A 144,179-nucleotide genomic window follows, 5' to 3' on the forward strand; every position below is an offset into this window, starting at 1 on the left:
AGCAGGTTACACAAGTAATTAAAAAGTATTAATTAAGGGACTTAAGGATTAACTTGTGAATTGAGATAATTAGGGATAATTAAGATTAACTCGATAATTAAGAATTAACTTGCGAATTAAGATAATTAGGATTTTTGAAGCTTAAGAACTTGACTTCAGTATCACTACATATATAGAGCCCGAAAATAAAATATTGAAATTTCAGTATTAAATTGAAGATTATTTGTATCGAAATTGTTCAAAGAGATGCTATAAGTCGGAGAGAAGTCAGTATGTAAATCCTTATTCTGAGAAATTAGTTCATGCAAATTACTAGAGTTTGAAATAACAGAATACATTTTAAAAACAGTTTTGTATAGTGACATTCATGTGAAAAACAACGTTTTTCATTATTATTTACAAAAGTAATTGAACAAACACCATTGAATAATTAAAAGTAAATTTACATAAAAATGAATAATTATATATGCATATAAACAACAACAAAAAAAGTGATGAGTTGCATTAAATATATATTAGCGGGCAAAAAGTAAGAACATAAGTGATGTAAATCAATTACTATCGAACTAAAATTTCAGTCGTAGCATTAATTTTAAAACTATTTAAACAGTTTAAATAAATTGTTAGACCTATACTGAAATTATTGGTTTTTATGATTAACACCAAATATTTCCCCAAATTTAGATAATCCTATGACACATAACTTTGTTATATTGATATTTTTCATTATAAAGTATTGAATAATAATTGTTGTTATTTATGGTCGTTTTTGAACATTCATATACTCAAAAACGACTGATAATTAACTATAAAGGTTTTCGAAAATGTGTGCATTTTGTATTATTTAATTTTATAATTTTAAGGAAGGTTAAATTTTGTTTACCTGCATTATGCATGAATTTATATATGGGCAACATTTCAATGAGGACAATGGAATTTTGCAGTCAATTATATTATTTTGTAAGTAAAATTTTCAATAAAAAGAGCAAATAAAGCAGATTTTTTAAAATTTCTTATTTATATTCTGTCATTTATTATACGTATTTAATAATATTTGGCTTCTCGAAACATCACTGGTAAAAAAACTTCCTCCATCTGACAATGAAAAAACCTGTTTGACGAACGCGTAGCGATAGCTTCGCCAAATGTGTCGACCATGAGCAGTCGAACCGCCTCAAGGTGTGTTACAATCCGATCAGCTCTCATAGAGCGCGGTGGAACAGAGCGACAAAAAATCCTTCTTGCATTTTCGAGTTAGGTCACTCAGGTGGCGCACTTGTTCGGGTAGCGAGTGTGCTACGCACGCACACAAACGGAAGAAACAAGCTCTTAGGATTTGTGCTCGCCCATCCTCGAGTGACTTTCGAGTCTCTTCGCCATAATGCTCAACTATGGTGAGGGTCCCGCGCCGGTTGCATCGACAGTGGTCAACCGGCGAAGAGCTGGTGGAGACCAGCGCTTCAATTGTTCACAACAATCTGTACTCAGCGCAATTGATAGATTTGTGAGAGCTGTCAATAATATGGACGCGACGGTTCTGGTTCCATCTCGCCTTCGAGACATGGAGGTCCAGAACCGTCGCAAAAGTTGTCCACCACCACCACCTGGTCTCCAGCATCATCAAGACCTCTTTAGTTTTTATTCTATGTTGAAGGATGTCAAAAACGAGCTACTATGGGGACCTTCATCAATGGGTGCGACACTCTTCCCTGTTGTTAGTTCCTTCAGTGGTATGTCCAGCCCTCGGAGACCCCCCATGGGTATGATGATGACCACTGGAATGACCACACCGCGGCAACCATCTGATGATGGATTGGGCAGTAGCACAGGTTGCTCATCGGACCAAGACACAGACAGTGACTTCGAGAGCATCATGACAGACCGCGAAAGCATGATCATGGAACAGACTTCACATCTTGCGACTGCTTTCCGTCATCATCTTCATGGACTTCATGCTATTTTGCATCAGTTAGCAGATTCTGCGGATTACTTGTCCAGTCGGTATCAAGAAGAAATTGAGTCTCCTATAGCGTAGCTGCCGATGGTTAATTTGTGAAGGACCTCTTAATTATGGATAGATAAGTGCTTCATGTCAGGCGAAAGACATCTCATCGCAGTGTTATGGTGTTCCTTGCTCAATTGCTGCTACGAATATATCCCCTACAATAACACACATTAACTTCAAAATTCAGGAAAATGTGTTGTACGAGATCATTCAAGGAGTACTTACCATATCTGCATTCAGGATTTTGAATTCGAATAACATCGCGGAATTTAAACTCTTAACAATTAGAAATAATATCATTATCTATTGAGCAATTCAGAAGAAACATCCATTTAATTATACTTCTCGTGAATCTGATATCACAATAAAATGCATATATTGTGAACAATTAATTCATGATGAAAACAAAGTGCTTTAATGATAAGTGAATTTAGTGCCAGTACACCAAGAGTCTTCTGCCAGGAAATGTGTACAAAGATAACTTGGTTAAGTGCTACATCATGTGGTATTAAGTCATTTTTATAGTGGTGTTTAAAAGTTTTGCCCTTGAAATTTAAACACATTTTTGTGACTCGGTTTATGGATTCAGGCTATTGCATCAATAATGGTTTTAAGATTTACTTTATATGATATTTTAAAATGTTTCCTATTTAAAAATTATCAGGGAAAAGCAATGTTAATATTATGGTTTGAGTTTTAATGTCATATTTATGAATATAGTTAAAATGCTCATTATTTTAAAACATAGTTTAAAGCAGACTTTTGAAATATTTACATTTTTAGTAACTTATATTTAATTACTCTTTTCACAAACGTTGGAAAAACTTGATATGTAATAAATTATGTTTTGTTTGTAAACAAACATTTATTCAAAATTATAATTTTTTATGTGGCTCTGGAGTGTTTAATATGCTGCTAGTACTGATGAAAGTGCAATATTGAAGCAAGTTATATTTTGCATTCTTACAAAAAAATACTGTTTTCTTTTTTTAATAAATAGAAGTTGGTTTAGCAATTAATAATTTTTATGAAAATTAAAGAACTCAAAATCAAATTATTTAAAAATGATTTAAGTCTATGAATACCTGAAATTTCGAAACTTCTTTCAGAGTTTTATGCGTTACGAAACTAAATTTATTGCTGTTCTGAACTTTAATGTATCTAAGCTGAGTTGAATAATAATCATGTAGAACTAAATTATCTAATCATAAACTTAAATGAAATTGTACCTGAATTATATTTAGAAGCAAGTTGTGAAAATTAAAGAAATTAAATTTTTTTCCAAAAGTAAAATTATAAAATAACACCGGATATGTTTAAAAATTTGAAATTTAATTTATGCATGGTTAAATTTAGGATTTCGGAAATTTAATGTCATTTGAATGTAAATTCTATCATCAACGACAAATAATATTTAATTTGAAGAATAAATAATATCTAGAACATAATTATAAAATTTCTTTCAACTTTCACGGTGTACTGGCATTGTATTGTTATCCCAAAATATACACATATCCTTTATTTTTAAGGAAAATGTTGAAATTGTTGAAAATATGTATGAAAATTTCGTATTTATCACAGCATGAAATATAACAGTTTTTATGAACGAAATACCAAAATAAGAGGTCAATGTACAAGAACTACTTTTTCAGACGATTTGTCTTCATAAAACTAGTCTCAGTTATAAGCCAAACGTGAGTGATTAAGAATGTGTGAAATGTGAGTGAACTTTATACATAATACTCGTCTTTGGAAACATTTACGCTTTTCTATTCCTTTATTTTAACTTGTACGCATCTCAGTGTATTTTACTTCATACTTTCTGATGTCGCATGCGATGTGAATTAGGAAATGAAGCGAAATCAGTTTGAAAATTGTGTAGAAGGATAACGGAGGATTCTTTTATGATACTGACAGAACAATTATTTGGAAACATCATGTGCTTATTGAAAGTTTCGCCTGATCAAAGGAATTGGATATTATGTGCTAGAAAATTTGATAATGCTGTGGAGACCTTCAAATTTTCCAAATGAAGAGAAAAAACTTTACCTGAGCAAAGTAAGTAAATTAATGATATTTTTTATGATTTAAAAGATATTTTTGATCCCCATTATGTTTATAAAGTAAAAAAATATTTTAATATAAGCTAGTATGTTTTTAAATAGAACATATATGATGAAGTTTAATATATTATATAAAATATATAATATATATAAGTCCAATTTTCACATTAACTCTGAACTGTAAAGGTGCAACTGAAGAATCATTAATTTGCATAAACGATGTGCCGTACGCACATGAGCGAATATGTTACAAAAAAATTCCAGATGTATCTTGGTTTTTCAAGTATATATATTATTTCAATATTTTATTGTAAATTATTGACTTTCCTGATAAAATTAAAAATTACTATGTAAATTTCGTAAACATTAAATATATTGTCTGATTCTAAGTTAGGTTAATGCTAATAATTATTTTTATAAATTGGAAATTTTTTTTAAAATGAAGTACAGATTTTGTTTTAATTGTCTGAACACGGTAATAGAAAGTGTTCTGCAAAATTAATGTGAAAATGCTATAAAACACCTAATTATTAAATTATTCACTATTCTTTAATGAATTAAAGTAAAGTGTTTCCTATCATTACGTTAAAACATTTTCGATACATTCAAGAATAAATTTTTTGATTTGGGTAATTTATTCATGTTTGTTACTGATTTGAAATTAAAACTTCTGAGAATGAATTTAGGGATCAACTACACCTCAGCAATTATTTTGAAGGATTTGTATGTGTAAAATAAAAGCATTCGTGATTATGCTTGCAGCGGGCTATTTATTTTTGGTGAAAATGTTTATTAAACGTATCACAATGAATTGTGGATATAAAAGTGAAGAATCATTTTTTAAGTAATTAAAAGTAACGTATCCTTTATTAATTAAATATTTTGCTATACTATATCTGCATAAAACGGCGGGGTTTTCTTTTATAGAACTTCTCACTCACAATGTAGTGTCCGTTTTCATAAAATTTTGGAGTTGAAAACAAGTAATGGAATTAATGTATATGAAAAGGAATAATATAGCCCCACCTTTTTAACACTAAATGTTGTTAAAATGTAAAATACTTTCATTGCAGTGGCAGCTGATACTATTGATCGATATTAAATCTTACCAGATGTAAATGATTTGGTATACGCTATAGAATTTTGAGAAATTTACGCAGAATTTAAAAAAAAAAAATACGATAAAAATTCTATGCTATATTTTTTATTCTGACACATTAAATAGATTTTTCTTATTTCTTAATTTAGAAATATGGTTTTAGTTTCAGCGAAATGTATGGAATAATCCAAAAAAAGAATGTTTAAAAATTTTATCGATTTATTAATCATGTAAAGTGGTAATGAACACACGATCTTAAGTACTGTACTGTTATTTACTAAAGCTAACGGTAATTTTCTAAGTGTTTTGTATGGGCTTACCTGTGTATTGAAAATCAGGTATGTGATATAGATTCTGTTATAAAAACATATATTAGAATATACTCATTGAACGGGATAAAATTAATTTCTATGCTTTAAATTCAATTTTAATTTAGAGAAAAGCTTTTAAAAACTTGAAATTAAGTGTTATTTTTTTCTGTAAACTATTTTTGTGCACTGCCAAATATAAGCTATTTCTACTTTATTTATGGGAAGTATTTGTTACGTACCTCATCGCATGTAGGGAAAAAAATGAAAAAAATATGTTTTTATGTTTATAATAATATTTTTTTTTTTTTACTTTTTCTTTTTTTAAAGGGGCAATTTAATGGAATAATTTTATAGTACTTTTTTTTTTTCATTTTGCTCTGTTGTCTGAATAGCTCGTTTTAAATGTATGATTTTATGGTTGTATTTTGAATTACTGGGGATTAAATTTTGATAAGCTTAACGCAATTCTTTAGCTTAAAACTGATTCAGTTTTGTTTGTTCTGTATAATAAATTAACAAAGCTGCTGCTATCTAAGAATTCCTAAAGTAGTTTAAACAGAATACAAGGGACGCATAAATCTATTAAATATTATACATGAATTCTATTTCAATAGCGTTTAAATTCGATATTTGTATTTTTTTACAAATTTTAATAAGAAATATTATTTTTAAGTAACTTCAGCTTACTCACATGCGCTCATTTCGAATTCATACCGGACAGTGAAATTAACGTTATAAAATAGTTTTACTGTGAATGATCTAAATTTTGGAAACACTGGAATAGTACGCTCATAAAATGCTAGGTGGCGTTAACTTTGGAATGTTTGAGTTGTCTATTACTTAGCAGGTGGAAGGAGTTTTGAGGTTATGTGCCCAAAAAATAGAGATGCATCTATAATAATAGTATTAAAAAAAGTAAAAAGAAATTTATTTGAAGAGGGGGAACTGTTATTTACCGGTGCAAACGCAGAGAAAGAAAGAAAATGTCCACATCGTCGGTGATTCTCTGCTCCCGGAATCGAATTCAGATCTCAACTATTAGTATAAAATTCCAACACACAGTTACTAGCTGCCCACGTCGTATATGTGTACTTGTTGAGGGTGAAATAATCACAAAAACAGAAATGAATGCAATATACCTTATTTTAATTTAGTATTAAACATCAAACATTTAAATTGTTATTATTTTTTAACAGAAGAAGATATTTGGATAAAATGTTAAGGAAAGCTGGTTTATATAGATTCATTTAGAGAAATAATTTTTATAAATATGCATTTATTAATACAATTACAATAAACAGAGATATTAGAATTACTATTATTACTTCTTTTATTATTGTTGTTATTAATGGTAAAATTTAAACCATTCAAAATTAATTCTCAATCAAACAGCTTTTTGCCTTTTAAAACAACGTTTTTTGAAGTACAGCATAATAACCATATGTGAATTATATTTCAATAGAATAATGTTATCTTTGATCGTCCATACATCCTTCTCAAGCATTTTAATTAGTCTTGTAAATGTATAAAAATTAGTACAGATTTAGGAACTTAAGGATATATTAAATATATATATATACATATATACTATGTTTAATATGAGTTAATTTGAATAAAGAAGTACAAAATAAACTAATGTATATGCAAGTAAAATTATTAGAAATTAGGGTACATGATTAAAATAATGGTGTTTTAAATAATCAGAGATATATATGCTTCCAGCTATTCATTGAGTAAGATACTTGCGAAATTATATTTTAAAACCGATGATAAATTCAGAGTTTAGAAATAACAGGAAAAATAACTAAGTTTCGATTTATTTAATGTGTTGTTTCTCTTCAAAAATTTTTATTAAAATATTTACTGATTTTTAATTTTAAGAATCCTGACACCTAATATTCGAAATAGCAATTCGAAGGTGCATTGATTTGTATCTCAGTCAGTTTAAAAAGTGAATTTCTAAACGAATTGATAGCAATGCCGTTATTTTCCTTAATACGTTAATTTCATTAAATAAATTTGAATCAAAAATAAGGAAATTAAAAATATTTAAGAATATGTTTTAAAATCTGTAGAATATTTATTCTAAACTCTCCAAATTAACAACTCAAGTTGTTAATCTTAAAACTCTCCAAATTAACAACTCAAGTTGTTAATCTTAAAACTCTCCAAATTAACAACTCAAGTTCTGATATGTTTGTTTCAGATAAACTCTAATTCTGCGCAGTTTATTTTTCATATCCATTTCAATATTGTAATTTATTGTTAGCTTTATTTTAAAAATTTGTGTATTCACGAATGTGAATTACTAAACAGCAAATGAACGAAATATGTACATAAAAATACAGAAGCCAATTAGCTATCTGAAGCAATTTTTATGATATTTTAAAATATTAAAATATATCAAATTCTGAATAATGTAGTCCTCCACTTGAATATGAGCACATGGAAGCCCTAATTTGGAATTTGTTTTATTATTTAATTCATAGTTTGTAAAACTAGTTTTTGATTAATAAACACAACGATTTCAAAGTGAGCAATGGCAACACTGTACGAAAAAAAAAACATTTGTATTTCTAGAGCGCGAGACTGTGTATCGGTGTTTTTTTTAAATACTTTGTGATATTGATGTTGATTTAAAAAATAAAGGTAACTCACAAAACGTTAGAAAAACGCTCCCTTTGGAATCATATAAAATCTGAAAGCTTTCAGACTTTTTTATTGGGCAGTATCTTATTAGCATAGGACAGAGAACTTTAACGGAACTTTTTCAATAAAAATGTAAAAAGTTTCAAAATTTTATACATAGATAAATTTGAGGAAAAACGAAGACGAATTCTCTAATTTAATTTAGTAAACAACTTCTCTTGCTGTGGAAAGATTATAAGCGATAACATTTCTGTCGTCAAATAATTTTGGCAAAGTTTTTCTGTCCTCTTTCAAACACTGCTGGTGGTGGGGGAACCTGCTATTAGATGATTTTTTTTTCTATTTGGCAAAAATCATTAGCAATAACATTTTAGTACATTTTAAAAACTTTATTTATTTATTTATATAAAATATGTCATTTGTACAATATTATCAGTAAAAAATTACTAAAAATTAAAAAGTAATGCCGAAACATATGGTATAGGTATGCATAGTGCTAAATTTCAGATAAAACATTTGCAAGCCAATAAAAACGTTTCACATATGTAAATCTTCTTTACAAATTTTTTCATGGGATAATAATTTTACTAATAATTCCATCGCGATAAGATGAATATTTCAATATTTCATTAACCTGTGCCACTAGTGTTACAAAATATGGGTGTCTTGGCCAAGCGCAATTACTCATATCTCTGCAACTTTACGCGAAACCTTGACCGGCAACTAGTTTCCTTCGGAAATCTGTTCCGCATTTAAATATCATTGTATAATCTAAATTCATATTAAGGCCATTAAAATAACCATAAAATTGCTTCTAAATATTGAGAAATTTTTCTGAAAAGATGGACTCATAGGTATGCTAGTCTTCCTCTTTCGGAATAATCCTTAGAAACTTTTCAAGAAATTTTTAACTCAGATATATTTTTTTCCCTCTTTTCTTTAAATCCATTTCCTAACATAAGAAAGAAACAAAACATGGCAAATCGAATGATGCATAACGTTTGGTGTTCCAAATGAGCGAGTTTAGCCGCGTATTTATGGAAAAGCAACGGTTTGCTGAACCCCAAACGTAGACGACAATCTATCCCAAGTTCATTTTGCTTCCTTTGCGTAGCATTATTTCATCTGGATTACTGCTAAATGCTCTTAGCTGTAACCGCTTGAGAAGCTCTAGCTTTATCTTTTTAGAACCGTTATTCTTTATTTTCTTATTTATAAGATTTGGGAATCAGCTGAAAAAGCGTCGACAGCATGATGATTTAGATAGCTTACTAGATTACGATGGATTGCTATTTCGGATACCTCAAAATAGTATTCATTCCGCTTATATTTTGAAGCTAGATTTATGCATTTATTTACAGTTAGCAACAGAATCAGTCAAAATAAAATTTTGTTCATTTTCTTAATCAAAAGCGCTAATTCACAGGAAAAAGTATAGTTTAATTTTAAAACCAATTACCGGTATTTGAAGTATATAATTTTAAAGAGATTGATTTAATATTTGTAACTACAGAACTGTACGTAATCGTTAGATATCGCTAAAATTGAAAGCAATTGAATTTTGCATTGTTGTTATGTAGAGTTGTTACGGTGAAACACCGAAATCTGGAGAATGTCGACTTTCACCGGTGAATGTCAACATTCACATAGTCGCTTGGTGTATGTCCGAAATATTTTCCAAATACTCTTATTTCTGACTTACACCGGTGAATGTCGACATTCACCATGTACTGATGGTGAATGTTGAACATGTAAGAATATTATATTTCCTTCTCCGTAATTCATTCGCGAAAAAACGCACTTGAAACTCAATAAGAACTTAAGAATATAAGAACTTAAAACACACAGTACATTCAAAATGAGAAAGGAAAATAATAGAAGTTACAAACTTACCAAATTATGTGATTCATATCTTATTTATTGCAACAACTTAAATTATTATGACACTTTGAATTGCACAAGAGGCCCTTGCTTTTAGAACTGCATTTATTTGTGGAACACTTCCTTTTGGAATGGCAGCGTGTACATACACTCCTCTCTTTTCGACGCTACACCAGAGCATATCTGTGATTGTCGACATACACCGGTGAGGGTCCGAATGTACAAGAATGTAAAGAAATATTCGATCTTTCACCGACGTATTTGGTGAATGTTGATATTCTCCGGTGAAAGTCGACATTCTCCAATTTCGGTCTTTCACGGTTACAGAGTCATTAGGTTGTTTTGAAGCAGAAGCTGTGAAAAATGTGCAATGCCTTCGCCGGGACTCGAACCTGGGCCTCAAGTAGTGTACCACTCAAGGAAATGTTTTTAGGTTTCATCATTAAGTTTTGTTATGATATCAAGTAGTATTGTGTCTCTTCAAGCTGTAAGGTTTGTAAGGTTATTTTCCAAGAACAGAGCTTTATTTACATTAGTATAAGAATAAAAGTAAACATAAATGTTAATTAAATTCCTGATTATTTTTGTTTGCATATGAAACCGTTAATGAGAGTCAAACTTCTTTCGCAAGTCACTTTTGATGGCAAAATTTTGAAACGTCACATGGGGTTAGTTTTGATAACTTAAAAAAGTAGAGAAATGTGGGTGATAACCAGAAGAGAAATACTAAAATAAATTAGTTAGAAAGCTAAATGTTAATTATTTCGTTTTTATTCTTTGACTGCAGACTAGGGTACATTGGGAATCCGAAAATTGCAAGGCTTTTCTCCCTTCTTACCGCTTGTCTTCGGGGTATAACTGGAAAGCACATCTGGCTAGCAATCGGAAGTTTCCGGAGTTCGAGTTCTGGCAAGGTTAATGTTGATTCTTCTTGTTTCCGGCTTCAGAGAGATTCTAAATCGTTTATAACTGGCTCCTGAACCAAAAGACAGTGGACAATAATTAATCATCGCTAGGATTTGGCGGCTGGGTCCTTTTGTCAACAGTAACCCTTAAAGTGGGAAGAACGTGAGGTTTTTTTCCCGGCTCACCGCGTGCCTTCTTGAAACTGGAAAGTGTTAATTTAGAAGTCAAAAAACAAAAATCAGCGTTATATTTTCAAATTTTCACAGATTTTGAAAATTTGAAAATATAACACTGACTTTTGTTGTTGGACTTCTAAATTAGTATTTGTTCGGCGTGTTATTGTATCTTAACTGGAAAGTAAATGCCTTTCTGCATATGTAAGATTAATTTCTATAAACTACTAATTTTGTTTGAATACCGACAGGGGTTGGACAAAATATGGAAACACCTTTAAAAAAACATGTTTCTTTGCTTAATATGGTGTAGGAAACCCGTTGGCATCCAAAACAGCTTGCAGTCTTCTTGGAATGGATAAATACAGTTCCTGTATATTTGCCAAGGGAATATTATACCAGTCTTCTTGCAAAACGGTGGCAAGTTCAGATAACGATGTTGGCGGTGGATAACGAGAACGCACTTTCCATTCCAATGTAGACCACAAAGGTTCGATAATATTCAGGTCTGGTGACTGTGGTGGCCAGTGGAGATGGGACAACTCATCCTCGTGCTCAGAAAACCAGTCCTGGACAATGTGAGCTGTGTGAAAAGGGGCTTTGTCGTCTTGGAAGACACCATCACCATCGGGGAACAAAGTTTGTACCATGGGATAAACTTGATCAGCCAAAATGTTCACATAAGTCTTGGCAGTCATGTGCCCTGACACATCATGGGGCTAGCAGAGAACCACGATATAGCTGCCCAAACCATAACAGAACCCCGCCATGTTTCACTCTTGGCAACAAGCAGTCTGTATTATAGGCTTGAGATGGCGTTCTCCAGACGTAAACTCGGCCAGAAGTGGGAAACAATGTGAAAGAAGACTCGTCAGACCATATTACTCGTTTCCACTGCTCTATAGTCCAGGCTTTATGACTTAAACACCACCTTTTCCTGTTACGGGCATTAGCATCACTGATGAGTGGCTTCTCAATTGCAGCACGGCCAGCAATTCCCTGTTTATGAAGCTCCCTTCTAATTGTTTTGGTACTCACAGGGTTCGGTAACACAACATTCATTTCAGCAGTAACTTTTGCAACTGTGGTCTTCTTATTTTTCGTCTCAATTGCCCTTAATGATCGTCTGTCACTATCACTCAGGACACACTTTCGTCTGCGCTGTGATTTAGCAGATGATGTTTTTCCGCTTTTCAAATATGCGGAATAAATCTTCGATAAAGTACCTCTTGAAACACTAAACACCTCGGCTACCGTGCTTACGGAAGCACCTACCATACGTGCTCCAACAATTTGCCCACGTTCGAAGTCTGTTAACTTTGACATAATGCAATGACAACCTCACATAACAGTACTCCGACAACAACTGAACTGTTTAGCACATTTACGAAGTTGTATAGGTGGCGTAAGTAGTCAAAAACGCCAGCGCCACCTACATATTTCATTAAAATCAATCTTTCTTTTCAAACATGCATTTCACAAAGTGTTTCCATATTTTTGTCCATCCACTGAATTATCCCTTCTCCTTTTTCTCCTCCGAAAAATAATATCTTCAATCTCAATGAAACATTAGTTATTGTGTACAGTCATTAAATTAAAAAAAAACACAGGAGACATGAAAACTGTACTATGTCCTTGCTGGGACTTGAACTTGGACCTCTCGAATATCCGCCGAGTGTGCTACTGTTACCCCACGAAGGCATGCAGAAAGGAGGGAGAAAATATAATATATATTTCCCCTCTTAAAGGGTGATTGGGAATTAGGAGACCCAATCGCCAAATCCTGATGGTGAAGAATCATTGTCCACTATCTTTAATTCGGGAGACATTGTAGATTTATTAGATTATTATAAAGCAGAAGACGAGGAAAATGAGCAAATCCCTCGCCGGGACTTGAACTTCGACCTCTCGAATATGCGCCGAGTGTGGTACCGTTACACCACAAAGGCATGCAGAAAGGAGGGATAAAATACCTTATAAGTGTTAATCAACGAATATAGCAAAACAGCTAAAATTATTTATATTTTTAAGTAGTAATACTCGAAATTATTTTGAACAGTCTGCTCTTGATTTTCTTATAACTTTAAATCATTTTTATTGAAGCACATGCAGTTCTTCATATTTTTTACCAGAAGGAATACACGATCATCTACTTTTTTAAATGCCATAGGACGTTACTAACAGGTATATGTAACAGTTGTAAAAGAGGCAGACTTTCCACCATTCTTACCATTTTTATTATTCTGTATTCCATTATTAATGAAATTTTGCTGTTTGCATTTTTTTTAAAGTTAGCCATATAGATATAATGTAAAATACTTAATTGTTTCAAAGTCGGAATTGAAACTATTGATTCATTTATCCAACATAGGTACGCTCTTGCATATAATGAGATTTATTTCGACGTCTATTCATTTTCTCCTTTGGTTGACTGCGAAATGTAAGGAAAAGTAGAAACGGCAGAGATCTCTTATCAGGAAAAAATGCAGCATTTGAATCTCATGAGGTCATTTACTTACGGTTATGTGAATATGACATACTTCACCGACTGATTAGAAGTCAAATATCTGACGTGTTTTCCTAGAACTAACTTCCTGAGTCAAATATTAAATTCTTGCATTTACTTTACATAAATTATAAGCATTCTTTATATTGTGCTAATATGGAAAATTACAATTTTGATATCTATTTCCTTGATTACCTTATTGTCTTTTACACTTTATTATTTATTAAGCATCCATACGTTAAAAATATTCTGTTTTTAATTTAGGGGGAAAGTCTGCATTAACGGGATTTGTAAAATAATAAACTATTAAAGACGAGCTTTAAAGGATTTGCAGCAATTTTCCTTGAACTCGGTATAATTCGCATGTTGGAATTGTAAGTTATTTTGTTATATATTTTCTCCCTCCTTTCTGCATGCCTGCGTGGTGTAACAGTTAGCATACTCGGCACGTATTCGAGAGGTCCAGGTTCGAGACCCGTTGAGGGCATTGCGCATTTTTCATGTCTTCTGTTTAAAAAAATCCCAATCACTCTACAACCTCAGCTTCGACTGGAGAACTACTCTTTTCTGCTTATATGTATGATTTAAAATAAATTTAAATCAATTTCTTAATCCTACACAGTTTACTTTTTCTAATAATTTCTGTTTATATGCATGATAATAATTTCTATTTATATGCGTATAAAGTCTGCATTTAAGATGGTGAATTACTATACAGCAAACTTAACGTTGTTGAAATAATTGTTACCTTGAAGTACTTTACACAGCAGGCTAAAAGCGAGAAGAAAAGTTTGCGTTTTAGTAGAAGACAGATTTAAAAAAACACAATTGATCATTAACGATTTCCTTTACTGCAACTGTCTAGCGCAACCAAAAGCAGTAAATGACATCCGTTTGATGTAAATTAAACGAAAGAATTCAGAATACCTCACTGTTCTTTTGAATTTTACACGAGGGAAATTTACTTTCTCGGCTTAGTTCTAGTTATGACAAAGCAGTTTTAATTTCACGATAATTTAAAGTAAAGAAGTTCAAAATAAAAATCATTCATGAGCATTTTGGCAGCTTGATTCAGACAGAGTCTTCAAAATCTTAAATTATTCAAAAATCTTAAATTATTATCTTCAAAATTTACCTATTTCTACTTCCTTGAACGAAGTAAAGGTAGTATTGTAATCGCAAAAAATATTGAATATCATATTTCAAAGAAAATATCCATTTTGACCACTCTCGAACCCATTTGAACTATGTTTTTGAGCGACACCACTACGTACAGACAGACTAAAAGAAACTTTTTCCCAACACGCATTGTAAAATGGATTTAAAATCGATTCAGAAGATATTTTTTCTTGACGTCTGTACGTATGTATGTATCTCGCATAACTAAAAGCGATTAGCCTAAGAACGTTGAAATTTTGTATATAGGACTGTATAACATGTAACTGTGTACTTCCGTTTTAGTTATAATCGGCCGTACCAAATATATATACATATATACCCGCTCTGTTATTGAGCTCGGTGAGCTCAGGTTTTTATTCTTATATGTTAGTAAATTGTGAAGTTTTTGCTTTAAAAATGATTGAATTATGTTACTAGTTTGTTCCGGTTAAGGTTTTTATGTCTTTAGTCAATCTGCATGCAATAGTTGTAGAATTATCAACAATTTTGAAGTTGTTTAAGTGCGGTTAAGCCTATTTTTTTTTACCAATAGCAGACATATTTTTTACATTTACAACTTATCAGAATAGTGAATTATGCCAGTTTCTGCACTTCCAGTATCTTCTTGCGAGTGAGACCAAAAGTGAACTTTCAGTTTTGTGCACCGACAAATCTGCCTTCTTACCCGCTGGTCAAGTTGCTTGTTTTTGTGTAGAAACTATAATTTTAATTCTAAAAAACTCTTTTTTGTTTTATTTGTATTTGGTGTTTTATATTTTTCCCCATTTCTCAATTTTTAATGAAGATATTTTGAGATTTTATGTCTTTTTGCTTCGCCACGAAATGAGAACTAAATTAATTGAATGAGAAATATATTTCCAAATAAATTTGAGGAAACAAGTTTAAATGAAATGAAGCAAAAAATGTGTATAATTTAATAGGCTCTACAAGGAAGTCATGTGCTGTCCATAATCAGATCAGATTTTTAATACAAAATCGCTTTGCTCAGAAATAAATCTTTTCTCATCTTTTCATTGTTGCTTTTATAAATTTTGTTGCTGACAAAAATACACGCATTGTATATAAAAATGTAATAAATATCTCCTGTCAGATAATGTTATACGCAATCTTGTGCAAATAACAACTTCACGTAAAACTGCAATTTTTGGCAAAATTACCTGGGAATAAAAATCGGATAAATAAATTTATTAACGTTAAATAGGAGAACATATTCATCTAATTATATATATATAGTCACAGCTATCTGAACATATACATGGAAAGATATACGAGCACCCTCAGAGATTTTCATCACATAATTCTTCTTCTTCTAAGCCAAACATGTCTGTCTCAATATTTTTAGGGCTGAATAGCACAGCAGAGGAAATCTGTTGACTCTTTCATATTCCGTAAAAGAACAACGTTTCGCTTTGCCTTTTCTGCTTTTTTCTTTCGTATAACTTGCATGCTAAATTTAAAAGCAGGAAGTGCATTCTACTAAATACATAGTTTAATGTATTCCAATTTTTTCATCAGAAGCAAGGATTATGATTGAGAACATGTAACAGATTCTAAAGGTAGTGATATTTTCTTCTAGTTTAGCTAAACGTTTATATATATATATATATATCTATTTATATCTATATCTAGTATAAACGTTTATATATTAACATGTTTAAACGTTTATAGCTTAACGTTTTATAACTAGCTACTTTTTTCTATCTATCTATATCTATATCGCGTGTGGGTGTACAAATAACCCTCTATCAAACGCCATACATACAAAGAAATTCGCGACTTAATATATATTAAATAACATGTTCTATGGTTAATGAAATAAATAAGTAAGGCAGGCTTCCAGACTATGATAAGTTTAGTCATGTTTTGCCTTTTAACAAAAAATGCAAAATTAAAATTTTCTTCACAAACCTTTTACAGGGGCGGCTCCAATAAGTAATTTATCACATAGCCTGTTGGAAAAAAGGTCTGTATGATATGCAAAATTAGCGTTGAAAACAAATTTTCAAGGTAATGGGGTTTAATAAAATGAACCATTTTCATGTGATAAAAAGAAATGGTGGCTTTGTTGTTTTAAAGGCTGGATGAAAATTGAGTTATGTTGAATACAGATTTCAAGTTTGGGGATTTTTAAATTTCAGGAATGTAAAACATACTTTTATATTTATGTTCCTCATATGTAAAAGGCATCTTTTAGAAATTTGCTCTTCAAAACTGTTATTTACAAACGCTCAGCATTATTTTTATAAGTTTTCTTAAGTTTTGATTAATGGTTCTCACATAACTTTGAATGTACAATTAAAAAAGTAACTATTTAATTAATTATTTTAACAGATTTTGTTATTTGAGTAATTTTGCTACGTAAAATGCGAGAGAGGATCGTTTCATGTAGTGGAATTTGTCAAATAACACTTTATTTAGCGCAAGGACTGCTTAAAAATTTAACGTAATGATAACAATTTTTTCCAGCATTTCTATCACATAATCGTAATGTTTGTTACACATATTTCGATGAAAAGTTTAAGAAAAGTCTGTTCTGTTCGAGCGTTCAACAAAAACACCAACAGTAACGCCAATTTTTTGATCGACTTCTTTTATAATGATTCTTTCAGAGAAACTATTCTGAACTACTACTTGTTTAATCAGTAATCAGTAATGGCAAAACATGCAAGGGTTATTTGCCTGTGGAGATAGATGCCTTTGTAAAGGACTTTCGAAGGGAAACTGGCTGTTATTCAGGTTATACACTTTCGTGTTTACGCTACATGAAAACACTCATGGAAGACGCCGATTCATATTGATAGAAACCCCAGTCATAACTAGCGTTCAGCAGAGAGAGAAGGATGTGTTCAGCAAATTTATACATTCGGTATCTACTTGAATTTTCTATTTTCAAAGAGAGCAGTAAATATACTTATTAATTGTGGGCTGATGTATATTAATTATTACATAGAGTCACTAGGTTATATCGATGCAGGAATATGATATTATGCAATGCCCTTGCCGAGATTCGAACTCCGGTCCTCCCGAATACCTACCGAGCGTGATTCCGGTTACACCCCGAAGGGATATAAAGAGGAGGGAGAAAACACCTTGTATACTCCCCCTTTTAAAGGGCGACTGGAGATTAAAGATACCCAGTTGACAAAATCTGGTAATAACGAATTATTGTCCACCACCTTTTAGTCTGAGCACTTCAGAGTCTTTTCGAATTTTTCGGTGAGAGGAAACCGAATAAATCCGCAATGCCCTAGGATTCAAACTCTGGAACTCCCAAATAGGCGCCGAGTGTTCTTCCAGTTACATCACTAAGGCATGCGGAAAAGAGGGAACATAAAATCTTAAAAAAAGTCATTGGAAAAATTGTGTAATTTCTTGCTGTAGATCGATTTTTATGCTATATGTATCATACATGTAAGATGTAGACAATATTATTTGATTAACACGCTGTTATGGAAGTTCAGCAGCTTTTGAAAATAATATGCATGTTTCTGGTGCATGTATTAGTCCTATGTAGCAAAAGACAATCGAGAAATATTTAACATTGGAATCCTTCTTCGGGTTACTTTTTTGAAATATTTTAATTTTTCTTTTTTCCTTTCCTCTCAGTCTAAGAAAGAATAAGGTCGCTGAGCGTTAGTGATGGATCTAAGCTAGATTTCCTGGGAGCTGAATGACCTATTTGAGTGAAAGTTTTCTTGATTTAACTCATTAGTAATTATTAACAAGGAACGATTCTCTTTAAAAAAATCCTTCACGAAGCCATTCCTTCATCCACCAAGATATCCCTTTCAACGTGTTAAGCGCCAAGCCTGTTTTGTCTGTCTTTCCGTTTAGCCCGCTATATTCGATTTCACCGATATGCTGGCGGCCGGAGATCTGTGTAGAATTTGTCAGAAGATAGATCTGATAGAAGAATATAATAATTTTAAATTGTATATTGTACGTCTTGAGTGACAGATGTGATCTTGGAAGAAAAGTACAGTAAGACCCCGCTTAACGCGGGGGATACGTTCCATCAAAGTAGAGCGTAATGCGAAACAGCGCTAAACGAGGCTATCTTTACATGTAAATATTGGGGTTAGGGGAAGATGGCTAGGAAATTGGTTAGGTATTAAATTTAAAAAGTATGTTTTTTTAATAAAAATAAAACCAAACATTTATTTCTTAAAGCCCAAATTAATACCACATTATTATTTCTTGCAAAAATAAAAACAAAATATAAATAACAAAACGAATATTCTTAAAAAAAACAAATAAAATTCTCAGTCATATTTAGTTAGCCTTCCGCGTTTTCAGTGTTCTGCCTTTTTGTGACAAAAGCATCTAATGTTGTTTGCCTTTTTCTTTTGCGTTGTTCTCTTAAAAGTTCTTCATAAACGGATAGAGCATCTCTAACACCACGCCTTACTTTTGAGCTCCTGTCAAAATTCGGATCATTTTCAATGAATTGATCCATTATTTCAGTTATGGTAGACAAACTCCTTTTTACAAACGCCATCGAAAGTTCTTTTTGCTCTTCTTCTGAATCACTGCTGTCAACATTTTTGTTTTCTTCTTGTTCAGTTAATTCCTTGAGCTCATCATTAGAAAGACTAGCCGCTGCTTCTTGAATTATTTCTTCGACATCTTCCACATTTACCCCTTCAAAATATGTCTGTACAATACCGCACCAAACAAGAAATACAAGTACACTCTTTCGGATATGTATTTGAAACCTATCGCTGCATAATATTTCGGGGAATCCCCGTATGCTGCGAGCGATTTCGTGGAATCCCCGGGTTGAAATAAAAGAGCGCTAAACCGAAACAGCGCAAAACGAAACAGCGTTAAGCGGGGTCTTACTGTATACTGTTAGTAATCGCCTATTAACGCGGTTAAGTTTTATTGGATTTCATCTCTCAGTCAATATTAGGCGTGATTAGCCTTTTTGACAGAATTCTGCTTCGGTCGATAAATGGCCAAAGCGAGTGCCTGTTCACTGCTACTTTTAGGATTGCCATATGAGCTTACCTTGTAATGGGATCAAAGTAGTTCGAGTAAATATGTAAGTTATAAGGGACAAAATCTTCAGGTATTGGCTATGTTGGATGATGTGACTCAAGTCTTCGGTTGAGAATCGCATTTCTTTTGTACTTTCTGCCTCTTTTTTGAAAAATACTCATTGATGTCAAATTTCTAATGACAAGAAATTTATCTTTCTCTTGTTACGTCACATCCATATCGATGTTCCCAGATGCTGACAGATTTGATGTGCGCATCCATTAAAAAGTAGAGAAGCCACCTTTTAGTCAATGTCTTGAGAACAGAAAGCCATAAAGCTTGTTGGGGCTGAAAAGGAAAATGTTCCTCCGAGGCAACAGATGATATTTTAGTCATAGCATGTGGAATACTATAATTTTCTTTTACTGGTATGTTCTCACACGAAAGAAATACTTGTCTTTTGAAATGTCGCTAGCGTTACTAAACATTAGTTTACCATCAGTAGTTATTACGAGGAGTTTATTTGTGTTAATTTGCAAATACGCTTCTTGGAGTTTTTTACCATTTACGAGTGCACTTCACATTTTCTAATTGTTTAATAAACTATCTGAAAAGTAGCTGGATTCAGGTAAAAACGCAGGATCTTCTAGGTCAACTGAATTATAATGGAGGGGGAAGTTCTGCCTCAAAAAATGCCTTCAAATGAGGTCAACATGTGTAATTTCCAGAACTGCCTTAGAAAATGGAAACAGAAATGCCGTTGAATAAATCTGTTTCCTCATCCGCTTTGATATTTTAATATGCAGGATAAAATATTCGGAAAATTCGGTATACGTTTTAAAAAACTTTACATGAAACATTCAATAAAGAAAACTGATAATTACAAATTTTCATTGATGTATACAATTGAACTGTCGTGTTTTTTTAAGTCAGCAGGGGCTTTAAATTTGGAATTAGTAAAATTAAGTTTTTAAAATTTCTTTTACCTTCATAAAAATGTTATAATAGTCATTATGAGCAGACTTAAACTACAATAAAATTATTGACTACGGACAAGTATTTATTCAAATAAAATTCTCTGTATAATGTTTTATCTTTCGTATTATAAGGGAAAGTAACAATGATAACTTATAGAAAATACATTAATTATATGTAATTATTTAAAAGTTCTATTGAGGAAACAAAAGTAAATGACTCGAAAATATTTTGCAGAAAAGCATGTTGATGCTTGAAGCTCAGAATTGGGACGCGAGCTGGCACGGTGATTGAAAAACATTGTCTGTTGCTCCTCTCATTTACGATAGTAAAGTGTACTGTCATCACTTCAAAGGAAGGAATTAGAGGATTTAAGGAAATCATAGGATTCTACCTTTTCGCCGTAACAGTCTTTACTATGGCTATGTGTCATGGTTTGAGGGGGGGGGAGGGAATGGCTTTGACGTGCCTGGTCTAAAGTAAAAGACACATCCAAAATCTAGAAAAAGAAACGGCATGTAGTTAAATAATTAAAAGCTTTGTTTTTGAAATAAATTTTTAGCTTAAAGGAGCGTTAGCTTAGAAGGACTATTAGTGTCGAAACGGAATTTTGTATTGAATCACTGGGAAAAGATGAAAATTTTTAATTTTTTGCCACCAAATATTATCGAACTGTATTATTTTAAAAGATATTAAATAAAGAAGAATGTGCATGAATGTAGGTACGTTTCTCGCATTGCGAAACGAACGATGTTACCTCGAACCATCAAAGTTTGGATAATGTAATCCTCCACCGAACATAGGCATATGGAAGCACGAATATGGAATTTCGAATTTGTTTTATTTTCGGTTTAAATTTTTTTTAAAACTTTAAATGTAATTTTTGATTAATGAACTCAAGGATTTCATAGCGAGCAATGGCAACACGGAACGGAAAAAAGCATTTTTGTCTCCAGCGCGCGAGACTATCTATCGGAAATTCTAAAGATATGCTCTTTTCAAATATGTTGTGATATTCCTGTTGAGTTCAACTTTATGTGGCTTAAGTGCGAAGAACATGGTATTTAATAAATATAATTAATAGTAAGGAATTTTTTAACTATTAAATAAACTGTTAAATATCATAATATAAAATCTGAAAGCTTTCAGACTTTTTTCATTATTATTTTTTACTTCAACATTCTAAATTGTTACTTTGCTTGTTTTCCTCTAAGGAAATTTTTATAATATTTGAGCAATTGTTTTCATTAATTTCTTCTTCTAAAGACAGTAAGCAATATTCTTTAAATGCAAGGTGACTTGCAGCGACTGTAAGGAAAGTTAGCAGTATTAAAAAAAATGTAAAACTATATTCTGGAAACTTATCTTAGAATGAACTGCAAAAGTTCAAAGCATAGTTCTTCAGTTTCTTTATTTCGCTTCCCCAAGCAGTTATTGTAATAAAACTCTAAAGTGTTTTTCTCTCAGTGTGGAAACTTTCTTGATTTATATCATTGTTATCCGAATTTAATTGGGGTTCGTACTGTACATTCATAATTTTTCCGAGGATTGAGGAATTCATAACAAGGACATGAAGCTGTTGAAATCGCTTTGGAATATCTTTGCATAATCTGTCTAGTGTTATAAACAATTCTACCTTCAATCCACTTTCGTAATAAAGTTCAGAATCTCAAGATTCTTCACCTTATCAGTGAGTGGATAAGATAACTGAATACTAGTAGTTCGACCTAAGATCAAATCCAAAGAACGAGTAACGTGACGGTGGGGTTTACGTTATGTGTATCGTAGAGTATGTGACGTCGTTTTCAAGCTGATATGATAGGAATATAAAGTCTTTCCCAATTTTTAGACTTCGTGGAGAATTTTAGTTTTCCACGAAGGTATCCCTTCCTTTAGATAAAAAACCATCATCATATTTGCTGTAATGTAATGAATCCCAATCTTTTTTCTGTTTCGGAAATACATAATACTAACTAATATAATATGTTTCACACGGAATACATTGCTCCCAAAAATATACCATCCGGGGCGAAATGATCCCTCCACCGTTGATCTGAAGCCGTAAATATCCTTAAATATCCAAAAAAATAATTGTAATAAAGAAAGGATAAGGATTAGTCTGGAAAAATTTGTTTCAGAAATAAACAAGGCTTTAGATATCGAAAACATGCAGTGATGCATATGCTACTGTGGGTAGTTCTCTTTCGATTAAAAGACTCACCAATACAAGTTTTTGAGAAATCTATTTTATTTTATTTATTTATTATTTAATCGGAGAAACCCACTTTATTTGTTTTTAAAACTAGGATCGGGCTATTTGGATTAATCCTGGTTAAGTATTTAATGCTTAAGGAAAGAGATGCCTTCATGGGGGATTTTTAGAAGGAAACTGTCTAGTATTTACATTACACATTGGGAAGACTTCGAAACATCTCTTGCTCCCATGAAACTATATGATAAATTATTTTTCTTATTTTAGTTTGTAGAGACATTAGGTTTTTTCGTAGCAGGAGAGATGAAAAATGAGCAACGCTTTCTCCGGCACTCGAACCACGGGCCTCTCGCATACGCGCCTAGCATGCTGACCACTACACTACGAAGGCATGCTAAGAAAGCGGGAGAAATACCTTATAAGTTCATTAATTATCTTATAAGTATAAAATAAAGGTTTATCGTATAAAAAATTTATTTAGAGTATTTTTAGTCAATAAGTCGCTGCAAAAAATTCATATAAACTTATGAAATGGAAGAAACTAAAAAAAAAAACACTGTAGATTTCATTGCAAATAATTTAAAACCTTAATTAATCTTTAAAATCTGTTGTTTCTGAAATTTATAAAATTAATAGCAATGCAAAGAAATCTGTTATATGATTCTGCAATAAGAATCATGTGACGTAGTGGCATAATAACCTTGAAAGCTCATTTCCAAACGATGGTGGATGAATCAATTTTTTTCTCCCTTTTGTTTCAGACTGCAAATATGTTCTTTAAAAAAGTGTAGAAAGTCGCCCAGTAAATGTTTTATTCATCATTCTTGTTTTTAAAGAGAGCAAAAAATTTGTGATATAATTTTGGAAAATTTCAAAATTTTATATCCGATGCATTTTTAGATGTTGAATTGTTAAAATAACGGATGTCAAATAATCAAAATTTGAGTAATTTTACGAAATTTTCAAAAAATTCCGAAATTAAATAAAACTTTTCATGTAAGTTTTCATTTTCCCACTCTATCTGATGTGTAAACAGTAAAATTCGGAGATTTTTAGTTTTGTTCGTTAACTAAAGAACATTAAAATTAACATTTAAAATCTGAAACCTTTCAGATTTTTTTTTGTTGTTGTTGTCTCTGCAATTTCTTATTTCAAATTATCTATTAATAATTAAAGAAGGTGAATGTGCAGCTGATTCAGGAAAATCGTAGACTGAATGCCAGTTTGTATGTTCTTCATTGTGAGGGGTCGGTTCTTGTATTTAGGCTGACAAAAAAATTCAACAATGAGAAAGGAAAATTTCAGAGTGACCTTCTCAGGTAGTTTGCGAGGGTTTGTTAGTAACACGAAAACACTCATTATATGGATGAATCCATTTTAAAATTTAGGAGATTTCGTTCTCTAAATGTACTAAAAAGTGTAAAATTAATCAAATATTATTAAAATGTTCAGAATCTGCTCTAAAAAGCTAAAGGAAAATGTACGCAAGAAAATATAGCATTCTAAATGTAGTCTATGTCAGTCTCTTTAGATGATCGCTTTCTTACTATTATTAAATCAAATACAGATATATTTAAAAATTATCAAAAACTACTAATGATCAAATATTGATATAAGTTGTTGTTGCGACTTATCTCATTTGTCTGATAATAACATCAAAACAAGCCCACGAAATTCATCGTGGCAAGGAGCGAAAGACTGCTCTTATCGTTGACAAAAGCTTTGAGCCCCATATAGGTCTCAGTATGACTTTTTATTAAGAAAGTCATACTATTACAGTAAACATTATGGTAAACGACAGTAAACTCTACGGAGGGGATGTTCAGTTCCCCCCTCAAGTCTAATGGAGAACACCAATGAGGGACGGGTTCAAAGATTCCCCACCGCTTTACCTCTATCAGCATACCACGCGAGAGGACTTTTGGCTCGCCATACATTTAGAGTGCCCCCATGCCGCACAGACACTATACATTTACAAACATCCATGCTTCTCCGGGATTAGAGCCGGAGCATTGCCTCCTAAATATATTTAGGAGGCATTGGCCCGGGCCCTTCGGTACGGCAGTCAGCATCGCTAACCATTACCTCGCTTGAGAAGCAGGTTGATATATTTAAGAATTATTAGGGTACATCTCTGATCATTTATATTAATTTTTTTTACAATTTCTTATGTATTGTAAACAAATGAATTTCTTCTTGCGCTTCCTTAAAAAGAAAAACATAAGAAACTGTTGTAAAAGCATTTAAAACCTAAACCGTAAGTAAAGTTTCACCCTGGAAAAGAGGAAAAGATTTAATCAATGAATGGCTTGAAGAAAGGAATAAAGAAAGGGTCAAAAGAAGGAAGAAAGGCTAAAAGAGCTGTACGCCATATTTATTTACAAATTGTTGGAGCAACGTTTTTTAATTTCGTATTCAGTACATCTCTAAAATTATTTAACCAGTTAATTTCAAACTTAAATAAATCAATATGCATTAAATTATGTGAGAAATACCGCACTAATTTTCATATTTTAATTTTTGAATTTTTATAAATGCACATAGTTAACTCTACGTAGTAAAAAAGCAGTTCTTTTATTAAAGAATTCAGAAAATATTTGCTCAGTTTACAAAATTATTCGAAAATCATGTGATGTTTCGAAAAAATTATATTTTTATTCAAGGTTACAGTTCCAAAAACTATCTATCTAGCTATTCATGGTCGTGTACCCATTAAGTTTCTCTGATAGACGTAACTTTTGAACATTTTAATGTAAAATTAAGGTACAGGTTTGGACTATTTGCTTTTGCAAAAAATTAATAAGATTTTTTACAATTAACATGCATTATTACCATTTATCTAAGCAAATGACAAACACCTATGTAATAAAGTAAAATTTCAAGCGGACTATATTAATGAAAACATATTAAATAATGAAAGAGCAGCAAAAAATAAATAAATAAATAAAAATCACCAAGACAACGGACTATCGCCAAAGCAACGCACGATGTTTTGCTTTACTGTCGCCATATAGCTCGAGCAAGTTAATTTGCATATCTGCCTGTGGTTGCCATCTAGTTTTGAAAATATGAGCCTAAACATCCCGCTGACCATTGAAACTCGATATAACAATGGATTTAAAAGTATGAAATTTATTCCTATTTAAATATTGATTAGCATTTAAGAAAAATTAAACATTAGCTTCCATAGCTTAAATCTTTATAATTTTTCTATTAAACGCAAAATACTTCAGCAGAAAACGAAAAGAATTTAAGCGTGATTCATAAAATATAAGCTTTGTAGTCTTTCATATTTTCTTTAGTTTAAGTTAGTCCATTTATCGGGTCCTAATTCTGTAATGCTAAGTCACTCAGACCCTTTATATTGAAAAGCGTGTTGTCTCTTCGTCTATGTAAATAACATTTTAAATAAATTCTTTTATTACACTTTAATTGAAACAGAAGGCATCACTTGTGCGGACAATCAACCTTCACCACTTGCGGAAAATAAAATAGCATGAAATTGAATTTTCAGATTAAAACTGTAAGCAGAGGCTACATAAATTTAGCCTGACTAAGCTGGCTCAACTTTAATAGCGCGATTTAACGTCGGCTATCAAATAGCTAATGCCGGAGTAATAAAACTAGGCGGTAATAGAACTAGGCGGTAGAAAGTAAAGTTTCAAGTGTCGCTGCCAAAAGCTCTATACCTAAAACATTCAAAATTCTCACCTTAAACTACGTCTAAAGTCGTTTGCATTCAGTTGAGGGTTATCGGTAAGGAAATACTAAAGATCCAAATCACAAAACCTGGTAAATTAACATAAAATACTTTACACATTAGCCGCCAGGCGATATAGTGGTTAGAGGAGCCTACTGTGGTAGCGAAAGGCCCGGGTTCGAATCCTGGAGAAGACATGGATGTTTGCTAATGTATAGTGTCTTTGTGGCATGGGAACACTCCAGATATAAGGCGACTGGCCCTCGGACCCCCTTCCCCGGGATGCTGTCCCCAGTATTGGGGTGAAAGTAGAAGTCCAACCTCCTTGAGGCTCTAGTAACCATTCTTCAATGAAATTCATAGACAAGACAACAACAACAAACTTATACATTTATAACAATCATAATGCATTGCCCAAACTTAGTATCACTAAAATTTCGTTTTTAATGTCTACATTACGCTTCATTTCGGATTTTGTATGCTACGAAACTGCAACCTCTGAAGAAATAATTAAATGATATATTATGCAATAAAATATTTCCTTATAATACCTCTGTTAGATAAAATTTAAACTCGCTTAACGCTCGAGTTTTCATTATGGTAATAAAACATGTTAATTAAAATATATTTTATAATTTCATCATGCGAGAAATTTATGCGTTAACAAGAAGATATTTTTTTCAACAATAAATTCATTTTTTTTTTTTTTTTTTTTTTTTTTGTCGCAAATGAAATTTTGTCAGAAACTTTAGATTTGACGCATGAAAGCCTTCCGATCCTGGGTGCTACTAGCTTACTCCATTTTGTTACATATTTTCCATTAACTGATGTTACTCAAACCTTGAAATGAAAAATTAGGTGACGACCTGAAATACGTTGATTGTGCATTTTGAAATACCATCAGACTAACAGCAATCAGAGCGAGACGGTAGATTTAAATTTAGACAATAGTTGAGTTTCTTCATCACGGCTTAAGTTTTGCATGCTGGTTGAGGGACAAAGTTTGGCTATTACGGCAACCACAATTTGGTCATTAGGCGTAAGAGATTTCAATGGATGGCTGTTTACTAAGAAAGTATCTGATGGATATCCACCTCAAGGTCGCCCCCATTAAGTGTTGACAGATAAACCCTGGTCTTGCTTAATTGACCAGTTAAGATTAGTTTCATATTTCCATTTTGTTTCAAGACTTCGCTTCACTTCATTTGGAAATCTCCGTAGGCGTTCGTCCATATATCTGCAAAGGAGTTTTAAGTTTTATCATTGTCATTACTAACAATATAATTTTTCATTATCTTCATAGTTGAAGAATTATCATGGATGTATTTTATACTAATGATAATATGAATAATTATTTTTTCTGCATCGAAAACTAGGCAAATTTTTGAAATTTTACAATAAGACTTCATAAGTGGTTAGTCAGTTATGGCTTTACAATTAACATACGTTGCAATTTTACAACTCGTAATTTTGTAGTTGCTTTTTAGAGTTTTATTAAACAAAATTTTATCTTACGCCCTTCTTTTACAAATTATAAGTAAATGCTTTAAAATATTATCTTTCTTCGAGCAGAATATTAAAAAAAGAAAGAAATTCAAAATTCAAACGCATTCCTGAACGAGACGAAATTTTACAAGTATTTGCAAAAGTATAAGTATCTAAAAACGTATGTTTTAAGTGTCCAGATAGTTCTATAAGTTTATAAACTCATTTTAATAACTAATTAATAAAGGCAGGACGAAATCTGGAGGCTAGACACGAAGACGAATCCTAAAACATCCCGAATATCTCAATATCTTCAGTTTTTCATACAAGAATGTTTTGAATAATAATAATAATAATAATAACAAATAACTAGAAATAATAAATTAATAAAATAAGGGATAAGTGATAAAAGCAGATTATTCAGTTTCAAAGGTTTTTTTTAACTAAAACAAAATTTGGATTCTGCATTTAATGAAGAATAAAAATTTATAAAATAAAAAATTTTATATTTATATTATTAAAATGAATTTAATACACAGCTATACTTTTAAAATGAATTTAAATACACAGCTTAATAACACGCAACGAAAATTATTTCAGTAACATTAAATATTTTTATTTTTCTAGGATCTTTTTAAATCAGAGTAGGAATAAAGGAAGGGAGTTTGAAAAGTAAACGTAGTATATGAACATTATACAAGGTTTAAATTCTCTCCGGAAAATTAAGAACGTGTCATAAAGATCTTCCTGTACATTAGTGGTGCCCAATCTTTGGCCTCTCGCAAGCACATTTCCAAAACATCAACATTTTTGTGAAACATATTTCCAATCTTATGTGATACATCTGAAACATTAATTTCGACAAATGGTTTTGAGATTTATCCGCGCCTGTACATTTCGTAACAATATTGGTTGAACTTTATGGAAATCAGAGAAGCGGAGTTCAAAATTATTTTTCAGTGCATTTAGGTTTTCCGAGTATTTCTTTGTTTCAACTGCCTTGTGGTTATTAATATGGCTTGATAAATTCTGAAAATGGGCGACATTTTTTTCTACCGTCTGATTTATCCACAAGTTTAACTTTATCTGAAAAGCAGTTACAGTCCCAGTCAATCGAAAAAGGGTTTTTCTTTTCCCTGAAGATCTTCGTTCAGTTTGTTCAATTTAGCTGTTATATCCGTGAGAAAATACAGATCGGCTAACCAATTGTTATCGTCGAATTCTTTATAACTTTCGTTTCCGGATTTCAGAAACTGATCTATTGGCGAAAGAAGTTCTACAAATCGTTGAAGTACTTTTCCCCTGCTGAGCCATCTAACATCGGAATGAAGCAATAAGAGTACATGTTCGCTATCAAGTTCATCAGTCAGCAATCAATTATTTTATAACGTCTTGCAAGATATCTCTTATGACTATAAATGCTTACCATATTTTAACAATTAAGAAAAATAAATGAATGGTTATTTAAAAAATTTTTTTTTGTTCATAGTACCTAATCGGGCTGGCGAGCACATACAAAACGATCAGAGAGCACAAGGTTGGGCACCGCTGCTCTACATAATATTGACGATTCAGAGAACAATAAAAATGCCACAGTCACTTATTTTAAATCAACATTTCTACCGGACGCCAATGAAACTAATCTTTTCAAAGTTGTCGGTTAACTTTGAAGGCCTGGAAGATACGGCACAACCACCGGACGTAAGATGTCAGAAATGTACCCATCTGCGTTCAAATTACCGTAGATCCGAACTAGAGATGTGCGTGTCGCGTACCCAATTGCCGGCTCAAACCATCACAACAATTGCAGGGCTCGTTTGCCGACATCGAATGCAAGCAGGCGATGTGAAGTCTTCTTGGACACTCCAGACACGTATACGGCCATCAGAATACTGCACGTAGAACCGGGACTCTTCTGAAAAGACGACATTGTGCTACTCCTGTACCCAGCTTTCGTTTGGCGCACCACAGTCGCCGTCTCTCTCTATGCTGCATTGTCGAGGGAAGTAATGGTGACCCTGCAGACAGCCCGTTCTGCTGCAAGCGTCGACGCACCGTACGAGCGGATACTGAGTGTGTTGCAAACATGCCCATTTCCTGACTAACGATCCGTGATGTGGTAGTACGGCTTTGCAGAGCTGACCTCACAATATGTCTGTCCTTCTCTGGTATAAATCATGAGAGGGCGTTGAGATCCCGCATGCCGTTCAGCAATCCATTGCTTCCATATTCGCATGACAGTGGTTGGATGTCGACCAGTGTGACCGGAGATATCACTGAATGATAATCTACACTTTAGATAGGCAACGATGCTGCCTCTATCAAATTTCGAAACTTGCATTTCCTCTTCTTATTGAGGCATAACACGATATTCTGAGCGAATTCCAACTTTACAAAGGACTTTCCGAATGAGAAATCCACTACACAACCTTTCTTTTATGCAGTGTTTCAAATGTCGCTTTTGCCTCCTGCGTCGTCTAAATGCGCTGAAATACTAATCATTTGCATATCAACTTCATTTTCCTTTCATGGGATTTTGACATTCGTCAGATCATTTCTTCCTGATTTATGGCCAGCAGTGTATATATGTAACGAAATTCGAGGAAATATGTTTGAGTTAAATGCAGAAAAAAACGTATGTAATTTAATAGGCCGTACAAGGAAGTCATATGATGTCCTCATCAGATTTTTTTTGCAAAGAAGATTTGACTACTAATATTTAATAATAAAAATTATTACTAATCTGTAATACTATATAAAATATTATTTACATTATATAAAATATATATAACATTTTATATAATATTATATATACGTTCTTTAATACTAATTCTTATTAATATTATATAATAATGCTTTGGAATAGAATTCATTAGTACATTCATTCAGTTGCCATATGCTTCTATATTCAATCTGTTTTCCTTTTAATATTTAAATTTTTAAATAATGTGAAACTTTTGGAATAGTTTGTTAGCGTGTTTGTTTCTATGTACGTTAAGCAGTGTCATCATATTTGAAGTTTAAATTTGGATGATATATTTATATCGTTTTATATCATGTTCGTCACTCAGGCAAGCCATACTTCATTACAAGTGTTTTCCTAAATAGTGTTTGAATTACAGGTAATAATCGGACTTTCCCATGGTTGCATCTGTGGTGTAAGTAGCAGATATAAGGGGTAGTTGGATGATAAAGAGTTCGATCCTTGGCGGGGACGTAATTGATTTTTTCATTTAATATTCCGGAAAACCTAATCTTGGAAAGTGAAGAAAAATGTGGTGGACAATTACTCGGATAGGTCTCATGCCTTTTCCCAGTCCTCCTTTAGTAATTTAATTAAATTTAAGGAATTTTCGCTGTCATCCATGCGCGCCCTCGTGGTGTGGCAAATGGCAACTCAGAAATCAGCATTTCGAATCTTAGACAAGACACAGCTGGTTATCCCATTTTCTGCGCAAGAAAGCCCATCTCTCCTACACACCTACATAATACCTTTCTGGGAGTTCGATTCGTGTTTAACCCAGACGAATGAGCTGGATGTACGGTTGAGTTTCGTGGTTTTTCCCATATACAAAGTGAGTTCAAGCCAGTTTTCTTTAGAAAGCCTTCCACGATTTTAGGCAGCACTCAGGCAGACAGCACCTAAGTGTTTCGGCTTTTTCCAAATAATTTAAACTAACTTCCTCAGTTTACCTTATATCACGTCAGGTTTATTAATATTAGTTGTTGACCACTACATGTTAAGAACAAGATGAATTTTATTACTCATAATACCATCATTCTTTCTGTTACACTGTTTAAATTTTATTGGGCAGAATATCTATTTACTTTTAGCAACGCATTATTATCTAAACGCATTATTTATGCATTTAAAATGTTATTTGTTGAAAAACATTATTTTTGCCGTAGTTGTTTTTGCTTACATAGGTGGCAGCTTTGTGTACTGCACGCTGTACTTCCCGATCCATCTGCAAATTTAATTATATCTTCCTTACATTAAACTACATGTGGACAATAAATAAGACTCCGCTGTTTGCTTTTAATTCCTGGTGTTGCAATTTTATAGTTTGGATTAACTAACATTCTTTGTGTATTTTTTTTAGTATTTTTACCGTTATATAAAGTATTTTTAATCCTTAATTAAAATGTAAAATAAATGCCCTTCAAAACATACATATTTAATTATAATTTTTTATCAATATTATTTTTATATTAATCATTTTCATAGCCCTTAGCTTCTCTAATATTAAACAATAACCTTCCTGTTCCTTTGCGTAATTTTAAATTTGTTCTGCTGTACGAATGTTTAATTCTTTTACTTGCTTGAGATTTACTGTTTAATTTGGGCAGCTTAAAAATTGGTTTCGATGAAAGTGTTATTTAACGTACTATTGTGTTTACAAAGGAGGAAAGAACTCTAGCGTAAGATGAAAGCTAATTATTGGCTGAGTGGTTAAGCTGTCGAATGCTAGCAGTGTAACTTGGATTCGATTCATGCAAATGGGCTTTTTTGGGGGGGGCGCGCATGATATTTTTGTGTGCCTTTTCCTTTACTTAGTGCGAATGTGATCCAGTTTCCTTAGAAAGTTCTTCAAGAAAGCATCCTCCCTTTGGGCAAAGACCATTCACGGGCTCTGCAGACGAACAAAGAAACTTTAAAAATTAGCATTGTTGAATTTTATATTATTATTTATAATTACATAAATATATTTACTAACATCAGTTTTATACTTCGTTCGAACAAAATTCCATTAAAAATTGTCTGGTTGATAGAATCGATGTCTTCGTGGAAGATTTCCTAAATGAAATTAGTTCGTATTTCGTAAAAGTCACTGAAACCCATGCAATTAGTGAACTAGAGTTCGAGTTAAAACTAGAGTTAATCAGATTTTAAATTATGGCTTAGATTGGATTACTTGATTAAGGTGAAACGCACTAGAACTCTCTACTTAAGGAAAGGGATGTATAGGTCCTTTAAACGTAGGTACTTTTAAAAAGGTAATATTGAGATATTTATCTGTAGTTTATTTATGACTACTTTTCATTTGTTTTGTTGTTCTTCACGTAATCGCGTAGTTCGTAAAAAGAGGGAGGAGTACGTGAGGAAATACGGTATTTGCTGGAATGTTTAGGCATTCTATTGATCCGTATTCCTGAATTTTCGAAATGCTGTCGAAAGTTTATCCTTTAATGTAAGATCTCATCTTAGAGAACAAGAAATAGTCCTAGTATGTCATATCTGCAGAATAAGAAAGAATAACGAGATAAGAAGTTAAATGTATGTTTGTAATAAAAAATATAATGATAATTACTTTCTGCAATTCCTCATCTGATAGAACTTTTCCTGGTTATTTGTTTGATTAGCTAATTATCGTATATCACACAGACCCCATGCTTCTAGGTCACCAGCCGGAATTAAATCTTTATTGTTTAAAGCTCTTTAATTTTTTCCTTTTAAGTTAACTGAAAACGACACAAAAACTCGAGGCCTATCTGTCTGTGAGGAGCCCAAGGATGCCCATGGATGTGAGGATGCCCAAGGATAGTTTAAACAACTACTCAGAAGTAAATCTCTCCGAAAAAAACTTCATAATTTAATGGAATATCTCATAGAAAATTGTGATAATCTAAAGGCAGCATAAATTAAGGCATCACTATTCTATATCAGCATTATTTCGACATATAATTAGCATCACTTTAAGGCAGCACAACTTCAATCAACAAATATGAAACTTACTTCAGACTAACTATAAAATTTATCAGTGCTTTATCAGAACTTACTTCAGACTAACTATTAACTTCTACAGATTAATAAACTTTAACAGATTTATGAACTGTGAACTTTTATGAACAGTGAACTATTTACGAATAGTGAACTATTTATGACTTATAAACTATTTATCAACTGTGAACTATTATTACATTTCAACAAATCATGAAAATCCTATTTTATTTATTACGCATATAACCAAAATATTGTATCTAAATCTTTATTTGTATTCTACATTATGCATTCTATATTCTATGCACGTACCATCAAAATTTCTGTTAATATTTATATGAGTTCTGTCAATGTATGTCAAGTATATGTCAAAATTATGTATACATCAAAATCAAAATTTTTATTGTGATATAAAATTTTAAATAAACGTGGTCCCACTGAGTGAGCAATAAAGCTGAAAGTTTTCACGGCGGCACAGCTGCTCACCCGTGGTCTCCTGTCTGTGAGGAGGAAGCTTTCGAAAAGAATTCTTTAAGGAAAATTTAATGGCTTTCTCGTTACAAATCAAATCGTGAAACATTCCATGCAGCCACAACTTTCGCCATGATTAAAAAAAAAAAAAAAAATTGGGGGGGGGGATTACTCAGTGGCAATCGAAAAATGTCACCAGCACGTATTTTATTATACGTTTCTAAAAGTGAATTTCCTTTCAATCAAAAGCAGATATTTATCGGTTCGTTTTTGTATTATAAATAATGCACCAACTTTTGCCTGCCGTATTGATCTCTTCTATCTAAATTCCTTTCCATAAGGACACAATGTTTTACAGAATAAACGGTCAGACGTTAGACATGATTATGCTTTTAGTTGTTACGATCCACACTGATCGAGTGTTGTTGTTGTCTTGTCCATATTACATGGAACAATGGTTGCCAGAACCTACTCCAAAGAGAGGTTGGACTTCTATTCCCCCCCCCAATTTTGAGGAAGAGCACCCGGGGAAAATCCGGAGTCTCCCACTCCTCTCCTCACCCACCAATCCACACGAGAGTAATTCCGGCTCGCCGCATTTTTAGAGTGCCGCCATGCCGCACCGACACAATACATTTACAAACATCCATGTCTTACCTGGGTCCTTCGGAACCGTAGTAGGCTCCCCTAAGCACCATACTGTCTGGGCGATCATTGATCGATTAAAAAAGTTGAGTACTTTAGTAGATGCAGTGTGTATAAATTTTACAATAGTTTCTTGAAAATTTTTGAGTAACACATTGTCTTATCATCTTGAGATAGAGAGGATTCCTTTTGTAATATTGATTAGTTAATTACTTAATTTTGGCATAACTCTATGTGCCAGGGAAGAGAAGGTTTCATAAGGGGACTTTTGAGGGAAATTCACACGTATTGTAAATTAACCATGATGGTAGTCGCAAAAGTTTCATGCAAACAATCTATTTAGCTATATTAGTTCAGAACAGAGACTTCAGTGTTATTTTGCTAAGGCCGGTTTGCCTCGTAATCATAACTGACAAGCGCTGCGGCAAATAGCCGACCCATATTATTTCTATTTACGATATTTCGCTTAATGGAAAGAGCACGAATGAAAGCTAATTTGAATTACAGTCTCAGATGACACAGAGTAAATAAATGTTATGCCGTGATGAAGGGATGTATTGGTTTATTTAATAATGTCAATGCGCTCGAGGAATATCTGCCTAAGAGGAGGGATGACTTCTTGGAGAATATTCAACGGGAAACTTTCTCATATATACGTTACACATGATGAAATCTACGAAAGCGCCAATGCAGGCAGGCCGTTCGCCGAGATTTGAACACCGGACAGAATTGCCAGTGTTCACAACTTTACCGCTTGGCTGGTGGTGGTCCTTTAAAAACATTTATTACAACTAAAAATGGGAGAGGGTTGGAAATGCCTGTTTCAAAGTAATAGACTATAGCAATAAATTTATTCTCTTTTTTATTGCTGTGTTCTTTTGTTATCTTTGCAAAGTTACTGCTATTTCTCATTAATCAGTTATTTTATGCTTTGGATCTTTTCTGTCAATTCCCCCTTCCGTTTCCTCGTCAGAAGGCAAATTAGACTGAGCATTTAAACTTAGGTCATTATATCCTAAGACAGAGCGTATTTCTGTCTCTCGAGGTCACGTTACTAAATTACCTAGCTTAGATACGATTGTATTATTCGGCTTTGCAATGTAGTTGTCAGTTGTCTACCCTTAAATTGTTACGCTGGTGAGAAGTTTGAGCCAACTTCGCGTTAAAACATCTGCGTAAACCTTGGCTACCAGACTTATCGTTAATCTGAAATTTGAATTTACTATTACTTCAAGGTACATCACCTCAAGTAGTTGGATGATCCTGTTAAATACGAGATGAACATTTATGCTAGCAGTTCTGATTTAATAAAAAGGTTTGTTAAACCTTCTCGAGACTCAGAAGTTTTGTTAAGACATACCGATAATTCACTTTACGTCTATTAGGAAGCTTGGTACTAATTTATTTTACCGAAACAACTCAAACTTTATATCTTGGAGACTATGGATTTGTGAGATCAGAGAAAAATTTTAAATTTGTTTAATACTTTTTTCGTACTTGAAAACTTTAATAGCTTGAATGTTCTAGTACATACTGACTTGGATGATATATTTTAGTTCACGTACTACATTTAAGCTTGAACATTTTTAATATTATGCGCCCAAAAATGAACAAATACGCACTAACATTAGGCTTACTCGGAATTCCCTATGTCTTTATTGAACGAAGAGAAAAGACGAGAAGTAAAAGATCAGTTTGTGATTTTTTGTACCAAGCAATATTTTCTATTTCTCATACCATCAAATTCATTTTTAATTAGAGAAAGATGAGATCTGGTCTTCGAAAAAGGTAAGAGACTCATATTTGGAAATTTTGTGATTTCTTTGTAACTTGCGATCTATCTGAAGCCTTTATCTGTACCTAAAGTAAGCATTTTTACTTCTTTGTACGAAGAAAAGGAAATATTGTAATCGCAAAAAATTTCGGGTATCATATTTCAACGTAAAATATCCATTTTCAACGCTTTCGAATCTATATGAATGACATTTTTGGGTGACATCTGTATGTACGTACAGAATAAAGGTCTTTATAACCCGAAACGGATTAAAAATGGATTTAGAAAAGATTTTTTCCCGTGATGTCTGTACGTACGTACTTATGTACATATCTTGCATAACTCAAGTAGCCTCAAAACTTTGAAATTTTGTGTACGGGATTGCCGCAATTGCGCACCCCTCCCGTTTTTGAATGCAATCGGAAGCACGAAAAGTAATATATGTACATATAATATATATATACACCTACTCTGTTACCCGAGTCAGTGAGCTCAGTTTTTTACTTCCTTGTACGAAGTAAAAAGGAAGTATTGTAATCGTGAAAAGTTTCAGGCAGCATATTTCAACGAAAATATCCATTTTGACCGCTATTGAATGCAATTTAACGATGTTTTTGCGTGATATCTGTACGTAAGGACAAAATAAAGTACTCTTTTCCTCCAAAAAATTTATAAAACTGCTTGAAAATGAATTCTGAAGAGAATTTTTCGTGGCGTCTGATACTCGCATAACTCAAAAACGAGTAGCCTCAGAACGTAGGAATTTTGTACATAGGACTGCTAAACCATGTAGATGTGCACCTCGTATTTTGGTTGCAATCGGCCGCACCAAACGTATATAAATATATTTATATATATATACACTATGTTGCCCGGTTCAGTGATCTCAGTTTCTTTACTCTTATATGTTTTTAAATTGTGCATTTTTTGCTTTACAAATGATTGAATTATGTTGTTCTTATCTTCCGGTTAAAATTTTTATGCCTTTAGGAAATCGCAAGCAATATTTGTAAAATTATTTACAATTTAAAAGTTGTTTAAGTGCGGTTAAGCCTAATTTTTAAATAACATAGCCGACATATTTGTTTACATTTGAAACAGCAGAATAGTAGATTTGTTGCCAATCTAGAGAGACTAAGTTTCGCAACAACAAAGGTAACGCTTTCATTTATTATTGCGAATTAAATCATGCTTAATCCTTTCTGGAACTTTTCTAGGAAATAAGTGTTTAAGATTTACTTCGTAATAGATATTTTGAGTTTTTATGTATTTTTGCCTTGTCGCTAAGTGAGAACTGAATTAATTGAATGAGAAATGCTGAAGCGTCCGCGAAAAACTATTTCTTTTTTGTTTTATTTGCTTAATTTCTTTTATACATCGTTCAAGATTTATTATAGTATTTGAATAGAACATGTGGCAATGATTAGATCATTTTTCAAATGATATAGATTTTGTGAATTCTGAGTTATAATGTGAACGAAATATAACGCTATCAAGTGAACCTAGTGCCAGAGTGTCGCTATGGTAAACAAATATAGTGAATTTTAAAGAGGGCATTTATTCTGTTGTGGTTTATTGCGCTATCGGTGAATTAAATTTAATTCAGTCCAATAAGTTTAAATGAAATGAAAGAAAAAATGCCCATAATTTAATATTCCGTACAAAGAAGTAATGTGGCCTACACATCAGATTCTTTATTCTTATATTTTGGTAAATTTAGCATTTTTTGCTTTAAAAGAGACTGAATTATAATGTTCTTGTGTTCCAGCTAAGATTTTTATGCCTTAAGTTAATCTGCATGCAGCAGTTGTAGAATTATCTACAATTTAAAACTTTAAGTGGCAAGTATGGCTAACGAACCGCCATTGGTTTACATTTGAAACTCAGTAGAATAGTAAATTAAGTCGTTTTCTGCAATGTCTTTTTGCCGGAGTGGGACCAAAAGTAAACGTTTGGTTTTATGCATGGAAAATTCTGCGTTCTTTGCCCGGTCGTCGAATTGCTTGTTTTTTTGCAGAAACTCTAATTTTAATTGTCAAGTTTTTTAATTGTTTTAACTGTACATGGTGTTTTATGTTTTTCTATAGCTTTCAGTTTTTAATGAAAATATTTTGAGATTTTATGTAATTTTTCCTTTCCGCGAAGTGGTAACTAAATTAATTAGTAGCGCATGCGCATTAGGTAAGCGGCGCTGAATCCATCTGTGAAAAACCTTTTCTTTTATTTGTTTAAATTCTTTTATACGTCGCTTTAGATTTATTATAGTATTTGAATAGAACTTGTGGTAATTCTTCAGATGACATAATTTTTGTGCACTTTGAGTTATAAAATGAACGAGATGTAATGCTATTAGTTGAACCTAGCGCCGAAGTGTCGCTATGGTAAATAAATATAGTGATCTTTAAGGAGTTCATTTGTTCTAGTGTGGTTTATGCGCTATCGACGATGAAATGCAGGAAAATTGCATATAATTAATTATTTCGTACAAGGAAGTCATGTGGTACACAATCAGACTTTTTCTGCCTGTTCTCATAATATATGAATTATATTTCTGATATCCAGGTGTTATTGGGCATTGGGGTTTTTTACTGTTTTACCTTTTTCTATACTTTTCAATTGCTAATGAAGATTGTTTAAGTTTTTATGTATTTTTGCCTTGCCGCGAATTGGAAATTGAAATACTTGAGTGAGAAATATATCTCTGAAATTCGAGGAAATAAGTTTAAATGAAATGCAGCTAAAAATGTGAATAATTTAGCAAGGCGTACAAGGAAGTTATGTGGTGTCCACATTAGATTCTTGGTTAAATGATTCCACTTCAAGCATGATAGAAATCCAGAACTCAGTGTTTCAATTTGTAGGAAAATTTGTAGGATTTGTATCTTTATTCTGTTCATGTTTATAAAAGTATGAATGGTATGTGTTTTTCGAAAATGCGGGCAACCAAGGGAGGCATCAAATTATACTTGAAAAGCGTAAACAATTGTTGAACAACAACCTACTATCTAACTAGAAGAGAAACAAGCTAATGTAACATTTAAAATTAGGTCAAAAGCAATTTTAAATATTACATTGTAATATTTAATAATATAATATAATATTATTAAATAATATTTGCCCTGTACAGTATTACATGGCAAATATTACATTGGGAGAGTTTTATTCAGAATTGACACCAAGATGATTCTGAATAAAACTCTTATCGATTTCGGAAGCATTCAGGTATAAAATACATCTTCTTCAGGAACAAAAGAAATTTTGCTATTCTTTTGTTATGCGCTCTTTAAATTTCTCGATAAGTATTTAATTCATCTTATTGCATCAGAACCAAATAACATAAAAAATGAATGCACAATAATTTTAATTTTGGTTTAAAAATAATACCAGAAGAAAAGTTTTATTTTTTGATGTTTTAGGCTTAGAGCAGATTTTTATCCTTCATTTAAGGTAATTTTTTTTAAAAAAATTAAATATTATCTTGGATATCACTAATCATTTTATTTCTTTTGTATTTAAACCTCAGATTTCCATCATTAGCGAATATTTATTATTTTTTTCAGCAAAATTCTAGCAATAATTATTATTCTCTAAACAAGTTTACATCTACAATTTAAGAAAAGAGAGCTTTTTGAAAAGGAAGTACTATCCTCGGCAGGGGATCTCAATGCGAAGTTCAAAAGTAGTTCACGTAATGGAGGTCAGGTATAATAGGGATGAATGCAGACGACTGAAGCAGTCTCACTGGAGGTGTAAAAGGCAAATATATTCATTCATGCATATCGTGACCTTAACAAGTGAGACTCAAATGCAGTAAAGTAAATAAATACACAAGAACTGAAGTGTGCTGTTAAAATCTGGAAGAGTGAACTGAAAATACGGTTTTATTGTGATTCAAAAAATAGAAATTACTACCCATTTTGCATCTGATGACTAAGACACTAAGTTAGAAATCTGCATTTGCTGCTCAGGCAAATATAAAAAAGTAAATAAATGTTAGTCTGATTTAAAAATGATAATTAAAAAAAGTCTGAAAGTTTTCAGATTTTATATTACATCCAGAGGGGCTTTATTTTAAAGCTTTGTGTGTTACCTTTATTTATTAAATATCATGTTCTTCGCACTTAAACCATAAAATTCAATTCAACAGCAATATCGCAAAATAATTTTAAAAGAGCATATCTTTAGAATTTCCGCTACACGGTCTCACGCGCTGGAGATAGAAATGTTTTTCCCCCCGTACAGTATTGCTATTGCTCGCTTTAAAATCGTTTTCTTAATCAAAAACTCATAAATGCTTTACAAAATATGAAATAGCTAACAAATTCTAAATTCAAAATTTGGGCTTCCAGATGCGTGCGCATATTCCCATATTCAATTTGAGGCGTACTTATTCAAAATTTGATGGCTCTAAGTACCGTTGTTTTATCACAATGCGAGAAACATACATATATTTATGAAGATTCTTCATTATTATTCAATTTCGTTAAATATAATACAGGGCAATAATATATGGTGGCAACAATTTTAAAAAGTGAAACGCCGTTGATAGTGAAAAGCCACAAAATGCCAAAACGAAATTAATAGCCTTTCTGGGCTAACGCCCTTTGGGCTAAAACAAATGAAAACATTAGTCTAACAAAAATAAAATGTATTAAAATAAAATAAGATGAATGTAAAGAAATGAATAAATGAAAATTAAAACTAAATAAGATAAATGAAAAGTAGCATAAAAGTAAAAGGGGAAAAAAAGATTTAAACAACTGTTTTTAGCAATTAATCAACAACTTTAAGTGAAGAATAGAAGATTCTTCCTTCTTTTATTCTTCTCTTTAAGAAGAGTTTTTCCCTCCTTTTATATTTTCCTTATCATTAGCTGTCATTTTACAAGTTCTTTTATAAACTTACTCTCCAAGTAATTCTCAAGGTAACTAATTCCTCACAAGCACTGTATAGTCAAAAATGCAAGGCTTGCACATATGTTATCAATGCTTTAGATCTGTTCAAGCATTAATGCTGTAGAATATTGCACTTTGCAGTAACAAAGACTTTTAAGTTGCTGTCAAAGGCGGCATCTATTAACTCCATGTTAAAACACTAGAGCCCTTGTCTTTTTTCAGCTATTCATTTTTACGCAGGTAGGTTAGAATTGACTAATACAAATATGGCTTTTCGGCATAAAGGTGTCAGCACTTTCATGAAATTTTTTTTTTTACTTGAAAGAAGCAACTTAATAGAAGTGCCAGTATCATTAAATGTTCATCCTTGGAAAGGGTATACAGTCAAAAGTCGTTAATCCGGACTCATCGGGACTTCGGCGATTCCGGATTATCGATTTTTCCGGATTATAGATCATCAATTTAAATATCGTAAGATGGCATGCTATAAAGCAAAATACTATAAAGCAAGCAAGTATTTAGTTTACTGTTTTGATTCATAAGAAGAACGACAATATTACTTGCATAACAGTCACTCGTATAACAGCCCAATTTTGAAGTTTTTAATTTACTTTTCTAGCTTAAATAATTCTTTATGAAGTTGTCTCATCCTGCTTGAGATTTACAGCCCTTATCCTGAAGTACTTCTGCAGTCCTGAAAATAACAGCTGAAATATCGTATTAAAATGTTTTTATTCTTGGTAGCTTACAAAAATATTTTTCATTGTGTCTTGGTAGTTTACAAATATTGACCAAAGAGTTGGCTATATTTCCTAATATATAACACTGTCAATACAAGCATATGCACATTAAGAAGTCCTGAACAAAGACATACTTTCCTTTAGGCAGAGATCCTTTGTATGTCTTGCCGTATTTAAATAGACAAACAAACTTGGCAGTTTCCTAGAACAAACATAAATTCATGACTAAAGATTCGTTGTCCCTTTCAAAAATTTAAATTAAGAATAAAAAATTTGCTTGTTATTTTGATTTAATTTAACAATAAAGGCTTTGACTCCGAACAGTCTTAACAAATTCTATGTACAGGAAAAGGTTTTACTTGTTTGAAACTAAATCCCTATTGGCAAATATATAGTCTACACTAATAAAGTATTACATATAAAACCCAAACTTCACAGAAATATATGCGACCGTATCCGTAACATTTGCTTATAAATTTTTCGCAATGTTGCTTAAATATTCCATTTCTAATTTGCTAGATATATTTTCTTAATGTGATTAATTAACACATAAACTAATGTGTGTTAAATAAAATTAATTATTAAGTGAATGCAATAAGCAATAGAAATAAGGGCCATTCATCCAAAAATTTGTCGAAATGAGACAAAGTGGATATTAAATCAACATTAGAAGTTATAACTCTCAGAGTTAATAAAAATGAGTTGCTGAAACGTTTATTTAATATCTATGCATTGTTTCAGCTATTAAATAAAATATAATATTTTTGTCGTGCTTGAGTTTTTAAAATGGTATCTTGCAAGATTCTATAGCTGATCCCTTTATTAAAATTTTGGCAGAATCTGAAGTTTCGCTACATATCAGGATTATCATCAAACAAATATTTCTAACATTTCCAGTGTGACTGAAAATGAACTGGTGTTCTTTCTTGGTTAACCTTTGAGTCTCTGGTGTAATTTCAAATTCGAAAAAGAGAATTAAACTAGAGTAAATTTCCTGTAATTATACGTATATTATTTTATAAATTTCAAAATTAAGATGATTGATTATTAATTGGCAGATTTATAATTTTAAATCAAATGTTAATAATTAAGATTATCAATTAGTAATTAATAATCTTAATTAATAATTTTATTGCGCGTCAATTATCAATAATTCATGCACAATCTGAAATATTTTTAAGTCGCTCAGCGTGCTGCGAAATTAATTAATAATCAAGACATAATAATGAAATCAAAAATGCTGGCAAACTTGATAACAGAGAGAATATAAATCAATTTGAAGGAAAAACGAAACGACATAGTAAAACAAATAATAATTTAAAAACTTCATTTGAAATTACAAAAGTGTTTTCAACTATTTATCCTTCAAAAAGACCAAAGAATTTTCAAATATTTGTTATATGATTATGGTACTCTATTAAGTCTCTATTAAGTCTTATTATTTTGTCTTAACTTGATTTATAGTCTTTCCATCGGTTATTTTGACACCACTTTTGATTTAATTATAAAATTATTGCTATATTATAAAACTCGATTGTATTGAATTCAGAGAAAAAACAAACATGTTATTAATAAAGTGCTTAAGCCTAAAATTTAAACGACCGCTCAAAATGAGTATTGCTTCGAATTTAATTAAACATTTCCTCTTATATATTACGAATATCAACATATGTACAAAATTTTTTCAATTCAATAGATATCTTTCTTTGTAAACCCTTTTTATCAGCATTGCAGTGTTTAAAACAAATATTGCACTTCAAATGAATTATGGAAAATTCCGCTTAATGTAAAAAAAGAAGGGGGTTTCGTGTTAATGGATTAATCACTCACATAAAATGATAAACACTATTATTTTATTCATTGACTTTAACTGATTATCATGCAAACTGAATTTGCAAAACATGTGGCTTATACGCACATCTCTCACCGACCTCTTTCGGTGAAGTCTAAGAGGATAAAATAACAGAAATAAACATAAAATAAATTGAATAGTTAATGTCAATAATATTTGCCTATACAGTAAACTCTTTGCGCAGTTGTATACAGTAAACTATATAGTAAATTTGTCTGCAAGTTTTAGGAAGCAAAACTAGGTATTTAAAGATTTAAGACTTTCCTAAAGGTTAAAAAATAAAAAAAAATCAAATTCAAAATTGGTATTGTTTTTATATAAAAGTTCTTTGTATTTCTAGGTAATTTGACACAAATCTCTCCTCTTTAAAGAGTCTTTGCTTCTTGAATATAGTATTTTTACTTTTTAAGAAGTTAGCAGTTACTTTTTAAGAAGTTCTTAAAAAGTATTTTTACTTTTTAAGAAGTTCTTAAAAAGTATTTTTACTTTTTAAGAAGTTAGCAGCTGTATCAAGTACTTTAGATATACATATAACTTATGTGTAAAAATAATGATAATATAAGTTTGATTTTGGCTGAATTTTAAAGTGTAGTTTAATATGCGTCTGATAATCCTCGAAGCCAAAAACCTATTTCCTTCTTAAACTTTAAAGTTATCAAAACATCAGGATTCTTACTCAGATACCTTTGCGTTGAAATTTTGGTCAACTAGTGGCATTTCAACAAGACCGTCGTAACCTACTCAGCTGCTGCGTTAGGAATTTTTGTGGCTTTCCTGTCCTACATTGAATTTCCTCATTCGCTTTGTGTAAACAGAGTCATGAAAAAGGACACGAGAAGGAAAATCCACATTCGGGGATGTCATTGTGTGTACTGACACGGTTTGTAATTTCAGCGAGATCACTTTCGCTTTTGAAAACTACGCAGTGCATGGAACAATGAAAGTTGCACATTTAGATTTTGCCTACACTTTTTTTAAAAGGTGGCATTCACTTTCTTCTCTTTAAAGAAATATACTGATATCTAAAAGAGATTTCCGAGAAACAATGTTCGTAGATTAAAGATTTGCCCTTACGCTCTGATTTGTTTCTGGTCCAGTTGGACAAAAAATGGTCAATGTTATGAGATTATGAGGTTAGGTACCTCTTGAAAACCATTTTCAAAAAGTAATCCTACTAAAGATCTGAATCTGGCTACATCCGAAACTAATAATTTTCTTGCACAATTAAGTCATCTGTTAAAGCTTTTGAGCCACGAGAACTCAAATCTTTGTATTGGATGAATGGTTCCTTATTTTGCGTTATCATGAAATTTGGTGTATTTTAAAAGCAATTTTATGTTTTTATTTCAAAAACTAGGATTTTTTTTATTATTTATTCATTTAAAAAGTGGTAGACTTCTATTAGCAATTTTTCTATGTATTTAATATATTACGTACAGATACAAAAATTGCATGCATCTTTGACATCAGTTTTGGGAATTTTTTTTTTCAAGAATTGTACAAGGTTGGGCAGAATAATCTTCTCTATTTTAATTGACTGGTGGCTGTCTTGATAGCGGCACTTGAGTCTCATATATACTACTTGGATAGCTCAAGGTATGCTTGCCAATTGCCATTGAAGCCTATATACATGTCATGGATATTTGCAGCAAAGTATCCATGCTCTGTAGTTGCCATCACTGAAGCCTATATACGTGTCATGGATATCTGCACTAAGGTAACCATGCTCTATAGTTGCCATCATTAAAACCTATATACGTGTTATGGATATCTGCACGAAGGTAGCCATGCTCTATAGTTGTCATCATTGAAGCCTATATACGTCATGGATATCTGCACCAAGGTATCTATGCTCTATAGTTGCCATCATAGCATGGACACTTTTAGCAGAAAAAGAATCACGCATAGAGTCACGGCTGTAATAACACAAAATTAAGCTAACATAATCTATTTAAAGACACAATTTTAGTATACCTTTTACGGGAAAATGCCTTCTTTATTAAAAAAACTGAAGAAAAGTTACTCTTACTTCATTTTAAAAGATAACGCTGACGAGATTGAGAGTTGTATAATTTCCTTTCAAGTGAAAGAATTGGTATGAGATCAGTATAAGGACCACTCGTCAGAGAAAGACTTAGAATTGGGATATATAGGATAATAGCTAAAATGTAATAAAATAAATGGTTTATTTTATTAGCATTTACCTTTGTTTCTCTTTAGATTTAATTTCCGTTTGTCATAACGGTCTCTAATTTAAATTGATTTTAGATGAATAATGCCATTTCATAAGAAATTAGAACAGTAATTATAGTAAAAATTATGTAAAATGTAGGGGAGTAGATATTGAATTCATATCATAAAATTTATTCACTATCTTCATCTATTCGTTTCAAGACATATTTTTTATGATAACAAATATTATTGAAATCTCTCAACAATATTTTTTATGATAACAAATATTATTGAAATCTCTCAACTGAACGCAGCTGATTAATTATATTACGATTAACATCCTGCTTCATAAAATTTTATTCATATTTTCATTAAACATCTGCAGGACAGGTTCTCAGCGAGGTCGGTATTGATACTCGGGAGGTCGATGTAATTATAAAGAGGGTCACTGATGATCAAAAGGTCGATTGAGGGTCGATAGTCGAATCGCATTGATAAGAGAAAATTTATTAATAAAATTGATAATTAATGTTTTATATAAGGTTGCATCATATAGAAAGGAAAAACACATAGATGATAAATATAAGGAGAAATAAGTAAAATGATTTAATATTATATTTAAGAAATTAATAGTATATTAAACTTATATATATTTTTATACAATGATTGCAAGATATATAATAATATTATGTTATGAAGAATGCAAAACTGGAATGGGAAATAAGAAAGAGGTTGAATGTGCCAAATATGAAAGAAATTGCTTTAATATATCAAACACAGTCATCGAATTAATTAAAAATCGAATTTTATGCCATTAGAACCATTGAAATCTGTGTTTTTGTTTCTGAAAACCTGTTTATATTTATAAACTTAAAAACAGTAGTAATAATACAAAAAATAACTAAACGTAAAACTAGCAAGCCATTTTTTTTCAAAATACTTGAGCATGTTCTTAATTTAATTGCTATGTTAAAGTTATTTATATGCAATTAGTTGCGGCATGGTTATGTTGTATACTGTATAATATGGGAATGGATGAAAAAAGCCATTCTTTGAAAAGGATAGATGTTAGAAAGGAGGTTGGGATTTCCTGTTTTATATCAAAGGGTAATTTCTTTCAATCTACTGAAAAATTTACAGAAAGATTAATCATTCGAATGGAATCAATAGTGATCTATAAATTCACACATTGAGGAAATGTCTTCTTTGTTTCACATCACGCAATGAAATTTCAAAGCTTAGTAACGTAATGTAGCATTTTTACCTGTATTTATTCTTCTTTTCGTGACATATTAAGATGTATAGGTTTTAAGTGCAATTTAACTGCTTTCTTGAATTTTACTTTTATTGACTACCGTATTCTTTATTTTATTTTGCTTTTTAATATTCTGTTCATTTTTATATTTCGGCATAAACCTACAAAGAATTATTAGTAAATTAAAAACAATAAATAATGTAGAAATATGAAAATATAGGAATATATTAAATGATATAGAAATTTAAAAATAAATGAATATGCTTAATAATATAGGAGCTCCAAAATGGAGCTCCAAAATGCTTAATAATATAGTGAAATTAGTCTGCAATTGGCTCTACAGAAACGCTTGAAAAAATTCAGAGGAGTTCGCAAAGGTTACGCTTGAGAAGAATGATTCTCGAACTAAGTATTATTATTATTATTATTATTATAGTTTTAGAAGCTAGAAGAATAGAGATTTAGAACTAGCTAGCTTTCCTGTTTCTTTATCTCCCCCGCTTGCGAAAGTTGTCAATTAAACAAGAAAACTATTTGTCTGCCATATCAATTGACCCTTATTATTTTAATCTTATTCCATATCTTAGACATGTAGGCAGTTTTATTTTTCATGGCCTTGAAAACTAATTCTAAAAGACGCTTATTATCCAGTTTTCGTCAAGGTTAATTCCATGAGAGAACTGAATAGTAATTCATGTTAAAATTCCGTGCATGAATTGCTACTCAATATATTATGTTACATTTTCAGGCAAAAAATGTTATTAATTCCTGTATATTATTAATTACTGTATATTAGTAATTTCTATATAATAAGATAACTTAAACAATAAAGAAATAGTTAAAAATTGCATAATAGCACATAAAGAATCGCATTCGTAATAGGCTTCCTCGCATAATTGTAAATTTAATTGCTAAATGACAATAATAAAACTAGATGGCATTATGATGTAAGCTTAGCATTCACCAGTGAGCATAAAGCCCACTGAATCTTAAATTTCGCTAAATGACTCACATTTAATTAAATTACTTGGTTATGTCACTAATACGGAGGGTTTATACGAAATATAAGAAAGAAGCAACTACAAACAAGGAAATACAACAATTTCAAGGAAACTGGCCGTCTGTACATTTCAAAATAAACAGAGCAGTCGGGACACGAATTCCCACACATCGACATTGCAACCATGGGAGTAGCTTTTAAAATGATAGAACGATAAAATAATTTTAATAGGAAAATTCGTTCACGGGATCTTTCGTGAAAAGATAAAAAAAGCATTTATTTTCTAAAGTTCTATCTAGCATCTAACACAAATTCATGTATTTTTAATTCAATTAATCATATACTCTGTAATCTTCCTGTAAAACACTGTAGTTTTAGATATTCCTTAAGTAAAATTAAGCGATGGAATTTTATCGTCGATTACAATGGGCGACAAAAGTCTCACGGTTTGATGATTGACTCTCAAATAAAACTATTGCAGAACCATTGGTCTAGTAGAGTTAGTAGTAGTAGTAGTAGTAGTGGTAGTAGTAGTAGTAGTAGTAGTAGTAGTAGTAGTAACGAAGGATGTTGGCACCATCCCTCTACCATTACGGTTAATCGGTTCTGCCCACGTCCGCCCTTGTCTAGTATTTATAAATAATTCTAACATTTTTACATTGCTATATATTGTGGCTGATTTACAAATAAGGTCTATACAATAACTGCATTCACATTATTATCATAACTTATTACATAAATTTTGGTTGGAGAATTTTTCCTAATGAATTTCTTTCTTTTGTAATTTCTCTTTAATTTTAAGCAGTCTATATATTATTTCGTTATCGTGACGTTTTTATTTTATCTGTGCCATTTCAACTAGAATGTTGTCTAAGTCCTCTTGTAAAATTCCTTTCATTTTGCTGCAGTTCTCTCATGAGTTTCTCAGTTTCAAGGTTTCTATTGTATTCCTCATATTACCTTATATATTGCTCTAATGTCTTCCAGAATAGTACTTTTATTTCGAAAGTTTTCCGTCACTTCCTTTTGTATGTCGCTGAATCCTATCAGTCTTTGATCACAGCGAATCAACATGGGTATGTTTTCTTGTAACTTGATTTTCAAGTTTATAATATCTTTATGACAATTTAACTACCGTCATGCCTTCATAATCGCGAAAGGTCAGTATTTATTTATCGTAATTTGAATGCATGTACATTTTAAATATAATATGTATGATAGATACTTTTTGCTAGAAATTAACCACTTTTTCAAATTATGAGCACTAATGCTATTTGTTTTATTATAGACTGCACTTATTACTTTACTTCTTTATTTATTATACTATTACATCTTTATTATCCATTGGTCTAGTATAGGAAACCTCTCCCATGGTTGCGATAATAATACAGCAGTTCCGAAATTCACGGTCGGGACCTTTGGGTAAGACCAAAGCTTGCGCCTAAGTTAGAAGACCGAAGCGTAAGGTACTTACCAAAATTTCCGGGGTTCATCGATGTAATATATCTGTTTTGCTATATTTTTTACGGTTGTTATATTACTATAAATTTTCGAAAATTCTGAGAGAACTGTTAATCACTCTGCGTGCAAGGAATTGAGACACTTTTACCATGGACTCTCGTATGATAACAGTTAGCATCAAGTGTTAGGCATTTAAAGATTCAGTGTTAAACTCTGAAGAAAAATACTTATAATTTTCTGAGTTTTTAAAATATGTTTTCTGCTAAACTACTGTTTTACCACAGAATTACAATTTTAATTTAATTTTATAGGAATATTAAAATCGGTTTCATAAACGTAAACTGAGGAGGTAATAAATTAAACAAAGCTCGCCAATCTGAATTTTAAAATAGAAAATAATCAAGCTAAGTTTGACGTTGGTTTTTCAGAATAACCATATGAATTTCTATAGAATCTAACACGAAACAGAACTATGAAACATTCTGCCATGGAAGATTCTCTCCAAATGTATAAACCCTTTCTTTAAAACCCCCATTAGACTCAATTTTGTTGACAAAATTTAACATTAGTTTGATTCTGGTTTAAAAGACTATTATATGTATTTGTACGAAACTTGTCATGAAACAATGTCCTATTCTTTTATAAAAAGAATTTCTATTAGAATCCCATAAATCAAACAGCTTTTCTACAAAAGCAGTGTCAGTCTATGATTGAATTTAAGGTGAATGGGATCCTCGAAAATGAAATTTATTGTTAAAAAAGTATGTATTGAAACTAACCCGTAGAGACATTCAAAGAAGCTGAATATCATACACAAATGTACAAAATTCCTTATGATTTTCATGTATTCAAATCTTGACTGCATGGATCTCTTAGCTGCTGCTGTAAGACTGTGTAATAAACGGGAGGAAAACTAAAAGAATAAACATTTTAAAAAGTCATAAATTTAGTTGATTATAATCGAGTTTTCTACAGTGCTTTATGTAAATGATGATAAAATGCATCTTTCAGGAAAAGTAATAGTTTAATTTTTCTTCTTTGGAGATAATATTCTTATAGTTCTTTTTCTATTATAAGTATAATAAACGTTTGTGTTACCTAACTAGCATGAAGAGCAGAACGACCACCTCTCTAAGTATGGCAATAAGTTCCCAGGCTTTCCCACGCCACTCCATCTAGATGCGAATCCGTATTTGCAGTGTTATTGTTGCATGGGGTCATCTACATTCGATCAAACTGGAAGGCCTCTTGGAGGGTCTCTAGATTGTCGTTAGGGTAAAAGGTAGAATGAGACCTTCTTATTTAATTCCCCAGAGGACATTCGATTAAAATTAATATAGAATTTAAGAGAATGTTTTTTGTATGCCTTGTTTAAATTGAAGAATCTAATCTACAAACAGAGTGTTCAAATCCCTAAGGGTGGGAAAGAAATTACTTCAATTTGAGTTATCTATAACTTTCTTAAAAATTTGTGCTATGCCGATAAAAAGAGACGTTAGTACTAAAATAAATGTGATCATATTCATAAAATGTTAAGATAAAAATAACTGAAAATTCTAATGTGTAAATGAGGAGGTCAAAATGTCTATTGGATTTTGCAGACTTGTTTCAAAATTCAGTTTGTTAACACTTTTTAATATCATTATGGCTACTGTCGCTTCACTTCTTCAGAGGATGCATCATTTGTTCAAAACATGCACTACTGAGACGCTCGTCTTCATAGAAACTTCGGGAATTAATCAGGTTTATTTTTCTAATATGGCAACACTGGATTTCTGTCTTTTCCTGAAATTAAAATCTGTTGCAAGGCGAAAAATTGCGATAACCAAACGTTACGTCATCACAGTAATCCGGGAACAGTTAGCAGATATCAGAGGAGCGACGAATTATTGCTAACAATCGACCTGTCAGCTAAAAAGGAGGTTTAGCATTGGTGATGATCCTATTGAAAGTTCAACTGTACATGCTTGCTGTAATAACAAAGCTTTGGCAAAGCCGGACTGAGTTTCTGCGGAGCTGCATAAATTTCATACTTTTTGTACTAAATTTTACGTTATTCGTTCTATTTGTGCTATTCATAATGCACATAGTTAGTTTCTTCGTAACAATCGTAATAATCATAAGTAAATTTTTAAAGGATCAGAGGTCAAAATTTACATTGACAAAAAATAAATAAATAAATAAATAAATAAATAAAAATAAGTAAATAAAAATCTGAAAGCTTTTACATTACGCCCAAAGGGACGTTTTGTGTGTTACCTTAATTCATTAAATATCCTGTTCTTTGCATTTAAAGCATAAAATTCAATTCAACAGCAATATTGCAAAATAATTTTAAAATAAGCATATCTTTAGAATTTCCGATACACAGTCTCACTCGCTGGGAATAATTTTTTTTTTCTGTACAGTGTTGCTACTGTTCGCTTTGAAATCGTTGCATTTGTTAATCAAGACTTCGTTAAAGTGTTACAAAATAAAAAATCGGTAATAAAAAAATTTCCAAATTCCAAATTAGGGCTTCCAGATCCCAATATTCAATAGAAGATTATGTTATTGAAACTTTGATGGCTCTAGGTCCCACTGTTTTATCACAATGAAAGAAACATGCATACATTTATGCAGATTCTTCATTATTTTATTTCTTTAAATATAATACAGGGCTCTCATATTTGGTGGCAACAGTTTGAAAAGGGAATCAACTCAGAAGGTGAATCGACTCAAAATGTCAAAAGGAAATTTATAGCCCTTCGGGCTAAAAAACGTAATAAGAGCTTAATTCATATAAGATAATACCAACTCTAATGTACGCATAATGAAGTATACGTAGCTTGTGTGAAAGAATTAGTATGCGCCCCACCTCCATCCTCTAATGTTTCAAATAAGACGGTCTGTATTGTATACGAATGCGAATGGAAGAATTATAAAAAATAGAGAATAAATCCGAGTTTAAAGCTGTATATATGTTTTTATATGTTTTGAGACTTAACAGAAGAATATAGATTAAACGAAAGTGGATGAATTATTATGTTATTCACCTCATAATATCTTAAAACTAGCATTAAAAGAGTTCGCAGAATGCGAATCATAAAATTAAATCACAAGAATAATGCTTGTTACATCTTATTATTGCGTTATCGGAATCTTAAACGTCCCAATTTTAAGCATATGAAAAACTTATTTGCTTTCCAAAATAAAGGATTAAAACTTACGATTCCGTTTTAAATTGTTTTACAAATCGTTAACATCCTCATCTCCAAAGTAAAGAAGAACTAAATTAAATATTTTGATATTTTCCAGGCTTTTCAAATTCTAAATTCATATTTTTGTGTTAATAAATCGTGTAAAGTAAACGTGCCGAAAAACAAAAAGAAAAAAATAACCAACAATTTTGAACCCTTTTTACAGCACTAAAAAGTTTTATACAAGAAAGATCAATTTTAAATTCCAAATATGAATAGTATAGCGACTATTAAAAAGTATGGAAGCAGTTAATATTTGGTAAACCTAAACACTGATCATCTGAGTGCGTCCTAAACACACACTTTTTTTCTATTCACCGTTTCAAATATAAGATAAGAAATTAAACAATTATATGATACTTAATTTTATTTAACTTGTCTGATGACTGGTTACATTGCTGATATCTGGTTCATGCGACCGAAAAACGTGGAAATGAAAACACATACCTAGCAGTATGTTTTTAATTAAAGAATGTTTACTCAATTTACGTCATCACAAGTAGGCCAAAGAAATAAAAAATCTATGAAACTGCTAATGAAATATTAGCGGAAATCCTGATTTGCATTCGATGAGAAGAGACGAAGATGCAACGACATACGGGATTAAAATGCAATTAACTGAGCTTTAAATCTTGCCAGACAGTCATTCTTGTAACATTTACTCTGCTCATTGAAGAATCTGTACTTATGCTTCAAAATACTTTTCGCCCGTTATAAGAAAGGAAAGAGATTTTAATTTTTGCATCAAAGACTGATATAATTAAATCTTTAAAATAATATAATTTTGTTGTGTAAAAATAATAAGATAATATTAGAGAAAAGGTAAACGTAATTGAAAGCCATCATAATAAGACCTTCATGAAGTCGAATTTAGTTTTTGGAATAAGATTATCATATTATGAAAATAAAGTTAGCAAACTATTATTTATAATAAAAATATTTTGGAAATGTTTTCCCCCCTAAAAAGTGTTTAGAAGTGATTCACAATGCTGATTTGTAAGCAGTACTTGACTTGCTCAGTACGTTGGTTATTAAAAGCTTGTTACCACGTGTTTGTTTAATAAATTATAATAAAGAACTAGAAGGCTATCCGTTTAAAAGGAGAAATGCCTTCGTGGAAGACATTCTAAGGGGACTGGCGTATATTCATATTAAGCATGGAGGAAACCAGGTTATTCCGAAAATAAGATTTTGTCCAATTCCCAGATACTGTTTATTTATCTCTAGCTTCATAACTGTCCAAAATTGATGATTCTAGATAACGTTGTTAGTGCCAAGATAGGGAAGTAAGTATCCAGGAGCTGTGTCATCCCTCGTCAAATGTTTAATCATCAAATGACCCGCCACTGGGGAAAAGCTACGCGATTAGTAGTTAGCTCCAAACAAAAAGAAGAGAAAATGTGCATAAGATTTTTTACGAATATTTATTTAGTCATTATGTTAAATTCCGAAAATCGTGTGAGATTACTTTCATGAACACATCTGCATATTATTATTTTGTATAATGAAAAACAGCTGCTACACCTGTCTGTGAAACTTTAAACCTGCGCTAAACTATTATAGTTGTTTGAAGTATGCGTCATCAGCTATGAAAGTTAAGTTTGTACCGAAAAGCGTCTGACACTTAGTAAACTATTAAATAACACATGAATCTTCAGCTTATGCTAAAGAAATGTATAATTAGCTTTTGTCTTGCATTCATAGCTTAAAATCATGTCGCATCAAGATTTCAAACAACAGGATTATGGAATTTGAAATAAATTAAACTGAAAGTTGTATGTTATCGTATTCTCCCGTATGTATGGTCATGAGGTAAGTGATTAGTACATCCAGCTGGCAAGTAGAAGGTATATGGTTCGAATTCCGATGAGGATTTAATCACCTTTCACGTTTCTCAACAGGAAATCTAACGTCCGGAATAAAGACATGGCAGACCATAATTCGTCATCACTTGGTGTTACGTAATGTATATCGTAGCTCCACCACTAATAACTAGGTGCGCCCTCTAGCGGGGTGGATGTATCAATAGAATCTCCGTATCTGCTTAAGCTCCAGCAACTAGCAGAGTGTAACACTTTGTCCTATGCAAACTGTGCATCGGAAAAAAAATCCTATTTTAAACTGAAGTCCACTATTTCATAATTCTTATCTAAATCAAACCTCTGTAACATTTGGTCCTAGCGACTCGGAGGTCTTACCAGTGCATTAAGTCAAATCGTAAGAATAATGGCGACTGAATCAACCATTACAATGCTGAATCGCAAACGTGGGAATATAAAAGGACAGTTAAAGAAGATTACTATATGTGAGGATAAATAACACTCCGCTAGTTGCTGAAACTCAAGCAGATACAGAGATACTATTGATACATCCACCCCGCTAGAGGGCGCACCTAGTTATTAGTGGTGGCGCTACGATATACATTATGTAACACTTGGATTTAATTAGGAAAGAATATAAGGCAATACTTTAGTCCCCATACGTGCTGACATGGTGTAAGTGATTATTACTACTTCCAGTTTACAAGTAAAATAACCGTGGTTCGATTCCTGACGAAGATACAGTTGATTTTTCTCTTTCTACTCTAAAATTTAAATATCTCAAGGTGTTACTGAAATCTACATGCACCCTTTAAGAGAAATATCATGTATGTGATTTATTTATTTGTTTACAAAAAACGTTGAATCATACTATTTTACATAAGGAATCATGGGCGCAGGTTAGAATCCCGGAGAAGGCACGGATATATGTAAGCGTATGGTGTATACAACACGACGAGTTGTTGCATTCATACTATTTTACATAAGCAAATAAACTTGAGTTCCTAAACAGATGGAGATGCGTTAACTTAATCAGAAACATAAACGAAATTATTAATCATGTAAACGGAATGTTAAATAAATTTATGTTATGCTTTAAAGTCATTATATTAACAAGAAAGCTGCGAAATATTTCTAAATAGGGGGAGAAAAGAGGTATTCTATCATATAACATAAAATCCGATTATTAAACAATAACGAGACATTGACGAACAGGAGAATCTGAGATAACACAGAGTACACAGACATTGAGTAGTAGTAAATAACTGAGACTTAATAATTGAAAACTGAATTTAAAGTACATGGAGTAATTAATAATATTTTATTATATATATGACCCAAGTGGAAATGTTCAAACATATTGCGTTGTGACTTATTTCACTTGTCTGACAGTAACATCAGAACAAGACCATGAAATTGATCTTGGCAAGAAGTGTGAGATTGCGCCTGTCTTTGGCAAGAGTACCATTCAGGTGACAGTACGACTTCCCTCAGTTCCGCTCCTAATTTTGAGGGAGCATCCCGGGAGAGGGGAAATGGTTCCGAGGATATCTCATCTCTCTTTTCCTACCACCAAATCTCGAGAGGACTTTCGGCTCGCCGTATATTTTGAGTGCTCCCTTGCCACAAACTATACGCTTATAAATATCCATGCCCTCTTCGGGATTTTAACCCGTGTCCATCGGTACGGCAGTCAGCGTTACTAACCACTATAGTGGTTGGGCAGCTAATGCAGCATAGTAATCAACAGTGAAATAGGTTGGCTTCGTGTATAATGCAGTTATGGTATTAGAAGCTGTTCAGCTTCCAGTATAAGATCGTGCACTGCACATAGAATCAAAAGCATGTGTCATTAATTATTTCTTAGAAATACCAGAGATAAAAACAAAATTGGGCCTGAACACATGTCATTTTTTTCTAAGCAATGAGAAACTTCATTAAATCTGGGCGTGTATCTTTTACCATAGGTTAAACAGTTGAAAGTGACATCTAAATATGAGTGAAAAGTTTCGGTTTGTTAGATTATTAAATGTGACTCACAGAGCCTATTGGATTACGGGAAGGAATGCTTTCTTAAGGAACTTTCTAAAAGAAACTGATTCTTATTTACGTGGAAGTGGGAAAAACGCAAAATTACCCATGCGGCCAATCCATTTTTCGGGAATTTTACTCGGGTCAAACTATCAGTGAGATGCTCCTGAGTGACAAAATCATTTAATTAAAAAGCGATAAAAGGCTGCCGAATTGTCTTCGCTAGAAGTTGCATAATAAATCTTTATATATACTTATCATTTAGCATTAGAAATATTATTCCCATTAATTTACGGATAAACATTTGGCATATTTGTTTTGGTATGCTCTATAATGATACTGGTTGAACTTTAAAAATCTAACACGTATATGAACCAATTCTTTCTCAAATTTCTGCTGTATGATGGCCAATAACATTTGCTACTTTTACAAAGCCCTTTTGAGACAAGGATTCAAACATGCATTAGCAGAGAAATACTGGCAATAACTCATAAAAGACAATGCATGGCTGACTGGAGAATCAATGTAATTTCAACGTTTTTATAAATTCCCAGCTGCAGCTCTCAGCAGATATATAAAACGCGGATACAGTAAGTTTGTGCTACTAATATAACCTTTTTCTAAATAAGCATTTAGATGTTTGTACTCCTTAAAAAGCAACACGCATTTACGATGATTTACTAAACTTCCTTTTTTAACACTCGCAGTGATTTTCTATTTGTGTGAGCTGCAGTAGTTGTGATTATAGCTTACATATATGCTATAATAACGAATATCATATAATTATCATATATTTTTGGCATACACCTATTTTAATCAACGAAATGCAGAAAGCTTTTTGTTCTGTCATTAAGCTTCGACCATCGCTTAATGATAGCATAGTAGGTACCTATTAAAGTTTCTTGAGTAGTAATGTGTACGTGATGTGATGCGGGGGGTGTAGTCCGACCCCCTTGGCAGACCTAACGTCACCCTTCTTATGGGCTGCGCCAGAGCAAGGATGAAACAGCAACAGCCAACCCTTCCCCTCAAAAAAATCAGAAACGTATAACAAAAGAGAAATCAGGAAGTACAACCAGAAGGTACTTAGACCTCTGGTTTGTTTATATTTCATGCACTGATAAAAGATAATAGACGAAAAGAGCGTTACTAAACTTAAATAAAAGAAAAACACTCAAATCACTAATACAACCCCCAATGAAAGTTAACATATTATGCCTAACTTCTCTCTGTGTTGATCTATTCTTGCCATAATTTCCTTTGCAATGTTTTTTATTGCTACAGTATTTTAATTCAATGTTTTAAAGTCCTTGCCTGCTCCTTCTGTTTCTCCACTGATAGCACTCTCTTTGAAAAAATGGCGAGCACCTCCTATCACATGCAGAATTTGCATTTATCATCATCTTGAAGCCCAAACCTATTAAAATAATAGGGAAATCTTCCATGGCAGCTTATAATTTCATTAATATCTGTGCTTGAGATAGGCTTAGTATTTCTTTTAATTTTAAAATTATGCAGAAAATCTTTTCTTTTTATAGTGTCCCGCCATAGCATATCCCAATTATTGTACAAATTCTTCTTGATTCCGGTATTTCCGCTTTTGAAGTATTAGGCTCAAAAGCTGCTTCTGTTGCAAGGACATCCGCGCTCCTCTTATTGCTTACGTACCCAACACGTGCTCTAATCAAGTTAAGTCTAATTTCATATTTCTTAAGAAGTTGTGTATGGTATTTTGTTGTTTGAATCAAAATATTCGGCTGGTCCGGGTATCGTGTACGTATAAGATATAATTTTTCGAATGTAAGCGTTTCGCCTAAGATGGTTCCTGGGTATGCCTTGTTCTGAGATTCCTTCCACCGTATAACGGAACACTTGCATATTAATTGTAGATTAGGAAATGGACAAACGCATCTCTCATTTAGCCGTCTCATTACGGAGAACTTACTTCTAGAACTCATTTAGTTAATCATTCTTTAGCGGTACAAAACTGACGACGAAATGTTCAGTCGGCGGTGGCAGTAGAACGGTGGTTCTCAAACTTTTTCTCTTCATGCACTCTTTTCAACACCGCTAGATGATCATAACCCTCCTCTTTCCCAGAACTCGAAAAGTACAAATATATTTCTTTAAATTTAGATAATTTTTGAATGTGTTTTATAAATTAAATAGGAAAAAGTTTAGAAAATGTTGACAAATGCTAAAATTAAGTAATAATAGTAGTAGTTTTTTACATTTATAAATTAAAACTAAATACCTAACAGATAAATAAAAGGCTGACCGCATTTTTCTCCCCCTGAAACTATGGAATTCACCACAAAGGCAGAATTCTGCATGGTTCAGAACTCTTGGTATAGTGTGGCCTGTAGGCTCAGCCTTACCACACAACAGCATAGTGTCATAATGTATTTCTCCCACTTTCCTAGCGTGCGTTCGTGGTGTAGTGGTCAGCACACTGAGCCGGCAAAGGCATTTGCTCATTTTTCATCTCTCCGGCATTTCCAATTAACCTAATGTCTCTTCAGGGGTGCCCAAGCTAAAAGGGTGGAGGATGATGATTCTCCCCACCCAGGATTGGGCGATTGGGTCCCCTAAAACCCCAGTCGCCCTTTAAAAGGGGGAGTATATAAGGTATTTCTCCCACTTTCCTAGCGTGCCTTCGTGATGTAGTGGTACTGCACGCTGGGCCGGTATTTCAGAGGTCCGTGGTTCGATTCCCGGCGAAGGCGTTGCAAATTTTTCATCTTACCTGCTTCCAAAAAATACCTAATGTCTCTACAGTGTTTAATGACTCTGACTATTGTACCGAAGAGGGTCGGGGTTCGAGTCCTGAAGAAGGGCATAGATATTGTAAATATATAGTATCTTTGAGGTATGAGAGCACTGCAAATGTATGGCGAGCTGAAAGTTCTCTCGTGTGGTTTGGTGGTAGTGGAATGCCGAGGGGAACCCTCAGACCACCCTGGAACTGGGCAAAGTCGTACTATCATCTACATGATACAAGTTTTTTCCAAATATAGACACAATCTTGTGCTTCTTACCACGATAAAATTATTTTGCTTGTTCTGATTAGGTCAGATAAATGAGATTAGCGACAACACAGCAACGACAGATTCAGCGATTCCTCTGTTTTCATCACGATGCATCATTAGAACTGCGCAGGCTAACGTAAATGGAGTAGTGAAAACAAAAATTGATTAATCTTCAGCTGGAGGCCACGATTTCAGCTGGAGATTGTAAAAAATAAATTCAGTAACTTGTTTTATATTGAATGTACTATTTTATCGCGAACAATGTTGTATATAACTGCCGGGAAAAACGTCGAGGCCACCAGATGAAAATTTACAGAATTTTCGTTTACTATTTCATTTACATTTGCTGCGCTGTTCTAATGATGCATCGTGATAAAAATATAGAAAAGTCTGAACCTAAACATAACTGCTTAGAAATAAATTTACTTTTCCATAAAAAGTTCTATATTGCAATGTAATTAATAATAAAATAAACCAGAGGTGATACTTCGGCCCATCCGCTATTAGGCGATATTTTAGAAGTCTAGATTTTCATAAATTAAGTAAAATATCATAAAAAACCTTATGGGCAAAGCTTTTCCGAAAGAAGAAAGATTTTAAGAAAAGTTTGCAAGCAAAAATATAGTACTTCCGCCAAATAACTATATTTTGTCTTCTACTTTCTCCTAATATTGATTTGCCAAAAATCCCGTAATGCAGAAATGAGAGGTTAAGTAAAGTGTCTAAATTTAAGTGGGCATATAAAGTGTCTAATAAGAAGTCTAAAGTGTAAGTTTAAGCATAAGTGTCTAAATTTTAAAGGTTTGAGTCTAACAAAAGTGCAAAATTTAAGATTCATGTAACTCAAGTTAAGCTAGTAGAAATGGAATTCGGAGAAGGTGTTACATTTTATACTTCAAGGTTTGTTTTTCTGGCAGCCAATGAATTATATACTATATGTGTATTACAAGCAGAACTCCATGTTCAGACTGTATTCGTAAGTATCCAACTTTCTAACGGGAAGTTTGCTTAGAGCAGTGTTGATATTAGTTAAACATTATTGTGTTTCATGTCAGCAATCCAAAAAAGCGTTTTGTTAAAATATATCATGTTAAATATGGAGATTTCAGTATAATATTGAATTTGAGTGCAGAGTTGGACTGTCGGGCACATGAATTCCTGTTAATAAGCGTATAGCACTTCTGTTTTTTAAGAATATAATGCCAAGAGAAAATGTCGGTAAAGAGATATACCGTAGGGCTAAGGATTCTTTGAAACACTTGTACATTGTTGCATGCTGAAATCATCGATGAATGATGTCATCGTTTATCATTATGTAATCCAATGCGAAAGGAATTTTCTAAAATTAAAGTTTTACTGCTATTTCAACTCAATTTAAAAGAGTTCAACATTTTTCTTGAAGAATAAAAGTCCTTTATGATGATGCTGTATGTTCTGTTCAGCCCTAATCTGCCTCAACAGAGCATTGATACTGATCAGTTTTATATAAACCCTTGAAAAAGTATTTAACTACTGAAAAAGAAAGACTTATGGCAGACTGCCTTCGAAACCAATAAAATTTGGTTTAAATTCTTCGTTAATAAGTTTTTTCCCATCTAATTTTACATTTTATATTGAGATATTTTTATCCAACAATCTAAAATATAGACCTTTCTTGAGACAAAATGTTGTCCAATTATTTAAACATTTATGCGTCCAGTTACACATTTTAATCGTAATGTTAAATTTCAAACCAAATTCATCTTGTAGAAGACTTAAAATACGAGGTTATGGTGGTTTTTAAAATTATTTTTGACATCTGAAAGCTCCAAAATTACCCAGTTTTTGAAGATTTAGTAAATCCCTTTCCGCAGACTCAAGTTATTTTACATACCCGTTTATATATTAATTGACATGCAATAAAAATTTCGGAATGAGGTGATTTAGTTTTAGATTGTTCTTGTTCTTCGACCCTATCTTCATCGGTGTTACCATAATACTTTCAAAAATTAGATCATCGGTTAGAGTTTGATGCCTAGTAGCATGCTGTCAGTCCTTACCCATTCTCTTCAGCATTTTTCAAATCAGTCTTTATAAACTGATACCTTTTGAACGGCGCTTTTCCTAATATTATAACAGTTGGCTTTGTGCGTGTTTTATTTAAACTACCATTTTATTATGTAGTTGGTTTCGTATCCTTCCAAGCGCTGACCAAAAAGGAAACACTGTTTTTAAAATTTATTTTTTAAGACTTTAAAACTTATTTTTTAAGACTAAAATTTATTTTTTTTAAGATTCTACTCGATTATCTTTACGATACAATCACTCTAGAGCCTCGGCGGCAACTCCTTCAGATATCAATTAAATCAGTGATGCCACTTTCGCGTTAAAAATTAATTTTGAATGAACCTTGCGCATCCTCTGTTTTGTTTTGAAAAGGTGATCAATGGCTTAATTCTGGCCTGAGCTTATTTAAACAGCATTTGAAGCTAATGTCACAATTTTCATCTGGTTCGTTTCGGATAATCGAACGACGTTTCGGATAATCGAACGACGCTTCGGATAATCGTGTTCCGCTTTGTGAGATTCTACCCCATTTGTTTATTCAAAATACTTTTACCGCATCAATAAGGGATTAAAAGAATATTTTAGATTTCTTTCTATAAATTCAGAAAGGAATTTGCTTGACAGAGAAATAGATTATCATCATACTTGTAATGTATTTTCTCCCTTGTAATGTATTTTCTCTCTTGAGAGTCTGCTACCTTTATTTGAATTTAATAAAATTCAAATAATACAAAATAGTATTATCATATCAACAACGGATTAAAAGACTAGTTCATATTTCTTTCTATAAGTTAGAGAAAAAAATTTGCTTGAGAAATAAATTATCATAATATTTTGAATGTATTTTCTCCATTCTTACTACCTGCCTTTGTACCGTAGTTGGAAACACGTGACCGACTAGTAATTGTAAGATCTGGAATCGCTGCCAGGGAATTGCATATTTTTTCCACGTGTTTTCTCAGATATAAACCTAATGACTCTGCATGCTTAAGTATGTATGCCAGTATAGTTACGTCTAGCTTATGAAAATTTAAACGCTTGAAAATGAGTAAAATGTAGTAAACTTCTTTTAATTAGAAAGAAAATTGTCACTTGTCTCTCCTAAGTGATTTAAGAATTCTTTTAATATCTTATCCACGAGACGATATTCAAAATATAGAGGTTAAAATAAATTAGGCTTGATACAAAAATTATAATAGAAATAACATTAATAATAGAAATTTTGAATAACGCAATCTTCCACCGAATATGGGCACCTGGAAGTCCTAATTTGGAATTTGAAATTTGTTTTATTATCGATTTCATATTTTGTAACACTTTAACGAATTTTTGATTAGCAAACTCAACGATTTCAAAGCGAGCAGTGGCAACACTTTCCGAAAAAAAAATTTCTTCTCTAGTGTCTGAGATCGTTTATCAAAAATTCTAAAGATATACTCATTTTAAAATTATTTTGAGATATTTCTGTTGAGTTGAATTTTATGGTTTAATTGCAAAGAACGTGATATTTAATAAATAAAGTTAACACACAAAACGTTTAAAAATTCCCTTTGGGCGTAATATAAAATCTGAAAACTTTCAGATTTTTTTAACAGACTACAGTTTTTGAATATCATTCTGTTCCCGTCAAAATTTTGTGAGTAGTATTATGGGTAATGCGCAACTCGAATTTCAGGTTCATAAGTATGCATCATCTGTATCCATTTACGCCCACCGTCTCCACTTATCAAAAAAAATTAGGAAAACCCAGAAACGCTTTTTCATGGACAAATCATTGAAGGTTAGCCAAATTAAGTATTTATTTTGGATTTTTGCTGAATGTTGCTTACGATTGGCTGCTCAAGCGTCAAGTAACTAAACGACTTCTGCAATATCAGATGGACTTCCCATAAAATTAGTATTAATATTGAGAATGTTGAAAGTTTCAAAGAGGGTCTAAAGACTCCTTGCAACTCAGTGCGCAATACGCACGTTAAACGGCTATTATGAACAATTTGAACTTGATATAAATCTTAAATTACTATTCTTCATATTTTGAATTTCCTTTTATCTTCCTTCTTTTTCCCCTTTCCTGACGTCAAGGATAAAAGGAAAGCGCATTACGCTTTATCAAATTCAGCTCTAAGCACAAAACTAGAAGACAATATTTAACATTTCAAATTGTGACCCACTCCTCAAGCCGGAAAGAGTAGCGAAAGGAAAAGATGCAGAAAGATATAAAAGTTTTAATATATCATATGTTGCGCACACGTGTTTTATTTGCTCAGGAATAAAATATGTTTAAAAATTCATGTACTTCCTCAACCCTTTGTTGATAACCCTGAATAATTTTGTTCCCATAAATGAGCAATAAAAAATTAATTTTATAAAAAATTAATTTGAAATTAATCTTGATACCAAAAGTAGGAAACGTGCAACATTTCTAGAAGACGTAAATATACTTTTATTTATGTTATACCCTGAGGTGGTCCAATCTTTTCTTGTAAAAAGCCATTTAAAAATTCGTCCACAGGAGTCAAAAGCAAGCAAGTGCTCGGCAGTAAGTGCAAAAGTGCCAGACGTTAATTAAAAAATTAGACATGACTAATTTAATTTCCATACGTTAACTTATTTCTCCCAATAAATACACTGGTGTGCAAAAATTAAGGACGAAGTCGAAAAATTAGCATATCAGCTGAACGAAGAGGCAGAGCGGACAGAAAGACCAATCAGGAGATTAAGTAAGGTGATGTACGGTAGCACATGCGCAGATATGCAGGTAGACGTAATGGGGGAGTGTCTGAGTAGTATAAAGCATGCTGTCGGTGTAAGATCAGTATTTCTGGCAAAGAGATTGCACGCCGCATAGCAGTTAAAATCACACCGAGTTGTTGCCTCAGCGAGAAATGGCGAATAATCAATCTGTTAGACGACATCTGGATGCTTTTACCCGAGGTCGAATCATTGGGAAGTTGGAGGAAGGCCGCAGTGTGACAAGTGTGGCTGCAGAGTTCGGAATTGCTCACAGCATCGTTTCACGACTTTGGAGACAATTTTAAACTACAGGAACAGCTATCCGGGGGTTTAGTAGTGGTCGTCCACGAGGAACCACACCCGAAGATGACCGGTATATTGCCTTACAGGCCAGAAGAAACAGGCGGCGGACAGCGGGAGAAATCGCTAGACACACGACACAGGCGACTGGACGACCGATATCACGTTTTACCGTGGCCAGAAGACTGCACGGTGGTGGTCTGTTTGCCCGACGCCCTGTACGGTGTACCTCTAACGCCTGCCCATCGGAGAAGGCGTTCTCTGGGGTGCCGGGAACACCGGAATTGGAGAGACAATGAATGGGGACGAGTGCTCTTTACATATGAGAGCAGATTCAGTCTGAGTAGCAATTCTCATCGCATACTCATCTGGAGAGAGCGGGGAAGCCGCAATCATCCCTCGAACATCATTGAAAGGGACAGGTATGGAGGTGGCGGTGTTCTCGTTTGGGGAGGCATCATGCTTGGTAGTCGTACAGACCTTTACATCTTCGACGCAGGTTCAGTCAACGGGACCCGTTATTGTAACGAGATTCTTCTTCCATATGTGCGTCTTTTTAGAGGCGCTATGGGTCCGCAGTTCCATTTCATGGACGACAATGCACCATGTCATCGCACAGTAGCTGCCGAACAGCTCTTAGAGAGTGATGATATTGAATGTATGGATTGGCCGGCACGATCTCCGGATCTCAATCCCATCGAGCATGTATGGGATTTTCTAGGCAGACGCTTGGCAGCTCGTACCTTACCACCAGTAACGATTCCGGAGCTTCGATTGGCGCTGCAAGACGAATGGGCAGCAATGCCTCAACAACTCACTGACACCCTCATTCTCAGCATGGACAGACGCTGTGAAACCTGCCTAGCAGTCAGGGGAGATCATATCCCCTATTAAAGACCGGATGTTTCTTTCTGGACACCCATCACAGGGATTTTTTGGCCTTCAGTCGCATTGCGCTCCATGCTACTTTTTCAGTAAATCTTCTTTTTATCCCTCTGATTTCTCTTTTAGTAAGTGTGGCTTACATTACTCATGTCCTTACGTATTGGGGATCTTACGGTATTAAATGCGTTGACTTGGAAAGCTTTTGTACAAAGTTATATTGAAAAAACCGTCTCGTCCTTAATTTTTGCACACCAGTGTACATTAAAAGCAAAAGCATTAGAAATTGGACTTAAAATTATGGATTAAACGCCAATAATTATACACACCAAATAATGTTTTAATAATTACTTTTATTATTTTAGTTAATATTTGTAATATTTACTAAAATTTTAGCAGTAATTTATTTTTAGTTGTGATTTCCAAAGCTAATATGTGCTTCTGAATCCACTTCAATGTAGTCATTGTCTGCCCTTAAGAGAGGCGCAGAATTCTATTAAGAGTTTTGTCATAATATTATAGAATCATTGATTTTGCTTTCAAAATTTTGTTTTTGAGAGTGCTGTAGTCCGTTTTTTTTTAAAATAGATGCTTCAAGATCATTGCTACCCTCTCTTCATTTACGATTTATAATCGTAAATAAACGAAACTCTTCATTTACGATTTGTAATCGAATCGTAACGTTTGTTGTCATCCCACAAAAATGAGGTCAGAAGATTTTCACATGTTAGAGGACTCAGTAAAGTTTCCCCAGAAGTTGTTACCATGGTTGAAAGGCAAGCCAAAAGGAGAGGAAAGTGACATTGATGTGCCTATTTTAAACTATAATTTCGGCAGTTTATAATAATGGGGAAATGAATCGAAGGGTTGTATTCAAACATTTGGTCAAAATTCTTTTCATCAAATGAATAACCCACGATTTGATAAAGTTCTTTTTATGTCAGAGTAATTTAACATCTTCACTAAGCAGAGTTAAATTAGGAATTTAGTTCATTATCTACTGTTTCTGGAGCTGAACTTCTATATAAGTGATTCAACATGTTCATATATTTATCAAGAAACTGATCCAACCTAAAAGGAATTTAGTGATATCTATTAAAAATGTCAAGTAATTCATCAGTTAAAGCTTACATTTTGTGTCATAATGCAGTGATCCCCCAAACCCAATTTGTGATCACAACTTGGGTTTGGGCTATCAGTCAGATATGGGATACGGTCCCCTCTCACAACAAACAGTCATGCAGCTTGACGTCAGACCATGTCGTGTGACACATCGTAAAAGCTTGAAAGCAGTGACTTGCGGTGACCGCACACACGATTTTCTCACCTCTGTGTGGTGCGCCTCATAGTAATTTTTGCAGAAAGTGATAGATATGGCAGGCGAGTAATTAAAGGATTGTTTGTTCGTACGATAATAAAGCCTTTTCAGAACTATTGCAGCATTACACTACTTTTTTTATCAAATTCATATATATTTATATTAATTAATATATTTCCGAGATTTTAAAATGCTGTAATGACATGAAATCTCTGTTTTAACTAATGCTATGTCAATGAAGTCCTTTGAAAAATTAAAATAAATTTTGTTATATTTAATTGCATACTATTTCAATCCCATCTTGGAAATAATATTCAAACCCTTGAACTTTTTATATTCACGGAAATAGTAGAAGACATGCTAATGGCTTTTTTTTTTAATTCATGATAATACAAGTAATTTACATTAAAGTATATACAACTCCATATTGCAAAACTACGAAAGCGTGCAAGTTCTGATTATTTATGAGCAATTCGGAATACTTTATTATTTTGAATTGGTATCCTTTTTATTAAACACTAATTGCCTGTTTATAATTTTCTAATTATCTGAAGTCAATGTTAAAGTTACATAATGTAGAAATAATTTATAAAGCAATATAACGTAGAAAATAATTTTAAAATTTAACTGCTTAATCTTAACAGATATATTATTTAAAAGTTATTAAACAGTCTAGCATTTTGATTACAATTTTCAGTGAAAAAAAGGAAAAATAAACTTTATAATTGCTACTGTAGAAATGTTCAAATGTATATGGAATTCTTTTAATCTTTAAGCCAATATTTTTAATGCGAATTTATTTTCCCTTATTATTTACTTTATATGTTGTCAGCATACGTAATGATTTTAAAAAACAACAAATTAATTCTGAGTTCAACATAAAAATATATTATCATTCGGCTTTTACGCAATACTTCGCAGCCTGCGTTTACTAACAAGAGATAAATAGATAATAAATGTTTTTTGCACCATCAATAATTAAAAATGCGTTACAACTTTTTAAGGGACTATCTTCAAACCGTTTTTACTTTATTTACGTCTCTGAATTACTTTCATGGAGAAATCTCGCATAGCAGATAGCAGTCATCAACAAAACATTTAGAACTGAATTACATAATTAATCTTGACATTTATCCAAAGAAGAAATTAGTTTTTCTTCGTCGCATTGTATTCTTCGTCTGTGATGTAGATTTATAAGCCCATTTTTAAATACTTCACTGCTACGAACTTCTTATAGAATGAGAAAATACTTCTGTATCCTTTCCCAAATAAAAACAAAACTAAGAAATCTGATAAACATGAGTAATATCAGGTTTAATATATTTAGCTTTTTTATTTACTTCAAAATCAACTGATTTTATCAGTTCGTTAGGAAACGGTTTCGTTCATAGATAAAAACATTAGAATTTGCATTTTTTAGCTATCTGCTGAGCTGAATGTAATGAACAAATTCATTCATACAAGTATTACAATTGCTTAGGCGTGATGCTAAAAAAATACTATAGGAACGCATTTGTCAACTTTTACTGCATTCTTCGCCTGTATCATCTCTCAGAGGATTGCTCCTATTATGTATTTAATTTGTATAATTATATCCAACAGGATTTATGAGTTAAGCCCTATAGGGAAGACAGCAAGTTCTTGTTGGAAAGTTGCTCTATTTCAACCCATTTTCATGGTTTTTAAAATTGCGCTTAAATTTCATTATCAGTTTATAGAGAACACTCTGTACTAAATATTTTATACCACACGAGTGGAAAATTAGGGAAATATATCTAGCATAAATTTCACATAAAACTGTATGAATTTCGTAGGATTTATGAGTTCATACGGTTTCATAGGTCTCTCTTTTTCCGACGAAGAAATGCATAGATTCTTTACTTTGTGATGAAGAAGGACCTATATCAGTTGCTCTGGAAATCGATAGAGGTTTACAATATCGATGCAAACCCAAGGTTTTTCTTTCTGCTTAATTTTAAATTACCAGGAACTTCTTCTATACGGCATAGCTTTTAACTGGATGATAAAAAAAGCTGTCAAAGAGTTCACTTGAAATATACAATTTGCTGTAAGTTCTTTTTCCACATTGGTTTGAGGATTAAAAAAAGATTTAAATCATTACGGCGAACACTTTTCTATGGAGTAGTATATTTTGGCAGTAAAATCGCGCTTTTTATTTTTCAGCTGGTAGCTTGAAGAGATAACCATAAAGAAAAAATCTGATGTGCACACCACATGACTTCCTTGTACGGAATATTAAATTATACGCATTTTTCTTGCATTTCATTTAAACTTATTGGATTGAATTAAATATACTTCGCCGACAACGCATAAAACACAATAGAATAAATGCATTCTTTAAAATTCACTCTATTTGTTTACAATAGCGACACTCTGGTGCTAGGTTAACTTAATAGTATTACATTTCGTTCATATTATAACTCATAATGCACAAAATATATATCATTTAAAGAATTATCTAGTCGTTGCCACATGTTCTATTCAAATACTGTAATAAACCTAGAACGATGTATAAAAGATATTAATCAAAGAAAACAAAAAAGAAACAGTTTTTCACAGACGATTCAGTGTTTCTCATTCAATTAATTCAGTTCTTACTTCGCGACAAGGCAAAAATACATAAAACTCAAAATATCTGTATTAAAAATTACGGAGTAAATCTTAAACACGTATTTCCTCGAAAACATTCCAGAAAGGATTAAGCATGATTTATTTCGCAATAATAAATGAAGGTGTTATCTTTGTTGTTGCGAAGCTAAGTTTCTCTAGCTTGGCAACAAATCCACTATCCTGCTGTTTCAAATGTAAACAAGCAATAGTCGCCATCAAAAAAATTGTTAGGCTTAGCGGCACTTAAACAGCTGTGAAATTGTTGATAATTCTAAACTTATTGCATACAGATTTACTAAAGGCATAAAAACCTCAAACGGAAGATAAGAACAACATAAATGAATCATTTTTAAAGCAAAAAATGTACAATTTACAAACATATAAGAGTAAAGAAACTGAGATTACTGAGCCGGGTAACAGAGTGAATATATTTATAAATATATTTATATACGTTTGGCGCGGCCGATTGCAACCAAAATACGAGGTGCACATATACATGTTATAGTAGTTCAATATACAAAATTTCAACGTTCTGAGGCTACTCGTTTTTGAGTTATGCGAGATATGTACGTACGTACATACGTTCGTACAGACGCCACGAAAAATTCTCTTCAGAATTCATTTTAAAGCAGATTTATAAATTTTTTGGAGGAAAAGAGTCTTTTATTCTGCCCTTACGTACAGATATCACGCAAAAACATCGTTAAATTGCATTCGATAGCGGTCAAATTGGATATTTTCGTTGAAATATGCTGCCTGAAACTTTTCGCGATTACAATACTTCCTTTCTACTTCGTACAAGGAAGTAAAAACAAAGTAACGTAAACGAGGATTTTTATAAAAATTCTTTGTAATTTTGCATTTATATTTATTACATAGTCTTCTTCCCAGACTTTATAGAATTACCCATAAAATGTTACAAAGGCTGAGGTTGCCTTGTGGTGACAATACAGATGCTCAAGTCTATTTTCAAATAATATGCTCTAGATTTCAAGATAAATAAACATTTTAATTGCTTGATTGCAAAGAAAAATTTGATTTATTTAATTATGCCTGAAATCTTTGAAGCGTTCTTACTCTCTTTCTCTTGCTAAAATTCAAGTCAATGACTAAGTGAAAATTCTTTTATTATCAACTTTTTTAAATTTTTAACTTATAGATTACTCCAAAAAGTAAAGTAAAGGCTATACCTTTGAAATTTGTTTACTCACGACTTCCTAAATCACTCTACCTCTTTTCTATAGCTTTTAATTTCGACTTTGTTGATGCCGCATATCACCAGCTACTTTGATATAGTTTTCGGTAACTAATTTCTGTTACAAAGATTTATGAATTTTTATATTATGAAAAAATATATTTTTATATTTAGATTAGATTTATGAATTTTTATATTATGAAAAAATATATTTTTATATTTAGATTAGATTTATGAATTTTTATATTATGAAAAATATTATTTATATTATGAAAAAAATTTCTCTAGAGAGATTTATATTTCCTTGAATGTAATATATTTGCATCATAGTACTTACCTACTCTATTATTTTCTTCTAAAAGCATAAAATATTACTATACCGGATAAAAACATAAAATTGTTAACTCTAAAAGAATAAAAATTACCTGAAAACGGATTTTAAGAAAACTGGCAAATTCCCATCTCTGAAAAATTATTTAAAATAATTGCATACATTGATTAGTCATTCAGCAATAGTAAAAATGTTGATAGCATTTTATATTCATATTGGTAAGTAATCTAGCAATAGTAAATTTGTAGATAACATTTCATGTCTGTTGCAATATCTTGAGCAGTCCTTCCAAGAAAAGTTTCTGTTGCTACTCTTACAACTGTAAGACAGTTTCCTCATGAGTGGTGTTATTTTATAAATAAACGAAAATTAAAAATTTTATGACATTAGAAAAAATTATGACATTAGACATTATTAAAAATTTTAAGACTTAGAGCATTGAATTCCTGTAATTTATAAAACTAATCAAGAACTCCTAACATTTAAAGCAATTTCGCCAAAACTACCCTCACTAAATTTATCTCTTTTCTAATTGCAAGTGATAATATTTATCATGATTATAGTTGTCATATTTGTTCATGCATTCCACTTCCCCCTTTTTACTTCCTTGTATGAAGTAAAGGAAGTATTGTAATTGCGAAATGTTTCGGATATATTTTAATCAAAATATCGATTTGAATGTATTTGAACGATTTTCCTCTTGATATCTGCACGTACGGACAGAATAAAAAACTCTTTTTCCCAAAACAGTTTGCAAAATGGAATCAAAAGGGATTTTTTGGGATGTCTGTGTACGCCCGTAACTCAAAAATGATTAGCCGTAGAGCGTTAAATTCTGTACATGGGACTGTTATAACATTCAACTGCGGACCTCTCCTTTTTATTGCAATTGGCTGCATAAAACATGCACATATATCTATAAATACATATACCGACCTTCCTACCCAGCTTGGTGAACTCTGCATTTTTATTCTTATATGCTGGTAAATTGCGCATTTTTGGCTTTAACATGGTTGAATTATATTGTTCTTATGTTCCGTTTGGGGCTTTTAGGTCTTCAGTTAATCTACATGCAATAGTTGTAGTTTATCAGTTAACAGTTTTATTAATTATTATCAACAGTTTAAAAGTTTAAGTCTCGCTAACCCCAACGTGTCCGCTGTTTATTTGCATTTGCAATTGTTAGTAGTATACGAACTTCAGTGTCGTTTTGCCCAGTGGGACCAAACGTTAACTTTACATTTTTGTGCACCAGAAATTTAGTCTTCTTTCACGTTGGCTGATTTGCTTGTTTTAATTACCAGAATTGCAAAAATTGTAATTTTAATTAAAAAATTTTTTATACTGTTTTGAAGTGTATACGGTGTTTTAAGTTTTTCTGTATTTTACCATTCTTAATGAAGATGCTTTGAGTTTTCATGTATTTTGCCTTGGCGTAAAGTGAAAGCGGAACTGATTGAATTGACATGATTGAATTGACATATATAGATTTATATCTTAAATGAAATTCAAGGAAATAAGTTTAAATGAAGTGCAGCAAAAAATGTATCAAGTTTAATAAACCGTACAAGGAAGTCATGTGGGGCTACATCAGATTTTGTTTACTAATTTCACCGTGCAGAAATCCAGAGTGGAAAATTAAGCGAATAATTTATTTCCGAAGTATGCAGTTACAGTAAAAACACAAAAAGTTAAAATTATGAATGGAAAAATTGCCGATAAATATCCTAATTTTGTAATTGTAATTTTAATTAAAAATTTTTTTATACTGTTTTGAAGTGTATACGGTGTTTTAAGTTTTTCTGTATTTTACCATTCTTAATGAAGATGCTTTGAGTTTTCATGTATTTTGCCTTGGCGTAAAGTGAAAGCGGAACTGATTGAATTGACATGATTGAATTGACATATATAGATTTATATCTTAAATGAAATTCAAGGAAATAAGTTTAAATGAAGTGCAGCAAAAAATGTATCAAGTTTAATAAACCGTACAAGGAAGTCATGTGGGGCTACATCAGATTTTGTTTACTAATTTCACCGTGCAGAAATCCAGAGTGGAAAATTAAGCGAATAATTTATTTCCGAAGTATGCAGTTACAGTAAAAACACAAAAAGTTAAAATTATGAATGGAAAAATTGCCGATAAATATCCTAATATTATTTATTAAAAAACCTACATTGTAATAAGAATGCATATTAATTTGAATCTTGCAATAGCTAACAAGATACGAGTATCTTCATTTCTTCTTCCCCATATCTTGAATAGCATCTGTCTATATTGTTATCTTCTGCCAATCCCCAGGCTTCTCTCAATATTGCTGGAACTGTTGTCTGAGTCGTCTGCTACAGCTTTGAAAGCTGTCGGCATTGTCACCATTGCTATCATTTTCGTCGTCACTGTTCAATCTATCAGGCAGTGATCTTCATAATCATCACGATCATTAAATAACCCCGTTTTCTTGAAGCTATTCACTATTATTACTCCTTTAATAAGATTCCGTACACCCAAATCCACGAGCAAAGTAGTTAAAGACGAAAACAATCGCGACAAAGTCGAATCCATTTTAAAATATAAGGAAGCTTTACTGCCTTGAAGAAAGAGAAAATTACGTAAATACTTAAAAATTTCGGAACTTCGGTCAAAAAGTACGCGTAAATACTATATAATAATTCTAATAGTTATAAGAATTTCGGAAAGTAATATTATATATCTGGTACAATTATCAGAAATATAATGTTTGTTGTTATTTGAACATAAAATGAGAAATGGTGTTAAGAAAACTCTGATTTATTGCTTTTTGTTTGTAAGTTTTTAGAATCCTTCTTTATAGCCCAAATGTCATTTCTATCCATCGTTTCTTTCGAAAAACTACAAAATAGCTGATCTTTCGAATAACTTTGAAAAAAAAAATGAAGTTGATGAATTTCAGAAGGAACATCCTGAAATTTTTCTTTGTTTATTTATATGTATATATAATGACACTGAATGTGTAAAAAGAGAATAAAAGAAGAGAAAAGATAAACGACATCTTAAATTAGCTATTGAATCAAGCACATCTTAAATTAGCTATTGAATAATGTAGGACTAAAATAATAAAAATATAAAAGTAAAAACCATATCTTTCTTGAGAGATTTGTTGAAAATAATGGAAACACAAATATCCATCTACTTGGGAAGAGGGAAATAAAAATGATAATTCCAAGGATAATTCTAAAACTTTGATTGTTACCCAAGAGGATATTAAAATTAATATTAGAAATTATGGAAACAAAATGAAGATACTCTTAATTAGGAAATTTGAAATAATCATAAATAAAGTAAACATATAAATGACCAAATAAAACCCACAAAGAAACAAAAAAATTTTTCTGCAAATCATGAGAAATTTTCTTTATAGGATACAAAAATTTAACAGAAATTTTAAAATTGCCACAAATTTAGTAAATGCAATAAAATAGCATACATAAAGTACAAACAAAATAGAAAAGAGTAATTATATGATTAACTTATACTGTCAAGCGGACAAAAATGGAACATGAAGTAGAGACATATAATCATATAATCTAGCCACAAGTTCATTATGAAAATTAACTATTTTGAACTCAATAAAATCAGGCTAATAGATTCATTTATTTATTGACGTATGATGTACTCTTTTACTACCAGATTAGAATAATCCGGCCATAACCTCAATATTAAAATTAGTAATTTAGGCATATTATGTGAATTTTTTCATTACTAAAAACAACTCGGTCAAATTTATGGAATTTCTTTATAATGATTAGTACATATATTAAAGGTTAAATAGTTAAATACAATAAAAAACAAATACCTATAAATTAGCAAAACTAGAATTAAAAACAAGACTGGAGACTATTTATTTAACACTAAAACAAAACGCATTCATTTTATAGGTTGATGGAAGCTTATAAACAGGAGTTCACTGCTTTATGGATAAAGCATTAAATCTGTACCTGTTGAAGCAAATAAACAAATTTTTTTAGGTAAACATAAAGAAGATAAATTTATGGATGAAACTTACTTGTGATAATAATAAGCATAATTTTAACATTAAAACACATGCACTATTAAATTATTTCCAAAAGATAATAGTTATCTGGTATGTTATAAGTGAACGTGCCTTCCAAAAAAGTGGTCTATTAGGAATTTAAGTGATAAGTAACAAAATGTTTTTAGGTAAATATAAAGTGAAGATAAATTTATGGATGGAAGTTACTTGTGATAATAATAAGCATAATTTTAACATTAAAATCGCTGCACTATTAAACTATTAATAAAAGAAAATAGTTATCGAGAGCATTATCTGGTATGTTACAACTGAACGTACCCCCAAAATGTGTGGTTAGTTAAGAATTTAAGTGATAAGTAAAGTCTAGAAGAAGCAAACCTTCTTAGCGGGAAAGCTAAATTAACTACGCACTGGTTGATTGAATTAAGAACATGAGAAAAAGGATAAAGCTCTAATTATATTGATTACCCCAACTTTATGGACAAGATTACCTTATTTATTGACAGTCGCCGAATGATAAGACCGCCGGATGTTAGTAGCTCGGCTCTGGTTTGAATGACTGGACTGGCTAGATTTTTCTCCATATATAACCTAAATAAAAGCCAGTTTCTTTTAAACAATTCTCTAAGAAGATTTACCTTACCGTAGATAAATAGACTTCGAGTACTTTGGCGCCTTCGAAGAGAAAAACAAACATTTCTGTCGTAATTTCTTTTCATTCTTTACAATGAATTTAATGCATAATAAAGAGATTCACTTTATGGAACAATTTATGATATAAATACATAAACTAAAAAATTGCGCAAAACGTAATTGATATTAAACTAGTATTAATAAAAAAATAAAATATCCAGTTACTGAACAAAATAATAGGCTATTGGTTGTTTTCCAACTAATGAAATTTTTTTAATAGTTTACTTAACAAATCAAACATTTAGATCGACGTATTTTCGCCATTTTTAGTATAACCTTGGATGCCTTATCGACGTCAAGGTTCATTTAGAACAATTCTGAGTAAATTGCAAAATCTTTCTCGTTACCCTCAGATCAAATACTTATTCGTATTTTTTCATGCTTACAGGGTTTTCCTAATCCCTGAGTTCTTCATAATATTTGTTTATAATCGATATAATAAAATATTCAGCAATGGTTTCATCACATGCTTAATAAACGTCCATTTTTTATTAAATAATGTTTCGCTTTGATGAGGAATGAAAGAAATATTCTTCAGAAATTAATAATATAATTTACTACTTATTTGCATTTTATTAGACGCAAAACTTAACAAAATGTATCCTTATAAATCATACATTTTAACTTAAGTTTCGTTGTTGCCGCGCCATTGTCCAACTGCTAATTCTACCTTAATCTGCCTATTTAGAGATATTTGCAATGCTACATTTTTTATGGTAGCATAAATTCTGTACGTAAGCCTTGTAGGTAATTAACGCAACTTTTGGTAATTAACATTTTGTCTGGAATGAAACTTAATAGAACATTATATTGCATAATATTGTGTATTCTCTAAACGACCATGCAATATGAACTCCCAAACAACTAGCTACGTCACCTTATGATGCCAGGAATAACACCATCGTTTGTTTTCGAAGTCGTTAAGCATCACACGGGCATTTATTATTGCCTCGTCTTCAAAGTTCATTTTGCAGTAAAACGGTCATTTAATATATCCAGAAATATTTACTAAAATGGAGTTGTTATTTGGGGGTATTTTGTGGCACAGAAATCTATAATAAAAAACTATCTTCCATATGCCCTGCCTTTTTAGGTTTTTCTTTACCGTGGCACATAACTTCTGTTTTTGCATACTATAAATTTCCCTTTAATAATACGCCCATTCCTGTACATTCATTTAGTGCGGAATTTAGTTCCTTCGTTTACAGAAAAGAATGAGAGAAGTCTGGAATTTTGCACAATGGCTTTATAAACGATCCGTATAGTCGCGGGATAATGAAAATATCACATAATGTCTTGGAAACGACCTGAGAGCATCTTAAAGATACATAGGTTATCCAGAATTTTAAGTTGTCTCTTAATTTTTTAATAACAAAATAGTAAAAACTGTATTTAAGAATTAGTTCTTTAATTGCGATGCTTAATTATGATGTCAATTTTTGTGGAAAAATTCGCGATTATATTTAAAATTTTTCTTTTTAAGGAGAGCTTCTCAGTTACTAAAATATATGCTATTCCTTCATTGCTTTTAACGAAATATATAGTATTCCGCATTGCTTGTAGTAAAATATTAAATATATTTTCTAAGTATAGTTTTTAAGTTGATAACTTAAAAAAATAATATAGCGCTTGTAATTAAGATAGTAAGGGTTTAAAAATTTCTGCTTAAGCTAAAAAAGTAATTATGCGTTTTTCTTTGAATGTTAGTTTTAAAAAAATAAAATCTTTTCCAAACTTTCACATTTAAGGATTATTTTTGTTTCATCAAGATTGCAATATCATTGGGGCAATATAATTCATAATTAAATTGAATAGAATCTATTCTTTATTTCTTCAATCACTTTCATGCCCTTGATAATGAATATATAATCTAAAATAAATTTAATGCCGAGTTTAACCACTCTAGGATTGCTATTTTTGACTTGAGAATCTGAATAGCTAAAATTTTAACAAAGCCTGAACCAATTTTTTCTACAATTAGAAGCCATTAATTGAAATTTATCTGAAACATTTTGACAGCTACTTTTAGTTTTGAATAAAAATTTTTAAAATGCCAATAAATCTCGCTTCGATAATAATGTTGAATAAAGATAATAATAATAATAATGAATTCAATAATAACGATTCGCTGAATTAATGGTCTCTTCGATAATAACAGAATATTATTAATTCAACGCATCATTAGAATAAAATAAAATTAATTACATTCTTGCCCACTTAATTAGTCTCAAGCTTCCTTCATCTACTTGAGGATCTTTCTTGCAGCTATTAAGTCTGATTATAATTTATGCTTTTATTTTGATCTTTAAATTTGATCGTATTAACTTAATTTAATTAAATAAAATAAATATTACTCTTTAGTAAATTTAGTTTTCCAGATTAAAATTTAATTAAAAATATTCCACACTAAATTTTTCTAAGGTATTTTTTTTGCATAGAAATGAAACACGTTGCATTCGAAGTGGATAATAATATCAGACAATAAACAAATTCCAACATTAAAAAACTATGATCTTAAAAAAATGATTTAATAAAATACCACTCGCACATCGTAAGTAATATCTGTAATTAATTTTCTTGGAAAAGCTGATTAAATAATGTAAAATAAACAAAAACGTGAGCTCTGAGGCTGGACAAGACTATTTAGTCTAACATATACAGTTGTTTTCGTTTTCTGGATCAAAATTTCCTTAACAATTTTGTTGACTTAATCATAACAAAATTACTCCCTTTGTTCATTTAACATTATGTTATATTCAGAAACATTTACTGAAATGGAGTTGTTGTTCGGGAGTAATTTTAGGTTAACTAAAATAATAACATAAAATGTTTTATACTTTTAAATCGATATATCATGTATTAAATTCATTTTTATTTATATCAATCAAATAAAAAAAATTTTAAATAATACTTTTAAGATGTGCATCTATTTCTTTGAAATAGTTTAATTTGTTAATTAATAACAGACAGATAAAATATGAAAGAATAATATCTTACGTTTTTCCGAATGGCAGCAGACTCGAATGAAAAGCGAAACAATGCAAACTCGTGTTTCGAGACTAATAGCCCTTTTGAGCTAAAAAAAAACATATTTCTTATATAGTAGAGCCTTGTTATAATGGCCCTGACAGTTTTATCAATGGTAATGTTTTCGAATTAAAAGCCAGCCTCTGTAAAAGTGCCCACACGTCTATGAAAGCTAGCTTTTGACTCAAATGTTTACAAAGGTGGGGATATAAAGAGGCTTCGCTGTAAAGCTTTCCGCTTGATACGACAGTGGCTGACCTGTCCGCACGCCTGTAAAGGCAGGGTTATAAAGTGGATTCAAGTATTCAACACATTATCACAAAGGTAGGAAATATCTGAAGTCGAATTTTTCCAGTTGATGTGATTCCAGTTTAAGTAATGGAGTATTATAAAAGTCAGGAAAATTTATATCGTTTTTAAAACAAAACCAAAAAAAGCATCCCCTTTAATTTTGTTTTCCCCTTACCTGTACGAAATGCTAAAGAAAACATTTGGTTTAATTTGTTTATGCTTTCTGTCCCCCCCCTTTTTTTTTTGAACAGAAATGAACATCAGTTCCTTAAAACTAATTTTCTAAACATAATTAGATACTTGTGTTGTGTAATACAACAGTTTGATGGCAGATTAAATTTCTGCAATGGAAATGATTAAATAGTAACTTTTTTTAGTTATGTGTCATGCAAACGCTCGTTAGAAATTGTTTATATTAGATATAGATTTTGGAATGTACTACGAATGACATGAAAAGTGGTTTAATAATACGAAAAAATGTAATTAAAGTATTTTAGAAATACTAAAACCGTTGACTGACTGCATATATGTTATACTAATTAATCAACTTACCCTTAAAAATGCTTAAGGTGTATGGAATGCTCTCCTTTTAAGCTGTATGGAATGCTCTCCTTTTAAGATGTATGGAATGCTCTCCTTTTAAGATGTATGGAATGCTCTCCTTTTAAGGTGTATGGAATGCTCTTCAGTGGCCGAGAGGTAAAATCACTGAACACTGGTAGTTCTGACCTGGATTTGATTCCAGCAGAACGGGCTGGCTGCATGGATGTTTTCGTAGCTTTCACTATAAATAAACCCCATGTGTAATTTGTATACGAGTTCCTTAGAATGTCCTTTGCGAAATCATCCCTCCCTTTAGGTAAATAGCCAAAGTGGGCTTTCCGTAATAACCTAAATCAGGCCAAACACTCTGTATATGGAAGCAGGTATTTTTAATTTACTTCGTAGCACCAATTTGGTTAATAGCTTGTGTTGTTATTTTGCAGCATTTTTACAACAATCTATAATAATAAAAGCAAGTGTAATGTGTCTGTCTGTCTGTCTGACCGAGCTCTCCAGCCAAATCTATCGCACGCAGGGACCTGGAATTTTTTATACGGAAGCACAAAGGGGCTGGCCACCAGACCTCGAAGCCCGATTTTCGATTTTTGAATTAGAAAAATTTTAAAAAAATTATTTATAATTTATTAATCACGGTTTTTTTGACTCACTGATATTATTATTTGTTTTCAAATAACGTTCGATTGTAACAATTGATTTCTTTATTCTAGCGTTAGTTTGCTGTTTTGACGATACATTAAATCGATTAATTACAATTCATTTCTTTTTTGTAGCTTGTGGGGGGGGAAGAGAGAGAGACAGTCTACATGTCCTACACTACTATTCCTGCGCTATTCACTTATCTGCATTTTCTAAATGCACGGGCAACGCCGGGCGGGTACACCTAGTTTGTTATAAAAGAAAAATATTTTTAAATAAACCGTATTTCATGAGTAATCAATCATCTAATCAAAAATGATTTGGATGATGATTTTAACCAAGTAAACCACATTCCATTAACTTTTGCATACGTATATAATATGCAATACAGTAATTGGGATTTTGCGCCTTGATATTTTCATTTTTAACAAATGTTTCTCAAGCTGTTTAAAATCTTTTTAAAGATGTTTTTAAAGTTGCTTAAGGATGTTTTTTAAAATGTCCGTTTATTTTGCGATGATAAGACGTTTAAAATGTTTCGTTGATGCAGAAGGTAGTCAAATAAAATTATAATGACTAAATTGAAAAAAAAAGAAAACATATTTTTGTCTATCTGTCTAGTTATTACCTATTCAGAATGGGTAAGATTATAGTAGAGTGCTTTTAGTTTATCTTAAGTTACTTCTCCGGTTTCTGAAAAAGTTGAGTATATAGATTATCATTCTTTTCCTGCATGAAAGCATGTCCTCCTGGACATGCATGAAATGGACTTTTCATGATTCATGACATGGACTTTTCATGATTTGATAAATCAGGGAGTTATCAAATCCTTAAATAAACCACTTACCCGTCATAACTGTCAGCTTTAAAATAAAGGAAGGTAATAATTGATGGGTAGATAATTTATTTAAGTCTACCTACCAATTAATTACCTGAAGAGTAAAGTAAGCAAATACAATTAAGTATAAGCCTTGTGATAAAGGAAGGTAGATAATTGCTAGTTAGGTAATTTATTTAAGTCTACCCGACCAATTAAATACATCTCAGCTGTCATCACCTTAAATTTAATTTTCTGTCAAGATTGGCATGTGAAGACAGGATCTAGCATTTTCTGAGTTGTAATTGAATTATATATTGTCATAATATTAAAGAAAACTAAGTTTCATATTTTGTTGGTAACATTCTGGATATTTCTAAGGTAATTGGCATTAGAGACTGCAAAAGCATTGATTTTCGCCAACTAACCATTACTTTAAAAAATTAACTGCATTAAAAAAGGACGAAGGTTATTATTTGTTAACATTTTGTTAAGGCAGAAATTAAGCTTCCCAAAAATATCGATAACATTTGGTTTTAACCTACTCATAATATCTGCCAGATTTAAGATAAAGGAAGGTAGATAAGTGATGGGTAGGTATAATTTGATTTACCAAATACACCTTACGTATTAATTACCTGAAGAGTAACAAGAGCAAATACATCTTAAGTATTAATTACCTGAAGATTAACAATAAAAATGAATCTTAAGTATTAATTAGGAGGAAGTAAGCTGAAACGTTTTACCTACCTCTGCTCCGAAGCAAAAACTTAATTGTTATTTAATTCCGTATTTTTTTCAACTTCGTTCGATGCAGTTTTATAATACGCCTTTAGTACGTTACTTTTGTATCATTTTCACCTATTATGATTTTAATTTCAGCATTAATTTAAATTTAATTCAGTATTGTTTTAAAGAAGATTGTTTAAATTCAACGTCATTTTCAATTCAATATTGCTTTTATTCGTTATGATATAAATTCAGCGTCATATTTATTTATTTAAATTCAATGAAATTTTTTATCCTCGCGTCATTTTTTTTGTGCTACTAAAATAAGCATGGACAGATAGTCATCATTTTACGATAGTGACTGCCACGGGGGGAAAACGTTTTCATACTTGTAGGTGAAAATGTTTTGATATAAAAAATGAAAAAAAATGTGGGTAAGTATATAGAATCGGATCTTGTTTGTTTGTTGTCATGTCCATGAAGTACAGATTACGTAAAATTCTTCAATAAACTCCCGAGGTGGCCTCATGAGGCTCCTGGGAGTTGCTGCCACTAGATAGGGGAGGGCGCGGGACATATGCCTGTTTACCTCTGTTAAACATCAGGCGTCCCCGTCCTCCGTCACCTGTCACCTGCACCAATCTAACAAACTTCGTGGACACGACAACAAACAAATAAGATCCGAGATTGGTGCAGACCGCATTATCTATCTCGAGGCAATTTTCTTCATAGAGGTCTTCCTGGGAAAAATCCCTAATTTGCTGCATTGCAGCAAGATGGCGGAGTAGGAGAAGATATAGTCTGGTCCAAGTTTGATTCCAGGGCAGTTTCTGCAGGCAGTGTAGGTTTTGTTTTGTCTGGTAAGATATTCATCGCTCTGAAATGGTCAGTTCTAAGTCTTGCCAAGATTTGGGAAATAATTCTGTTGGCGTTGAGTTCCCATAGCTGAAATTTCTGCCTGATGTCGAATTTCTTAGTTTTGACTTAGCAACAGAATTCATGTAATTAAGTGAGGGTGGGATGATGAGATTTTTCATTTAGTTGCCTCGCTTCTTTGTCCGGGATGAAAGCAACTTCACTGCCGTCTAGGCCGACTTAGGCTGGTATCCATTGCATTATACAGTGTTTATTTAGTTAATCGATGTGGGCCAGGGCATTATGTATCTCGTGGGTCTGTCTTGAGACAGCTTGCTGAATTGCCTGAAGGGCAAAAATTTTAGAAATGTGATCTAATACCGTAGTTTAAGAAAACAGAAAGAACATAAGAAAATTCCTTCTGGAAAAGGAATACCTATATTTCATTTCCTAGCACCGTTTGGAGATATGCTGCATTTTCAGATGTCAATTGAACTGTTAATTTAGATAATTTGTTTCTTTTCATAAGTGAGAAAGATCTTTCCCACTCATATGTGCTACCGAATATGGAAATCACGTAGATACAAATTTTCGGCTTTTGGGGAACCATGCAGGCCAGTATGTTTATACTTCAGAGGATACCCATTTTCTTAAATTTTTTATTTGGATTTGAATCGACAGAATTTACAGAATTCCTGTTAATTCTATTTATAAATGAGATGACGTTTTTCATCAGAGTCATTTGAGAAGATACTTTTATAAAGAAGCCATCTCAAGAGTCCTTTATAGTAATCGAGTGATGATGCGTGGAATTCTAATGGACCTCGTTGCACCTTGAGTGGAATTCTAGTTTTTATTAATGCATTATTATTCATATTTTTCTAAGAGAATCGAAAGCTGCATAACAACCGCATGCGGCGCAAAGTGTGACATATCTGTACTAGATTACATTGCTGGGCAGATGAGCAGACTGGAATGGAGAAATAATAGAGTATAATAAATAATAATGGAGAAAAAATACTGGAGAATATTTTGAGAAATTTTTATTCGAGAATATTTTGGATAACAATAACTATTTTCATCTCCTTATTTCATCTGCCACAGTTCAAGATCGTATTTGACCTTGCCAAATACGATGAGAATCTTTTGAAAGAGGATCTCTCCGCGGCTAAGGATTGAGAGATATCTAGAGCGCAACCAATTTCTCCAAGTTCCTTTTCTTATTGTTTGACAGGAGAACTTTCACGCATTGTTGCTCGGCTGATAACAGGCCGAGACTTTTCTCGATTTGTAACATTATTCGTTTCGTGCAATCGAAACGTATTTGAGAATAGATTCACCCAGTAAATAAACACATCATGAAGACTGTTTGTGTAGTTAGTATAGAAATTTCTGTTCAAAACGTTTGCAATAAGTTAGTTAATTCGTCATTAACATAAAGTTTTATCGTCAGCGAATCTTCTGCAGGTAATTTCAAAAAAGAAGCTTTGAATAAGAATTTAAAACGCAAATCGCAAACTGTCTTAAGATTGAAATAATCAAAATAATCCATTTTTACATTTGCCGCACCAGCTTGTTGCCATTCTGTAAAGTGTAAAATATTTTTCTTTAAAATTTAATCAATATTTCGGGTATTTAAAATATATGACCTGTTCCACGCGCCAGTGTGTTGCCATTCTGTAAAGTGTAAAATATTTTTCTTTAAAATTTAATCAATATTTCGGGTATTTAAAATATATGACCTGTCTTCCACGCGCCAGTGTGTTGCCATTCAGTAATGTGGAAGGTATTTAATTTTAACATTAATTAACAAACTGATTCACAAACTAGACAATTTAAAAGCAATTAATGTTGTTCTTAATGTACTTTTCATACGCATTTTTATTTAAATCTATTATATTTTTTAACTGATTGATTTAAATAAAAATGTGTTTAATTCATGTTATATATCTATTTAAAATATTTAATACATTTTATGAAGAAACCATTAGCTAGACTCATCAAAATTGCTATGAATGTTTTTGTCTTAATAATTATTTTAGGCTGCTACTTCTTAATATTTTCCATATTGACGTAAATATTTTAGGTTTCTTAGATATTTTAATTTGCGATTTATGGTGATTTAATCAAGACCGCTCAATCACGCTAGTTGAACAATTTTTAAGGAAGGTTACAGCATGACACGTATTCATATTTTAACCCATATTTATTAACCCATTTATATATATATAACCTATATATAACCATAAGCAACACTTTCATTGAAGCAAGAAAATTTTAACCATTCGACTATAGTCATACTTTGGCAATATTTAAATCACTGTTTCTTTACAATTGACTCTTAATGTTCCTTATTAGTGAAGTAATATTTTACACTAAATTTTAACTTTTCCTTTTTTAGTAATATTTTTAAGAATAATGTGTTTCAGCTCTGCTTAAATTTCTTGCTGGTTTATTGAATGTAGTTGACGTAAGTACAAATATTCAAACAGAAATACTCAATGCTAACAATCTCTAAAACGTGTTGTTTAAAACTCAAACAGAAAAAAATGTGGTAAAGCTTCATCTAAATTTAAATTGTTGAATAAAATGATTTTTATAATAATTTAATTTGAACATGAAATTTTTAATACATGCTTTCAGTTTAAAAGTAAAGAGCAACATTTATTTATTGCATTTTATACAAAATCTAAAATAAATCACTTGACTTAAAATAAAATATAAACGATTTGCTTAATTAAAGGTAGGATATTTCTTCCTTAAAGGAAATCTTCTAGAGAAGGCTTACTATATTTTCTTTATAAAAGCATTCATAAAAAGATTTTAAAAGCGCTGTTTCCTTACGCATTGATTATAGACAGGGAATTCCAATTGCTGAACATGTTTATATCTTAATTAATGAATTAATGAAATTGAATTTTATGAAAATGAATTCAAAACTATGTGTAGAAGGTTTCTAGAAGTATGAAATCTAATTTATCATATTCTTATTCTATACTTGCAGCAAAAATTCCTGTTAAAATATTTGTTGTGATTTAACAAGCTCAATTCAAAAATTTTTATACCTTTATGTACAAAATTCACACATAAGTTCGCAATTATTATTTTTATGCTGCTAATTAAATGACAGATTTATAATGTATTAACTCGCTTACATTTCTAGTAAATCTACACGAAGATATAACCTAAATGGGCCCGATAGACAAAGCTTAACTAATTTACAACACTTTTAGAGACCATTCCGATGTCTTCATATATCTGTCCTGACTAGCGGCTTTCTTTCTACAAGCAATCAACAGCGGCGACGAAAGCCAAGGTTCTGTTACCAGTTATGTCGGTTATGGTCCTTCCTCTCATTTTGACATACGTAACTTGACATAAATTTTCTATAACCTTCTGAAATAAACAAGTGCGTAAGGAAAAGATCGACATAAGTTTAACTCTTGGTCAACTTAAATGAAATGTCACAATGTGACTGGCTAGACCAATGTAACAAATTTCAGTCATAGCCCAAATTACCAAAGGTGCCATTCGGTATTGTGGCACCTTTGGTAATTTGGAGTATTTTACTTTGGTAATCATTTTTACCTTTGGTAATCATTTAGTCTTGTATCGTACATTCTTTAGGGGCTCTTTTGTTAGGTGTAGATTCCCAAAATACATAGATAACGGAGAGAACTTTTCGCATTTCTCATGCTGATATCTGATGAGGCTCTAGGATTGAATCCCGATGTTATTCAACATATGCGTTTTCCTTACTTGTGTAAAGTAATTCTCACCAGATGATGCTGTTCTATCCAACGAAAATCTTTCTGTGACTGTATCGCGTTCTAAGTTTTACCAGAATTCCTTTAGCCATGACGATTTCTTGGAATGATTATTTAAGTTACTTAAATCATAAAATCTTGCCAATTTTAGAACGAAAGCAGGTCTAGAAGCTTATAGAGATCCATGCATACACGCGTTACTGGATGCACCAAGTGAAGTGCATAAACTAACAGTGTATGCGCATAGTATTACAGCATTTTCTACCAACATAATGCAAAATGAAATAAAATAAAATAAAAAGTATGTTTAAAATTTATCTCATATTCAAACCACATGCAAATACCAAATAAACCACATGCAAATACCAAAAATAGAAGCATTGTGCTATTTTTAAAGAAATGGCGGAGGTGCAGTAAAACATGCCAAAGCCAAAAATGAAAAATGATATCTACATATTTCGCTGCATAATCATCAGGGCGTTGGTGCAACAGAAGACGCATAAAATAAATATATCAATAAATAAAAATAAAATAGCTGTTTTGAACTGTTTTTTACTTAGTATTTATTCCTTTTTCTTTCAACAAAGCAATACTTATTTTTACAAGTGATTTTTACTTAGTATTTATTCCTTTTTCTTCCAACAAAGTAATACTTATTTGTACAAGATTTTTTTTTACTTGTCACTTGTGTGTATGTGTGTATGTAGAGAAAAACAAGAGACAGAGGTACCTACAGATCGTCTTCAGCGGTGCCGAGGGATTATCGTATATTAATGTCAACTGGAAGATTCATCTGAATTCTGATTTATATCTAAAACTGCTATATATTCAACAAACGCTAAACTTTCTGAGTCTATTCATTACCTACCTAATTTTTACATTTTAAATATATGCACAGTAAAATTATTCCTTAAAAACCTAGCCTTTCGTTTTCCTCATGTTAATATTTTAAACACTTGTACAAGAAAATTACTACTTTTTGAAAATTTGTCAATGTATCTTGAATTTGTTTTAAATTTTAAAATAGTATTGGCCGCTCATAATAACAAATGCGTTGAGAACAGACGTATTAAAGTCAAATATCAGCTAGTATTGTTTTTAGATGTTGCAGTCTTTTTCTCATTTTCTTCTGTAGAGCTGACTTTTGCGTTCGTTTCAATTATACCTCCGTTTCTGCTACTAGCTTTCTTTTCATCTTCCACTTTTTAACGCTTTGAGAATTAGAAAATTTCAAATTAAGAATCAGAGTTTACGAGTTTTGCGTTCGAATCAGATCAATGGAAAAATACATTAAATTTCGGATACCATTAAATCTCGCTAAATCACGGATGGAATGTTTATGTAATTTTACACACATCTTGCACAAAATTATGAAATATTTGTTCAATTATTTCATCGTTTTTATGTGCATTGTATCAATGGGATGTGATTTAATTAAGACTAGGCAGCTAGGTACGGATCTAATGCCATTTAAGTCAGTTCATTAATTATATTTATTACTACCGGGAAATGAAATCTAAATGTTAAAGGTCATTCCGAAATATCTTGTTTCTTCAGGATTCAGATTCAGCATTTGTTGGTTTTAATGCTAATCCCTTCTTTCCAGCAAAATCGCCTGTATATCACAATTTGTGAATTTGAAATGCGATTGTTTTTAGTCTGCTAAAAATATTGAGTCATCCCAAAAATAATGCGTGTTTTAATACCTTTTTTGTTTTTCAAAATTAAGATAAAATAGTTCTTTTTTTGATCTAAAATAGGCTTTCCTTCATCCTCTACCAGTTTGTAGTAGTATGGGATTTTTGTTTCATTAGGTTTTGCGAGATTTTGTTCTCTTAGAGGGCTACAGATATTCCAGGAAGAGATTTGTCGTCTAGATAAGAATTTTTGGCTCGCAACATTTTTACACTGGCTTACGCTAATTGTCTGATCTCCATATACTGCTTTAATATTTATATTAATAATTATTTAACTGAATTCATAAGGAACATTATGCCGAATATGCTTCTTCACTTCCATCTGACTGAGAAAAAAGAATTATTATACTCGAAATGAACTCTTCGAAACTTCATGAAAAGGGTCAAATCACTACTGGCTTTAAAACTTGTCAAAGTTAACACAGGTAGCTCCCTATCTTTGCACAACCCAGAACTATCAATTAATTCCGAAAATAGGATACTTAACTCTCTTGTCAACAGTTAGCCTATATATGCATCAAAAGAATGAGTTAAATAATAATACATCACCCATTTTGTAACATAAATAATTATATAAAAAGTAAAATTGATATCAGATTTAGTTCATGATTCTACTATATATTATTGCTGCTGTTGTTGTCTTGTTCATTTATTTCTTGAATGAATGATTAACAAAGCCTCAGGTTGTATAAAGTTATGTTAAGGCGCAGCCCGGTGCATCTTGCAAAACAAAGTTTGCCTTATTTTCTCCCTGCTTTCTGCATTCCCTTCGTGGTGTAACTGTAGCACAAACAGCGCGTATTCGAGAGGTCCAGATTCGAGTCCCGGCGGCATATTTCGTAAGTGTACATCTGCATCGCCACCAAGGGAGTGGCTTCTAGAATGGACCAATGGGCTTTCAGTAATTTTTCTGTCATTTCACATGACCTCTGCCCGCTTTTAAGCAAGATGGTTGAAAATGTTTTGACACGTAATTCCCATTACAAAATAATTAAAGCATCCCGCTTTTCTTGTGAAAACTTTCAGTGCAAAGTTAGATCAAGTTTAAGCATAATTATACATGTAAATAGTGCAATAGTAGTAAATAGTAGAAGTCTTATTATTTTTTACTGCAGTCTATATGAAAAAGATGTTCTATAATAAAAGCCAATGCACAGTTTTATTATAAATGAACTCTTAGAAACTTGACGAAAAGGGTCAAATCACTACTGGTTTTAAAACTTCTCAAAGTTGACGCAGGTAGCTGCCTATCTTTGCACAACCCAGAAATATCAATTAACTCCGAAAATAGGATACTTAAGTGAACGTTCCTCATTTGCATTTATACATACTTAGCGTATTAAATTTCACATTAATAACTGTTCACACTTAAATGTACTACCTGCGCAACAAATATTCTTCAAAGAGAATGAATTTATTTTATTTACAACGAAAATATTTAATTTATTCATATGTGACTTTTAATGTTAACTACAGGTATAATCAGATCATTTACAATGTAAATTTTGAATCTTACACTTTCAAAATCAAAGGAATGCAAGCATTGAGATAAGAAAATACTAGATTTATTGTAACACTTCCAGTTATTCTCAGCTCAATTAAAAAATTATACAATTGAATTCTCTTAATCCACAGGTGTTAGTAAATACATAACATTTGAGGTTAATTGTAGCTTGAATTATTTTCTCGGTATAAGGAGTGATAATTTGTCACGAACATTAATCCGAATACCCTGTGAGTGATAAGTTTCGCGAAAATTAAATAAATGTGGACGATTGAATAAACTTATAAAATGAAAGCACTACGAGATTTTCTGTTAAATTGATAGCAGCATTTATGCGCCGTACCTTAATAACTGCGAAACAAAAGCAAAATAAAACGTAAATAGCAACAATGCACCCATATGCAGTTTCAAAGATAGAAGAGCAATAGAAGTTCATTGGTCCATTTTTTAAACACCTCCCTCGCTGGCGATATTGATCTGCACTTGTGAATTATGCGTCCCTGCGAGAGCATTGCTTATTTTTCATGTATTTCTAATGCAAAAATACCTAATGTATCTACAGTGGCACCCGAACTAAAGTGGTGGATGATAATTATTCACCACCAGGATTTGGCGATTGGGTCCCCTAATTCCCAGTCTTCCTTGAGGAGGAGTATATAAGGTATTTTCTACCTCCTTCCACCATGCCTTCGTGGTGTAACGGTAGCACATTCGGGGCATATTCTAAAGGTCCAGCTTCGAGAGCATTGCTCATTTTCTCGTCTCCTGTCTCAAAGTAAGCTAATGACTCTATAGTTGGACTTCTACTTTCACCCCAATTTTGAGGAAGGTCCTCTCGGGGAAGATTCTACTGTATATTTATTTTCCCATATGCTATTCATATACTATCTTATGCTTAACAAGAGTACTTAAATTCTTAATAGCACTAGATGCCCTCTTCGCTTCTGTGAACCAGCAACTCGAGACGATTTACCGCATATTTGGCGAATTTCTTGCAACTAACTTAAAATGATTTTACAGAAAACTCATAGTCCTTTTACATCTGAAGATACTTAGGGTTCTACGGTTTTCTCGTCGGATACAAAAAGGTATTCTTTACGGTATTTCTTCGCATTCTGTGCGCGTTATACATTTCGAATTTTCGATCTCTTCTGTGGAATCACTCATAGCACTAGATGTGAATGGGAATTCACTACCTATTACTCTGATTTTTCGCCTTCTAAGACCTCTTACGTCATTGCATTCCTCCTCTATATCATCAAGTAATTTATGCAGAGACATAATTTCGCTCTTCATCATCGAAAACTCGATCTCATCTTCGCTTGCACTGATTACATCATCGCATTCCATGCTTATTGGGCTCCATAACTTTGAAAATAATGTTCCTCTTGCCGAGTTCAAACTAACGTCGAAGAGGCATATATGATAATAAGCCTAGAAAACCTATTTACGATTAAAGACTGGTAGTTGTTTTATACGCATGTATTTTTTAATACACTCTTGAAGCGATATTATCCAAACGAAACCTAAATAAACATCGTTACCGCTCAAATTATCGAGTCGAACCGGTGGTGACCGACAGTCATCTTTCGAGTTGCTACCCCGTTAAATCAAGCAGTTACCAAAAGTCACGTTTCGGATGCAAAGTTTCAAAGTAGGATTGAAACCAAGGGAAAAAATCTATGCACTAAGTAGGTTTACGTTAACGACTTCGCTGAAGAAACAGAATTGTGACTGTATATCGTTAAAAGAGAGTTAAAAAAATGGTATACAATGCTCTAACTTAAAGTGGATTCTGTTTTTACAGAAATAAAAATGTCATTAAGTAACACTAAATACTATTTTATAAATCCACTTTCGTTTATAACAGAGCAAGTTTTCTACATTTCAATTGTTAACAATTGCATAGCTTTACCTCCAAAGCATATATTTTATTAATTCTTCTTTTCTTCTTATACTTTTGGTCTACAAACACAAAATCTTTTGAGAAAAAATGAAATTAAAATAACTAAATAAACAATGAACCTAAATTATGATAAAGAATTGAAAGTTAAAATGCGGAAGTAGAATTAGCTGGAGGCGTACATTAAAATGGAGGTCAAAAATATTTCCACGTTCGCATTTGTGTACAACTAGTATGAATGATCTTAGAAAAGATTAAAAAATTTGTAGTTAAATTTTATTTCAAAATTCTGCCACTAAGCCTTATTTTTTGTAAGACTTTTAGTGGTTTAAGAAAAGACAGTTATGAGCCGGATATGGGTACAGATATTGCATACGTTTCATGCTTATCTCCAATATTAAAAATCTTTTCTTCTATTATTATGCTAAATTTAATGCGTGTAAGATATTTAGTACTTCAGAAAGCTATTTTCCTCTCATGTATAAATATCAAAATCCTAAAATAATAGAACTTGGTATTGTTGGGGTTATAGTAAAGAAAACGATGGCTATTTGCCTAACGTCAAAGTTGCTTTTGGTAGGAGACTTCGTAGGAGAAACTAAAACACAAGAAAAATAAGATCACAATATTTTAAAACATAATTTGTCTCTGAGAAATGTTTCATTCCCCGTCCTCCCCTTTTTTTGCGGGGGGGGGGAATCTTTAGTAGTCTAATGCTATGTTTCTTGAACTTTTATTCCTAGTTCTTTATTTAAATTATAATTTTCGTAATTGTCTCTAGACTTTTCATATCAATCTACGAATGCACTGTCACATTTATATGTTCATATCCGGTTTTTATTAACATTACTTAACTATATTTTATTAATATTAATTCGTTTATCATTCCAATTTAATAATTATATTAATTTAATTATTATATTTTATTAAAATTTTAGCCACTTAATTGCGTTAAAAGTGAATTTATCAGTACGTTATCAAATATATGGATAACGTATTAGATAAATTCACTTTTAGTAATAAATAATAAAACATTTGAAATTCCTTGAAATAAAACAAATAAATCATAGACATAAAATAAACACTATGAAGAATAAACATTATGTTGCTACGAAAATAATACAAGATGATTTAATTTAAAGATGATTTAATTTAAAGATGATTTAATTGAATTCATGCAATTAAATAAGTCATTCTTGAATTCAGCCTTATACAACATCCCGGATACAAAGAAATCAGTACTTTTGTATTTAACTTAGCTGGCAATAAATACTTCGATAGGCTCTGGAAGAAATAGGCTTTCAATGTGTGCTTGGCGTGTGCTAGTCCCTCTTACTTCATCACGTCTATCCGAGTCTCATCCCAAGTCTATCCGGCGGTTGCACGTGATATATTCTGGGCTATGCTTTTTCTGATGATCGACCGTATGAAGACGTATTCGATGGTCAACAGAGCGGAAGAACAGGAGATCCAAGGCAGCAGTGCAGTCTAGGGGGCAAAAAAGAATTCTTTAACGTTACGTGCCACATATGATCGTGCATTGTCCTGTTGATACTTGACCACAGAGAAGCCTTGAAGACTATATGAGACAGATTGATTGCAAAGCTTAGTGTTTGCATCTCATTCAGCACTACGTAAAGTCCATTTAACACAGTGCAGAAAACATGCTTAGACCACATTTCAATGGAAGATCATTCTATTTTCATAGATTAGTCCCTGTTTAGCCAAGCCCATGTATTTTGATGTTTTTACAGGAAATGAAATAGGCAAGTTAAATCTACATTTTGGGGCTGTGAGTTTTCAGTTTTTAGCTTTTATCGCTTTTATTTCTGTCTTTAGAACTCACACGTTTTTTCTCAATTATATTATTTAAGTTTATGCAAGTGAAATGGTGAAGAATTGTCTAAGTTGTGCCCTGTAATTGATAATTGACGTAGGCTTTTCCCGTTAGTGGTAGACTGCTTGCTATAGGTGATGTCAGGCATCACTTAAAGTTAAGTTATAATAGCAGTGATGCTTAAATAATAGTGGAGAAAACTTAAGTGAGTTCCGTTGCTTTAAACGTGAATGAAATAAGAATTATTTTAAGATGAGAGCTAGTGATTTTGCTATACATCTAAATTTGAGACCTTTCGTGCCTAATTCATATCATCTGTAATATTTTATTACCTTGGAAACGTAGAACTCTTTTACTTGTTTTGGGAAAGTTGTAATATTTTTCCTCGGCATTACTCTAAATCTTGCTATTCAATTTTTCTTCGACGTTAAAATTTAATTTATTTACTTAACAAGTGCATAAAAAAACGATATTTTTTAGCAAGAAGTCATGCAGATGGATTAGAAGAAAAAAGATAATCCATAGTGTAAAAATTTGCGAAAGATAATATTTTTTAATTAATATGAGAAGGAAGAAGAATTTTGCTAGCCGTTACACCACAAAGGCATGCCGGAAGGAAGAAGAAAATACCTTATAGCAGTGGTTCTCAACCTTTTGACTAACGCGTAGCATCTAAACAAAAATTGAAAACCTTTAGTACCACCACTACAAAGTACTACTACCACCACCACTCATGAACAAAGCTCAGATCGCATACATTTACGAGTGTTAGAGAAAAAACTCAGTCAGGATGTTGGGGTTTTAATTTTTGAATTTAATAGTTATAAATACTTTGCTTCTTTGCGTACCACCGGTTGAGAACCCCTGCCATATAGTATAGCTAAAAGTTATTTTAACTGTAGTTTAATTATATTTGTAATTCTATTTAGTGTATCATAATGTGCTTCTATGCATTCTAATCGTTTTAATCGTTAAATATTCTAATTGTTAAAACTCCACAAACCAGTTTTAAGTAACAGGCACCCCTTCAGAAAACTTTAATGCTTTTGAATTTTTAAATTACTAGTCGGAATATTACTTTCTAACTTTTGTGTAATTTAACAATACGAAACTCTGATAAAATTATTTTTGAATATTTTGATAAATGATTGCTATCTGACGGCAAGCCTTACCCTTAGATGAGTTTGTAGAGAGGAGATGACACTTCTTCGGAAACAATACATGAACACCATGAGACTGGCAGTGTCCAAGATGGTCAGTAGTTGTTTCTGCCATCTTCATTGTTAATTATGAATGAATAATATACAATTTTAGTATAGTTTTGTAGAGCCATTAGATTTTTTGAAGCAGAAGACATGAAAGATGAGCAATGCCCTCGCTGGGACTCAAACCCGGACCTTTCGAATACGTACAGAGGGTGCTACGGTTACACCACGAAGACATGCAGAAAGGAGGGAGAGAGTACCTTATAGTTTTTAAATTTAACATAGCGTAGAGGACGTATAAAAATCAAGGATAGAAGGAAGCGTTGATTACATTATAATTCCTTAGTTTTCTTTTTCTTTGCAGTGGCAATATAATGTTAAAAATAAACCCGAAAGTTTCACCAGTGTTGCTCTAAATAGTCCCTGCTTTTGAAAGTCTAATGCGTGTTCGTTTCAAGCCCTTTATGTTTTCTCTCTTTTTCTTATATTCCTTTTCCACTTTTTTCCATCAACATTTGTTATAACTCTGTACCAATTATCGAACTTTACCTTGATAGCGAAAGACACAGTGTTTAGCTAATCTGTTATGAGATTTATGTAACTGTCACCTTACCATCATGACTGTCATCGTAAGTAAAAGTGACAGTGTGCTTTCATTATACTACTATAAGTTGGACACACTATCAAAAATCAGGGCGATATCTAAATTAAAAACAAACGAACTATTTTAATAATATTATTAGTCTTGTAATAAATAGTAATATTGTGCCTTTTTAAGCATAAGATCCTTGGGAAAATATTTCCTTGAAATCGCCGGGCATAATTCAAACATTTCTCGAAACTCAAATATAATTTCCTAAGCTCTCGTAAATTCGACATTGATCCTTTCCTTGCAAAATGCAGATATGCCATCTACATTTTGAATCTGGTTTTTTGAAACTTAGCGGAATTTATTTTAAATTGTGCTTAATCTATGCCGAGAATATTAAAATTTTCATCGCGCTCGTACAGAGGCCGTTCGCAAATGTTTTAGATGGTTTTTCATTGTAATTACAGAAATATTTAACCTAAATTTTTTATGTTTTAAATCTTCGGTTTCACAACCTTTATTCTTCTTATTCTTCACTACCTTTATACACCGTAATTTCTAAGACAATAAAAACTTTTATAAGTATCAGGAGAGTTATTTTATCCCATTGCTCTCGAACGGCGCTTTTCAAAGTCTAAGGAGATTGTAGATCGACGTTTGGACAACCCGCTTTTAAAGGTCCAAATGTGCAAAAATACATTGGTGATATATTAGGAGATTTAGTAGGTAAACGGTAGACTAAGTGAAAGGTATGGCCTTGATACCCGTTTCTAGTTCAATTGTTTTCAGAAATTAACAATAGGTTTTGACGTGAGGCTGCTTTCTTTGTCTTAAGGCAGTTCTACTGCTTGAACAGATTGTGTGTAAAAAGAAGGTATTTCATATTTGAAAATTGGGTATAAAATATGTTTTTCATAATATGTGGAGTTGATCTTAACATTTTGCTCCTTTCTTTTTATTTTTAAATTGCCATTATATGAAAAACCAGCAACAAACACAAATCCCTTAGAAGATCTTTCTTTAGATTCCTTGAACGATGTTTTAAGACTTTTTTTCCTCCCCTTTGATTAAACTCTAAATGGAGCTCTTTTTATTGCAGTCATTTAAATACACCAAAGTGACAACATTTGCCATTTTTCTACTTTGCCTAATGTGATAACATTTGCCACTTTTGTCCTGATAAAGGTTTCTCATGAAGAATTCTTCAGCACATTCTGCGTTCGGTGATATGTCCTGGAGAAAGACGATGCACATAATGCTTCTTCGCCTTTAATATTCAAATTAGCATGAATCGCTTTGCTTACCCAAGTAGCACATGATGTAGCAAAGACTTTATTACGACCACTTTGCAACCTCTCGGACCAACGTCTTTGCTACGTCATGCGCTACTTGGGACACTTGAAAGTGAGTATTGTAATGATTTTGAAACAGTCCTTTCACTTGGGGGATTTCATTTTAACATTACAGATCTTACTTTAGCAAGATTTTAAACATTCTCTGTTTTCCTTAGATAAGTATTCAAATCGTCATTTTGCATGAGAACAAAACTGTGAAGTAACGGATGATAACTAATTCTTTTAAAATTATAGTTTCAGTTAAAAAAAATCCAAGCGGAAATGTTTTTTACAGCAAAGCAAAATCGTCCAAAAATGCGCGAACAGCCTTTGTACTATATTTGTTCATTAGCAAAAGCATTTGTTAGCTCCAATTTAACTATGGTTTAAGGGAATTCGTTGGAGAATTCTAATCTATTTTTATGTGAATAAAAACAAACAAATTTATTATTGGTAGGCCGAATTCAACTAAACTTCAACCTTCGAAGTATCAAGGTTAGAATGATGGTGTGAAACTGAATGAGATATGAAACTGCAAGTTTCATACCAGATGCTTTTGTCAATAATCTTAAGCTGAAATATTTCTGATTCTCGCAAGTTTATTTATTTAACCTTCAAACTAGATTAAATATATCAAACAGCTTGAGAAGAACGCGCACCTTAACATTCGGATTTCGTAAATGTTTGTTTGGCCAGTGAATCTGTAAATTTTTAATATGTGCTTCATGTTTTATTCGTGATGTGAAAAATAAATCTGTTGTGGACATCACATGACTTTCTTGTACGGCCTTTTAAATCATACACATTTTTTGCTGCATTTCATTGAAGCTTACTTCCTCGAATTTCATTGCAGATATATTTCTCATTCAAATAATTCAGTCTTCCCTTCGCAAGCCAAAAATACATAAAAACTCAAACATCTTCATTAAAAATTAGAGTAAAAAATATAATTCAATTAATTCAGTTAAAATTAGAGTTTATACGCAAAACAAGCAATTCGGTCAGTAGGCAAAGAAGACTGATTTTTCGGTGAACAAAAGTGAAAGTATACTTTTGGTTCCATTTGGGAAAAAGAGATTGAAGTTGATGCAAAAACTGAATTCATTGTTCTACTAATAGTTTCAAATGTAAATTAATGTTACTTCGTTAAGTTTAGTAGCACGTAAACAACTTTTAAATTGTTGATAATTCTACAACTATTGCATGCAGATTAACAAGAGCGTAAAAACTTTAACCAGAACATAAATAAAACATAATTCAATCCCTTTTAAAGCAAAAAAATCCCCAATTTACCAACATAATAAAAATAAAAAACTGAGCTCGTCGAGCCTAGTAGCAAAGTAGTTATATATATATAGACGGTTTTGCATATATAAATTACTTTTGGTACGACCGATTGCAACCAATCGTGAAAATATTTTCGTCTGCTGGTTTCATCAGTATGCATCGGCGACAACACTGAAATTTTGCATTTATGAATGTGCATTGCCTGTTAGAAAAAATAAAAATAAGTAAATCCTCAATAACTAATCGTAGCTGGTCTTTTGATTTTAATTTTGATTTTGGTTCTGCTAAAATTATCTTCAAAATTCCTGTTTACGATGTATATTTTCTTGAATATTTAATTTTTCCTGTAGTTTACCATCTTTAGTGAATGATAATAATTCTAATCCATTTTTTCCGAAACTTTCTAAATAATGAAATGTTAACTTTGATTTTCCCTTTTGATTTTGATTTTGCTGGGTAAATATCACTATGCTCACTTTGCTTTTGAACTGCCTATTAATCTTATCGCTTCTGTTTATTTGACTGTATACTCTGCACTCATTGGAGATATTTTTGTCACTGAAAAAAAGAAACTTGTGCTTTTAAAATCGGCATAGTTTTATATAAAGCCAATTTAATTTATTTATGTAATGAAATTTAGTTCAGTGTCATTTTATGTGTTGTACAATTAATCTAATTAAGATTGTTTTTAAATTAAAATTTGGCTTTAATTCAAGAGTTTAGGTTTATAATAATTTTGAATGTTTTCTTTACTCAGGTTATAATATTCGCAATGCATTTATAAATTTTTTTGCAAAATCTTTTTAAATTATTTACAATTTATATTTACACTTTCATATGCGTTTTTAAATAATTACGAATCAGAGAACTTTGGAATGGAACTGAAATGTAACAATTTCCGAATAATGGTAGTTAAAAAAAGCTATTACCCGAAGGAATCCAAATCTTTATATTTTCCATAGTACAATGTGGGAATAACCTCACTGTGTTAAGAGGTATTGAAGAATGAACTGGAATATCGCATGAAGCATCTATGAAGGTCACAATAACACAAATTTTGGCAACTTCAGTGTATCTTTCTAAAAGCTATTATCCGCAAAGTATTCATTACAGAAGTGACTTTGAAAATTCATTTATCTTTTCGAATGTGGTTGTATTCTGTCTTCTATGTGGTTTATAAATTCGTCACTAAATCTTTGACTTCATCCCATGTGCGTACAACTTAAAGGAGATTAGGTAAAGAAGTAGTCTCATACTTAATTATATATGTTAAATTTCTGCTTTTAAATTAAGTATATTATAGAGTAAGAAATATTTCGAATTTTTCAAAAGAATTTAAGACATTCAGCATAATGAACCTCAGGAAATTTATAACCAAGACAAAATTCTGAAATACGGAAAGTATAAAAATGCCTAAAACAGTTATTTTGTTATTGTTGTAACTTGTCTCATTTGACTGACAGTAACCTCCGAACAATCCCACGAAATTCATTGCGGCAAGGAGTACAAGTTTCCGCCTGTCTTTGGCAAAAGTCTTGATCGCCATACAGGTGACTGCTCAATTCCGCTTTTAATTTTTATGGAAAGAGCCTCAGGGAATTGAGAAAAAAATGTTGCATAAGAAAACGAAAAAATGAACTAGAATAGAATTAAAGAACAGAAAATGCTAGGAAAGTTAATAATTTGAGAAGCATTCATCCGAGTACGAGGGTCTACCACCCCTCTTCCAATACCACCAATTCCTCGAAACGACTTTTGGCTCGTCAGATATTTAGAGTGCCCCCATGCCGCACAGGCAGTATAAATTTACAGACACCCATGCCTTATCTGGTATTCGAACTTGGACCCTTCGGTACGGCAGTCAGCTTTGCTAACCATTATCCCGGTTTGGCGGCAGTTATTTTGCTTAACATTAACAGGAAAAAATATAATATGCAAAACAAAAAGGCAAAATCAGGTTATTTAAACGATATGTTAGCGTATGTGGGAGTTCTCTAAAAGCCCATAAGTTATAACTGTTTAATTAAACTAAAAGGTATCACGAAAAATTGTATTGCATATTTTCGTCCTCGCGTACAAGACGTTCGAAAATTTGTGTAGGATTTGTTTCTATATACACGTTCTAATATTTCGTATAATAATGTTTTCCTTAGGAAGTCCTCCACAAAGGCAAATTTTAATTTAGAACAGACAACCTTCATGTATTTTTCATATTTAAATAAACAAACCTGAGAATGATATCTGAAAGATTACTGTTACTGCGGTCGAAAAAACTAATTTGATGAAGTTATAAGGTATTTCTCCCACTTCCTTAGCGAGCCTTCGTGGTGTAGTGGTTCTGCACACTGAGCCGGTATTTCAGAGGTCCGTGGTTCGATTCTCGGCGAAGGCGGTTGCATATTGTTCATCTCTCTGGCTTCTAAAAAAATCCTAATGTCTCTACAAGTGGCACTCGAACTAAAAAGGGTTCTGAATGATGATTCTCCGCACCCAGGATTTGGCGACTAGGTCCCCTGAAACCCTAGTCGCCTTTTAAAAAGGGGAGTATATAAGGTATTTCTCCCACTTCCCTAGCGAGCCTTTGTGGTGTAGTGGTTCTGCACACTGAGCCGGTATTTCAGAGGTCCGTGGTTCGATTCCCGGCGAAGGCGGTTGCATATTTTTCATCTCTCTGGCTTCTGAAAAATCCTAATGTCTCTACAAAGTGATGAGATGAAGTGATTCTTATAAATTTCCATATTTCAGATACGTTTTTTGAAAATTATACTTTAGATTGAACTATAGTGCATATTTTCTTACCGTGTACGGTGCGTCAGAAAATTTATGTTGGAGTTTGGTCCTATATACGCATAATAGTTTATATAATAAATCAACCCTACCTAATATGCGCTAAGATATATTTTGTTCTTTTAGTTACTAGCTAAAATAAATTCTGGGAATGTTACGATATGTCATAACATTAACCAAATGTCATAACATATTTTGATCCATGCTTCAGTAAGAGCAGCCAGAATGGAATGGTTGTAGTAATTCTTTCAATAAGATGGTCGCTATTTATCTGTAAACATGATGTAAAATCCTTGTAATACCTGAGCCCATGAAAAAAAATAGGTTGCACTTCAAGCCACTAAGTGGCGGTGGGATATGTTTTAATGTACACCTGAAAATGATTGCAGTGTAAGCTGAGTAGCTTCTGTCTCTCTTTTTTCCATTTTACTAAGGTGTAAGCTCAGATTCTAGTTCTTTAGTTTGCAATTAACTGAATAATAAAATAAAGACGCGCAGAAACTCTGACAAAATTTACTTCGACTGGAAACAAATCCAACACTGTTTGATCTGTTGGCGTAGGTTATACAACTGCTACACCGAAATTCCTGCATTCGTCATTTATTTTTTGCTTAACTTAATAAGTATGCATAACTTCAAATTCACGTTTTGCTCGTTAGACTCAAGAACACACTACTCAAGAACACACTAAAAAATTTGATACTTGAGTAAAATTGTTAAAAAGAAATCATAAAAATCTGAAAGCTTTCAGATTTTACATTACGCCCAAAGGGGCGTTTTTAACGTTTTGTGTGTTACATTTATTTGTTAAATATCATGTTCTTCTCACTTAAATCATGAAATTCAGTTCAACACCAATATCGCAAAATAATTTTAAAATGAGCGTATCTTTAGATCTTCTGATACACAGTCTCGCCTGCTAGAGATAAAAATGTTTCCCGCCCCCGTACAGTACTGCCATTGCTCGCTTTGAAATCGTTCAGTTTGTTAACCAAAAATTCTTTAATATGTGACAAAATATGAAATATATAATAAAACAAATTGCAAATTTGGCTTCCAGATGCCCATATTCGAATGGAGGACTACGTTATGAAAAATTTGATGTCTCTAGGTACAACAAACATACATACATACATACAACGAAAAATATACATACATTCATGCATATTTTTCATTATTTAATTTCTTTAAATATAATGCAAAGATCTAATATTTGGTGGCAACAGTTTCAAAAGTGAACTGACGTTTATCGTGGGCAGCACAAAATGTCAAAACGAAATTAATAGCCTTTCTGGGCAAATTGTCCCTTTGGGCTAGTAAATGTTTAAATTTAAAATAAACACTATATGCATACATGAAAACTGATTACTTGAATTTCTACATATCTCTGAGGAAGGAAACTTTTGAGAGGAATTAGACAATTAAAGGGCATGAAGGGATAATATCGTCGAAATTTCCCCTCCTCAAAAAAATAATTTTTCAGAATATATTTCCAACAGAGACAGAATGATTTTATTTCACAAATGTCTTATGGCGTAATGCTTATCATTAAAATAAATTATTAATAGTATTTTATTAATGGAAAATTTACATTTGCGTAGGAAAACTTTCTCTTAAATTGCTAAAATATAATGATACAAGTGTAAGATTACGTATCATAAATGAGTTTTGGTAAACTTCTAATTATTTAAAAAAAAAGCATTACGTTTTTGATTTCTTGAACTCTTCTGTAATAAAGTATTTTTAAAAAATTTAAAATAGGTCTTGAGTTTATTGCAGGACAACATTCAGAAACAGCTGTTAGCTGTTAACTATAAGAAGTATAATTTATGATTTATTAAGGATGCAAGTAAGATTTTTTTCGTAAGATGAAATTTCAAACTTAGACTAAAAGTCAAGCAATTCAGTGTTTTGAAAGATTTTGTTAATCATAAATATTTTAGATATAACCTTATAAGTTTTCTCGGTTTCGAAGCACCAGAAAGTTTTAAATTATTTTTACTAAAATCCAAGAAAACTTAGAAATATACCTTCACCATTTTGAATATATAATAAAAGAATGCTTTTCCGAAACATATGTATTTATGTATAGAGTAAGATTCTTTTCCTCAATCTTTTCCGTCAGTGCTTACCTCAATATTATACCAGGAAACGTAATATTCTAAATATGTGTCAGTTCACTAGCAACCAAACGTATAAAACTGCTAAGCATCAGGAGTGGTTATAGCCGGCAGCATGTTGAGCTGGCTTCATAGGTGTTTTATTAGCTTTTCTGCTGTGTAATGTAAAACTTAATTTCCATAAAATTCCCCTTAAACTCATATAAGACAGAAACATTAATGGGTTTTGAGACATAATATGTTAGCTCACAATTTAAATCTACCTTATTTCCTTCTACATTAATAAGAAAATACCTCAATAGTTTTACTTAATCGTACTGACAAGCTTAATTAGTGGGTATTTAAGAATATACTTCATAGTAATGGAAGTGAGTTGGTATAAATTATTAATGATACATTTTACTAGAAATTGTGAGTACTTGTCAAGATACTTTTATATAATATTTCAGAATTTTGCAGCGTATAAAAATTTTAAGAATGTAGTCAAATCATATTTAGAAAATAATTCTCTTAATTTTATGCATTTTTTACTTTCTTATACGAAGTAAAGAAAGTATTGTAATCGAAAAAAATTCGAGCATCATATTTCATTGGAAATTGCCATTTTTGACTGATACTGAATCTATCTGGATGATGTTTTGCGTCATGTCTGTGTGTAGGGACAGAACAAAACATTCATTTTTCTATAACGGATTGTAAAATGGATTTTATTTTAATTAAAAGAAACTCAACAAGTTCCCCATGTACCACATAGTATCACATGGGGCTTACAAAAGTAAGTATGAAACACAATACAAAATAGACAAGAGAAAATTGAAATAAAATCAAGGATGATTACAAAGTTTTACAATGAATTGACAAAAAATGTTAAAAGCACTTCTCTCGGAAATAAATTGGTAAAACTCTGGAGGCCAGTTAATATTAAAATTTTTCAGTCCCAGTTTCAAGACTTTTCTTTCGCTCTCATATTTAGGACATAGAAGAAGCACATGTTCCACATTCTCCTCGCCGCCGAGGCCACAGTCACAGACAGACTCAGGACTCAACTTAAATCTGTTCAAATAACTTTTAAAATTCCCATGTCCAGTAAGAAACTGGGTTAATTTGTAATTTGTAAAGAAATGATGACACGACAATCTCATTTTAATAGAAGGGAAATATCTCCTAGTTAAACTCCCTTTATTTGAATTAATGAATTCGTGATTCCACGACTCCACAATGCTTTCATACATGACCTTCTTATAGAAGGAATTAGGGATATTGACAAAAGTGTCAATTTCCCGCTTAGTCGCAGTCTTAGCAAGGAAATCGGCTCGTTCGTTCCCAACAACACCTGTATGACCACGAACAAATGAAAATGAAACCGAAATATTTTTATCCTTTAGATTCTTCAGTTCTTTATGAATCTCGATAATGATATTATTAGAAGAAGAAATACAGTTTAAGATCTCCAAGGATGTAAAATGGATTCGAAAGGGGTTTCTTCGTGCGGCTGTACATACCGATATCAGGATATCCGATACTTACCGATATTAGTAAACCTATTTCGGTATGTTTATATGTATCTCGGGTAACTCAGAAACAATCAGCCGTAGAATGTTGAAGTTTTTTATATGGTACTGTTATAACATCTAGTTGTGCACCTCCCTTTTTTATTTCAATCCGCATAGCAAACATATATATATACCTACCCTCTTACCCAGCTTAATTAATTATATTATTAATTAACTATATTATTATTATATTATTAATTATACCAGCCCTCTTACCCAGTCCGTTCTCTGCCTTTATTTTCTCAATCGTTGGTCGTAGTCCTATACTTTATATTGCAGGATTACTAAATGAAAAAAATAATCATGTTTTGGCAATGTTAAGTTTTAAAAACAAATTAATTTTTGACAAATAGGGAAATCTAGATGTCAATGCTGTCTTTCGTTTTTTACACTTATATTTGGAAAAGTTTCATACTCGTTATGAAAAAATGAAAATATAAGAAAGATGTTTGGAAGTTTGAATTACGTACGACAAAAATTGGTCAGGATATTTAATTTTAAAATTTGCAGTTTTGATATCATTTTAAACTTACCTCGAGGAATGAATTAATTGAGTTAGATTAATTCGAGGAAATAAGCTTAAATGAAGTGCAGGAAAAAATGTGTGTAATTTAATAGGCCGTACAAAGAAGTCATATAGGGTCGTCATCAGATTTTTTTTTAATTAACAATTTTTTGGGCATACTACTTGCCTGTGTCTTGCGCTACGCATGGGGAATGGAGAAACACGAAATCTATTAAATTTACCCCTTCAAGTAATAACGAACAAACTACAACTGTTCATTAAATTTAAAGGCTTTGTTATTCGTGGGGTATTTTTAAAGGTATTAAATTTCTAAAATCATTACTTCATGTGCACTGTGTTTAGCAGTCCTACGCTCATTGGCCATCAATAGCGAATAATTATAACGTTGTAAATCCTTTTGCTCGACATGATGCATGATATAATCGTTATCAGATAATTTAAAGTTTTATGAGTTTCATTACTTAAAATGTTTCGTTAATAATAGAATAACACGGTATAATTTCAAATTTCTCCCATAGAGCTTTTCCGAGAACGATTTGGCAGTTAAATTATTTTGAAACAAACGTGACTGTATTTTAGATATTCAAGAAACCGATATCAGTTTTAAAAGGCTGTTGAAACCCAAAAGATAATTCAGAAAATGTGCTAATAAATATGAGGTATTTAATCATCAGTGCTAAGTTCCTGATAAAATTGCCACTTTTTTTATTATGGATTTGAAGTAAGCAATGAATTTGTTTATACTTTATTCATGACTGATTAAGGGGTGTTGGAACCCAAAAATCTTTAATTCCATTTTTTAATTCTATGAAATGAATGCTATACCATTCTTTAATTCTATGAAAATTAGAACTGTAAAAAATCTAGTTTTAATCTGTCATCGAATGCTTTGATTTAAGGGGAATTTTTACATAAAAAGACGTTTTTCTCCAAACGTGACTTTTTTATACTCGATGTACCTTTTCTCAGGAACTACTGCTCTCAGGTATCTACAATTTTTATGGCTTTTTTATTAGGTTTCCTAATATTTACTGAAATGAGCTTTTTGTGATAAACTAAGAAAAAAATTAAAAATTTTTTTGTGTGAGATAAGTGCTAAATTTTACTATGCCTAACAAAATATTCTGTAAATTACTCTAAAATTCATAATGTTTCAAAAGCTCATTTCCGTATAATCAGATAGGTATACTTTAATTACACAAAAAATTTCAAGCGTGTATCTGCAGCAGAGTTTGAGAAAATGTACATCGAAAATGGGTAATTTAACATTGTCGGTTTAGGGGTTGCTGATACTCCTTAAATGATAGTTAGGTAAATGTACATCAAAATAATTTAATGCCACAGTTGAATTTATGACGTAATCAACAAGAACTTACAGCAGTCAAATTTTGATTCTTTAACGATAAATACGATTTAGTCTAAAATGTGATACTCTCATAACCCTGTTTTCTTTTTTGACACTTCTTCTTTGCTGTTAGCACAATCAATAATCAATGTATTTATCACACTATGAAATATTTATTGTTTATATCCCGTGAACATGAGTATAGTATGAAGCATCTTTCTATACGAATTGTATTTTCGAAAATTGTTGCCTTCTTGCTGTATATTTCAAAGATTAAGGCTTAATTAATGTTTAGCTTCACTTCATATTAAGCTATATATATATGTTGACAATGGGAATAAACACTGAGTTTATTTGATGTTAATATGTATCAACATAAAAACAATTTGCTGTAAAAGTATGAGGAAAAAATTAGCTTTGAGTGAAAGCATATCGGTAAATAAGGTAAAACTTCGATGAAAGAAGTCTATTATGAATGAACAGATACATGGAAATTAAGGTCCCGCATGCTTAATTTTATATTTTTGTTCTGAGAATCGCACGTCTTTTTTGGGGAGAACGGGTTGCGCTATGGTAACGCTTACAAGGGTATGAAAGTCAAAGGAATGGATGCCTTCTTGGATGACTTTTCAAGGGCAACTACTCTTATCCATCTCACTTGTGGCGAAAACCATGAAACCTCCCATGCGGTCATTTGTTTGCTGTGATTTGAATTCGAGTCGAACTACCTGAATTTAGCGACTTTATCGCTCTGGTGAACCCGGGAATAACATTAAAGGGCTGGAGAGACATTGTTCATAGATTTTAGGAAGCCATAAAATAGCTCTGAACTACCAAGTATCGTAATTTTATCAGTTTTCTGCTAAATGAAGTGATTTATATTTGTATTTTACAAAACAAAAAGGTTTTGAGGAATGGGAGACCATCGCTATTACCTGAAATTTGGCTACATTTTTCCGAGTATTCAGTAAATTATGAAATAGATTTTCGTGGAAAACATCATCAATTAATTCGAATGAAAATTCTCAGAAATCTTTCGTGCTCCTTTCAGGGCGAAAATGATTACTCATTTAAGCTTTAATTTGGATTTTTGATAGCTGCTTCGCTGGTCTAAAACTTCAGTGTTTTATCAAACTGGTTATCAGATAATTATGTTACAGTACTACCACATTAAACTGTTACAAAATATAATCTAATACTATAGCCTTCAGTGAAATTTTAGAAGGACTTATTTTGCTGAATATATTTATAATCGCTGTTCCATTCCAAGATCAGCATACTATTTCAAAATGAAAATGGCCTTCTCAAAGTTCCTTCGATATTTCATTGAAAAGGTAGGGATAAGGTTGCTTCACAAGGTCACGGCACAGTTATTTAATCTGTTCTCTTTAATTATAATTTATTCATGTGTAATTAAATGTCTTGATTCTAATAAATCATGGCACACCATGTAATTACCCTGTTAACTTCCTTTAATTTGTATTTAATCTGGAGTTCGTTACTTAAGTATTATTAGTCGCCATAACTAACTAGTATAGATAGTATTATATTTCCTTCCGTGTTTTCTCAGGAAGTTCAACTCTTGTTTAAGATATTTTACGGGCGTTCACATTACACATTACATATTTTTGCATTATACAGGTGGTATTGCGAATTTCTTTCACGGAGTATTCTAGTAAATGCCGAAAGGTAATTAATAAATCAATTCATCCTTGTTTTAAATGTATAATAATCAATGCTTAAATTTTCACAAAGTATATTAGGGCATGTATGTGCAATAAAGTCTTACATTGCTTACATTATTCTTGGTTGTATTTGTATTGTTATCAGTCATCTACCCAGAGATAACTTACAAAAGAGAAGTGTCTGTAGAAAAGACAAATGTATTTAAATCATAAATAATCTAATCCGATACAGTCATACAATCGTCTTTGCTGTTTAATTTGTAGCTTAACATTCATATTAATTTCGCAGTCATAAACTGGAGAATATGTGTCGTTATACAAGTGCAATAAATGCAGTATAGGAAAAAGTATTAATTAATAGTTTATGTTTCTAAAACATTTACTTTTCAAAATTCATTACGCCATTTTATGAGAAGTTAACTTCAGTAAAGGTGAACTTTGCTAATTACTAACAAATTTTCTGACTGTTTAAATTAAATGATTCAGATTCTTTACCCCATTCCGAATGCTCAATTTTATGTAATATAGCACTACATTTTGCAATTGTATTGCCTCAATATTTATCACCTTTTGTTCATTTTGAACTATTTGCATTCAATAGTGTGTTTACTATAATGACATTTGTACTTTTAGAACAGATACGGAATGTTACTTGCAGTCTGGAGATAAATTATGTAATTTTTCTAATAGACAAAATCCAACGTCGGAAACTGAATTGTTACTAACAAATTTTCTGATTATTTACATTGATTCAGATTCTTCCCCCCCCGTTCCGAATGCTCAATTTTATGTAATATAGCACTAAATTTTGTAATTGTGTATTTGCATTCAATATTGTATTTACTATCTGTAGTTTTAGAAAAGATACGGAAATTTAGTTTTTTCAGTATGGAGATAAATTATGCAATTTTTCTAATAGACAAAATCAAACTTCGGAAAGGGATTTTTTGATAAATTACGAATCGATGTTAAAATAAGCTATTTTTTCTTAATTTTTTTATTTTTCAACAATCAAAAGACTTTAAATATATACAGTTACATATACCATATTGAAGTTGAAATCTCTCACATTATCAAAGCTGGTATTTTTCGAAATACAGGGTCTTTTCTATGGGAATGAAAAGTGAAAAATAATAAATAAATGTGGTTAAAAAGTATATTTTGTTCAAGCGATGTCTTTGTTACTGTACGCACTGTTAAAGAGTACCTAAATGATTTCCCCTTCTGCTTGCTGCACGAATGTTTTGTTTTTTCATCTCATGTATGGTATAAATATGAAGCAGATTCTCTGAGAATATCTTCCAGGAAGGCAGATACATCTTACACGCTTTGCCATAAGTGATTAAATATATACAATAGCTTTTGCATTGAGTACATTTAGTATATAAAATTCAGTTTAAAAAAAAACGTTAACCACGCTGCAGATAAACGTCAAAATTATTAATTCATACCAGTCAAAAATCATCTACTACAAGTAAAAGAGAGTCTTTATAGACAGAAAAATCTTTTCTTTTCGCCTTCTAAAACCGTAATTTGATTGGTTTAATGCCCATTTAATTTTGTTGGCTAAACTCTCAACCAGAGCGAAAGTTATACCAGAGGGGAATTTCAAAGTTTCGGGGGAGGGGGAATGCTGTCAGTCTTTCATTAACCTGTTAAGTATTTAGTTTTAGTTTATGAATATAAAAAATACTTTTATTCAAGTTCTGGTACCTATCAAAATTTTATAAACTTTTGCTTGTTTAATATCATAAAACAGTTTAATAAAGTAATCTATATTTAAAGAAATGTATCTGTATGTTTCCAGTTTCGGAAAAGAGTGGTCATTTAGCAATGCTGAAAGTGTATGGGGCAAAAAAGCTTAAGAACCATTGGTCGTAACAGACAGTTATTGCAAAAATATAGTTTCAAGACAGTTGCAGACAATTTACTCCATTCCTCGTGCCACTGAAGAATTCTAGTAGGAGAATTTAGGGAAGAGGAATATTAGGAGTTTACACATTCCTCAAATTTTGATCAGAATCATAAACTTTTAGTTCATTTTTAGGTTTAAAAGACTGATCCCATTTGCCTCAAAACGTACTTCTTATTCTTCTAAGCACTCACTATATTCCTGAAAACCCTCGTCTTTAACTCTTTCATAATACCCATTACGCAGTTCATTCAGAACTTGAAGCAGAGTTTTAAATATCTAGCTTCTGCTGCAGTTCTATTATGAATACAAATTCTTTAGCATCATCCGAAACGACTAATGGGAATCATTGTTTCGTAGCTTCTATGAAATTTTTATACGAGAATTGAATTACGTACGAAAAGAATTGAATACACTATCACGCGTCATTCATAATCGATTTGTATAAGAGGTCAGAAAACGCAAGTCAAATATTTGCTGACCTCTTATACAAACTGAAGATGAATAGTTTTACAATAGCCAAATAGGGCACGGGAGAACATAACAGAACGAAGCAAAGGTTTTTCAATAGAGCAAGATGAGCAAAAAATAATTTTGTTTTCTATTGTTTTAGATAATACCAACTTTTTCTTAGGAATTTTTGCCTTTTACCCATCACAAAAATGCAAATCGAAATTAGCACTAGTTCAAATATTTCTGTTTGCCATGAATTTCAGAATAGCTCCTTCCAAATTTTATTCTTACCCATAACAAAATATATAAAAGGAATATATGCAAGCTTCGTTTGATATATCGGTTTGAGATGACTAATTGTTGTTTTCAAAATCCTCTCAACTTAAATATTCCGCAGACAAAATGGACAGTTATATCCTTTCAGCATTGTGGCAGTTTTTCTTCAAGTCTTTTAACTTTACCTGCAGGAAAATGCAGCATCCCATACTACTTAGATTGGCTAGAAAATATAAAAGGCAAAGCTGAATATGCTATGCCAGAATTCCGATATTTGAAACTATATGAGGAGGATGAAGTTTAGATCTTTGGGAAAAGCAGATTCTTGTTAAAATTATCCAAAGAATAAAGTGAACTGCCAACTCCGTTAAAAGCGTGTTGTGATATTTCTAGCCCGTCAAATACAAAAACTTATGTCCAATAAAGTGTAGCTACATACATGACAAGCAATTTGACAAAAGATACTCGAATCACAATAAATTAAACGTCTTCCTTAAAAATTGGATATTTGGATACTAATCATAGGGTAGAGTACAGAAGCAGTATGGGGAGTTATGAGTTCGTCTTTAGAAATTTTATCTCGATATAAATATACTTCTCAATATGCGGATCCGCTCTTTGTTACATGCGTTGCATTAAGATACTTTAATGGTTATTGTCCACTTTCGCAATTTTGCATTCGGTTGTGTTTGCCAGCATATATATTGATAATAGAATAAAAACTAAAATTTAAAAAAATGTATTAAATAGGCATTCAAGCAGTTATGAATACAAAGAAATTGAGACAAAAATCAGCGCGTTTGGTTAATTTTATGATAATTAATTTGTGGAAAACATTTATGTTATTTAGAGTTATAGCATTTTCTAAACGGCAAAAGGTGCTTTTGATGTTTGTACACAGACTTGGAAGGAATGAATGCATCCCCATTTTTGTATATGCGGTATCCATGAGAAAAATATATGCTCATTTAACGAAAGAGAATTCCTTATTATGTGTTAGTACTGAAAACGCACATATCATAGGTTGCGTTAGGTTTAATTGCAATCTTTGCATTCCTAAGTGCTCTGTAACTGAGGGCTCAGAGTGGTTATTATCAGCAACCAGATATATACCACAACGCCGACTGATTGTTTGAACAACGTTGCTCAAGTGTCCGCGAAGATTGCTGCACATGCCAGTGTTTTATCTTGACAAGGATCTCCGACATAACCGATCTTCTATGCTACACAATGCCCTTCAAGGTCTCTCAATGCTATTTGGTATCACTATCATACGTCATATGTTACATACTACAGTCATAAGAATTTCGATATGGCGTTAATAAAACACAATACTACATACTGTAAAGATATTAAATTTCTGCCTTGAAATCAGTATGCAAATCCTAGCTGCGAAAATAAAGAATTCTAGCGAATTCGCCATTGTTCTGGCGAACCTTATATATGTAAACATAAGTAACTGACATACCATGAATTTATATCCTTTTGTAATAACGTAAACAAATTTTACTTCTGTCGTGATTATTTTTATCTATGAACACACTGTTGGAAGTCACTAAAACTGTTACAAGGGATTTGGAATTTCCTGTATAAAATTTTTGTTAATTAAATATGTTTTTGTTTAATTTAAACAACCAGTTACTTCATGTTTGGAATCTTTACGTTACTGGTTTGACGTAAGACCACGTACTAGTTTTGCTATTCTAGATCAGAATTCCTGTCTTCGGCACTTCTACTTGCCGATAGTCAAGTTCATATCGGGGGAATTCTGAGACAGCTTCGCGATTAAATTGCTCTGTGTGGATTTTGGCTATTAGTTATTTAAATTTAGCTTTATATTTTTATTTCTACTTTCAGTTTCTCGTCATAAGTGCTGGCGGATTTTGTAAGCACCAGGAGAGTTATGTTCATCTATTTGAGTTTAAAATAAAAGGGTTTTTTGCATCCTTCTCAAGTTTCTGTACTTAGCGATAGGTCGTTTTACGTCTATCAAAAGTCTGATCACAGTTTACAGTAGTGAAAGACTTCAGACCTAATATGTAAAATACTATATTGTTTTACTTTTAATATGTTAAATACTTTATAAAATAAATGCTTTATTTTATAAAGTTAGTGAAAGTATTATTAAGTAGACTAGAAGAGAAACATGCTAATGTGACAATCAAAATCGTAAGGTTTTGGTACAAGGTTGTTTTTACGATTTTGATTACTATTAAGTAGTTTTACTTGAATGTTCGTTTCAAAATACAAATTTTAATAAAATAAAAAAGTCTTTACGAATTTAGTGTGAGAAGAGTTGAATAAAATACGTAATTTAAACTCTGGGAATAAAATTTAATATCTGTCTAGAGTTCGAACTAACATAAGAACTAGATTAAGAAATATCAAACTTCACTGGGTTTTTTACTCGGTATTTCTTTGAGAAGATTTCCAAACTGTGCATTGTTGGCAAATGTAGAAAGTTTAAAATCAAACGTTTCTTTTTATTATTTTTTGGTGCTAAAAATAATTGTGGGTAATGTAACTAGTGTTATTTTTTAATTAGTATATTATTCATATTTAAATAACCCTTTAAAACAAATTTAAAAACCGAAAATGTAATTTTAGTAAATAATGAAATTTTGTTTCACTAGATGATGGATGAATCATTACACTAAACACCAGATCAAAATCGAGCAAGGGGCTTAAAATCGATTTTATTTATCGTATGCTGACTACGTATTACATTATTATTATTATTTACGTATGCTGACTGAACCCTGTCGAAGTAGCATAAAAAGAATTCAGAAGTAGCAACGAAAGGCAATCTAAAATATTTTTAGTGATATTTCTTAACTTTTGTAAATTAATATTAAATAAGAAATCTGAATCTAAAAACGTTAACTTAAAAATCTGACTCGGAATGCAATTATTAAATTTACATTATATTACCACCGATAAAATAGGCGAAATTCTTGCCTGAAGTAAGATAAAGTTCCACTTATATTTAGGAAAACAATCTAGAGAAATATTGCTTGTCCTATATTTCTTTTAAAATAATATCTTCAGCCATTAAATATCCTTACGAAAACAATAAAGCTTTGTAAACACTTTTGAAACCATTTCATTGGTAAGGCTCCAAGATAAATGTAAAAATGCTAGAATCTTTGAATTGCTTTAAATTGGAATTCAAACCCCAAACTAAATAAAAATAAAGTGGTTATGAGTTAAAGGATTGTACTGGATATTTCAAGTATTGTCACGTGTTATTTTTCTTTAATACGCATTTTAAATTCCGACAGCACTACATGAAGATGACAGTAGAAAATTGCACTGCTTTTGGAAAGAGAAACCAGAGTAATGCCTTATCTGGTATAATAGCATAGTTGTTTACAAACTATGGTAATGCAATATTCCGACTTATCTTACTATTTCATGCGAGAAGTGATGCTGGAAAACTACCTGAAGATTTCTTTTTATTCTGCATGGATGGTTATTAGCATTTTCGTTGATGATGTTAGTAAAATGAAGGAATGAAAAACTTCTCGCCATTAAACCACATTAGAGGAATATAATTTCTTGAGCAGAAAGAAATATGTTAAAACTACATTTTCCAAATATATGAATTATATTAAGGGGACTCATGCACCTTAAACCCCTCATGATCTTCGAATATGTGACTATTGCAAGAATTGGGATATTTTATTTATTTTAAAAGCAATTACTTCCAACTTTTCACAGCTGACTTCATGATATAGCTGCTTTGGAAACTAGTAACCAGAAAGTTTGTGTTGCCACAAATATTTTTGTAATTTAATCCTCTTTGTGACAAAATATTTCGCCATATTTCCACCTTGTGCGCATGATATTTTAAAAATGGCTAATGGTACATACTTGAAATTGGATGGAATTCTTTATATGGGCACTATTTTCTAACTGAACCAACAATCTGATGAATATTTTACTATAGAAAAATTTTATAGACGAACACATTACAAATTTTTTTAATAAAATACATTTTATAAACTCAACTCAAAATAAAATAAAAATTTAACATGAAATTTTTAGAATTTTAGGTTCACAGTAGTTTCCAGACATTATAAAAGCTATATATTAAATATGGAATTAAATTATGAAACAGAATGTTTTAAACTGCGCGCGCAAGTTGGAAACATGACGAAAAATGTTGTCACAAAGCGGATTAAATGATAAAAATATTTGTGGCAACACAAACTTTCCGATGACTATTTCAGAAAACAGCTATATTATGTAGTCAGCTGTAAAAAGTTGGTAGTAATTGCTTTTAAAATAAATAAGTTATCCCAATTCTTGCAACAGTCACCTATTCGAACATCTTATGGGTTTTAAGGTGTATGAGTCCCCTTAAAAGCAAATTTAAACAGAAGTTTCAAATTATAAACAATAGGAATATCTATTTTATGTAATTTTTCCCATTATTATTAGCTGTATAATATAAAAAGGTTTTGGAACTTTCCGGATAAGTTGCAAAACACATTACAAAATTCAGAGAGAAATTTAAGAAGTTATACTCTGCTGTGTTATCGTTTTCCATTTCATATTTTGCTCGCAGAAACTATTATTATGACGACTCTTTTAAGTTAATATAAAATACGATACATCGAATAATAATTATCATGTTTATTCAATTTGCCAGTCTATCTCCTTAACGTTTTACATAAAATAAGAAAGAAAAGTTCCCTAACACATAATGTTAAAGAAAAAGGGAAATTGTGACACGTTTTAAATAGAGGGCAGTTATTGATGCGTCAGTAGTTGTCAATAAGGCTCTTTTCCCCAACGCCAAGCAAAAATAAACTGCATAATCATCGTGCCATTTCTATTTATCTGAATCACATGAGCTAACTAGTTTCTTTTATTTGTATAACAATGTATTAAATATGCGTATGCATTAAAAAACAAAGAATTATATATATTTTTTTCTCATTTTTCTTTCAGGTAGCACATACTGTCACATCCTGTTTATAGTGTTTGAAAGAGGGCTGTTGGCTCCAAGCATCATTCCTAGCTTTCAAAGGAGCGCCACCAAACGGAGAATGTTGTAGAAAGAAGTGGAAAAGTCGCATGCTAGTTTTTCAACACGCTACCGTGTAGGCCACGGATGCTTCAATCATGTTTGGGCCAGATATTCTGCAACCGGAAGAATTAGATTAGCATTCATAGACACTCGACGGATTGTGTCTCTTCAGGAAAATTCTTTCTTTTAAAGCAATTTTTAATGAAAAATGATATTTATGATACGGGTTTCTTCCGACTCCGACTTCCTATGGTTTTATTCTTCCTTGTTTTGTTCCCTTTCTGCGATTCTCTGCTACTTGTTAATTCCCGTTTGTGTTGTACGCTTCCGCTGCCTGCTTTGCTCCAGTGTATTAAATCAGAAAAGCTGATCGATTGCATACCAGTTGTTACAAATTTTTCTCTTATGAATCATTGAATTACCTTATGTTTGTTTACGCTGTTGTACATAAGAGTCTCCTTAGAGCTCCACAAACTTCACTCAAGCGTGATCAAAATGAAGAGAGAAGTTTATTATAATGCCACAGAAATGGATTCAAACTTTAGTATAATTAATCTTACGTATATAGAGCTCACTCGTTACTCCGCGAGGGATAAGTACTAAATTAAATCCTCTCTGTACTGAAAGTTTATGGTCTTAAAAAATACATTGCTTGCAGAGAATACAGAAATTGTATTAGTTAAACATTTAAAAGTGAATATCATTTTATCAAAGCCATTTTTATGAGCTTATTAGTCCAAAGGGATTTGAATCCCGAAGGACTATTAGTTTCGTTTTGGCATTTTGCGTCGGACTCATAAATGTCGGTTCACTTTTCAAACTGTTGCCACAAAATGTTAGAGTCCTGCATTATATTTGAAGAAATTAAATAATGAAAAATCTGCGTAAATGTATGTATATTTCTCACATTGTCATAAAACAACGGTACATAGAGTCATCGAATTTTGAATAACGTAATTCTCCAACGAATATGAGCATGTGGAAGACCAAATTTGAAATTTGAAATTTGTTTTATGATCGATTTCCTATTTTTTAAAACTTTGACGAATTTTTGATTAACAAACTCAAGGATTTCAAAGCGAGCAATGGCAACGTTGTGCAGAAAAAACATTTTTATCTCCAGCGCGTGAGTCTCTGTATCGGAAATTCTAAAGATATGCTCGTTTTAAAACTATTTTGCGATATTGCTGTTGCACTGGATCTTATGGTTTAAGTGCGAGGAACATGATATTTAATAAAGAAAGGTAACACACAAAATGTTAAAAAACGCCCCTTTGGACGTAATTTAAAATCTGAAACATTTCAGATTTTGTTTTTTATTTTTTTATATTTTTTTATCAAAGCCATTTTTATGAACATCTGCCTACAAATTAAGTGCTCAGAAAACAATATACTAAATAAGAAAGAAACAATGTATTAAATGCAAATGCATACGATTGTATTTGTGTATATCTCAAAATCTCATCATGTAAGCATATTTTATAATTTTTTTTTTAATTTCTAAAATTTTCAGCCATCCGTTACCCTTTACATTTTTTTTTTTCAAAATTAAGTTTTAATCTCTTTTTTTAAAGAAATCAGCATTCTGAGCTTTAAATAACTGATTTAAAAATTGCCAATGCTTATTAAATACTTTGAAAATTCTGTCTTTTTTATGTTTTACCTCCGTCCTAATCGTTAATTGAACTCGCTTTGTTTCAAGGTGTGTTTACCTCGGATCGCCTTATTTACATGCATATTTAAGCAAGTGTGCATAATATTCCATACTTCGATATGTGGAGAAGCGTTATAGCCAAGGAGAACTGTAATTCTCTAATTATATTTGTAAGACTTTCCGACAGACTTAACGAACTTCATTAAAGTCGGGAAATAATTTTGAAAGGTCAAGATACATTCTACTTCTGTTAGCTTTTCCCTGCATGTTTAAAAATATAAAATAGAGCTAAAAAATAACCATTAATTTCCAGATCAGCAAAATTAGTTCTGTATAAATCTGTGAATGAATTACTGATTTCCATTTCGCTAAAATAATGAGTTAAAACTACTGGAAACAACTACTGTTTTGCAAATAAACCTGAGGAAAAGTACTTTAAATTCTAGAAAATTTAAATTTATTTAAAAAAAATTATTCCTTTAAATTCCATAAAAAATATATTAAGTGTATCTTATGTTCCTTTGTGCGTATATCGTTGTTTTATTAGTAGAAGAAAGAAGCGACGAAACTCTTTTTGGTATTATTAATCGCAATGAATTTTAATGAATTAAAACGTTAAAGTTTGTATGACAGAGAGGTTTTTGCTAATTGATAACCGAGTTTTATTGATGAAATTTGGTTATTAATTTTCAAATCTAAAAATTCAGAATTAGGTTTTGTATTTTAATTTTTCTTTCTTAAAAAATGCTTACAAGATATTTTGAGATATATTTAGTCAGAGCAAAAATAAAATATGATTTTCTGAACGCTTAAGAATGAGATAAATATAAAAAACAAAAAATGCTTTCAATAAAATAAATAAATTTAAAATTATCATACTTACAGAAGAACTTTTAAAGCAACATTCCATTTTAATGTTTACAGTTAAAAACAAATGTAATGAAAACAAATATCCTGAAAACATATTGCACCAGGAAACTTTTTTAATGCGTATTTGACATCAAAAGCGTACAATTTGAACTCAAAAATTTCTTAAATTTTTTAACATATATATGACATCAAAAGTATACAATACGAACTTTACTTTTCTATAAGAAATACTTTTCTATAAGAAATAAGCGAAAGGAACACCATCTAGGTATTTCTTACGAAAAACTACACATGAATGCATTTTTTATAATTTTGCTTTGTAATTTAGAAGTTTGTCTTGTTTTAAAAACATCCAAAATTAATATCAAGCATATTATTTTCTTCAACCGTGTTCAGTACCATAAAATTAAGATGTAATTCCTTATATTTTAGTTATTTTGAGAAAATTAGAAGCAGATAATTTCAATAAAGTTGAAATAAATAAATAAATCTATTATAAATTTAAACAAAAGTATTTAGAACAACTTATTAATTCATTAATTTGTTAAAACTGTAATGATTTTGTAAAATTAATGCTAATATAATTTTGCACCTATTACATGGTTGCGTAGTGCATGTAAAATGAAAGTTGTTTATTATTTTACATACTGTGTATTTCGATTGACTACTGTTATTCTGCAGATACAATTTTCCATCCGCAGCGGAAGCATACAGCCTCTAAAAGGAGTTATCCCTAATGAACGGAAATCGATGGGTAGCAGATTCAACGTTTCTGTATTCTTTCGTGCATCTTTTTATATTCGATTATTATAAGCACGCTTTAGTGGTGACTTGGATAACTATTATTGCAATTAAGCATTTCCTTTATGGAATGTGATAGTCACACACAGTGTATTTTAAATTGAATTGACCCAGTGCCTGATGTAGTCGTCTTACAAATTGTGTAAATATGTATATATTGTTATTGTACTATAGTTATTATTTCATGTATAGGCCAATTCACTATTATTAAAGTATTTTTTTGAAAATATGAAGGGTTATTTCATTGTATTCAGTTTTACACTTTACTTCCTTGCTGAACTTGTTTCAAAGTTTATGTCGAATGAAAATTTGTCTCAGTTTACAAAGAAATAAGTAAGTTTACACAAGAAATAAGTAGCAAAATGAACCTTGAATAACACGGAATGCGATTATACTTACCTGAAAATATTTTACATTAAGTAGCATTTTGCATACTATTTTATAAATTTGGAACAAGGTGGAAAAGGGTTAAATGAGGCAAGTAGCCTAGAAATATTGAAAAAATAAATGTTTGTTTTGTATGTCATAATCGCATAAATTTAAATACACGTTAAACTATTTTATTACTTAGTACCAAAAAATACGCAGAAATTTACTCCATAGGCTTTTTATCTTTTATGTTTTAGAACACGTATAACACCAGTAGAAAATTTTGTGATAAAATATTGACGTAGAGATTCATTTCGAAAACAGAAAACATAAGCTTGGACGTGTAGTATAAATGTATTTAATGTTTAGAAATCTGTAGGTTATAGTATAAATGTGTTCAATGTTTAGAAATGTACAGTTCATAATGCTATAAATGTGTTTACGTTACCTTAATTAATACCAAGCATATTATTTTCTTCAACTGTGTTCAGTACCATAAAATTAAGATGTAATTCCTTATATTTTAGTTATTTTGAGAAAATTAGAAGCAGATAATTTCAATAAAGTTGAAATAAATCTATCATAAATTTAAACAAAAGAATTTTAGAATAACTTTTTAATTCATTAATTTTATAAAAATATAATGATTTTGTAAAATTAATGCTAATATAAAAAATTAATGCTAATATAAAAAATAACAAAGAAAATAAATATTTTGTTTGTTATTTTTTCCTTACTTTGTATGACTTTGATGTACAAAAAATAATTTAATGCCTTATAAACTTACAAAATGCGCGTTAATCTTTACGTTATTTATAAAATTTCTTGTAAATGAAGTTCAATTGTATAACCGACTTCAGTTACAAGAAGTTCGAATATCTTAAATATATCTGAATTATCTATTATTATTGAGATATGCTATAGCTTAAAGCAGCAATAATAATAGATAATTCAGCTACAATTCCATTATTAAAAGTTTTTACAGTTTTAGTGCTTTGATCCAATTTCAGCTATAAAACTTTTTGATATAAGAACCGAGTTTTAATTTCCTTTCCATTTTCCTGTATCAATCATCTACTGCAGTTAAACTTAGGAAAGCAAATTACTATAAGGCTCTATACATGGATTTTTCAAAGCATAGAATGTTAGTGAATGATTTTGTTCATTGTTCATAAGTCATGAGGTAAATTTATATCATTAAATTTCATTAAATTTTTCAAGGATAAACACTTTTGATCATATTTCGATTAATTTACCTTAACTGTAGCCTATGTCTATCTATAGGTTAATAGTTCTAAATTTGTAACACAATAGATGATAATTAGAACATACTAATTATTTAAAATTTGCTATTACGGATTTTCCATGTGTTAGAATACATTCTAATTTGTAAGAGATTCTTGTAAATGAAGTCTTTTTCTATATTTATGTCAAACGATAAGCATTGTTTATTACAAATCCTGTCTCTTCTCGGACTAATGATAGACATTTTAATAAATTTTGTATTTACACAATATAATTGTAAATTCCAAATAAACTTAATGATGGCCCTTTTATCACTAATCAATAAAAAAATTGTATTTTATCAAGTAGCATTAAGCGACGCCTGAGAAGCTCATGTGAGCCCGCTAATGTTCTTCATACTTAATTTGAAAATAATTTTACTTAGCAATGTTAATTTAAACTTGTAAAAATGTAAAACCTTTGCAATCAACAGAAGTTTAAAAATACGACTATAATGTTTTAAGGAATACTTTTAAAAATCCAAAATGCTATAATTTAATTCTTTTGAGTCATTTAATTTTTGAGAATAATGCAGTTTGAAAGTCTAATAAACTCTTCAAATATTAACGCTTTACAAATTATAACATTTAAGTAAAAGTGTGGGCTGTTGCAAATGAAATGGCTGTTGAATGACATCAGCTTTCTGCTGGCTGCGGAAAAAAGCAAACACTGAGATTTATGCAATTTCCTCAACGTGATAGACGCAAGTGTAATATTTCTTCCGTTCAACCAGCTTTAAAATTCAATACTATCAGCATTAAATCAATCATGGAACTTTTGTAAAGGTACACCAAAGCCTGGTATACAAGTTCAAATAGGAACATTATGAAACAGCTGTAACAAAAACATGAATAAAGTACTCAACGAAGGAACAACTAATGAGAGATCTACTCTTATTAGCCTACAACATTTTGCGGAGGAGATTTGAGGCTGCAAAATGAACTGCGTGGACATTCTCCTTTCTGTTTGATTCAAGTAAAATTATGCATTTAATTGAATCAGATCCACAGCAAGCTGTAGGGAAGATCGCCCAAAGACAAAACGTACGCTTTTGAACTGTTTCAGGGGACGTGAATGAAAGATTAAAAGTAAGAAAATGTGGCAACTGGATGCCTAAAAAATTCGCTGAGGGAAACGAAGCAAATTATTTGTACATGGGCTCTTATCTGTTAAAAGCAGAGAAGAAAGGCTCTTGCAATGATTTATGATTGTAGATGAGAAGTGGATATGCTACTATAATTGTATATGTTTCCCACAATGGTTGGGAGTAAAAGATGGTCCATGAAAGAGTCTAAAGGCACCTTTGCATCCGAAACAGATATTGTTTGCTTTATGGGGGTCTTATGCAAGGATTATTCACTACTAATTCCTTACAAGAGATGGAACGAAAAATGTACTTTGAGATCATACATATATATGGCAAATGCATGACAAATTGTGGCTTAGATAACCAGCACTAGTGAACGGACATGGAATCCTGTTCCTTCAGGATAACGTCCGACCACATAAGAAGCTGTCAGCCTAAGAGAAAATCAACGATTTCACAGGATAAAGGCCTTTATCTTCATTTATTCCTGCTATTTGCTCAACAGAATTTTATTTTGTCCGGTACTTCAGCGATTTTTCTCTCCAAGAAATGCTTTGCCAGCAGTGCATCAGTTTATCGGACAGTAAAGGACTTTATCACTTCTAGAGACTAATTTTCACATACGTGGAATAAAGGACCTCGTCATACGTTGGCAATAATGCATCGCTGTAGAAAATTATTTTAACTAAACAAGTATTATTTTTAATTTTATTCTCTTCTATTTATAATTTTACTTGAAATAGGTCATTTTATTTGCAGCAGTCCAATACTGTAGATGTAAATATTTTATTTAAGATTCAGCATAAATCTGTTAATATAATAATTTTGAACTGTAAAAACATTCTAGGAAAGATTTTCATTCATTTTGATTAAAGCTAAGTAGGATTTTCCAAAGGTTGTTTTCTTATAAACGAAAACTGAGTATTTTATTTGCGTGCTTTCTCTCTCTCTCTCTCTCTCTTTTTTTTTTTTTTTTTTTTTTGTGTGTGTGTGTGTGTTATCAAACGACTTTATACAGCTGTGTTTTTTTCTTCTTCTTGAAATTTGGACACATATCATTCAATAACTTTAAAGTTACATCTTCATTAATGTGAATTGAATAAATTTCATTTAGCATGCAGAAATATATAGAATATGCTTACACATCAATGCTGCAATTAAGTTTTTATCAGAAAACAATTAAATAATTGAAACACAAAAACTTAAGAGAAAATTGAAAATTGATAATTGAAACACAAAAGCTATTTTAAAAGAAAAAATAATAAACTAGAACAAGAAATATATTAAAACTTTCAGATCTGTAAAATAGAAAATAATTGTTCGATAAATCAGATCTCGTAGAAACCGTGCCAGCGAAGAAACTGCAATTCTATTCTTTGATTGATCGATCCTAAAATAATGAGTAATGCCTTCTTCACGGATTTTTTTCCGCGATCCTTTTCAAGGAATTTTATGCTGCATATTGATGAAACAGCTTTCACATTATAAATTTCTTCTAGTAACAGATTAACCTCACGATATCTAAATTTGTGAAAAATTTTAACATACCTTTTTATTTTAGGAAAAAAAACATACGTAAATTGAATCTTAACTCTTGTGTGTTAGTACGTTTTGTGAAAAATAATGTTTAAAATTTTTGAGGAAATCCTACCTTTCTATTAAATTAATTACATAGTCCTTCAAAGTGTTACAAAACATTTATAAATTTAACATTTTAGATCGCGTTAAATGTGAAAACATAGTATATGCCTTATTAATAAAAAGAGGAATCAAGCATCGAATCACATATAGATGCAATGTTACACTTTGACTGAATATATATGTTACACTCTGACTGTTACACTTTGACTGAATATATATGTTACACTCTGATTGTAACACTTTGACTGAATATATATGTTACACTCTGACTGTTACACTTTGACTGAATAATATAAATGAAATACTTTGACTGAAAACTGAAAAGTATGATATTTGAAAAATATCATACTTTGCAGTGGGTGACTAATATAAATATTTCGTTAACTTAGCTTACTCTAAAATTTAAAAAATTATAATTGTATAAAAAGTTCTTTTAAAAAACTCTAAGTAACTAATTGCAAAAAAAAATTTTTTTTTAATTGGTATTAGATGCAATAAACCCTTGCTGAACTCGAGTCATTAATATTTTGCAAGTATGGCCTAATCGTGTTCTGCAAAATTAACGTTATGTAGAAAATATGTGTTAGGTATAATTCAGATTAAGTATGTTTAAACCTAAATATTGTTGTAATTTTCTAAGAAAAAACGAAATGAATGCTAATGGAAAATATTCTTTTTTTTTCTGCTCAATGTAACATATGCAAATATTTTTAAAAAAGTTGGTGTCTTTTACTCGAGAAAAACACAATTTTTTTATATTCTTTTTCTCTTGACTGATGCATTTTTTAAATTGAGGGTGAGGAACATAAAAGTTTTTCAAAGTCTTCCATAAAGTGTCCGTTTCTTTCTTCAAATGGGCTAATCTTCAATGGAAAACCGGACAATTCCTAGGCTTTTTTTTAACAATTCGCTTAACTTCTCCAAAGTTAAAAGCGCTTTATCTAATTTTTCATTATCACTACTTTTATTGTAAACTGATGTCGTAAAATCATCCAGTTTTTCATTAGTCATTTCTCGATCGTCCATTTCTCTACGAATTCTTTGATTTTTCCTTCTTCTATACCTGAAAATCCTTCACCGCCGATGACTTTTGCAATCTGTACGATTTCTTTGGATTCATTTTCAATTGATGTAAATCCTTTAAAATGATTGATAACTTCTGGCCAGTAATGATGCCAGCAAGCACTCAGTGTTGATGAATGAATATTGAATCGCTAATGAATGAAATTGTATCGTTAAATGGAAACTATTAAGGAAATGGAAAATTAAGGGACAATTATCAGAAACAATTAACGTGTAGTCAAAGTCGCATTCCGCAAATCCGTCCTTTGGAAGTGTTTACTGTAACTATTTCAAAATCGCATAAAAATATGTGGCTTTGACGTCATTCGAGAGGGCATTGCGCTAAGAACATTAAACAAAGAAAAGATCGCTTAAATAATTTTAAGTTTCATTACAAAAAAAAAAAAAAAAAAAAGAAAGAAAGAAAGAAAAAGAAAAACATTCTACGGCCATCGACTCAAAAATTTTTTACCTGAAATTATTTTTACGTGAGGTGGGCCTCAATGTTTGTATATTGCCACTTGGACGACCATTAATGAAGATAATAATGCGAAGAAACTTCTGGTAATTAATTTATTTTTATCTTTTTCCTCATCATCTATCAACGCAAGACAAATAAATGGCTTTCCATGGGAAAGGACTTGTTTAAAAGGATGAAAACAAAAGGAGTTTCCGTTGGCAATGAATTATGGAATTTCATTTTACAGTTTCCCTTCCCCTCTTTTTCCCCCATCTAGAAGTAAAAGTTAAGGATCACTTCTGAAATTATCTCGTATTTCTCAAGGTAAACACGCTACGAATGTTCACCCTCTCGAAGACATGGGCCCCACTTGGCCCTGGGGCCAACATCATCCTTCACAAATTCTTTCTAGAATTCCATAAGAAAATTCCAAGGCTGCTTTCCAGAAATCTACTGGACACGTTCGTGGTGAAAGAGCGAGGGGCCCTTTGGGCTCCTCGGGCGCATTTAGCGTGTGTCCCCGAATGCTTCGATACCGGCCTTCTGTCAAAATTTCGAAACCAGGTTAAGAATTTGTAACGACCTCACGTGCAGCGAGTGCAGCGGTTAACGTGAATGCAATGGCCTCCACGTTCCGTTCAAGGACGAGTGTTCGGTCGCAATTAGCAGTATAGATTACCCCACGCCAGCTACCTGTTACAGGTGTTACGAGCTACAGAATTATCTAATTACGTCAAGAATTCGTAGCTCAGTCAAACATTCATTTTGCAAAAGCATATTTATTCGTGTGGCATAAGTCGTCTTACAAATATCAAACAATAAGTAACATTTACATGCTCTTTAATTGCAAAGTTGTGTTTAAAAAAGTATTACGTTTAATTCTCAGGATATTCTTTTCGCTTTTAGGGAAATAATTGAACATTCCTTTGCGATTTAACTACATATCAATTTATTTTTTTATGTTAATCACACATATGATTACTCCCTTCGAGAAAAACATTCACAGGAATTAAAAAGCTTAATAATGGCATCTCAAGTTACCTGAGCAAATGTTTGCTATACGGGGAAAACTCTTTTCATTTTCGTTTCTCAAGCAAAATGTGCTTTTTACTTCCTTGTGCGAAGTAAAAGGGAAGTATTGTAATCGCTAAGAGTTTCAGACATCATATTTCAACGCAAATATCCATTTTCACCGCTATCGAATGAAATTTAACGATGTTTTTGCGCGACATCTGTACGTAAGGACAGAATAAAGGACTCTTTTCTCCCAAAAAATTTGTAAACTAATTTAAAATGAATTCTGAAAAGAATTTTTCGTGGCGTCTGTGCGTACGCACGTATGTATCTCGCATAACATAAAAACTAGTAGCCTCAGAACGTAACATTTTTTTATATATGACTGCTATAACATGTAGATGTGCCCCTCGTATTTTGTTTGCAATCGGCCGCACCAAAAGCATATAAATATATGTATATATATATACCCACTCTGTTACTCGGCTCAGTGATCTCAGGTTCTTTATTCTTTTATGTTTGTAAATTGTGCATTTTTTGCTTTAAAAATAGTTGAATTATATTGTTCTTATCTTCCGGTTAAGGTTTTTATGCCTTACTAAATCTGTTTGCAATATGTTTAGAATTATCAACAATTTAAAAGTTGTTTAAGGACCGCTAAGCCTAATACTTTTTTCCATGGTGGCCATTGCTTGTTTACTTTTGAAACAGCAGAATAGTAGATTTGTTGCCAATATAGAGAAAGTAATCTTCGCAATAACAAAGATAACGCCTTCTTTTATTATTGCGAATTAAACCATGCTTAATCCATTCTGGAATTTATTCGAGGAAATAAATGTTTAAGATTTACCTCATAATTTTCAATACAGACATCTTGAGATTTAATGTATTTTTGCTTTGTCGCGAAGTGAGAACTGAAATAATTGAATGAGAAATACTGAATCGTCTGTGAAAAACTGTTTCTTTTTTGTTTTGTTTGCTTAATTTCTTTTACACATCGTTTTAGATTTATTATAGTATTTGAATAGAACATTTGACAACGATTAGATAATTCTTCCAAATGGTATAAATTTATATGCATTCTGAGTTATAATATGGACGAAATATAACTCTGTTAAGTGAACCTAGCGCCAGAGTGTCGCTATGGTAAAAAAATATAGTGAATTTTAAAGAGTGCATTTATGCGCTATTGACGAAGTAGATTTAATTCAATCCAATAAGTTTAAACGAAATTCAAGAAAAAATGCTTATAATTTAATATTCCGTACAAGGAAGTCATGTGGTGCACACATCAGATTTTTTTAGATGCCTTTATAAGGTATTTTCTTCCTTCTTCCAACTTGCCTTCGTGGTGTAAAAGTTAGCACACTCGGCGTGTATTCGAGAGGTACAGGTTCGAGTCCCAGCGAGGGTATTGCTCATTTCTTCAGTTTCCTGACATTGAAAATATTCTAAATGACTCTACAGTAGCGTCCGAACTAAAAGGTGATGAATAATGAGTCTTCACCATCAGGGTTTGGCGATTGGGTCCTATAATCCTCCTTCCAGCATACCTTTGTGGTGGTTTTATTTATCACCTATTCAGAAACTGATTGTTTGTACCCACATATTTGATTATGCCTGAATATTTTGTCATATTTTTTATGTTCAATATAATTATTTAATGTTCAATATAATTTTTAATGCAAAAAAGTTCAAGGCTTATGTTGCATTAAAATATTCCTCTGTCAGTAATAAAATATTAGGAAATAGTGAGGAATGTTGTTATGGTGATTTGAAAAGAAATCCACGTCCTATTTAACTTGATCGTATAGTTTTCTATTTATATATTTTGTTGTACTTTTAGCAATAATATCCTTGCTGTTATTACCAAGGGATCTATTTGCCAAATCGCTGTTTAGTTCTGTTCTTTCCAAATTTTCAAAATATGTGTTTCTCTTTATCGCCCCCATGTCCATAAAAGTTCTTATTGGCTTTAATTTTTGCTAAGATTCCAGACTCTTATTCGTATAAGCAGAGTTATATACTTACACTTACAAAACTGTTTCAAATGGTAAAGATAATTGTGACTTATGATTTCTAATTTTAAAGGAATCGGTTTTTGAAATATTACACAAATATTCATGTCTGCATTAAGAAAATTTTGTATTCGTTTTAAAAAAACAAAACACCGAAATTTTGACTCCCGTAACACAAAAACTGAGTAAGATATTTAAATTCCAATTTTTCGTTTCTGATGTCATTTACAGTTGACATTAAGGGGTCGATTAATAAATAAATTATAATAATTCGAGGCTGATTTGCCCCCTTTAAATTCCATTCAAAGATATTATTTTTTTATTTACTAGACTTTGAAATTTTGACTGTTTATAATTCTGCAACATTTGGTAGAATTTTCACGCAATACGTTTTCAGAGTTATTAATATTTTCACGAAATTTTATTATTTTCACAGTAATCTGTACTTGAGAAAAATAACACAAATATTTTTCCTTTTCAATTAATTGTATAAGAGTATAAGAGTTGTCTAGAGCAAGAATTCCGTAGGATTCTCCGTATAAGAACTCCATTTTGAAAAAATATTCTATTGATCAATACTTTTTTCAATAACCTGCATAGAAATGCTCGTCATGTAATCTCTTAACGTCAAGAACCTTTTCCTAACAGTTTTATTTTTAGTTACGTAAATATATAAAAATTTCTCTCTTCAGTTGTATACGGCTCTTGAATATGATCTCGAACTTTAAATTTCTTGGTCAATTTTATTCTCACGATAGTCGAAATTTTTGTGTTTTTTATTTATTTTTTTATTTTTATATATATATATTTTTATAACGAGCATGAAATATAAGAATAGAGACGGGAAAAGGTATAGAAAGCTAGATTTCGTAATTTTCATAAAACTGATTTCTTTAAAACTTAAAAATGCCAAAACGTCATAAATAAATAAACCTCATAACGTTAAAAATATTAGTGCCATTTGAAACATTTTTATTCCTAAAAATGTATATCTATGAACAGCGTTGCAAAACTAAAAAGCCAGTTAAGACTTTTCTAGACACGGTGCTGTAGTGTAGTGGCCGAAACCGCTATGCAAACCCTGGGTTGTGACATCAGGTTCAAAACAAAACACAGCATAAAAATTTTATTGACTGCTAAAAAAATGGCTACATACAATTTTGCAGAGAAAAACTTATCTAATTCAAAAATCAAATTCTATACATTTTACGTGCGAGAGCAATTCGTGGCTCTCGAGCTTGCGTTTTTAACATTGCCAACGATTTAATTATTTTAATAAAGACTATTTTAATAACTATTGAAAACGTATTTGTAAGTTAAAAAAAAATAATAATTTTCAGCTTATGCTCACGAGACATCCTTGTACATATAAATCTTCAGTCTCTTCTTCTTTTATGCAACCTTATCACAGTGTACATACATTTAAGATATTATTAATTGAAGCCAACATCAAGGCAACAAATTTAAGCAGAAATTTGTGTTTTTCATTTAGGTGCAACGAAGTCAAGGTGTTTCTCTTCTTCGGTTAGTTTCCCAAGGTTTTTTCATAAGTTGAAGCCTTAAGGTACCTAGCATATTCCGAAATAAAAATTAGACTTTTAGAGTCTCAGTTACTTACAAAAATATACACAATATTCAGTGAATATTGAATACTGTGTAAAGGATTGCAGAAAAGAAGATTAGAATTGCATGGGCACATTTCTGAAATTTTTAAACCTATTTTGACAGCTTTGTACTGCTGTTTGATTAATATCATAATAATTAATAGCATAAATTAAAAATAATAATCGTTAAAAGAAGGAAGTGATGAAGATGAAGACAGAATTTGAGAAGGATCTGCCGGGCACAAAACTGAAAATATTACTATAACCTTCTAAACAGTAGGCGGCATTTGCGTCTTTTTTATAACTATAACTGCTTATTATGCCCAACTTAGGTTCTCTTCAAATGTCTAATAAGAACTGTCATCTAGTTGCCTGTTGAAATCACTATTCCATTTAAATTCTTCGAACTGTGGGGTAAACTGTGGCTAGAGTTTCTTCAAACACAATTCATCTTAGTAATCGCCCACCAGCGGCCGAACGGTAAAGTCGCTGAACACTGGTAGTTCGGTCCGAGGTTCGAATCCCGCGAACGGGCTGGCTGCATGGGCGTTTTCGTGGTTTTCCCCATGTGTAACGTGTATACGAGCCAGTTTTCCTTAGAAAGTCCTCCACGAAAGGCATCCCTCCCCTTAGGCAGATAGCCCTAGTGTGCTTTGCCATAATTGAATACACCACCACACCACACCATCTTAGTAATCTTTACCCAAACTTGACTTTCTTAGCTCACGAAAGAAAGCATCAGTATTAATGCTTGCTTTCTAATATTACTGTGTCTCCATAATTCTGACAGTAGTAATTTTCTCTCCTCTTCTGTCTCCTGAAATGCCTGCGGCATATTTTTTGTCAGATATCTAGCCTTGAAACTTGTTACGATATCTTGATCCATCAACTGAAAAAAAGAGATGGTATGAGAGGTAGATAACCACATTTATATTGTCACCAACAGAGTGATCAAAATCTTTGTGGTATTTACATTGCATGTATACTTCTTGGTACATTTTCCTGGTACCTGCTTAGTACCGATCTGCTATTTTAGTTTTAAATCTGTGGAAAGAATGAAAGATAAACTATACTGAATAAAGATCATCATACAAACGAGCATTATCACTTCGAACACTTCACTCTTTGGTTTTAGAGCACATATTCAAGAAGGAATAGGAAAGACAGCGAAAGGACGTTTCCTTGTAAGAGGAGACTTTGGAGACGGAGACAATGTAACTTAATTGCACTGCTCTGGCTCACAGTTAATGATTTATTTTTATCATCTAAGCTTTAGGGACTACTATCTAATGCAATCTAATCTAATAGTGTTTGTTAATAGACTACGGAGCTTCCTATTTGCTTCTGTATGGTCACGCTAAAAAATGGTGGTTACTTTACACCACGTTCCTTCAACAATCCAAACTACTGAAGAAAGTCTCGACTTTGTTGTCTAGTAGCAGAAAAGAATATATTTTGATCTCTTTTCCGACAAGGACATTATGAGGCAACACATTCGTTTTTTACTTTCAGAATTTTCTTATCTCACATGATTTCGGGGAAAACAGCAGTGAAGGGAAATAGCAAATTAATAAGCATATGATCGCTGCAGCATTCTATATCGCTTTACGGCTATTTTAGTTAACCATGTCTTTGAACTGGCACCATAGCAAAAAGACAAATGTCAACTCTCTGAGTGCAGTTTACGAACTTTTATCTCCTGATGTAAATTCTGATAATCAATTCCAGATATTTACTTTAACAAAAATTTATCTTCAAAATCTTTATTATTTTTTCCCTAGCTGTTTCCAAGTTTAATATCAGACTACAGGAAAAATCAAAATTACTCAGACTTTTTCTGGGTAGAAATAGTAGTAAATGAACATTGAGTAATTATATCATTAAACGTATAAAAGAAAATAGGTCCGACCAGTTCTTTTTCCCTTGGATACTTTGGGCAACGATTTTTCACTATGACATTAATATTATCTATGCTGTCACTGAAGACAGCAGGCGCTATTATTGCATCATCCTTGCTCGAAAGTATCTACTGTTGACATAAACTTGCTTGAAGCGCAACTCGTTTTTGTTTCCCCGAAAAAGTCAGAGGGTTTTAGTACTATTTCCTTTGGACGTTTTGTAAAGAGCCAGACAAATAAAATAATGGTAGCAAAAGTATTTGCTTATACCTCCCGAATTCATTTTCTCTGGTGGTCTAATAAATTCATGTAATAATTAGCATTCTGATTTGATTAATTGTGCGTACATCATGGTACAACCCTTCAAAACATTTGTAGGGTTGATATTTATTTTAACTAACATTTATTTTAAGTTTAAACTATCTTTCCTGTCAAGCCTTATTTTCCCCTGGAATTGCCAACGCCAGGGTATGTAAATTTTAGTAGAACGCGCAAGGATTCAAATTGTCAGCGGAAGTAATCCGAGTTAAATAGAAGGGAAACGAGTTCGAAGGTGTGCTTTCTTGCTTCACGAGCGTGGAGGTGGCTAGTTAGAAATTGAAGAACCACGCGTTTCGGCCTGTGTGCTTGCCTCGGTAGATAGCTAAATCTTTCAACGTAATATTCAGAAGTTTGCTGAATTGTCAGCGGTATCTTAGAACGCGGTTAGGTTAGTTACGTTTAGAGAGCCTCGTAGTTAGTCACTTGTTATTATTCTTTTTTTAGTTTCTTATTTTTATTTTACCGCCGGGTCGGCGTAGTTTGTGAGCGTCAAGAGCACGCATTTGTAATTTCTAAAGTTGAATAAAAAGGGATTTAAACCCTTCTCAAGACTTTGTCTACTTTCCAGTTCTTAGCAGTCACCACTATTGTTGCGTGCAGGTTGGAAGCGCGCAACATTACACATTTCAAATTATTATAATGTCATTTTGTCCTTGTCAGAAACCTATATATCCAGTAAGTATATGGTTAAAAATACATGCAGGCATAAAAAATGCATTCTGAAATGTACTTACAGACATTTTGAAAGAATTTACCCTTAAGTAAAAACTGACTTCATATAGAACGTCCTTCGGTTTCATAATTTGATACCTTTTCTTTTACATCATTTAATTAAAACTAGGAAAATGAATATATTAAATGTAATAAGCTATTGTCATGGACTGCTGTAATTAACATCAATTAGAAAGATCTATTATCATTTAATACTGTAATCAGTTTACATATATATTCATATTATGAAGATAACTGAATTTTGTATACAGTAAATGTTAACATAAGGTCTTTCTGAAACAGTTTTATTTGTTAAGAAAAATTTTCATTCTTGCCGAAGACGTTACCGAAAGGAACAGTCATAAAGTAACAAATTTTTGACACTCGTTTATGCCCCAGAAAGAAATCTGTTGCTCTCTTTCGTCTTTTTAGCTGCTATTATTGTTTTTTAAAACATCTGCATCGAAGAACATTATCCCAACCCTAATTTGTAAATAGTGCAACATTCATATAAAAAGGGATGCCTCACATTTGATTCTTTGCCCTGCACTTAAAGTTTGATCGCTCTGGGAGAGGTATTGGAAGGCGAGATACACGATACATTTAGAGATTATGCTGTGGACTCTTTTTTTCAGTTTTGCTGGTCTCTTTCATCTTTGCTTGTTCTGTCTACAGTTGTCTCTGTAATCTGCAATTAGATATAAAAATAAATAAGTAAATAAATAAAAGCCTGTAAGCTTTCAGATTTTATATTGCCCAAAGGCACGTTTTTTCAACGTTTTGTGAGTTACCTTTATTTATTAAATACCCTTTTCTTAGCATTTCAGTCATAAAATTCAATTCAACAGCAATATCGCAAAATAATTTAAACAGCGCATATCTTTAGAAATTCCGTTACACAGCCTCGCGCCCTGGAGATAAAAATGTTTTTTTTTCGTACAGTGCTGCCCTTTCTCGCCATTAAATCGTCGAGTTTCTTAATCAAAAACTCATAAACGCTTTACAAAATATGAAATAAATAATAAAACAAATTCCAAATTCCAAATTTGGGCTTTCGGATGCCCATATAGGGTGGAGACATATGTTATTCAAAATTTGATGGCTCTAGGTACCACTGTTTTATCATAATGCGAAAAATATATATAATTTTATGCAGATTCTTCATTATTTAATTTCTTTAAATATAATACAGGGCTCTAATATTTTGTGATAACAATTTAAAAAGTGATTCGCCGTTCATTGTAAATCAACGCAACACGCCAAAACGAAATTAATAGCCCTTTTCAGCTAACGCCCGTTGGGCTAATGATTCAATTTTTACTGCGGGATATAGCTTTATCTATTATATGCTATAGATCTATATTAATTTGATTATGCCGATAAATCGTCTTTGCATATTCAGCTATGGACTCCCATTCGACCCCTTAATCACCATTGACCTCCTTTAAAATTTCATTGCCCCAGAGGGTCAATACCTCCCCCTTCTATAGGAAACAATTAATTCTACTAAAATATGGTGATTCAGAGAAAATTTTGTAATGAAAGTTAAAGGTTACTTCAATAAAATACTGATATTTATAAACATACACACGCAGAAGAGAATTTGCCGCAACAAATACTTTCTAAATTATTATTATTATTACCTGAATGCATATAGAAGCCATCTAAAATGTTCTATTTACCTCTACAACACGAACCTAAGCAAAAGTAAAGTTGCCATTTTAATCGCAGGAAAAGTACTGAATTTTTATGTCTTTATTAGTGAAATGAATTTAGAAGTATGCTACACTCAGTAAAATACATCAGCTGAAATATACTTATAAATATAAAATAATTTGACAGGAAAGTGACTTAAATTTGCTTAAAAAGGCTGCAGTATAGTTAAATTTTAAAAAATTATACGTTTATATGAGGCTTTGAATAGCAAAGTCTCATTGTAATAAAATACACTTTACATCATACAGTCTTCCTGTTTTAATATTAAAGAAAAATAGAAAAATCCATTAAAAAAATTTCTGAGAACATTCAGATTTTATATTACGTCCAAAGGGACGTTTTTGTAACGTTTCGTGAGTTACCTTTATTTACTATATATCATGCTCTTCGCACTTAAACCATATAAAATTCAATTCAACAGCAATATCACAAAATATTTAAAAACTGCATATCTTTCGAATTTCCAATAGACAGTCTCGTGCACTGGAGATAAATTTTTTTTCCGCACAGCGTTGCCATTGCTCGCTTTGAAATTGCAGAGTTTGTTAATCAAAAATTCGTTAAATGTTTACAAAATATCAAAATAGATAATAAAAAAATTCGAAAATTCAAATTTCGGTCTTTCAGGTGCCCATGTTCGGGTGAAGGACTATGTAATTCAAAATTTGATAACTCTAAGTACCGCCGTTTTTTTTCACAGTGCGAAGAATATACGTGCATTCATGCAGATTCTTCATTATTTAATATTTTTTAAAATACTACAGTCGATAATATTTGGTGGCAACATTTTGAAACGCAATTCAGACTTTAGAGCGATTCAACACAAAATGCTTGATTCGAGACAAATAGTCCTTCTGAACTAATGCTCCTTTGGGTTAAAAACTGCAGACATTTATAGAGATAACAATAGTTAGGGATACATTTGCTAAATATTAAGTTAAAGAAGTTCTCCAAGTTAAGTTAGTTAAGTAATAGTAGCTCTATATTTAGACTAAGTAGTACTTAGTCTAAATATAGAGCTACTATTACTTAACAGAATAACGTTCAAATGCATGTTTTAATGGAGATGATTCAAACCTTGCCTTATATCTTGGTTTTTTAAAAGCTCATAGGGCAAAAAGATTGGTTGTTTCATCTAGATTCCCCAGTATTTGGGAAAATTAATTGAAAGTACCAAGAATTTCCTTAGAATATTGAAATCGAAATTCATAGGATTATTTACATAAGATGCTATTTTCTTCAAGTAGTGTTCTTACTTTTGAGAAAGAATAACCATTCTTAAGGGAAAGGAATTTCTTGATGTATAAAGGGGAATATAGGAAACGTAATTTCTATAAATATAGAATAAATTAAGGGCATCATTTTATTAAATGTAAGAATAGAAATTCCATTTAATTAAGTTTATTAAAATTTAAAAAATGAATCATTTGAAATGACAATTTGATGTAAATTGTAAATACTTTAAGTTATTAAATATTTGTGATGATTAAATAATATTTCACTTCCTAAAATAAGTAACAATTTAAATTTTCTTGACTTTTTAGTTTTTCTTAAATTAATTTCCAGTAGTTTGAATATCAAGAACCAGGTTTCAAAATAAATCAATCAAATTATTTTTTAAAAAGTTTTTGAAACTATAGTCTTTTGATTAATTATCTTTTGAAAATAAAATGCTTTAAATTAACTGCCGACATCTGAAGATGATAACTTTTAAATAAATTAATTTCATGTTATCTAGATTTCGGGTACCAGCTCTAATGGTCTCTTTCTTGCTTGTAATTCTGTTCACTTTATTTTTGAACTTGAATATAAAGAACGAGTTCACCATATCTTAATTCTTGAAAGTTAGGGTTAGTTAGTCACGTTAGCATAATCCTAACCATCGTCAAAGCTTCAGAAAAAAGTTATAGAAGTAAATTATGTTCTTTAAAGAATTCGAATACTTTTAAGTATATTTAAGTTTAGTTTACTTAAAAAGCAAAAAATAAGTAAATATAGCTAAAAATAAATAAATGTAGTCTTTACTTCCAGGTATGTTTTTCTATTTATTATTTATAACCGCATTAAGATTAAAAGAAAGAAATTTTAATCGCGCTTGCTGGAGAAACGAAACCAAAACCCCAGTTCGACTAGCGAAATAAAAAAAAAAAAAAAAGAGTTAATAAAGAAAAAAAGAGTTAAGTGGATTTCACGGGAGGAATGTATCTAATGAACCCATTTCACAGCAGCTACCGACAGTAGCATCGAGGCAAGCATCTCGCTCGGCGTACTCCTCATTTGCAGCATGGCTGCAATCTGAATAATTTATCGCCCTTTTGGCAAACTTTCAATGATCCAGTGTGAGATACGTTTTCGCTTATAGGGTCTCAAATATGTTTACAGAAGTTCAAATGTTGTAAACATTATATCATATTTGCTGTTGTTAAAACCCACACGAATATTTTTGCTTCACGTTCTTTATAACAAAGTATTTTTCCGACAGATTAAAAATATTATATCTTATTAATATTAGCATTTTACTCGTTTTAAATAAAAACCGGATTGAAAATGGCAGGTGGATAATTTTTGCTCATGACAGCTTTTTGTTTATTTACAGTATTTACAGTTGACAGTTTAACTAATTCCACATTCAGCACTTAAAGGAAGATTTGTTATCGGGATGTATTTTTATATTATCGCTTAAGATTTAATAGAATTATTTCTTATCATAGATAAAATCATTATAAATTATCCCAAAAGTGAAAAGAATAGAAATAAAAAGGAAATCTTTTAAAAGAAATTAAAATGACTTGTTACCTTTCTCAGTCTGTTATTTGTGTAAAAGAAAACCTCAAATTTAGACCTCAAATTTCTTTTAAACATTTGATTAGAGTTATGATTTGAGATAAATCATCATCAGCAAAACACAGAGAGTTATTTGATCATCGCATTCGTTAAGTTTGAAAATATCTGTTTTAAATAAATCAGTTTTTACTGTTACAGTTAAATGAAGTTTGAAAAGTGAAACGGACATTCAGAGTAATTCGAAGCAAAATTGCAAAACGAAAGCAATAGTTCCTCATGGACAAAGCCCCTTTGCACAAAAAAAAAAAAAAAAAAAAAAAAAAAAAAAAAAAGGGGGGGACAGTTCTATATCTCCCGTTCTCCTGGGCCGATTGACTAAATTCAAATTGTGTTTTTCATGTCTCGAAAGCGCAACTTAGGATATATATTAGATTTATATATAGCATTATTCTAACATAGGTATTTTGACACAAAAACTGGACCTTTTTCTGAAATAACATATCAACTTTTTCCATATTTTGATTCCACGACTCAAATTAAGCCTAGATATTAAATTCTGTAAAATTTGGTGCCAAATTTACTGAGAAATTCAAAAATTTATCTTGGCGCAATTTTTTCAGTTTGCGCCAAGAATAATTCTCTTCGCGAACTTCTTAATAATGGCAACCAATTTTCCTTTCCCTTCCGTTATGCCGGAGAAGGAAAAAGGCACCTCGTTCCTGCCTTCTTACATTGTGCATGAGCGGAAAAAAAGTTACGTCGTACTTACTTTCAAATAATTTTAGCAAAGTGTCTGAACCACATTTGATGCTTTATCGCTTTCAACAAATATGTCAAATTTCAAAACGCGCCACTATATAAATTCCCGTATATCTTCGGAAATTTCGAATAAAAAACTAATTTTTTGCAGGTACGCTTAGAAATACGTCTACTTTATGATGATAGTAAAACTTTTATAGATTATAATTCAAAAATTTATAAAAATTATTTAATAATACAAATTTTAAAAATAAGTCATAAAAATAGGTGAATTTTATTTGGAATGAACCTAAATTTGGAAATGTGGAAGGAAGAATCAAATAATAAATCTTTGGATTATGGTAACTTGGCGATTTTTTGGCGAAAATTTGGCGACCAACGCTGCTATAGCAACCTACTAGTTTTTGTTTGGACGTCATTTTGTTTTCACGAAGTAAAGGCATTTTTTTTTACTCAACATTTTTTTCAACAATCTGCTAGCCGAATTACGCTTATGCTAAAACTTTTATGGAACAAAAGTGCTTAATCATGACGAACATTAGGTGCGAAATTGGGAGAAAGTGCAGAATCGCAAACTGCTTGTCGGGTTTTTAAGAATTGCATATATACGGTATCCATGTACACGTCGACCTATTTTCACTTAAAAAAAAAAATCCCAGAATTGCACAAAAATGGCATTGCGCACACTCTTGACTTTATCCATGTACACTGCTAAAGTCCTAGCTAGTAACCTTTATCATCTTACAAAATGTCGCCAAACTACCTGTTACCATATTCCAAAGATTAGCTAATAAGTCTAATAAAAAAAGAGAGATTTATAAGTATATACTGAATTCAATTAACGTTGAGGAGCTAAAATTTTGAGAGCTAATTTTTTAAAAACTACTCGTGCGATTTTACAAAACTTGGTAGTTTTAGTCGTAGAATTGAAATATGGAAAAAATTGGTATGTTATTTCAGAAAAAGTCAAATTTTGTCTCAAAATACCTACATTAAAACAAAGCTATATATAAATCTGATAAATATCCCAGGTCGCGCTTTCGAGACATGAGAAGCTCAAGCTGAATTTCGTCAATTGACCCAGTAGAACGGGAGATATTGAACTGTCCATTTTTTTTTCGCAGTGTACATAAACTGTATAAATTACTGCTAAATATTACAGCCAGTCTAGCTAAACAGTTTCAGTTTAGACCTGCATCTACTATACTCGTCACCAATATGTCTGAAAATAAACAGGCAGCAACAATGTATCACTAACAATGTTTTTGGACATACTGTCAAGTACTACTGTACTCGTGTCTAAAACTAACGGTTGCGATAATAAAGACCGCGGGAAAACATGTCAGCACGGTGTATGGTAGGTCGTATTATATTGTCACAAAGTTCGAATAGCGACTTTAGCAGTACAGATAGCCATAGTGAAAGATTGCTAACTAGTCATACGTAGAGTGGTGTATTATACGATTAACTGTCGCTAACTACGAAGTTAAACATTACAAGCTTATGTACATTACACTAAGAGTCACATTCGATAAATATAACTCAGCTTTTGACTGGTTACGCCGTCCCGGGAGGTACTGTAGTTAGGGAAGCCGACTGCTGTACCAAAGGGCCCCGGTTCGAGTCCCATGGAAGGCATTGTTGTAACTGTCCGTCCCTTCATAGGTAACGGCGGCTGCCTGTTACGTTTTGTTCGTTTGATTATGGCAAAGCCTTCAAGGGCTATCTGCCCAAAGGGAGGAAGGCCTTCATGGAGAACGTTCTAAGAGAAACTGGCTCGTATACGTATTACACATGGGGGAAAACCACCAAAACCCCCATGCAACCAGTACACTCGCGGGATTTGAACCTCGGACCGAACAACCAGTTTCAGCCACTTTACCGTTCGGCCGCTGGTGGGCTGGCTGCCTGTTAGGTGCCTCCGCAATAAAATGACCACCACTTCTGGCTTTAGAAATGGCCGATATCGAATAGGCAAATGGCCGCCATTAGAATAAAAAATTTGCAAATTTTCAGATTTTATATTATGCTCAAGTAGACTTTTTTTCATTTATACACGTTTATACACATACACGTTTCAGTTATACACATACACGTTTCGAAAGCATTTTTGCTAGCGCCAATTTGGGCTAAAATATTTTGAAACGGCATATCTGTAGAATTTCTGATAAACAGTCTCGTGCGCTGGAAATAAAAATCTTTTGTTCCCTACAGCAGTGGTACCCAACCTTTGGTATCTCGTGGGCACATTTTTTCCTATGGCGAGCACATTTCCAAAACATTAGCATTTTTGTTAAACATATGTCCAATCTGAAATATTAATTTCGGCATTCTGTGATGCATCTGAAATATTAATTTCGGCAAATGGGTTTGAGATTGATAATAATATTGTTGCGTTTTTTTTCTTCTGACACCAGTTGTTAAGTTATTTTCTTCCTACACGTTCGTACGGGGTTCGTGTGAATTTGGAGTGCATAACGACGACACTTGATGAAGTATCGAAACACACTTTATTTGCCAGTATTGTCAGGACAGCTCCAAAACACGTTTTACAGTCGTCGATGAACTACTATAAACACGCTGACGCGATCAGCGACACAGCCTTCAGGTTATCAGGCTGTCACGGAGACAGCTTCACTGCAAAGCGCCAGAGTACAGCTCCCGACTTTGCTCGGTCGTTCTCGGAACTTCACGTACTCTCGAGACTCTCCACGCTACAACTCGCGATGCACTCGAGGACACACAGAGCACGGCTCCCGACTCTTCGGTTCAGTCGTTCCAAAAGCTCAACACGCTCTCTCGACGATGCACTAACCATAATACACTAACAGACTCCTTCGGTCAACTCGACGACCCACTAGGCACTCGCTGCCCGGCTGTCAACTCGATCGCCTCCGCAGGAATTGACTCGCTAGAGGAGACACCAACTCGATACTAACTAACTTGCATTCTAGACGAGGCACACAGACTGACTACGGACCAGCAGGGTTTATATAGCTTTCGGCTTGTGTTCGAGAACATTCTGGGCTAAACCGGTAAGAATTCGTTCCAGAAGGTTCTCCATTCGTCCATGGTATATCGCTAATTATGTCGCCAAATGGGCGATTTCTCGCCAAATGTGGCAACCCTGCCTTTCCTTTTCCATTTTGTAGCAACCCAAAAACTGCTTTGCGGGGAAGCCATCTTACCGCGCCTGTTCATTTCGTAACAATATTGGTTGAACTTTATGGAAATCAGAGAAGCTGAGTTCAAAATTATTTTTCAGTGCATTTAGGTTTTCCGAGTATTTCTCTGCTTCAATTGCCTTGTGGTTATTAATATGGCTTGATAAATTCTGCGAAATGCGTGAAATATTTTTCTTTCATCTGATTTATGCACAAATTTAACTTCATCTGAAAAGCAGTTACAGTCAATTGAAAAAGGCTTTTGTCTTTTCCCTGGAAATCTTCGTTCAGTTTGTTCAGCTTAGCTGTTATATCCGTGAGAAAATACAGATCGGATAATCAATTATTATCGTCCAATTCCTTAAAACATTCGTTTCCGGATTCCAAAAACTGCTTTATTGGCGAAAGCAGTTCTACAAATCGGTGAAGTACTTTTCGCCTGCTGAGCCTCTAACATCGGAATGAAGCAATAAGATTCCACGTTCGCTGTCAAGTTCATCAGTCAGCAATCAATTATTTTATAACGTCTTGCAAGATATCTCTTATGACTATAAATGCTTACCATATTTGAAAAATTAAGAAATATAAATGAATGGTCATTTTTTAAATATTTTTTGTTGGTAGTACTTAATCGTGCTGGCGAGCACATACAAAACGAACGGCGAGCACACTTGTGCTCGCGAGGGCAAGGTAAGACACCGCTGCCCTACAGTGTTGTCGATGCTCGCTTTGAAATAACAAACTTAAAGGAAGAAGGATTTAAAAAACTCAACATTTAATCAAACTAAGTTTCACAAAATATGAAATTCACAATAAAATAAATTCCAAATTCGGACTTCCAGTAGCCTATCTTCAGATGGAGAATTATGTTACTCAAAATTTGATGACTCAAGGTACTGCAGGTTTTTTTCACAATGTGAGAAATATACATATATTCATGCGGATTCACATTATTTAGGGTCTTTAAATATAATACAGGGCGATAATATCTGGTGGAAACAATCTGAAAATCTGAAGGGATTAAAGATTCATCGCATTTATGTGATTCAATGGAAAATTCCGATTCAAGACTAATATCCCTTCTGGGCTAAAAACAAGTTTCTGATTCGTTGGAGGAGATCATGGATTCATTTAAAACGATTTAATATTTAGCTTTAAATCGCGAAATCATACCAAAATAATTTAAAAAGATTATATACTCTTCCTGTTGAAAGTGATCCAATTACCAGATATTTATTATTTTTTTCCGAATACTATGGCCATTATTAGTTTGGTGTTTTATGTAAATGATGAATTAATTACTTGGTTCTTAAGATACAAAATATATGTTGTGTATCTTCTGATATATATCAGAAGGATTTGAGATATAGTGAAAAGAAATGCTTACTGGGTTTGCTAGGTTTCCCGATAACGAATACTCATGCACAAGTTAAAAACAGACTAAATTATTTCTACGTCTTCCCGTTTCTGATAATGAGACAATTTCTAATCAGTCGAAGTGGCGTAGTATGATCTTAAATGAACGTAATCAAATTGCAGATCAGTGAAAAGTACCAGTAAACTATTTTTTGTCTGATAAATCGCTGAAAGACAGGAATTAATATTAAATATTTTAAAAAAATACCGTTTATTTGAAGGAATTGAAACAGAGAGGGAAAATACGATAAACCGATATACGCTTGAATAGGTTTTATTGTCGATTAAACAGAATAACAAATTACTAATTAGAATTCCTATCATTTCTCCGCATTGTTAAAAGCTCCCAAAATAAACGCATTGCAAACAGCGACTTATCCTTGAACAAAACCGCGTCTAACCACGTGTTTATGACGGCTTTCGAGTGCAGAAGGCTTTATCGCTTATTAGCAGTTGGCTGAACGTTGTTTTCTCTGCAAAGAGCGGGAAGTTCTGGTGAAGACCTTGCAGGAAAAGCTTCGGGAAGCTTCCATTCAAAAATAATTCTTTTCCTCAGACAAATGAAAGGTCAAAATGTAACCGCTTTTGTCACGAAATAAAATCGTTATAATTTCTTACGATCTTCATTAACGTCTGTGTGTTGCCTTACGCTGCAAGCATTTTAAACAGCGCCTGAAACATAACAGATTTTTTTATTATTATTACTGTTGCTGTTATTACTTGGTTGACTGAGCGAAATTACTCACATCACTGTAATATTAAAGAGCTGTTCTTGAATACTGTATACGGTTCTGGTGGTCAGACGGTAATGTAATGGCCGTATGTAGAATAGTTTACAATTAGAATTTTATTTTTTTGTTTCATCTGTTTTGTAACCACCTAATGAAGAAATGCTACGGCTTTAAAAGACAGATTATTTTGCGATATTGCTGTTGAATTTAATTTTATCGTTTATGTGCGAAGAACATGATATTTAGTAAATAAAGGTAACACACAAAATGTTAAAAAACGCCCCTTTGAGCGTATTGTTGAAAAATAAAGTTATTTTGAAACAAATAATGATACCTAGGATTCGGATGTGAAAATAATTTTCTAATAATTAAAAAAATATTTCATTGAATGAACAACATACACATGAAATTCTAAATAAATACTGATTATACTTACAGATATTTATATTTCACATTTTTTGCTGTATGGTAAATTTAACAATTATTATTAAAGATATGAGAATGTTTCATGGAAGTTTTGCGAAAACAAATATCTAATTAAATTTTTTTGCTTGTAAAAATAAATTATAAATAAGGAGGAGTTAAAATACAAGGGATATTTATCAAATTGTCAATAACAGGACTGAAAAATAAGAAATAACAAAAGGAATATGTGACCCTGATGCGACAAGGTCACATATAGAGGCTTTTA

The 144,179-nt window shown here is 31.9% G+C and overlaps 1 protein-coding gene across 1 annotated transcript; it reads left to right on the plus strand.

Annotated features, from left to right (window-relative positions):
• Nucleotides 1–1,202: 1,202 nt before the first annotated feature.
• LOC118187416 (mid1-interacting protein 1A-like) lies at nucleotides 1,203–119,678 on the plus strand. The gene is made up of 2 exons (XM_035357634.2): nucleotides 1,203–4,063; nucleotides 116,046–119,678. The coding sequence occupies exon 1, from the start codon at nucleotides 1,382–1,384 to the stop codon at nucleotides 2,033–2,035; it is 654 nt and encodes a 217-aa protein (XP_035213525.1). The 5' UTR covers nucleotides 1,203–1,381; the 3' UTR covers nucleotides 2,036–4,063; nucleotides 116,046–119,678.
• The last annotated feature ends 24,501 nt before the right edge of the window (nucleotides 119,679–144,179 follow it).

This window comes from Stegodyphus dumicola, chromosome 3 (assembly GCF_044657685.1).
Source record: "Stegodyphus dumicola isolate Sdum_Otavi_A_Nest chromosome 3, ASM4465768v1".
Taxonomy (NCBI): Eukaryota; Metazoa; Arthropoda; class Arachnida; order Araneae; family Eresidae; genus Stegodyphus; species Stegodyphus dumicola.

Excerpts from the sequence above, each read along its gene's own strand:
- LOC118187416 (XM_035357634.2), top strand. The coding sequence starts at position 1,382 with ATGCTCAACTATGGTGAGGGTCCCGCGCCGGTTGCATCGACAGTGGTC.